This window comes from Dendropsophus ebraccatus, chromosome 4, assembly GCF_027789765.1.
Source record: "Dendropsophus ebraccatus isolate aDenEbr1 chromosome 4, aDenEbr1.pat, whole genome shotgun sequence".
Taxonomy (NCBI): Eukaryota; Metazoa; Chordata; class Amphibia; order Anura; family Hylidae; genus Dendropsophus; species Dendropsophus ebraccatus.
In genome coordinates, this window is record NC_091457.1 from 101,192,697 (window position 1) to 101,336,875 (window position 144,179).

The 144,179-nt window shown below is 44.7% G+C and overlaps 3 protein-coding genes across 14 annotated transcripts in view; all 3 read left to right on the forward strand.

Moving 5' to 3' along the window:
* Positions 1-475, forward strand: part of ATP2B2 (ATPase plasma membrane Ca2+ transporting 2) — a 192,472-nt gene extending 191,997 nt beyond the window's left edge. For all 12 annotated transcript variants that reach the window (XM_069966472.1, XM_069966479.1, XM_069966477.1 and 9 more), the window contains one exon: positions 1-475. This exon is cut by the window's left edge and continues 2,693 nt beyond it. The gene's annotated coding sequence lies outside the window, so the exon portion shown is untranslated.
* Positions 476-20,946: 20,471 nt separating this feature from the next.
* Positions 20,947-85,639, forward strand: FANCD2 (FA complementation group D2). The gene is made up of 44 exons (XM_069966487.1): positions 20,947-21,033; positions 27,440-27,513; positions 28,017-28,151; positions 34,054-34,121; positions 41,444-41,550; positions 41,657-41,723; positions 43,069-43,121; positions 43,411-43,489; positions 51,819-51,943; positions 53,621-53,708; positions 53,784-53,888; positions 54,204-54,286; positions 54,373-54,481; positions 55,027-55,062; positions 55,236-55,379; positions 55,931-56,065; positions 56,196-56,327; positions 57,016-57,117; positions 59,712-59,824; positions 59,969-60,029; positions 60,215-60,334; positions 62,855-62,928; positions 65,920-66,057; positions 66,813-66,913; positions 67,313-67,428; positions 67,504-67,612; positions 68,337-68,441; positions 68,754-68,863; positions 68,984-69,124; positions 69,356-69,466; positions 71,295-71,423; positions 71,518-71,636; positions 71,771-71,881; positions 71,981-72,108; positions 72,191-72,290; positions 73,497-73,616; positions 75,167-75,260; positions 82,495-82,566; positions 83,032-83,070; positions 83,298-83,372; positions 84,217-84,291; positions 84,363-84,509; positions 84,907-84,999; positions 85,340-85,639. Exons 2-44 carry the CDS (start codon positions 27,450-27,452, stop codon positions 85,397-85,399), a joined length of 4,293 nt encoding a protein of 1,430 aa, XP_069822588.1. The 5' UTR covers positions 20,947-21,033; positions 27,440-27,449; the 3' UTR covers positions 85,400-85,639.
* Positions 85,640-96,074: 10,435 nt separating this feature from the next.
* Positions 96,075-106,589, forward strand: EMC3 (ER membrane protein complex subunit 3). Its single transcript, XM_069966488.1, has 9 exons — positions 96,075-96,200; positions 98,232-98,421; positions 99,018-99,075; positions 100,206-100,299; positions 101,012-101,116; positions 102,101-102,182; positions 103,514-103,593; positions 105,621-105,703; positions 105,906-106,589. Exons 2-9 carry the CDS (start codon positions 98,267-98,269, stop codon positions 106,032-106,034), a joined length of 786 nt encoding a protein of 261 aa, XP_069822589.1. The 5' UTR covers positions 96,075-96,200; positions 98,232-98,266; the 3' UTR covers positions 106,035-106,589.
* The last annotated feature ends 37,590 nt before the right edge of the window (positions 106,590-144,179 follow it).

A 144,179-nucleotide genomic window follows, 5' to 3' on the forward strand; every position in this document is an offset into this window, starting at 1 on the left:
ACTGTGTAGTGAGTTACAGAGTATTTTTTTTAGAAGAATCAATTCCACATCTGTACATGTTGAGCATGGAATACAGGCCATGGCAAGAGTGGCTCCATTTTTGGATACAAAAGCAGACCTGGAACAACCCAATAGAACGGAGAGACCATTAAGGGCCAGATCCCAACAGCGATTCAAGCGCCACTTTTTGTTTCTTTTTATAAAAGAGATTAGCATTCCAACAGAGGGGACATTAATATAAAGTAAGAGGCCTGAGGTGTTCACTTAGCCAGGAAGTATATAGAAAGGTAAATGATCCTAAGTACATCATTTCTGTCCTACAAGGCTCACACCTCAGAATGCTAACATTTTGCTGGCTCGGGCATGTGCAAGCTGAGGTCACGAGGAAGCAGCAGAATCTCTGTTTATGAGTACCATGTACACGGTGACATCTTCATAGGTGTTGGTAAATAACATTGACGCATCTCAGTGTATCTTACATTTTGTAGCAGTTTCTTCCACTAACCTGTAGAAATGCATTGTATGCAAAGCCATCGGTAGTGCAGCAGCTTTGTAATCAACTAGAATGGGAAGTCATAAATCATACATTTTTCACCATAAATCATCATATACCATGTGCTGGACCCATATAAGAACTGCTTGTAATATTTATGGGTGCAGCATTCAGGGTCAGAACATTGGATCTCTTCTTTCCTGATTCTCAGGCCTGTATTTTAAGGTTCTTGTAGATCACTGCATTGTTTCCACGTTTATGTTAACACATTCTGGCCATGCCATCTTTGAATATTCTTCAGGCTCCTTTTTTATTTTTAATTATTTTTTTACAGTTTAAAAACTACTGAAACATCACAGTAGAATAAGAAAGATCCAGGCAAACATAACAACTCTTTTCTGTATATTAATGGTACATTGCACAGATTCAGCCCGCTGCTCATGGAAACATGAGACACAACTCTCCACATTGTGAAGTGTCTGATGAAAGCTGCCACTCAAAGCATGTATCAAAGCAATAAGTGTGTCTGGCTGGTCACCATTAGCGCCATACTCTACGGTCTCTACAAGCCATGGTCTCCTCTAGATTTGAAACTATGCTACATGTTGGGGAACTGTATAGCGACATTAAATGCTGAGGACTCCCTATCATCGGTCCAGTAAATTCCCTGGCAAGACTCAAGCTGTCTTACTGGTTCAAGACCAAACATCAAGGTGACAGAAATGAACCTTTGGTAAGGGACGACAATTGCGCAGGTTTCATGTTCCCTCAAGAAAGGCGCACTGAAGAAGGATTCACCTGCAGCTGCTTTCTGTGTCTGTCTCTATTTAAGAACTTGTTAAGAAATTTTTGCACGCATTATCACAGTGTAAAAATCCCGCTCCCTGACTGGAGTAGGATTCAGGAAATGGAACTGTGTGTATTTTTAAGAGCTCATGATTAACACAAATGTGCTTTCTACGTTCTGTCCTTAGCAGCATGGGAGATGTGAAAAAAAAAAGGCAAAAAATCTAAATCTATATAAAGATCTATACATATATAAATATATATACAGATATTTAATGGTACAATCCATTCTGTAAATGATTTCCTCTGTCCGTGCTGGAGACTCGACTCTGCTTAGCACTGAGGGAGGAAATGCTTGGTTCGCCCATTTTTACATACTTTTTTAATTCTAGATGATACTAATTGTAAATAAAAACATTATGTCTATGTTCATTTAATACTATGCAAAGGTTATGCTCTGTATTGCTCAACCTACTCCTGCAGTGTGATACTGGAATGTTTGTGGTTTTAAAAAGAACAAAAAACTCTAAAAAAGGAAAAAAAGTGACATAACTGCTGTAAATTATTTTATAATCTACAACCAGCAATGCTGAGGGTTTACTCTTGCTGCTGTGATTGTCTTTTTGGATGATTCCTGGCAGGAGCACAAGTGGAAACAAAGTAATAAAAAAAGAAAAAAAAAAGAAAAATAAATTCACAAAGCAGCATGAAACTGGAGTCACCATGATTATTTGTTGCGTGTGAGGTGAATACACATTTAATGGCTGCTGGGCTGGACACAAGAAATATTTTGTATGAAGAGTAAAGACTAGCCAGCAGACGCACCACCTCTAGGATCACCACTCACACCATTTGAGGCTCCTGCAGACAGCTGACCTGTATACAGGGAGAAGTCTGACTCTTCAAGCATAAGCACACTGTATGTCATGTACCTCTTCAACATAGGTAAAGCCTGCTTAGCTGCTTTAGCCAGTGACTGAAGGAGCTGCCATTTCCTGTGTACTGAGGTACCAGGAAGGGAAGATCAGTGGGAACCCAGGCAGCTGTGGAACTGCAGCAGGGAAAAGAGTTAACCAGTGAGGTAATGCTGTGGGATTTTTTTTTTTTTTCTTAAACATCATGATCCAAATATTTATCCTGCCACATAACCCCTTTAAAGGGGTTGTCCAGTCTAGAAATGCAATTAAGATGGAGTAAGGTTAATATAAAACTGCAATTGCTTTTTTGACAGCATCTTGTCCTCACTGCCAAGTGCTGTTTCCTGACTTCTTTAACTTGGCAACTGCCCATTCAGCCAATCACAGGATACAGTGCTTAGCAGCAGGGACTAAAAGCTGCCAGAACAGCAGCTGCAGGGGATCAGGGCAAGTGAGTATGACTATTTTATTTCTGGAGCTGTTATATAACTTTATTCTTTTGTTAATTTGGCCAGTGGATGAAAGATGGGGAAAATGCAGAGCAGAAGAATTATCTCTTGGGACACACAGAAAGAATTTTTTTATATAAAAAATATGCAAAAAGTAATTAATCGGCACAGTCCAACAATAAAGCGGTTTTGCTGGGGACAACTATACAGCATTCACTTGGACTCCTCATACAGTGCGCAAAAGTTTTATTCCACTCACATGCTTGTGGATACAAACAACACAGCGATCTTCCAAGAGGAAGCACACACCAGTGTGGAAGAATCATTGCCTATATTGTTTGTATCCACAACCATGTGTTTGGAATAAAACTTTTGGGTCTACTGGGAGGAATTTCACCATATATTTATCAGCTTTAATTGTAAAATGACTAAATAGGGTCAAGGAATTAAACTGTCACTGAATGACATCATTGAGTGATGACAGGTCCCGGCATCCAGCCAGGGACCTATCATCACTCATCTTAGCCAAGGATCGCTGCAATTGGTCCATCTTCATGGGCGGACCAAACGCAGTGAGAATGACAGGAGGGACCGGTATCTGACAGCACTCCCAGTCCTGATCTCCTCCTCTTTTTATGTGATTGTTGCTCCTGTTACTATATGCAGTTGTCGCCATTCATGAAATAAAAAAAATTGCTTGCTGTTAAACTTCTAAGTCCTATAACATCCTAAAAGAAAAAAAAAGTACCTTACCAAATAATGACAACAAAGAGAAGAGATATTGTAAATGTGAATTATTGTGTTGTGTGACTATCTTTGTTACACGCAGAGAATTTGGAATCTAGAGAATTGCAAATTTTGTATTTTTTATGACATTTTAGAGTTTTTCACAAAGGGTTAATGTAGCGACCAAAATTACTACTAACATGAAGAACGTTTTATCACGAGAAAAGAATCTCAGAATTACTTGGATCAATTTAAGAGTCACAAAGTTATTAGCTTATAAAACACAGATTTGAAAAATACTGCTTGGTCCATAACGGCAAATATGTGTGCGGAGTTAACAGGTTATGGGATGGATTCCCTGCTTAAAGCGACTCTGTACCCGCAGTCTGACCCCTCCCCAAACTGTCTGTACTGTCAGATTTCTGCTTTTAATCCAAGATGTGTCCTGGGGTCCGATCGGCAGGTGATACAGTTACCATATAGCTGTGTATTTATCGCTGCGAGTTTCTAGCACATAAATCCACAGTGATACTGATTGCTAACAAGCCAATGTATGTGTATTCTCACTGTGTGTTTGGTGCGTTTATTACATGCGAGTTTTTATTTTCATATGATTTTCAGAGGCGAGTTCAACACCACAAAAAACGCAGCTACTTTCATGCAAGTTTTGTGCGAGAAATAAGCATTCTTCACTTGTCTGAACACTGCAACGGTGCCTTAACGATCCAACCCATGTGCAATGTTCACACAGGTGATGATGAATAGCAGAAATTGTTCTAGGGGTATTGCTAATGATGAACAGGGCGGGGAGGAGGGACAGAGAGGGGGTGCAATTCTAGGGCATGAGTACTCTAGGCCACGCAAATTTGACACAGGGCTGCAAGTTTAAAAGTTGTTTTTTAGGACAATCATTGCATCACCAGCCAAACGGACCCCAGGACAGATCTTGGACTAAAAGCAGCTATCCAAAGGTACAAGCGGTTTGGGGGGTCAGATTGTGGATACAGAGTCACTTTAACCCATAGCTGCACCAGGACGTTACTGAACGTCCTCGTGCCGCTATGGGAGTTCAGAGGGGGGTCGCGCGGCGACCCCCCTCTGAACTGCCGCTATCCCGGGTGCCGCATGTAGCCCGGGATCGCGGCTATTAGCGGGCACGGTCCGATATACTTCCTGCAGATGTGGTAGGTAGATCTGCAATAACCGAAATAAAATACTAAACAATTGGTGAGTCTGTACAGTATACGCCAATATACAGCTTAGTTACCACAAAACAAATAAAAGCTTATTATCAATACCAAAACCAACATATATATATATGACAAATACCTCTCCGGATTTTATCAAAATAATGAAACCTTATTGTCTCATCACTCCTGTCCCTAAGATTTGTCCCTAATCTTGTCTACAGATGTAGCCCCCTTCTCTAGGTCCCTTTACCGTAGGACTGCCCAAAAAGGTAGTACAATCCCCCGTCTCGAACCTAACTAGTCTCCTGTCACTCCTACGTCTGCCTGTGACATTGAGTGATCAGACAATAAGCTATCCACTGCATATAACAGACTTGACTCTATCACAAGGATTCTACCACTTCGGCATCATGTGGGGATTGGAAAGTCACAACAACTATAAAAAGTTTCTGAAAAGGAAAAGTTTAGATGTGAGCAAATCTTATCTCATGGCAAAAGCAAAAATAAAAAACTGATTGCTACATAAACCAAAAACAGAATAACAGATAAATGCAATAAAATCTCCACAATGTGACCTACTATGTAACCACTAGATTCACTTATAATAACCAATTAATGAATTCACAATCTTCAGTACCGGATTCTCAGAATTTCTACTTCTTTTTAGTCTTTTTACTTCATTTTGTACCTAGAAAACGTCTTTATGATTAGATCACACAGGTCTAATGACTGGTCACATCTCTTCCTGTAAATAATCATATAGTATAATACATACACCAATAATATGAAGTAACTGGGCGCTTATTACTGATATAATATTTGGATTGTCTCTTGTTTCACTGAGATTATCACATATTACACATAAAATAACCACCATAGAAATAAAAGCAAAGTATATACTATACATCATCTAAGGTGTCAAACTCTTTTTTTTTTTTAATGAAAATAATATATCACATGATCCTTTTTGTAATGGTTAGTTACATTGGTATGGATCCTTAAACCTTAAAACCTATAGTTTGACTGACAGGCCTCTGTACAGACACTTGGACTCTTGTCCTCAGTTATATAGCTTCTTTCAAGGCCACTAGTATCACCTCAGACATTGGCTTTGTTCTCTCCCATAGCTTTGGCTGACCTGTAAAGAAGACACCAGTACAGACAAGGACATACCTATATAGGCCACCTGTGGCAGGTGGATGACGTCCACTTACATTCCCTGAAACAGGCAGGAAGATGACAGACTATGCAGACAGGCACTTTACGGTGAATTTGCCAATTAACCCATAATGGTGGGCTTCATATAGACCTCTGCACAGTTACCTTCAACCATCTTACATGTCTCAGTGATTGTCCTCACCTCCAGCTTATGGCAGGAGCGGTTACTGCAGTGGAACGTCACGCTGCATGGCGGTCACCATATATCCTTGCGTCTAGTGTCATCCATCTTTGAAAAGTCTGGGATAATCTACAATGAAAACTTTTAAATTTTCATTAATATTTGGGATTTCATTTACATTTTTATTCTTCACAATTTTAAATATCAAACACAATAAGTAACAAAAACTTCCTTATTCAAAAATAAAAAATTTGTACGTTTTTTTTAAAAACATCAAAATTGGCTACTCCATCAAAATGAGCTACTCCCATTTCTATTCACCTCTATCCCCTCCCCCATTTGAATCTACATCAAGAGGCAACAAAGATGCTGGATTCAATGCACTTAGCACAAAATATATATACATATTGGGGAGCATAAGGAGTGCACGCTGGAGCCATGGTTATGGGTTTGGCTTTACTAGGGATAAGACAATATATAAAGTTATGAGCTAGTTTGCTATAATCATCACAAAACTGTAAACCCTAAAAATAAAAAATAATTAAATAATAATAATACATATTACACTCGGCTAGTCCCATTTAACCTTTTGCTATAAATCAAATAAAACACACCTTCAAGATGAAATGTAAAACATACAGTATATAGAATAATTCTTTTTATCAGAATTCTTTTTGTCAGAACCTTCAGCTTAATTTGTACCATTAGCTGAAATGAATCCATTCCTTCACTACACTGCTCTTATCAGTAAGCAGAATACTCTATTCTCTATATACTCTCTCTCTCTCTCTCTCTCTCTCTCTCTCTCTCTATATATATATATATATATATATATAAAGACTTGTTAAATAAAGTTACATAGAAATATATACATATATATATATATATATATATATATATTACAGTAGTAAACTACTTCTTCTTAATAAGTGCACAAACTTCTGCGTTTGATCTTTACCAATTATCACTTTCTCTTGACATTCCTAATAAAACGTGCTTTTTCCCTCTGACTCCTCCTACTGACACTTACGTACAACAATCTTATACAATAATAGGTCTACTAGACCCGCCTCCTTCAAACAGTCTCATTGCTTTTTAACAAACCTTTGTCTAACTTTCCTAACCATCAGGTAATAATATTCATTGATAAATGTGCAAAACAGTTGTTAGACTCCATCAGAGAGTCCTGTGCCCGCCCCCTCAGTGACACTAAGCAGTATGGGCGGGGGACAAATGCCAGGAGTTAAAATAGCCACCGGACTAGATAACCGGATATAGGGGTGTTAGCTTAGAGCATGGTTTTGAGACGTCACAATTATAATACAGACGTGGATGATATGGGGGAGTGGTTGGCTCTCAGTGGCCATTTTTGGTTACAGAAAAGTGGCGTACATAAATAAATACATGTTTTATGATCGGGACAACAGAAAATGATCAACATTTTGTATCATGTAACATACTACTTCTAAAGGGGAACACCAGTGTTGTAAGACTGGCTGTAATAACAGTATATAGTATATAATGTAGAGGAGGACATTAACAGCTCAGATTTTTTTTTTTTTCCTAATGCTGCTTGCATGTGATCTATCACTCCCTTTGTATGCTGCTAAAACTATTCAGCTCTCTCAGTACTGTATCTAGCAAGGAGCTGGACTGTTCTCCTTGTCTGAGTACGTGGCATTGTACTTAGACACTTACATGGCACTGTACACTATTTGAGGTTAGGCTGCCCACCTCCAAAAAGGCATTGGTACCAAGGGCAAGATTCCTGCAGAACATAGGATCTATACGCCACCGTTGGAGGTAGGTTGGCTTTTTGCAGGATCTGTGGTTTGCATACAGATATAAACTGGGTACAATGGTGTAACATAATGATGTGGCTTGGGTCTGCCACACGCACTACAATATTCTACTCCATCTAGATTTTGTTGGTCACCGGCACATGTCCACCCAGCTGGACCTGTGCTTCCCACCCATTATCCTGAATGTTTTCCTTCTGTCTGACCCTCTGGCTCTCATCTCTCTATCTACTCCACACACCCCTCTCTTAGAACTCAAATCCTTGACTCCCCCTTAGGGATAGTACTTAGATTAACCCCTAAGGTTCCTGGAAATTCCAAGGACCCATGTGCCCTGCATGTTACATGTAGGTCTGGTTACCTACCCACAAGGCAAAAATAAGTGTGCACAGGAGTGTGAGGAGTTTCCAGGTATTGGTCAGAGAGCCAGAGGCTGGTGGGGCTAAGGCATGTATCTGCCTTTATATCAAACCTCCTCAAGATCTGTTCTAGATCTTGCACTGCATCTTCTCATGCCCATTGCTATCTTCCTTAGCTTCACATAAACTTCTTGTGGAGACTGGGGATCCCTTCTTTTAGTGAATAACTGTCTCATCCTTGCTCATCTAACCCCTAGGTAGCGCATTGGGGAACGAGACCTAAACCTTAGGTCTTAACAAGCACAGCCGCTATAGGCCCAGCCGTCATAGTGACACACTATGGCAACGCACTACAGCAACCTACTGTCCCTCGTTGCTAATTCCTCCTAGGGGGCAAGGGGGTATTTCACAGGTCTTTTGACCTGCTCTCTACTCCAGTAAACCTTATATCTGATCCAAAGGGCGAATATAAGTAATGGGATCAATACAAGTATTGTTCCCGCTACTTGAGACAGAGATCACTTATCAGGAACCCGTTTACTCCAAAAGTTATGTGCCTGCTGTCTGTGACCTTGCAGCTGTTTTCGATGTTATGCTGTATTACAAGGGTTAAGTAATAATCACAGCCTCCCCGTAAGGACGTAGAAGCGATCATGTTCGGCAATCCCTTTCCTTTAGTCAGCATAAATACAGCAACAGCTTATATCAATCACACCACAGTTTGCGACGGCAATGCAGCACTTTAACCTTGTCCTATCCTGGGTTACAGAGTTCTTTGTCTAATAATTAGACTCAGCATTACAGACATATAGAGAATGCAGGTGACGGGAATCTAATTCGATCCGCTACCCAGAGGCACAGAAAGTACGTAAGAAAGGAAGTCTTTCTTACCTGGCCAGTTATATCTGTGCGTCCGATGACGGATAAATCACCGTCTGTCTGCGTTCTGGTTTGCAAGAGGCTGGATCCCTGATCGAGCGCCAAATTGATAAGTCTAAATTTAGATGTTGACCTGACTCTATGGAGCCAGGACCTCCCAGGATGGATGTTTTTTATATATATCTAGAGCCGTAACCTGCAGTATTACCAACTCGTCACTTATAAATCACAGACACAGATAAGACATTGTATCATGATTATAAGCCTGGATAATGGCCCAAGTTTTATTATGGTAATCACATTTTATAGTCAGAATATGGGGAGATACTACACATGCGTAGTGTATTCATAAGAAATGTAAACATCAATACAGGCGGGGTTCCAAGTAACAAAACACATACATGTCACACTCTGATAGGCCAGTCCATATATGGTAGCAGTTTCCTGTACGGCGCAGTCAGGCTAGCACAATGTGTTATCTTCCATAAATTGTTTATAGATTACTGGCTTTCTGTTCCTTGGGTATTGTGACTACAAATGATAACTTTCCAGGAGCTGTTCTCATTGACGTGCTTCCAGCATTCCTCTTCTTCATCCAGAACATCTCTCTGTCACCCTCTGATCATCTCCAGTCTCTTCAGAGGGCAGTATATATAGGTGTAGTCATATAGGTACGGTGCAAGTAGGTAAAATCACATAACATGGTCTTATCATCATGACACGTCTTGTCTGGTTTGCAATCTTGATTCTTATTTTCCCTCTGAGATAGGTCTCCTAATACATCCTACATTTCCCATGATGTCTCTGGCTTTAAATAGGCAGAAGGGGCACAGTTTTATTGCTGCACTCACTCAGAGTCCGTTAAGTGCATCAAGTAATAGCTAAGTGACACAGAACATCAGCCCCCAACTCCAACTAAAGTCTCAGTATTCCTATGTGATGCAGCTTAAATGAGTTGGCCACTTTATAGTAAAATAGGTCAGTGTACAGTATTAGTAAGTGTACTCCCTGTATATACTGGCAGCAGCTCCCTGTGTACCTCATAGAGCTAATATCAGACTCCCCTCCTCCAGGCTGTGGTGCCCTGCTCTGTGGTGTTTTGGTCCATAAGATTACTGACATGGAGAAGCATGTGACCAGGCCCCGCCCCCCAGTGTCCACCACTGAGCCTTTATATGTCTATGGAGGACACAGGGGACAGGGCCTGGTCACATGCTCCTCCATGTCAGCCATTTTTTGGACAGAAACAAAACAGAGCAGGGCAGTACAGCCTGGAGAAGGAGAGTCTCATTTAAGTTCTATGAGGTACACAGGGAGCTGTTGTCAGTATATACAGTGAGTACACTTACTTATACTTTGTACTGACCTATTTTACTATAAAGTGGCCAACCCCTTTAAGTCTTTCCCCTTGTGATAGGTTTCCCTCTGTCAGCTCTTACAAGAAGAAGGCATGGGAGATTAGTTTTAAACTGTGTCAAAAAGGGCACACTACAGAAACTGCACATAGAATAGAAAGGCAGTGTTTGTTAGAGGAGCGGCTGGAAAAAAGGAATTATTCCTACTGTTAATTTGTTTTCCAGGAATCCTTCATGGTGGCATCATGAAAGGCGGATACTCTCACATAATAGTAGGGATAGCAGACACGTAAGAATAACACTCCTCCCCGTCATACCTCAGTGCTTACTGAATTACAGTAGGGAGATGAATATAAAGGGATGACTGTTTGTCGAGACCAAATTAATGTTAGGAATAACTCCTTTTCACAGCATTGCCCTTCATGACAACATTATAAAATGACTTATACCTGACGAGCATCTCAAGATGAGACAACTCCCAAAAGGACTTTACATTTTATCCAACAGGCTATTGTATCTCTTGAAGCTTTTTTAACTTTGTTCCCCTCCCCCCCCCCTGAACTGGAATGAAAGATTACACTGGACAGGTGGTCTATATCACATAGAAATTTTGAGTAGTGCGAGATTAAAGCGGCACTAACAGCTGGTTCGGGCCAATGAACCTGCTGATATCACTGAGCCGCTCTTTTCCTTAGGACTGCACTGCTGTTATTCATGTTTCTCTCGGTTACGATATTGTGCCAAAGTCAAAGCATTCTGCCTGGAGCACCCCCTCGGACCACCTAGCCCAACCCACCCACTATGCATATTCATATATGCATAGTTAGGCCGCTTATTACTGCGCATGTGCAGGAAGAAGCCCCTAACAAGTGGCCTAACTATGCATATATGAATATGCATAGTGGGATGGGTGGGCTAAGTGGGTGCTCCAGTCAGACGGGGAACGCCCAGATCACTCCGAACCCGAGGATTAGCATAACCGAAATTATCAAAATGCGGCACAATACCGAAACCGAGAGAAATATGAATAACAGCAGTGCAGTCCTAAGGTAAGGAGTGACTCAGAGATATCAGCAGGTTCATTGGTTCATTATCACCTATACGGCCTGCACAGAGGATAACCTGTTCATTATATTCTACTGCTGTTGCTTGACCGCACTATTGATTGGTATATGGTATCAACCATACAATTAAATTGGTTGTGACCAGGGGCGTAACTAGAAATGGCTGGGCCCCATAGCAAACTTTTGATTGGGGCCCCCCCGCCCCACCCCCTCTCGATCGACCACTATGCCATCAACACACTCAGCTCTACACAGGTTCTGTACACCATATAAATTACAGTACAGTTACATCAGGTGACTCACAGGTGACGTCTTCTCTGTTCGGAGTTCTTCCCTTTTCATTTTCTTTTCTATCTGCCCTGGGCCGTTATGAAAACTTCTCCGGGCCACGAATCCACAGAATCTGCCAGACAGACATATTAGGCTCCACACTCTGTCACCATCCTCATCTCTACCAACTGCACATCTGTATTGGCCCCTTTACACCCACATTTAGTGGGTAGGCTGACTCTATGTGATCCCATTTTAGTATATGACCCTCCTCTCTGTCGCCCCTCCTTATAGATAGCTTCCTTATGTTGCCCCCCCGGCTGTCCCCCTTATAGATGCCCCCCCATGTTGTCCCCTTATAGATGGTCCCCTATGTTGCCCCCCCCCATAGATGGCCCCCTCTTCCCCTATATTGTCCCCTTATAGATGGCCCCCTTTCCCCCTTATTGTCCCCTTATAGATGTTCCCCTCTCCCCCAATGTTGTACGTTTATATCCCCCTCTCCCCCTATGTTGTCCCCCTCTCCCCCTATGTTCTCCCCTTATAGATGGCCTGCTCTCCCCCTATGGTCCCCCCTTATAGATGCCCCCCCTTCCTTATAGATGTCCCCCTCCCCCCCTTCCTTATAGATGGTCCCTCTCTCCCCCCCTTCCTTATAGATGCCCCCCTCTCCCCCCTTCCTTATAGATGTCCCCTTCCCCCCTTCCTTATAGATGCCCCCTTCTCTTCTCCCCCCCTTCCTTATAGATGCCCCCTTCTCTTCCCCCCCTTCCTTATAGATGCCCCCCTCTCTCCCCCCCCTTCCTTATAGATGCCCCCTTCTCTTCCCCCCCCCCTTCCTTATAGATGCCCCCTTCTCTCCCCCCCTTCCTTATAGATGCCCCCTTCTCTCCCCCCCCCTTCTAGATGCCCCCTTCTCTTCCCCCCCTTCCTTATAGATGCCCCCCTCTCTTCCCCCCCCTTCCTTATAGATGCCCCCTTCTCTTCTCCCCCCCTTCCTTATAGATGCCCCCTTCTCTCCCCCCCTTCCTTATAGATGCCCCCTTCTCTCCCCCCCCTTCTAGATGCCCCCTTCTCTCCCCCCCTTCCTTATAGATGCCCCCTTCTCCCCCCCCCTTCCTTATAGATGCCCCCTTCTCTCCCCCCCCTTCCTTATAGATGCCCCCTTCTCTCCCCCCCTTCCTTATAGATGCCCCCTTCTCTCCCCCCCTTCCTTATAGATGCCCCCTTCTCTTCCCCCCCCTTCCTTATAGATGCCCCCTTCTCTCCCCCCTTCCTTATAGATGCCCCCTTCTCTCCCCCCCCCTTCCTTATAGATGCCCCCTTCTCTTCCCCCCCCCCTTCCTTATAGATGCCCCCTTCTCCCCCCCCTTCCTTATAGATGCCCCCTTCCTTATAGATGCCCCCTTCTCCCCCCCCCCTTCCTTATAGATGCCCCCTTCTTTATAGATGCCCCCTTCTCCCCCCCCCTTCCTTATAGATGCCCCCTCCCCCCCCCCGTCCGAGGAAAGCAAGTTTAAAAAAAAGAAAAAAACTCACCTAACAACACGCTCCCCCGTCGAGCCTTTTTCCTGTCACCCCCTGTCTGATGCGCGGCTGCCGTCTGATGCCGCGTCCTAGCCCCGGCAGCGCGCGTATCATAGAGTTCTGTGTGGGCCTGTGGCCGCGACTTCCGGCACACGTCTCTGTGCCGGAAGTCGCGGCCGCAGCACAAGCCCACACAGAACTCTATGATACGCGCGCTGCCGGGGCTAGGACGCGGCATCAGACGGCAGCCGCGCATCAGACAGGGGGTGACAGGAGCGCTGTGGACCGGTCCCATGCTCCTCCTGGCCCAGTGACTCCTTTTCCCTATGGTTGGGGAAAGGAGTCTACGGGTCGGGAGGAGCACGGGACCGGTCTGCGGCTACAGCACCCGGGAGGCATGCTCAGCCGCCGGGTGCTGCAGGATATGTAAGCTCCAGGGGCCCGCGTCACGGGCCCCCTGATGCGGCGGGGCCCCGTAGCAGCCGCTACGGTGGTAGTTCCGCCAGTGGTTGTGACTATACACAACCAGGCCAGGTGAGCCTTGATTCATTTAATGACTTAAAAAAATTTGAATATATACTTGTCATTTGATGGGCAGCTCTGCCTTCTTTTTGTTTTGTATCCTAGCAATAGTAAGATAGCATTGATAGATTCCAGGGAAGAATTCCAAATGTGAATGCAAAAAGTAAATTTTCAACAGACATGTTGCACTTTATCATTTTATAGGTTTCAACAAATTCAATATAGTTTGATGCTTAATAGTTGCCAAGGAAATTCTCACAAACATCCTGAAATGATTTCCATCAGTTGTCAACCTGTTCACCTGTCCCAGTTGTCAACCTGTTCAAAAACTGTGTTAAATCATCTTGGCGGCTTTGAAAGACAGAAACTTTTGTACTAGGTGACAGCAGATGCCATCCTTGCAGACAGTTACTCTGCATTTGCTTTTGACAAATTTAAGTCCTGGACTAAGTCATTCAGTTCTGTCTGAGTTATAAGATGAGGCTCACCAGAAATACATTGCTCAAGGTTTGAATCAGTGTCCTTCCCCCTCTCTGACCCATGGACTGCAATATCTTCATCGGTTGCTTCATCTAGGCTTAATGTCCCTGGTGTCATCATGTGGCACTGGTCTCATAGCTGAAGGAAGATTGGGATGATTTTCAATAATTTCTTACTCTTAAGAGAGAAACCAGAGACATTGGTTAGTAAGAAGTAACAGTCGGTCACATAATCCTACTGTCCCCACCATATCATTGGAACAGCAATTGGCATTGACTTGCAATAACCTCTCAGCCAACCTCTAAGATCAACAGCACATCTTGCACAGATGTGAGAAACCTAGAATTTGTGTTGATCACTAGTCTTGCATCCAAAGTACAGCTCATAGGCTTTCATCATGAGAGCTGTAATATTTGGCACGGCCAAGAATTCCTGTGTTCTCTATGTGGAGTGAAAGATTAAGCCAAAGCCACACTGCTCGGGTTGTGGCTTATCTGAGAACAAAGGGGGTCGGGCAGTGATTTTCCATCATACCCAACCCCTATCTCCACCGACGTCATATGGTTTAGCTGACAAAAGTGTATGGGGACATTACCCTCATGGTTTAGTTTCTTCTAGGTAGTGTTTGTTTGTTTGTATGGAACTTATTTTTTGTTCTTTGGATTTTGGAAAAAGGAGGGACTATCTCTTGGTTTCAGGTCCCAGGTAAACATTGGGTTAAAGACCTATGTTTAGGAGAAACTTTCTCATCAGACATTTTGAAGTTTGGAACTTTGATAGAAAGAGCTTGAATTTCATCCCTTCTATAGGAAGTAGTAATGGTCACTAGGAAAGCTACTTTCCATGATAATGTTTTATTTCCAGGGGTTCAAAGGGAATTTCTGTCAGATCAAGAAGAACTGTATTAAGATACCATTGGGAAATTGGCTCATTCTCGTCACTAGTTTACTCACCTGTCTTCAGCTAAAGAAAATGTGAGAAAACTTGACAGCATGGCTATATGAAATTGCACAGAGGAGGAGGTAACGGTCCTGCTGTTGGGTTGTTGCCCTCCTATGGCCTTCTACATGTCTCCTGGTGTACTGGCCTGTCTCCTGGTATCTGCTCCATGCTCTGCACACTGTGCTGATGGACACAGATAATCTTTTCGCATTGATGTGCCATTCTGGATGAGCTGCACTACCTGAGCCACTTGTGTGGGTTGTAGACACTGCCTCATGCTATCTCTATGGTTAGATCATTGACAAAATGCAAAGGGATGAGAACAGAGAAGTGGTCTGTCGTCACCACCTGCAGAATCTCTCCTTTATTGTTGCGATTTGCCTATCATTTCTACCTGTTGTCTGTTCCATTTCCACAACAGCAGGATAAATTGATTCATAATCACTTTTGCTTCATAACTGGACAGGTTGATTTCATAAAAGTACAATTGACTTAGAGTTATATTGTGTTGTTTAAGTGTTCCCTTTATTTTTTTGAGCAGTGTACTTAAGACGTTACACAGATGTGTAAAAAAGTTTAGATCGGTTAGAATCTCAGTACTGAGACCCCCTATGATACTCAGACATAGTGATAACAAACACGCTTTATCCACTGGCTTTGCGCTCAATCCGACTGATTGCAGGAGGCAGGCTCCATTATCAGTCTTTATAGGTCCATCTCCTACAATCAGTCAGACTGAGCAGCAAGCCGGGGAATGAAGCGTGGTGCATAATAACAGGTCTGGAGGTGATGGTTTTTCTGTAAAAGCATGGGACACAGAAGTCAATTATCTTCTTTGGATGGAGGAACATATTGCAGATGACCAACACACCCCAGAGAGGTCCATAAAACCTGTGATCCCTGGTTGGAGTTTACAGATGGCTACTTGGTTAGCATACGTCTAAATTACTTACAAGCAGGGTATGTTTCTGAATTGTAACTGTGAGTTTTCAGCAAGCTAGTGTGCAGCTGCCAAATGTATAGTTATCAGTGCACATCTCCCTGTGTAAACAGGAGATGTGCAGCAAACGGGAAACTGGCTGTTTCTTGATGCCTAGCACATAAGTGGTAAATACATACAATCAGCACTGCTGTGTGATACGGCATCTTCCCTTTCTTTATCCCCTGAAAGGGTATGCAGTTCTGTGACACTGTGGGCTCCTGTCCTGCTCTTGAGCCACCATATCTTAAAGGGGTTGTCCGGCGATAAAAAATTATTCACAGAATAACACACATTACAAAGTTATACAACTTTGTAATGTATGTTACCCGTGTCCCACCACCCACGCTAGACCCGGAAGTGTGGTGCATTATACTCACCGCATCTCGTGTCGTCCACGGTCTCCGATCCTCAGCAGTGACGTCTTCTTCGGGAGGCCGGCGGATCTTCCCGAGTGCCGGCCGCCCTCTGCAGCGTCATCCGAAGCTCAGCCGCGATTGGCTGAGCATAACTGCGCTCAGCCAATCGCGGCTGAGCAGCTGATGACGTGGCCGCGTCATCAGCCGCTGAGCCGCGATTGGCTGAGCACAGTTATGCTCAGCCAATCGCGGCTGAGCTTCGGATGACGCTGCAGAGGGCGGCCGGCACTCGGGAAGATCCGCCGGCCTCCCGAAGAAGACGTCACTGCTGAGGATCGGAGACCGTGGTCGGCACGTGACAGGTAATGTATAGCGCACCACACTTCCGGGTACACGGGTGGGGGTGGTGGGACACGGGGAAGGGGGCCATTCACAGACATAACATACATTACAAAGTTGTATAACTTTGTAATGTGTGTTATTCTGTGAATAATTTTTTATCGCCGGACAACCCCTTTAAGTTCTCCTCCCATTCTCCTCCCATCAGAGTGATTGACAGCTGGAGGAGCAGGGTCGGCCTAAAGATACAGCGGTGGCCAGAGAGGACAGGAGCTCACAGTGTCACAGACCTGCATCTGTGACATTGTCGGCTTGGGGTAAAGAAGGTGAAGGTGCCAGATCACACAACACAGACCTGTGGATATTCAGATTTGACCAGTTGCTTCAAACACACTTACAAAAAAAGTTTGACGACCTGGACTTTAACAAGGTAATTTCCCTGGCAATAATAGAGTAGGGAGAGTATTTAAAATAGGATCCAGCAGGGTGGCCACCAAGTAGTGAGCACTGGTGAGGATCCTGACAACTAAGCATATAATTGCTCATATGAGTGAGGCTGTCCACAGTCAAGGATAAGCTGTCCTCAATGAGAGGTGTCCCTGCATCCTCCCAGCCGTGCTCCGCTGCTGCCCAAGAGCTGCTCTAGGTGTCACCCTGCTGGAAGAACAGTTCCTCATCCTTCAGAACTGTCCCCTCGCTGGACTGAGGTGTGGGCGGGTGGACCAACAACAGGGAGAATGGATTTTCTTACATAGTAACATAGTTAATAAGGTTGCAAAAAAATAAGAGTCCATCGAGTTCAAACTAGAGAAACCCTACTGTGTTGCAAGAGGAAGGCAAAAACGCCTATGAGGCAAATGACAATTGCCTCATCACAGGGAGAAAATTCCTTCCCAACTCTAAAGGCAATCAGAATGATCCCTGGATCAACATATCACCAGAGATCTAATGCCCATAACGTGTAATATATTTTTCAAGAAAAGCATCAATGCCTTCCTGGAACTTATTTAATGAATTAGCCATGACATCATCACGTGACAGAGAGTTCCACAGTCTCACTGCTCTTACATGAAAGAATCCGCGTCTGTGCCGATGGTGAAACCTTCTTTCCTCCAGACGTAGAGGATGCCCCCTTGTCATGGTTACAGACCTAGGAGTAAAAAGATCACTACAAAGATCTCTGCATTGTCCATTCATATATTTGTACATCGTTATCAGACTGTCCCTAAGACGTCTTTTTTTCTAAATTAAATCACCCCAAGCTTGATAACCTCTCTTGGTACTGTAAAGCCCACACTACACAGGGTTACTGTGAGGAGCAAACAAGCGCTGTCAGCATTTGTTTGTTCCATGTTCCCCGCTCGCCGATTATCCAGGCAGCCCATAAGCATATAGCAGCAGTCTGCTGTCGCCGCTCCTATTTCACAGAGCGATGGCAGCAGATCGCTGCTATATTAGTCATTTGTCTTTCAACATGTTGAAAGACAAACGACTACAACGATCAGCCGACATTGTTCACATCGGCTGATAGTTGTGTCCTATTACACAGGACGATTATCGGCCGTAACGGCCAATAATTGTTCCGTGCAATAGGGCCTTAACCCACCCATTCCCTTAATGACCTTGGTCGCCCTCCTCGGCACCCGCTCCACTTCAACTGTGTCTTTCTTATACCGGTGCCCAAAACTGTACACAGTATTCCATGTTCTATAAAGAGGCAAAACTATGTTCTCATCTTTAGCATCTATGCCTCTTTTGATGCTTTCCATTATTTTATTAGCTTTGGCAGCTGCTGCCTGGCACTGATCACTAAAGTTGAGTTTACTGTCCACCAATACCCCCAGGTCCTTTTCGGAAACAGTTTTACCCAGTGTTTTATTATTTAGCACATAACTGTACTTATTATTCCTACAGCCCAAATGCATAACCTTACATTTATCCACATTAAACTTCACAAATTAAGCCTCCTCTGTGGGTATTACTTTACCCAGTTTAGTATCATCAGCAAAAATAGATATTCTTTTCTGTAGCCCCTCTACAAGGCCATTAATAACATGACATCTTCCATCATAGCCTGAAGTGTTTTTTTCCAGCAGGCATAGGGAAGGGATGGTAGTTCTAGTGTCATGGTATCTTTAGCGCTGACCATATTTGGGAAGTTTCAAGCATTTAAAGACATTACAAATGTCCCGAGTGGTGTGCCACTCCTCTGGCTGCAACACACCTTGTGTTCTGCAGCTGAAACTTGACTATGTATGGCCTGCTGCTGCATATGCAAGGTGGAGTTCCAGCGTGTGGGCATGTCCCATATGAGGCGGTGGGGAGCCCAAAGTTTTGCTGCAGCAGAGTGGGAACACCTAAAGTGCGTACTATACACGGAATACACTTTGAGAATATCTGGTATATCAGGGTAATGTGCCCAGAAGCTCTGCACCTTCAGTTCAGCACTTGTGACATATAAGGCATGTCGGCCAAACTAGCAATGCCCAGAGCCGCTACCAGATTTAGCCCATGGTCACACACCACATTGACGGGCTTCAGGTTGAGCGACAGCGACCACTGGACTGTCTGCTGCTCTGTTCCTGCCCACAGCTCCTGTGTAGGGTGGGGTTTTCCCCCAGACCAATTTCAGCATAGCCTGCTGTCGCTTCTCCCTAGCTGTGGTGGTTGTGCATAAGCTATGATGGCCAAAATAGGTGGCAGAGGAGGAGAAGCAGGCACTCGGACAATGATTACTGTCTAGAAATCCTGGGTGGTGGCAAGACGTGGAAGGCCCGTTCCCTTGTCAGGCCGAACTGCCACTAGAATCACCCAGTGGGCAGTTAGGGAGATGTAACGTCGCTGACCATGCTTACTGGTCCATGTATGGTAATGTGGACCTTGGCACTGATTTTGTATAGCACACACCGTATCTTCTCTCTAACTTGTTGGTGCAGGTGAGGGATAGCCCGCCTAGTAGTGGCAGCTGAAAATAATATACTGGGGGACAGCCACCTCCATCAGGTTCTTGAAACTCTCTGTCTCCACCAGCCTAAATGGAGGAAAGGAAATGAGTTTTGCAATGCTCCTGGTGTCCCATCCCCTGCAGCTCATGCTTGGCATTTAGGTGCCTTAGCATGCTTGTGGTGCTGAAGCATTAACATCAATGGCTCGGCTGAGGGCCTGGCGGCACAGCATGCCAACCACCCATGTCTTGCCCTTTTCACAGAAAAACTGCCAAGATCACACTGATCAGCACTTGTTTGCAGCAATGGGCATCCGAGAATCTTTAGGTGCAAAAGGAACCTAACTTCTATAAATTGATGCCTTAGCTGGCCGAAGCCGCTCTGCAATCAGACGCTTTTTCTTGGCGTCTGTACATAACCTTGGCCGGCACACTTCTTTACATGGTGGGCTGCGTTCCACACCCTTTATGTTTCCTGTCACTATGACTCCATGCCCAGAATGGCGGGCGGCTGCAGAGGAGACTGAAATCTACGTCCGGCTACCTCCCCGCCAGCCAAGTTGTGTGCACAAGTTGCCGCTGATCTGGGGATAGGATCTTTGTAAAATAACTAATATAGAGATTTATCAATCTATGTGAAGCAAAAACTAGTGGAATCTCTCCTCTCCTAACAGGCACTGGTGAAATGAAAGCTGAGCTCTGATTGGCTGCTATGGACAGTGGTTTCACATAGACTGATAGATCTCTGTAGGCAGCCTTTCTGGGTCTCTAGAAAGTAGGAGCCTGCACTGTCTGTAGGAATTCCCTATGGTTTTGAAGTCAGTCAGGAGGGACCTTCACCATTTACTTCCTATAAGCTCATGTCTTGCAGCACCCGGACATCCCGCAGCTAAGGGACCCTGATCCGTGAAGGATGTGTATGGCTCCCAGAACCCTGACAGGACAGTGACACCCGGCTGATGAGTGACCCTCATCTTGTGACTAGCATGAACCCCGACAAGTGACTCCCGCTCTCTGACAGACCCGGGAGTGACAGATGTAACAAAACAAGGACTACCGGCGTGGACCCCTCCGTGCCCCCTCCCGTGAGACAATTACATAGAATTGGCGTGAGGGCTCACGGGAAATGTAGTTCTGCCGCTGCAGTCTAATCAGCGCTCGCTTTGTGGGGTTGGGGGCGGCGCTAGACTGAATCCCGGCTAACGATTGGCTCTGCGCAAACAGCATGAACGAGCGCGGGAAAGGATCGTGGGATCATCCAGCTGGAGGCGCTTGAGGCGGCCATATTAGTTGTCACCTTCCCAGTCACATATAGGTAAGAGATGAGTGGAATACAGACAAGGCGGGCTGTGTCTCCAGGCTACGTGCAGTGATATGTGGCCCTGGTTACATGTGTATTGGGGCAGGATTAGTGCTGACCGGCTCCCATGATGTGACAGCTGTCAGAGGGATCAGCAGGCCAGGGCTTGTTGCTGTAATATAGATGCAGAAATGGCAACATATACCATGGCGGGCTCATTCACTTCTCCTGGTTTATTTCCCAATCATATACCTTTAGTGAGATTGTATGCAGCCATCAGTCCTCCTGCTTATAGTCCCACAGTGTGAGAGGACATGATCAGGAGAGAAGGAACACAGCCACAAGCAATTCTATCAGGGACCGAGGACATGATCAGGAGAGAAGGAATACAGCCACAAGCAATTCTATCAGGGACCGACCATCATAAATGGCCGATCAGACACTGGGGAGTTATATATGACACTGGTGTACACCTGGCTCAGCAGCTTCAGTGTAATGTCCTACATGATCCTGGGGCAACTTCTGAGTGAGGGTGCCTGCACACTGCGGAATCCTGACGGAACACCCTAGGCAGATTCCGCAGCTCGCACCCAGGGACTCTGGCGGGCCACGCGCATCTCCGCTGATCCCATAGGCTTCATTCTATGGTTTGCAAGATTCCACCGTCCGCCCTAAGAGTGAACCTGCTCATTCTTTGGATGGATGGCGGAATCTGCTTACGGGTGTTGTGTTGGGATTCCGCAGTGTGCACATACCCTCAATAAGGAAAGATATAAAGCAGATTCTCCTGTGTGTGCAGTGGATGCAGCCAGTCTCCAGCCTCCATGTCCTGAACAACTAAGAACTAGACTAGATGGAGCAGGTAGTCTTTTCCTGCTGACAATCTTTTATGTTTCTAAGTAAATATTCACCATACACACAAAAACACTGCTAACAATGCCAGATCCCTGTGATCTAGAGGGTTCAGCCATAGGCCCAGATTTATCAGCTCTCTGTCAGCGTCCACATTCCCAACAGGAACTACCTGCTCAGCCAGTCAGTGACTGCAGCTGTGTCCAGCATCTCTCACTGATTGGCTGAGCGGGCTGAGTAAAGCGGTGACATCACAGTATCCAGAGCCCTGTAGAGGACCATGAGCTGTCACAATGCACTGCGGAAGCACAGTAACAGGTTAATAGGACTGGATTTTTCACTGTTTACCAGAGTACCCCTTTGATTTCTGCCCCTCTCTCTCTCTTATCAAACACATGCAGCTTGCTGCAGCTATAGCACACTGAACAAAAGTAAAATCTTCTCCCAGACCACCACATTGAGGACGGAGTTTCCTGCTACCCTACTTATAGCTTCTCCTATATTACACAGGATAACTTCATATTACACTGCTGCTCATATATAAGCATTGAGGAAGAGAACAGCACAGTCTCCCCCTCCCTACACACACACACAAACACACACACCTCTTCCAGTTAATAAACAAACTGCCAAAAAGTGATCGCCAACTTTCCCCTGACCACCCTTATCTAATAGAGATATATGGAGAAAATGCTTCCCCCTTTGTTACTAAATGTAAGTAAGAAAGTGTTTTTCTGGTTTTAGGGTACAAACCCACTTGCCGGATCCGCAGCGAGTGCCCTTGCTGCGTTTTTCGCTGCGGATCCGGCCCCTATTCTTTCAATGGAAGACAAAATCGCAGCAGGGATGTACATCCCTGCTGCGATTTTGTCTGCAGCCTGCCCTATTAACCCCCCGGCCGCCAGACATTATACATTACTGGGTCCCCGTTTCTGCTTGCTTCGGGGCTCCCGGTGTCTTCACGGCCCGCCTGGCCAATCAGTGCGCTGCGGCGGGGCAGCGCACTGATTGGCCGGGCGGGACGTGCCAGGAGCTTCCGAAGCAAGCAGGAGCCAGCATCAGGCAATGTGTACTGTATCCTGCCCGTCCCCCTGCAGCCCCGCTCGCCCCAGCCCCCAGCCGCACCATTGCCCCCGGCCGCATCATTGCCCCCGGCCACACGATCGCCCTCTGCCGCACGATCGCCCCCAGCCCCGCAGCCACTGGTCGCACGATTGCCCCCAGCCCTGCAGCCCCCGGCGGGGGCTGCGGGCGATCGTGCGGCCGGGGGCTGGGGGAAATGGTGCGATCGGGGCTGCAGGGGGGCTGGCAGGATACAGTATACATTACCTGATCCGGGCTCCTGCTTGCTTCGGCGGCTCCCGGCACGTTCCACCCGGCCAATCAGTGCGCTGCCCTGGCCGCAGTGCATTGATTGGCCGGGCGGGCCGTGAAGACACCGGGAGCCCCGAAGCAAGCAGGAACGGGGAACCGGTAATGTATAATGTCTGGCGGCCGGGGGGGGGTTAATGGGGCGAGCTGCAGACAAAATCGCAGCAGGGATATACATCCCTGCTGCGATTTTGTCTTCCATTGAAAGAATAGGGGCCGGATCCGCAGCGAGTCTCGCTGCAAATACGCAGCAAGGGGACTCGCTGCAGATCCGGCAAGTGGGTTTGTACCCTTAATAAATAAGGTCCTTAGATTGATAGAACATAAAATATATTAACCCCTTCATGAACGAGGCTGAAGTTGGTTTCTTATTCGGCCAGTTTCTTATTCTGGGCTGAAGTTGGTTTCTTATTCAGCAGTTTCTTATTCAGAGGATTTTTCTTTTTCCTTTTTTAGCCATTATTCTTACAGAAATACATATTCATAACCTGCCCATAACTGAGGTGCCCTGAGGAGATTGGTGATAAAAATGGCCAAAAGGACCCCAAGGTTGGCGTAAAAATGGGCATCAAAGTGAAAACACAAAATTATGATTTAAAAATAAAATTGACTTCGGGCCACTGATCTCACAGCCAGCACACAGAGAGGGATGCCCCGCATCACATCCAAGAGAGTCCAGCCTGGCCCAAAGTGGTTCTGGGTATAAAAACTGGCATCAAAGTAGGCACATAGGCATTTTTTCCTATTTTGAATAAGTAACAGGTGTTTTCAAAGGGTTAAATGAGTTCGGGCCACTGATCTGACACTGATACTACACAGAGAGGGACCCCGCATCACAGTGATACTACACAGAGAGTAGCTCCAGTGCTCCTAAGGGTACAGTGGAGCAAATGCCAAACTGCACCACAACGGCATCGAGGATGAAGATAAGAAACATCACTTCATCCATGTGGTCTCCGCTGCAATAGGGACATATCAGCAGGTTACATTACTCTCGCCTCCAGAGAGTTCCCCTTTAAGGCCAGTTCACACAGAGTAAAATCGGCGCAATTTGGAGTCGGAACTCACCGCTGCTGAATCCCGCCTGCCTCAGTGATATGCAGTCTGTCTATGGGAGGGATCGCGCACCTCTGCTCTCCGTGTCTCTCCACTCAAAGATTGTTTGAGCGGAGAGCGGAGGTGCGCGATCCCTCCCATAGACAGACTGTATATCACTGAAGCAGGCGGGATTCAGCAGCGGTGAGTTCCGACTCCGAATTGCACCGATTTTTCTCTGTGTGAACTGGCTTTAAAGGGGAACTCTCTGGAGGCGAGAGTAATGTAACCTGCTGATATGTCCCTATTGCAGCGGAGACGCCATGGATGAAGTGATGTTTCTTATCTTCATCCTCAATGCTGTTGTGGTGCAGTTTGGCATTTGCTCCACTGTACAGTTAGACCCTTAGGAGCACTGGAGCTACTCTCTGTGTAGTATCACTGTGATGCGGGGTCCCTTTCTGTGTGTTATCAGTGTGATCTGGGGCATCTCTCTCTGTGTATTACCAGTGTGAGATCAGTGGCCCGAACTCATTTAACCCTTTGAAAACAGCTGTTACTTATTCAAAATAGGAAAAAATGCCAATCTTCCCACTTTGATGCCAGTTTTTATACCCAGAACCACTTTGGGCCAGGCTGGACTCTCTTGGGTATGATGCGGAGCATACCTCTCTGTGTATTACCAGTGTGAGATCAGTGGCCCAAACTCATTTAACCCTTTGAAAACACCTGTTACTTATTCAAATCATGAAAAATGCCTATGTGCCCACTTTGATGCCAGTTTTTATACCCAGAACCACTTTAGGCCAGGCTGGACTCTGTTGGAGGTGATGCGAGGCATCCCTCTCTGTGTATTATCAGTGTAAGATCAGTGGCCGGAACTCATTTAACCCTTTGAAAACACCTGTTACTTATACAAAATAGGAAAAAAATGCCTATGTGCCCACTTTGATGCCAGTTTTTATACCCAGAACCACTTTGGGCCAGGCTGGACTCTCTTGGATGTGATGCGGGGCAGCCCTCTCTGTGTATTATCAGTGTAAGATCAGTGGCCGGAACTCATTTAACCCTTTGAAAACACCTGTTACTTATACAAAATAGGAAAAAAATGGCTATGTGCCCACTTTGATGCCAGTTTTTATACCCAGAACCACTTTGGGCCAGGCTGGTCTCTCTTGGATGTGATGCGGGGCATCCCTCTCTGTGTATTATCAGTGTGAGATCAGTGGCCCTAAGTCAATTTTATTTTTAAATCATAGTTTTGTGTTTTCACTTTGATGCCCATTTTTATGCCAACCTTGGGGTCCTTTGGGCCATTTTTATCACCAATCTCCTCAGGGCCCCTCAGTTACAGCAGGTTATGAATATTATCAATTTTCTGTAAGAATAATGGCTAAAACAGGAAAAAGAAAAATCCTCTGAATAAGAAACTGCTGAATAAGAAACCAACTTCAGCCTCGTCCCGCATGATCAAGGTCATTGATGGACCCATGTCCAGGTCAAATTAATGCAATGTTGCTCCCCGCCTTCTAAGAGCCAAAAAGCTTTTATTTTTCTACCTACAGGGCTGGTTGGGGTGTAATTTCTTGCGCCATGATCTCTAGTTTTTATTAGTATCATTTTGTTGTAAAATAATTTTTCTTTGCTTTTTATTAATTTTTTCTAATACAGTAGTGCCTTGGATTACGAGCATAATTCGTTCCGGACCGTGCTTGTAATCCAAATCCACTCTTAAACCAAAGCAAATTTTCCCATAAGAAATCATAGAAATGCAGACAATTGGTTCCACAGCCCAAAAATAATGATTTATTGTTCTGAATAACATGTAAAACAGATGAAACAAACATTCAGAAACAGCAGAATATGTGATATTATAAATTACGGTACAATGCTCTTAAACCAAGTCACCACAATTTTGAAAAACTGGGAGCTCTTACATTTATATAATGGGCAAGGGGGTATTTTAAACTTTTATTGGGGTGGGTTGATAAGCTTTTCTTTTAATAGTTTTAAAAACTTTTTTTAAACTTTTATTTTTACTGTTAAACATGCAACCATTAGACTGCATATACTGATCAATGCTATGCCATAGCTTAGCACTGATCTTTACATAGAGTCTTCCCTACCTGAGAGCAGACTCTATCTACAGATCGCCGATCTGACCCGCTGGAGGTAAGTGTTTTACCACCACCTGTCAGTACAAGTAAACGGGTCCCGATTAGTCAGTGTCTTCCATAAACGCCACATTGGGTAGTGGTCGCTATGAGGTTAATGACTGGATCGCAGCTGCCTGTTATTATGCTCGGCTTCGGGTGCACTGATGTGTGCTGGGCCGCTCACACTGCAGCAGTTCTGCACACATCAAAACACTTTCACAGTCAGGAATGTGTATGGGTACAAACACACACACCGTATACGCAGTGTATCTACTGCTGCGATACGCAGCAAATACGCAGTAGATTAGATCTAAATAACTGAACATAGCATCAAATCTGCACCATCAAATCTGCTGCGTATTTGCTGCGTATCTGCTGCATATACGGTGTGTGTGTTTGCACCCTATATATACGTATTACTGATGTGAAGGGGTTAACAAGGAACATTTTTTTCCCAACTCAACAACTCTGACTCCACAGCTCTGGTCACCAGTGCACTAATGCGTTTACACAAAGCAATAATTCGCCCAATCGATCATTTAACGATTTTGAAGCAACAATTTGTTTTTTATAACGATCAGCGATTAGACGAATAAATCATTTTAAAAAACCGTTAGAAAATTTGTAAGGAAAATCGTTTTTAAGATCGCTTAAGCCCATCTTTCACATAGGGTGAATCTTTGAAAGACTGTTTACACAAAGCGATCTGGGAATTTAAAGCAAACGATGAACGACGATTTGAGAACATGTTGAAAGATCAAAATGAACAATTTCTCGCTCGTGCTTGATCGTTTGCTGTGTTTACACAGAACGATTATCACTCAAATGCGATCGTTATTGTGAAAATTCAAACGATAATCGTTCCGTGTAAACAAAGCATTAGTCTGGTCCATTACAGTGAAAGGGTGCACTGTGGTATATACTAGAAATTTGAAGCCTAAGCGTGGTAAACAGCCCTATGTGGGAGATCAGGACTCACCATCTTGCCTCTCACCTTTCTCTACCAGAGAGAAGACAATGATGATCGGTAAACGGCGGCAATCGAAGCCAGACAAGCAAGAGGAGCATGGCGGAGCCTCAAGTGCGTACAGGTCACTTGTATCACCCCTCACCTCCCATGTGCACCTCAGATTCCCCCTCCCTGCAGGAGAATTTATGGTGGAGGTGTGCATGGTGGAGCCGCTAAAGAGTAGACGTCTTTACACCACCTCCCCCTGTGCACACCTCATTTCCCAACACTGGGCCAAAAAAAAAAAGATGTGAAGAAGCATGGTATTTGCACCTTCCTCCTATGTGTGCCCTTGCACATTGATGGAGGGATTTATCATGGGTGTGTGCAGAGGTGTTAAATCTGCAGCCCTCCAGCTGTTGCAAAATTACAATTACCATCATGCCTGGACAGCCAAAGCTTTGGTGGTTTAGGCATGATGGGGATTGTAGTTTTGCATTAGCTGGAGGGCACCACTGGTGTGGAGGCAATATATATCATTTGCCTCTTGTCTGCCTCTTAACCACTGTCACCAGGCTGGTGACTGCCCTGGCCGCTGGCATTCTATCTATTTAATCTGAGCTCTTCTTTTGTAGAGATTAAGAAGCGACGTGTGAGTAGTAAGAAGGGTAAACCTCAGGATTCGGTAAAGGACTCTGACAACCTATTCACACAGCTGCTGAAGTCGTCTGGACTCACCCTGAAGTCTGGGGAGCAGCAAAATGAACTCGGTAAGGGAGGAAAGCTTTATTTTATTCTTTTTTTCTCTGGACTAATTTCTAAGCAATGGCAGGCTGAAGGAATGAGGGTGTCTGCTAGTGCAGAAAGGTGGTGATCCTAGCACGTCATGTTTCACCTTTCAGATGTCCTGGTGGTCACTTTTTGTCCTATTCAAAAATGTAATATTCGTTTTATGATATTTTCTTGGGCAAATGTTTTTTTTTGGCCAGATGTTAGCTGGGAGTCACTTAGGATGTTTGTTCTGATTTTTTTTTTGGCCCAGTAGCTATTTTTTCTAAATCTTAGCAGCAAGCTTTTTTTTTTTGTTTTTGTTTTTAACTTTACTTTACATTGTATGTGTAATTAAAGGCATACTCCAGGCTGGGGAGGAGGTGGATGAAGGCAAAGATGTGCCCTTCCTCCCTGGTTCCAGCGGCGAGTCCCGGATCGCACTGCTCAGGTCCGTGCTGACCGTCCGCTTCCTGGTCTCTGACGCGGCGTGACGTTTAAAGTCCACTCAGCCAGTCAGTGGGCGAAAAAGCCCCCCCAGCCCAGAGTACCCCTTTAAGAACATATATGATAGCAAACAATAGATGTATTGAATACAGTGGTGGTGACAATGAAGAAGCAAACTAGAAAATTAGATCCCACAACACTTTGTACAGTGGGGAAAATAAGTATTTGATACACTGACAGTTTTGCAAGTTTTTCACCCTGCAAAGAATGGAGGGTCTGTAAGTGTTATTGTAGGTACATTTACACTGTGAGAGAAAAAATCTTTAAAAAAAATAAAAATCCAGAAAATCTTATTGTATGATTCTTAAATAATTTAGCATTTTATTACATGAAATCAGTCTTTGAATCAATAGAATTTAAAGGGGAACTATCAGCAGGTTAGACAAATCTAACCTGCTGATAAGTTCCTTTTGTGCAGGATATGCCCAGGATAAAGGTATGTCTCTTACCTTTATCCTCAGCGCTGTTCCAATGCACTTAGTCGTTTAAGCCTTGATCTGGTAAGATTGTTAGGAGCTTTGCCCCTCCCCCCCTAGCGATGATCCGGCCAGCCCCCTGCCCCATTGATAATCATTAGAAAGGGTGGGCCTACTCCGATACTCATTATTCACACCCTCCTCCTGGTGGTAAAAATTAGGCATTGGTTGCTACTTAGGCATTGGTTGCAAGCCACAGTTCCCACATTGTCACAAATCACTGTTACATGTTATGAGCCATATGCTTTATTTAGACCGTATTGAAACAGAAAGATACAAAGAAAAAGAGGCAAAGGGTTTCTTTTGCTTCCAAATAAGAGGATCACATAGTGTGTGATCACTGTGGATGAGAGGGGAAGGTGGGGAGGTAGGGGGGGTTACTGGTTAGTTAGTTTCGGGGATAAATTGCAGACTATATTTTCTTGCTCATGATGCTGGGTCCTGTTACTGAACTAGACTCTGGGCGCACAATCACCATGGTATTCATGATGGGAAAAGGGAGATTTATTTTCTGGTATGGTAAAGGGGGTTATTGATCCTTTTCCTGTGTCAGTTGTAAACACCTGATTGTCTTTTGGACTTGTGGTGGATGGTATATTGTAACCCATATAGTCCTGCTAGTGCGGTTTGTTGTACCTATGCATTTGGTGTGATAATTTTCAATAAACAGATGATTGAAAGAAATAAAGGGTGGGCCGGCCCAAGGCAGATCTGCACTATAGGGACGGGGCAGTGCTTCTGATGGTCCTACCAGACCTTGGAGTGAACGACTAAGTGCACAGGAATGGCGCCAAGGTTGAAGGTAAAAGACATACCTTTTATCCTTAGTGCCTCCTGTGCAATAGGGAGATATCAGCAGGTTAGATTCGTCTAAACCTTTGTTTGCAATTACAGAGGTCAGACGTTTCCTGTAGTTCTGGACCAAGTTTGCACATACTGCAGCAGGGATTTTGTCCCACTCCCCCATACAGATCTTCCCAGATCTTTCAGGTTTTGGGGCTGTCGCTGGGCAACATTGAGTTTCAGCTCCCTCCAAAGATTTTCTATTAGGTTCAGGTCTGGAGACTGGTGAGGCCACTCCAAGACCTTGAAATGCTTCTTTGGAGCCACGTCTTAGTTACCCTGGCTGTGTGTTTCTTTTTTTTTTTTTTAACAATATTTTATTAAGTAGGCAAAAGCAAGAAAACATTTCAAAAGGAGCATGTGATATAATAATTAGGATTACAGACATTGCTCACAATAGTAGAACCTTAGTGATATTGTCTAAATACAATAAAATAATATGCTTACAGTATATCAGCAACAATGAAAATTGCAGAAAAGATGTAAAATATCTCCAGATAGTAGATGATGTTTTAGGTTTATAGTAAATATGGGAGTGAACCGTAATAGTAAATCATTGTTGCCATAAATTTAGTAGGAAAACAGTATATCATTCTGAAGTAAAACAGAATAAGAACAACAAACATAAACTATTAACTGCAGCCAGAAACAAGATTATTGCAAGAGTAAATGGGCCCAACGGCCTATAGGTACCAGCCAATCCCCCCCACTAATGTATTCTAAGGATGCCCAGTGTGCCTTGAATATCTTCTTTATTATACCACTCAGAACTGCATCATAACATTTGTTGGAGATAATTCACGTTCAATGAATCTGCGCCAAGTGGAGAAAAAAACTAAATGTGGAGCATTTACCAGGTGTGTGTTGGGTATCCAACCTCTCTACAAAAAGAAAATCCTTGAGCTGGTTGGATAATTCCGATACAGAGGGGATAGAGTCTTCAAGCCAATGTCGTAGGAGGCATTTCTTGAATGCTAATATAGATAGATGCATACCACGGCGTGAAGTATTTCCTGAGGAGACACTGGGTAGTGAAGTTGGTAAATAATGAAAAAGGCAGCACATCAAATCAGGAGTGAGATGGAAATCCGAAATCTGATTTATGAATTTTACACATTCTAACCAACCTCTCTGGACTTTCGGGCAGGACCACATACAATGAAGCAGATCAGCACGAGCTAGATCACATTTAGGGCAGTTTCTCAAATAATGTACAGGCGCTCCAGGAAAAGCAAAATTAAAGGACAACTCCGGCGAAAAATTTTTTTGGCTTATTTAACACACATTACAAAGTTATATAACTTTGTAATGTGGTTAAATACCCGGTCTGGCCCCCTTCCCCCACTTTCCGACCCCCGACCCCCCACCCCGGAAGTTAAAGAATATATACATTACCTATTACGGTCGTCACGGTCCTCTTCTCTGGTGTCGGGTGATGTCAGAGCTGGGGGCGGTCCGGGTCTTCTTCCTTCTCGGCGTCTTCATTGAGAGTGAATGGGAGAGAAAAGGCTGCTGGTGCACATGCGCACCAGCAGCCTTTTCATTGGCTGGAGCGCATCACATGGCTTCCAGCTTGCTCAGCCCTGATTGGCTGAGCTTGCTGGAAGCCATGTGATGCGCTCCAGCCAATGAAAAGGCTGCCGGTGCGCAAGCGCGCTGGCAGCCTTTTCTCTCTCATGGACCCGGAAGAAGGAGACATCGCTGGACGGCGGACGCAGGTGACGGTGAGGCGGACGGCGGGCGAATGGAGTGGCGATCGTCACCGGAGGGATGGTGAGTATGGTGTCTGTGTGTGTCTGTGTTTTTTTTTTTTTTTTGGGGGTCCCGCCGGAGTTGTCCTTTAAAGGCATAAATTGCCCTATGGATGAATTTAAAATGCAGTTCCCTCCACTGTTCTGAAATGATGTAATTGCGTAAACATTTTAAGCCTGTGTGTTTGTGTGTGGCTGTGTGTTTCATTTGATTGTCATGCTGGAAGACCCAGCTACAACCCGTCTTCATTGCTTTTGCTGATACATGACCCCAGCCATCCTCTCTTCAATAAGGTGCATTAGTCCTGTCCACTTAGCACCCCCAAAGTATGATTTTTCCACCCCATGCCTCACAGTTTGCACTGTGTTCTTAGGATTGTAGTCATCCTTCTTCTTCCTCCAAACAGAGTGGATACCCAAAAGCATCTTCTGGATGATCCAGGTGGTCATTGGCGAACGTCAAACAAGCCAGGACATGTGTTGGCATAAGGCAATAAACACCTGTCCACACACTTAATCAAACAAACAGGTTCAATTAATCCATTGAGTGCAGAGTAGGAGGACCTTCTTACAAAAAACTAATAGGTCTGTGAGAGCCAGAATTCTTGATGGTTGGTAGGTCATCAAATACTTTTTTCATGCAGTAAAATGCTAATTAATTATTTAACCCCTTAAGGTCAAAGCCTATTTTCGTTTTTGCACTTTTGCTTATTCCATTTTAAGTTTAAAAGTCCATAGCGCTTGCATTTTTTCACCTAGAGACGTATATGAACGCTTATTTTTTGCGAAACCAATTGTACTTTGCAATGACAGGCATTATTTTTCCATAACATATGCTGCGAAACCGGAAAAAAATCATTTGCGCTGTCAAATTGAAAAAAAAAACGAATTTGTTTTGATTTCGGGGAGTTTTGCATTTACGCCGTCCGTCCTATGGTAAAACTGACTTGTTATGCATGTTCCTCAAGTCGTTACGATTACTATGATATATAACATGTATAAATTATATTGTATCGGATGGCCTGTAAAAAATTCAAACCATTGTTAACAAATATACGTTCCTTAAAATCGCTCCATTCCCAGGCTTATAGAGCTTTTATCCTTTGGTCTATGGGGCTGTGTCAGGTGTCAGTTTTTGCGCCATGATGTGTTCTTTCTATCGGTACCTTGATTGCGCATATACGACTTTTTGATCGTTTTTTATTACATTTTTTCTGGATTTGATGCGACCAAAAATGCGCAATTTTGCACTTTGGAATTTTTTTGCGCTGACTCCGTTTACCGTGCGAGATCAGGAATGTGATTAATTAATAGTTCGGGCGATTACGCGCGCGGCGATACTAAATATGTTTATTTATTTATTAATTTATATTTATAAAATGGGAAAAGGGTGGTGATTTGGACTTTTATTAGGGGAGGGGATTTTTTATTAATAAAAACACTTTTTTACTTTTTTTTTTTACTGTAACTAGAAGCCCCCCTGGGGGACTTGTATATAGACAGCACTGATCTCTCATAGAGATCAATGCTGTGTATATACACAGCAAAGATCGATTACATCGGTGATAGATTGCTATGGCCTGCTGCAGGCCATAGCAATCTATTGCCGAGGCGGGATCAGCGTCATTCCGACGCTAAGGCCCGGCACGGGCAGAAGAACGGATCTCCGTCCCACTAGACACCAGGGACGTGAGATCTGAAGCCTCTAAGTGCAGCTGTCAGGTTTGACAGCTGCACTTAGAGGCTTAATTAGCCGGCGCGGCAACGGGACCCGCGCCGGCTAATAGAGGCACTGCCTGGCTGCACGTGTCAGCCGGGATCAGCGCCGTTCAGAGCGGGGTCCCGGCGGGACCCCGCTCTGAACACCCCGAGCGGCACCATGACGTATCAGATACGTCATGGGTCGCTAAGGGGTTAAACATTACAATAGATTTTCTGTAATTTTTTTTTTCTTTTCTTTTTTTTTTTTTTTTTTTTTTTTTAGAAATTCTGTCTCAGGTATAGTGTACCTACAATAAAAATTACAGACATCCTCATTCTTTGCAGGTGTGAAAACTTTCAAAATCGTCAGTTTATCAAATACTTATTTTCCTCACTATATAAGTGAGATCTGTGCAGCTGTGTGTGAGACACTACTTTCTATACTGGTCAGTTTTGAGAAACAGTAGAACAGCACTGTGGTAGCTAGGCAGGTTCTAAGGGCCAGACTGCAATGCACTCAGGGGGAGTAACATAGTAAGAATTGTGCCACATGGAGATAGTGTCAGAATACTAATGTGTATTACTTTATGGCTTTAGTTTTTATTTTTTTTTTATGTACGTTTAAGCTGTGGATCAAAGAGTTTTCCAGAAAACGCTGCGGCAGGCATTGAGGAAGCACAAACAATACCCTGATGTGAGTACAAAGGGGAGACCCAGGCTGTCTCATTAAATTCTATGTTTTTTTATATATGTAAATTTAATCATATGTGTAAGTATTTACAATATTAGGCCAGGTTCACACAGTGTATGACACTGGCCGTTCTGTGACCCGGCCATGTCACAGAACGGCCGGTGTCAGTGAAGATCATCCCTGGTGGTACAGTACCGGTCGGTTAAACTTCAATTCCTTTGAATTGGAATGTGGGTGCATCGGTGTGAGCCTGCATCCCAATTCACCATTAAACACAATAGAGAGTGCGGCCGGAGCCGCACTCTCCATTGTGTGACCTGTCGGCCTTGTGCGGCCGCTATTCAATGAATAGGGGCTGCACAAAACTGACATGTCAGTTTCTTGTGCCTGTCATTGGGGGACACAGCACGAGTGGGTATAGGCTACTGCCACTAGGAGGCGACACTAGACAGAAGAAGAAGTGACTCCTCCTGGCAGGCTATACCCCTCCTACAGGCACCAGGCTAACTCAGTTTCAGCACCTCTTTATTATTTTAGTTTTATTTCTTTTTCTTCTTTCCTAGGTTATCAGGGGGACCGTCGGCGTGGGCTGCCACACCAGACGTAGCCTCCCCCTGAGGGTGCACTGGAAGTTTTCACTCCCCATGCGCCGGTCACCCGTCCCCCATTGCCAGCTCCCTGCGGCAGGATGCCGGTAACCCACCCAGGTGCGAGGTTACCGAGGGGGTGACCCTGCGAGCACCCGAAGACGCCGGACAGGTGAGTAGTCCTGTCCTTGGGGGGGGTCATCCTGGCTAGGGCAACCAGTAGCCTCTTCCCTGCTCTCCCTGGTCCCCATTGCCACAGGGCACACTTCCCTGCAGCACAGCCCTCCCTCCCCTATCCCTCCCTGTCCTAGCTGGACAGCTTGCCTCCTGCTCCCCCTTCCTATCACCCTCCTAGCTGGGCTGATTGCCCACCTCTTTTCATTACAGGGGGGCTGAGCGCATCTCAGGGAGCTCCTGCACCACGCAGCGGCTTCATAGGGGACAGCTGGGGGGTTGCTGGGCTCCTCTCGCCTCCTTTTGCCTCCGGCGCTCATGTTTTTTGGCGCTCCGCGCCGCCATCTCCCTGCCGCCGGCCTGCCCCACAAATTTAGGCCCCGAATTCTGCCGGAGCTAGGCCGCGTCGGCGCACGCTAATGACGTCACTGGGGGCGGGGCACCTGCCCGTTTTTCGGCTTTTCCCGCCTCGGCCTTTTCTCCTATTGGCTCTGTAGCCCCCCACCTTTTCTTCCTGTGCCCCCTCCTTTCCTCCTCCTCTTGTCGGCAGCAGCTTCAGCTCATGGCCACCTGCTGTTATCACTGTCTGCCAGTACAGCAGCCTCAGCTCCCTGTGCACAGCAGCAGTCCAGCATCCAGTGCAGCTGTTCCAGCGTGCACCAGCTACAGCTTTCAGTGCAGCAGTTCCAGCGTGCTCCAGCTCCAACTTCCAGTGCAGCTCCAGCATGCCCCAGCTCCAGCATCCAGTGCAGCTCCAGCATCCAGTGCGGCAGCAGCTCCAGGGTCTGGTAGGCTCACCCAGTGGGTGATATTCCCCTCCTCCACTCCCCAGGCTAACAGCCCTAGCTACCATGTCTGGTCCCCGGGACGACCCCCCTAGGCAGCTCGCTCCCGCGGCTGTGGCAACACACTTTGCGTGTGCTCGTTGCAATAAGAAATTCCTCTGTGGTCAGCCTGGTTCCCTCTGCCTGCTATGCCTTAATCCCCCCTCCAGGTTCAGATGTAGCCTCTCCTGAGTGGGCTAGATCCCTGTCCCAGGCGATCGGTGACCTCTCTAAGCTGTCGCAGGTCATGATCCATGCCATTGAGCGGTTGCCCTCCCAGGCGCCTCCAGCAGCAGGACCCTCCAGGGTATCTCTTGACTTCCCTTCCAGAGGACGGTCTCATAAGAGACCTAGACTCTCTGTCTCACGGTCACCCTTTAGGTGTTCCTCAGACCTTTCTCCTCCCAGATCCACTGCAGGCGGTTCCGCTTCCCAGCGATCCCTTTCCGCCACCTCGGGGGACCCCTCTGACTCTGCTTCAGAGTCTGACAGGGAGGATCAGCTGGCCTCTGCAGTGCAAGCCTTGATCCGTGCAGTGCGAGACACCTTACATATTGAGGAAGAGTCCCCTTCTACCTCCAAGAGTGAGGTTTCCTTCAGTCGCCATAAGCGACAGCCATTGGTTTTTCCCAGCCATAAGGATTTTAAGTATTTCCTAGCCAAGGAGTGGAATCACCCTGACCGGCGGATTCCATCCTCTAAGCGTGCCGAGGCTTTGTGTCCCTTCTCCCCTGACTTGGTCACTACATGGACAGTGCCCCCATCTGTAGATCCTCCGGTTTCTCGACTTTTCAAGTTAACTTCTCTGCCTCTGGCAGATGGTGCTTCACTCACTGACCCAGTGGACAAAAAAATCGACGCTTTTTCGAAGTCTGTCTTTGTTGCAGCTGGTTCGGCCCTACGTCCTACCTTTGCTGCATCCTGGGTCAGCAAGGCTTGTTCCTCTTGGGCCAGGCAGTTAGTCCATGACCTCTCCCTGGACACCCCGCGTGAGGATCTCCTGTCTCTGGCCCCACAGATTCTACATGCATCCAAATACTTGTGCAACGCTTCTCAGGAAGCTGCTCGTTTGTCTGTGCGGGCCCTGGCAAACTCTATAGCCATCCGACGCTCTGTCTGGTTAAAATGCTGGTCAGCTGACGCCGCCTCCAAGAAGGCTCTGACTTCTCTTCCCTTTGCAGGAAACAGACTTTTTGCGGAGCGGCTGGATAAAATAATCTCGGACGCTACAGGGGGGGGGGGGGGAAGAGCTCCTTGCTTCCTCAAAACCGGTCCCGGCGCCCTCAGCCTCCCAGGCATTCCAGCTGTTTCCGCTCCTTTGAGCCTCCGGCACGTCGTCGCCCGGCTAAGGATACGCCTCCAGCTCCTAGGAAGCCCTCCTTCAAACCCCGCCCCTCCTGGCAGCCCCGTTCTCGCCCTTCTAAAGGCCCTATTACACCAACAGATCTGACGACAGATTATCTGCCAAAGATTTGAAGCCAAACCCAGGAGTGGATTTGAAAAGAGGAGAAATCCAGTCTTTACTTTATCACCTGATCTCTGATTATAGTCTGTTCCTGGGTTTGGCTTCAAATCTTTGGCAGATAATCTGTTGTCAGATCTGTTGGTGTAATAGGGCCTTAAGGGTCCTGCCCCCAAGTCTTCTTCCTGAGGGTCCTTCCCCACTCGCGTCTCTCCCTCAAGTAGGGGGTCGTCTGCTCTCCTTCAAGGAGATTTGGCTCGCCCATGTGTCCGATGTGTGGGCTCGGGAGGTCGTGTCCTCAGGATACAAAATCGAGTTCTTGTGCATTCCACCTCCTCGCTTTTTTCCATCAAATCTCCCACGCTCTTCGGCACGGCTTTCCGAGTTTTCGGGCAGTTCAGAATTTCCTAGCTCAAGGAGTTGTGGTCCCAGTTCCTCCCTCCTAGCGCTTCCAGGGATTCTATTCCAATCTGTTCACAGTCCCCAAAAAGGACGGCTCGGTCCGTCCTATCCTGGATTTGAAACGGCTGAACAGGTTTGTTCGCCTTCGGTGGTTCCGCCTGGAATCCTTGCGGTCGGTGGTCGTGTCTCTAGAGCAGGACGAATTTCTTGCATCTATAGACATCCGCGACGCCTATCTGCATGTTCCCATCGCAGCCAGTCATCAACGTTTCCTACGTTTCGCCGTCGGTTCTGGACATTTCCAGTTCGTTGCCCTGCCCTTCGGGCTCGCCACGGCGCCTTGGGTCTTTACCAAGATCCTTGCACCTTTGATGGCTCTGCTTCGGTCAAAAGGGGTGGCTGTCCTGCCATACCTGGACGACTTCTTGGTAAAGGGTCGCTACAAACAGGACACTTTGTCCAGCCTCCAGATCACACTCGATCTCCTGACCAATTTCGGTTGGGTGATCAATTACCAAAAATCTTTCCTACTTCCCTCCCGCTCTATGGAGTTTCTCGGGATGCTATTCAACACCGAGACGGCCCGCGTCCTCCTTCCTTCCAACAAAGTTGCCTCCCTGCGCTCGGCAGTCACTCTGTTCCCCTCGGGCGCCTCCTGTTCAATTCGCCTTCGCATGCGAGTCCTGAGCAAGATGGTCTCCTCTTTCGAGGCGATCCCCTTCGCTCCGTTTCATTCGCGCCCTCTGCAGCGGGCGATTCTGTCTCAGTAGGACAGGTCCCCTCTGTCTCTCCACAAGAAGATCCTCCTGTCCCCTGCTGTTCGCAGGGAGCTTCTTTGGTGGTTGACGTCTCCGGTGGTCCTCCTCGGCCGCTCGTTCCTCCCCCTCAATTGGCTGGTCGTCTCTACGGATGCCAGCCTGTCCGGGTGGGGGGCAGTCTTCGGGAGCCACACAGCTCAGGGCTCTTGGTCGCCGATCGAGGCTCGGCTTCACATCAATATCCTGGAGCTCCGGGCCATCTTTCTCGCCATGTCTCAGTGGACCGTTCTCCTGAGGGGTTACCCGGTCCGTGTTCAGACCGACAACGTCACCGCCGTTGCTTATCTGAACCGTCAGGGCGGCACCAGGAGCCGCTCTGTCATGACCGAGGCCGGTTGCATTCTCCATTAGGCGGAGCGGTTTGTTCCAGCTCTCTCGGCAGTCCACATTCCCGAGGTGGACAATTGGGCGGCGGACTACCTCAGCCGCGAGAGACTGGATCAAGGCGAATGGGCTCTACATCCCGAGGTGCTTCTTCAAATCTGCGGCGGTGGGGATTCCCAGACGTGGATCTCTTCGCCTCCAGGCTGAACCACAAACTCCCCATCTATGTGACTCGAGCCCGGGATCCTTGCGCGTTCGCGGTGGACGCCTTGGTGACCCCATGGGAGAAGTTCTCCCTGGTTTACGCTTTTCCTCCTTTGCCCATTCTCCCACGAGTCCTGAAGCGCATCAAGGCACTCGGCGTTCCCGCCATTCTTGTCGCTCCAGACTGGCCGCGCCGGTCCTGGTACGCCGCCGTAGTGCACCGCCTGGCCGACGCCCCCTGGGCCAATATTCCACCCCAATTTACCTCAGCTGAGTTTAATGGCATGGCTGTTGAAGCCGCGGTATTGAGGTTTCGTGGGTTCTCTGAACCAGTCATCCAAACCATGCTTAAGGCCCGTAAGCCTCAGTCAGCTCGGATCTACCATCACGTGTGGAAGGCCTTCTTTTCTTGGTGCGAACAGAATAATTTTCACCCCTTGGTGTGTTCCACGCCCAAGATTCTTTCCTTTTTGCAATCCGGGCTGGATAAGGGCCTCAGTCATTCCACCTTGCGTTCGCAGGTTTCCGCCCTGTCTGTTCTTTTTCAGCGGGCTTTTGCTTTTCGCCCTCAGGTGAAGACCTTTCTTCAGGGGGTGGTCCATTTGGCCCCTCCTTTTCGACAGCCTGTGGAGCCCTGGGACCTTAATTTAGTCCTCGAGGTTCTGCAAGGTCCTCCCTTTGAGCCTCTTCGGGAGGTGTCTCTTTGTTTCCTTTCCTGGAAAGTCGCCTTCCTGGTGGCGATTACCTCCATCCGTAGGGTGTCTGAACTGGCAGCGCTCTCTTGTCGCTCCCCTTATCTGGTCTTTCACAAGGACAAGGTGGTGCTTCATCCTCTTCCTTCCTTCCTGCCGAAGGTCGTGTCTGCATTCCACCTTAATGAGGACATCATTCTCCCCTCTTTTTGCCCTGCGCCCTCCCATCCTAGGGAACGGTCCCTTCATTGTTTGGACCTTGTCCGGGCCATACGGATCTACTTGTTCCTCACTTCTTCCTTCCGCCGCTCGGATTCCCTGTTCGTGGTCCCGTCGGGTCCACACAAGGGGCTGGCGGCTTCCAGAACCACCATTGGGCGTTGGATCAGGGCAGCCATCGCAGAGGCCTACCTCGTTCGTGGCAGGGCTCCTCCTTTTCGGGTCACCGCTCATTCTGCTCGTGCTGTGGGGGCCTCTTGGGCGGTTCGCCATCAGGCCTCAGTGTCCCAGGTCTGCAAGGCCGCCACCTGGTCTTCAGTTCACACTTTTTCAAAGTTTTATCAGGTCCATATCCTGGCTTCCTCGGACGCCAGTCTGGGCCGCAAGGTTCTGCAGGCCGCCGTGCGTTAGGCAGGCCGCATGGGGAATGTAATCTTCTTTCCCCACCCTCAGGGACTGCTTTTGTATGTCCCACTGGTGCTGTGTCCCCCAATGACAGGCACAAGAAAAGAGGATTTTTGTACTCACCGTAAAATCCCTTTCTTGTGGCTTCATTGGGGGACACAGCTCCCACCCTGTTTGAGGTTGTGCTCCCGGGGCTTGTTCTGCTCTTGCGTTTTTCGTTCCTGGTACCAGCCTGGTTTTTTGCCTGTTTTTTTTACTACTTTCTACTGCTTGTGACTAAACTGAGTTAGCCTGGTGCCTGTAGGAGGGGTATAGCCTACCAGGCGGAGTCACTTCTTCTGTCTAGTGTCGCCTCCTAGTGGCAGTAGCCTATACCCACATGTGCTGTGTCCCCCAATGAAGCCACAAGAAAGGGATTTTACGGTGAGTACAAAAATCCTCTTTTTCTGTGCAGCCACTAGGGATCCCGGCCAGTGCGTATACAATGTGTATACACTCCGGCTGGGATTCTTCTGACTGCAGTACAATGAAAGTTTTGTATTATCTATGGCCGTTGTTGCAAATTAGCAACAACGGCCGTGATTAATACAAAACTTACGTTGTGTGAACATGGCCTTACATTGCAAGGATTAGTTGTATGGGGTTAAACTACAGAGGCTCTGCTGTTGCACCACTTCTGCATGGCATTAGAATTAGTAGTTTGCTCCTATGGATGCTGCACACTCAATATTATGGACTCAAAGTGAACTGCAAGGGACTTCTTTTTTTTTTTTTAAGTCTTTTTGGTGGGGGGGGGGGGGGTTGTATACTGGTTTGCAGTCTGCATATTGGCATTTGCTGTAGCCCAAAAAAAGGAAAAACTGATGGAAAATGTCTGAAGAAAACAGCTCAAAACACTCTGGATGTCATTGAAATTTTTATTTTTATTTTTTTAGGCTCAAAATGAGTTCTAAAATATTGTAGCCTTCTGCTTGAAGCTGCTTACCTGAACAAGAACTGACTTTTTGCTTCTTAATATATCCCATGCCTTGACACGTTATTGTCTCAATCACCAAATTATTCACTTTACTTTGTTATATGGTAATGGGTGTATGTTTGTTATGTGATGTGTTTCATATAATATTTTCCATGTGATCAGTATGTATTTTCCATGTGATGTATAAAGTATGTATTCCGGTGATGTATGACTGTTTATGCTTGCATTATGTTGTCAGGTTCTACAGGAATTCATTGCTGGGCTGGAATCACACATTGAAGATCGTGAGCGCTTCAGGAATTGTCTTCTGCCTTGTGGCCGCTATAATGATGTTGAGGAGGGAAGGTGATGGCTTTTTACACACTCAGTTTTATTGGCACTATGCTGACGTGCCTGACCATTGACTCCAAACTGAGCAGGTGTCTAATAATGACATCTCTCTTCCTTCCAGCAATCTATTGATGAGCTCTTTTCATGACAGTCTGATAAAGATCCTGCTCAGCATTGATATTTTACAGGTATAAACCCTCAATACATTTCCAGCCTTACCAGCATCATTGTATGGAGTGTTTAACAAAGTATACAGACCCTGAAGTAGCAAACACACAACTCCTTTCAAGAGAGTGCATTACCTGATACCTTTCCATAGCTGCTGACTGGTTAAAAATGATTCTTTGAATAACTCAATCTAAGAGGGTGCTTTTTATTTTTATGTCTTTTAAAATGCCTTTCCCCTTTCACAGTTTTCAAAATTCCCTTACACATGGTCCAATATGCAGCTACAAACTGTGGCCGTCAGCACGGTTGGTGCTCCCTTGCAGTGCCTTTACATGCCATGATTAACCAAGGGATCACTGTATTGTTCATGGGGCCAGTTAAATACACTATTCGGCCGATAACAGAGAGATATGCATAAGATAACAATGATTTTTCATGCCAATTGCTGGATGAATGCACGTTCCTAGGAATGTTCATTAACAATAAGCAGGTCGTGTAAAAAGGCCTTAAATTGACCCTGTCGTTATAACTTTCAAAATCTAAATCAACAGATGTGATATAAATCAAGTTTGCAATATACATTCATTATTATAATTTTTTTTTAGTTCTCATTGAAAACACGGCACTTCCTGTGTTTTGACTTTTTTTTTCCTTGTCAGAAGACAGGAAGTCCTGTGTGTCTCAGGCCATCTGAGCACTCTTAGAGAAGGCAGCCATGTGACTGATGGACACATTGAGCTGTGACACTCTGTACTGGCCAGAATTCTTTTAAATCTGTTTTACAACCAGCACAAGACTAAAAACCAGCCTTCAGGAGACTGGACCTGGATTTCTGGTAAGTTCAGCTTTGTTTTACAGCATGATAACAAAAATAATTAATGTATATTGCAAACTTGCTTTATATCACATCTACTATTGAATTAGATTTTGAAAGTTATACGACAGAGACACTTTAAAGCAAGTGACAGTGAACTCCTTGCAGAGGACTTGCCAAGTAAAGTCTTTGTGCAGTTGGATAAGTAACACTATGGGAAGTGCAAAATAACAGATCCAGAGATGTCTTCTCTATTTCTCTTGCTGCTAATGCTATGGTCCTGGAGGCTTGAGCTGTCTTGTAAAGGGAGGGTTGCTTTGGTGGTCCATGTGATGGATGCAGGACAGCTCCATGGCAGCACTACAATGCAGTGCAAACCAAGAAGTGTAGAAGTTAATGTTAGTGACATATTATACATTTTAGCATGCAGCGGCCCTTGCTTCTCTCTGCCACCTTTTTGACTTCATGTTCTTCCTATAGTACATTTGCACATAACATTGTAACATAAAATCTTGGTCTCATCCTTTACTCCTCATACTTTGTCTTTCCAGGAGATGCTTATAAATCTGCTTTTTGAGAAGATGCCTGAGTTTCTGTATGACAGGTAAAGTTTGTATTCAATGTGGCTTATATACAGAGCCTATTACATGGCTCGATGATCACGTAGGCAGGACTTCACACACATAAGCCATTGGCTGCACATCTCCTATTACACTGGCAGGGGTGTGGCCAATGATTTTTAAACATATCAGAATCAAGTGATCAGCTGATTTCTCAGCTGATCGCTGCCCCAATTACACATATAATGGGCCTGTGTAATAGGGCCTTAACATGTTAAACGCCTTCATCTGGTTTCATGGCTTCTGTAATTTTTTTTTCTCTCCTAAATATAGTTTTGGCAGTGATGGCATCAGTATTCCCCGACTAATCATCAACCAACTGAAGTGGCTTGATCTTGTAGTCTGTGGCAAGGTAAGCCTATACAGATGATGGACAGTAAGCATATAATCTAAATCTAGAGTAGGGAGTGCATTCATATTCCTTACTGGTTCAAGTCATATAAGAATGACTTGAATCTTTGGAGTGTGATTGTTAGAGGGTTAGACTGGGGAATTTATCAAGTCCTTGCACACACTGGCCTCAGTGGTGACCACCTCATCCACTGATTGGCTGAGCGGGCACTTCCTTGTACTGAGATGGAGATCAGGATGTGGTAGATAACAGTGACTGGGCAAAATGCAGACAGCAGTGATGGGGTGAGTACAGACTTTATTTATTAAACAGGCCCCCCCAACCATACCCAGGCACAGGGATGACCTCCTTCTAGCACATACTTTACCACAAAAATGTAGGAGCTGTACTGGCATCTGTGAGACAGACACAGGTGCAAAAACTGACAACCATTAGACCACAGAGTAATTGTTTATATTGGATAGCATAGGGGGCGTGGCCTGGCTATGGAGGGGTGAAGACACGTTCTCTGTAGGCTCCGCTGACAGGGCGCCAAACAGCCTCCATATACACCCCTAATCGGCACCGAGACACCCTCAAATGGTGGGTGGCCGGCGAAAGTCAAGAGCCAGCACCAGTTCTGCCCGTTCCCGGCCCGCCCGCGGCAGTTTAGAGCAGTATTTCCCCGCCGCGAACCGCGGCCTAGCAGACCGGCCTGCAGCCTCCATACTCCCCGGCTCTCGCGTGACTAGGGCGTCCGCTGCCGCCGCTCGTACCTGTCCGGAACGAAGCTCCTGCAGCCCGTAAGACGTTCCGTTACCGGCAGCGGAGGAGGTACGTGCTCCAGTCCCGGAGCCCCCCGCACTCGTGACACCGGGCCCCCGCTGCTCCATCCGTGCGGGACTTACAGCGGCTCCCTGCCAGCTTCCTGACGCTGCTCCCGCTGACTCCCTCTCTGCACGGCCTCCGCTGACTCCCCGGCCGTCTGTTACCTTTGGGGCTGAGTCTCAGGAGCAGGAGATCACAGGTACCTGGACTGTGGGGGCTGAGGAGAACTGCCTGCCGCAGACACAGCACCATCTGGGCTGCAATATGTCCTCACTCTCTCCTGCTGCACTACCATTCTCCACTAGGGGCAGTATGACGAGCAGTGCTGGCTCTGCTACATCTATTAACCCCGGGAGCACTGCTTTCTCCAATAATCCCCTGTGTGTTGCCTCATCCAGCAACTCTATGAACACTGCTGCCTCCATTAACCCTGTGTGTGCTACCTCACCCAGCACTAATGTGAACACTGTGCCTTCCATTAACCCTGTGACCTCCACTGCACCGTTTAACCCCGTGCATGCCAATATGGAGTGGGACTGGAAAGAATACATGAAACTACTCCCTACGCGCTCGGACATGGAAAAGTTTGTGGAGCGCTTGGAAACTTCCTACAAGCAGGAATTGAATTCTCTTAAGTCTGAGGTCCATACGTTGGAGGCGAAAATCTCTGATGTCGCAGCTGAACACAATTCCTTAGTCTCCACTGTGGATAATGTCCAGGCTACGCTTGCTACTCAGGAGAGTCAGATCCGGCACCTTTACAGACTCCATGATGATGCTGAAAATCGGAGTCGCCGGAATAACATCCGTATCTGAGGGTTGCCGGAAGCGACTAGAGCAAACGATCTCATCCCATCTCTCCAAGATTTATTCGCTTCCATCCTCAAACGTCCACCAGGCGCAGAGTTTGAAATTGACAGAGCTCATCGTACATTGGGCCCGGTCTCTCATGATGTGAATAGGCCTCGTGATGTCATCTGTAGGCTCCATCATTACAGAATAAAAGATGAGATCATGAAGGCGGTGCGCAACATGGACTTTGTTGACTTCGACGGAGCTCAATTGATCTTTCTCCAGGATCTGTCCAGAGCTACGCTGTCCCAACGACGTTCCCTCAAGCCTCTACTGGAGCTGCTCCGTGAACGTGATATACCATACTCTTGGGGCTTTCCATTCCAGCTGGTGGTTCGCAGACATGGCAAGCGGGTTGAGCTCCATACTCCAGAAGATTTACCGGCCTTTCTGATGGCATTGGATCTTACTCATATAACTTTGCCGGACTGGGATCCGCTACTGCCACTTCCTACTGATAGGCCTGTTCGCCCATCTGGAACTGCTGCCCCGGATGATTGAGGACGCTATGCGGACCCGGCATCTTCATACCTCACATAGCCTTCCATGCCGTGGATGTATCTTTTTCTTTCCTTTTTGGTGTTGGCTACCATATGTTGCTATTTTTCTCTTGCTAACTTGATTGTGTTCAGTGTAGTTAATATGTACTTATTCTAGATAATATGTTTACAACATCGAGTGCTCTCTATGCGGGGAGGGGATTCGTGGCCTGGCCTGGCCGCCCACCAAGAGTTGTTCTGTTATGCTTACATTTTTTGCCTGCATTTCTGAAAGGTGTATTGTTTCTTAGAATTTTCCATTTTTGGTGCCCTGTCGCGGACTTGCAGACCTTCCTCTGTTAGTCCGTCTCTCATTAGTTTAAGACGCTTTAGGCGTTCTTGTACCCATTTGGGTTTTTTCCCGGTAGTGTAGCTACTACCTGGATACGGAGGTTTTCCTCTTCGGGGAACCTTCTATTTCCGACTGCAGGTTCAGTCTTCTGCTCTGTGTTTTCGATTTTCTTCTTATCTCTCTCTCTCTCTCTTTCTTCTTCTTATTCTACTTTCTTTTCTTCTCCCCTCTTGGGGTCTCTTCCTGAGGTGGGGGGATGGCTGGGATGGACATTAAGCTGGCGTCTCTCAATGTCAGAGGACTGAATGTCCCGCAGAAGCGGGCTCAAATTATCTACTCCATGCATAGACAAAAAGTACATATCTTACTATTGCAGGAAACGCATTTTAAGACCTCACAGACTCCGCGCATGCGACTCAATTACTATAATGTCTGGTCCCACAGCACTAATCCTACTGCCAAATCCAAAGGTGTCTCTATTGCTTTGCACAAGACCCTGCCACATAAATTGCTAGATACTCTGGTTTGCCCTCAGGGACGATATGTTTTCCTCAAAGTTGAAATACAAAATCGGGTGTACACTATTGGAAATATATACCTTCCCAACTCCAACCAAGGTGGCACGTTGCGTCCTATACTTAGGACTGCCTCCACCTTTATTGACGGTTTGTTGATTCTAGGTGGAGACTTTAACTTGGTCATGGATCCTTCCCTGGATACCTCCTCCGGCAAGACCGCCGTGCCGCGCTCTGAATACGCGTTGGCGAGGTCGATCCTTAGTCTACATAACCTAGTTGATGTTTGGAGAATCCTTCATCCTAAGGATAAGGATTTTACCCATTATTCTGATGCACATCGCACATATGGTAGACTGGACATGTTTTTTGTGGCGCAGTTTGCGCTGACCCTTAGCCCTGCGGCCAGCATAGGCACTGCCTTGTGGTCGGATCATTCTCCTATCTTTTTGTCCTTGCAATTGCCGGGGTTGGTGCCCAGGGAATGGTCGTGGAGACTGAATGAGTCACTTCTTTGGAATGTGGCATGCAAAGCAGCTGTGTCACAGACAATACAGGACTTCTTGCGAGATCATGCTTCTGATGACACCCCCTTACCTCTACAATGGGAGGCTCTTAGTGTGTTGTTAGGGGGACCCTGATCCAGCATGGGGCTCGGCTTAAGAGAGAGAGGAGCGCAAAAATTGTAGCGTTGCTAGGTCGGGTTGAGGCACTTTCCACAGCCCATAAACGAAATGCCACTGATGAGAACTGGACTGCACTGACCCTGGCTAGGGAACAACTAAAAGATACTCTTGCTCAGTCTTCCTCCTCTCAGCAGGAACGGTATCGTAGCTTTCTCTATGAACATGCCAATAAGAGCGGCAGAGCTTTGGCCCGCTTGATTCATCCGAGAACGCAGGTTACGCACATCCCTAGTCTCCTTGATCACCAAGGCAAGGAGGTACATAATCCCAAAGAGATCACAGCTCTTTTTCGCTCCTATTTCTCCTCTCTCTATAATACTAAGGGCCGTTTCTCGGAGCTGCCAATAGAGGAAATGGAGACTAGGGTGTCCGCTTATCTGCTAGACACGGCATTACCTACCATTCCTGCGGAGTCGGCTGAAGAATTGGAAGCTCCCCTCACGGAGGATGAGTTTCGGGCAGCCATCACTAATACTAAAGGGGGTAAGAGCCCTGGGCCTGATGGCTTTACTGCCGGATTTTTCAAAATATTTAAGGAATTGTTAGTTCCGTTTATGACTGAGTGCTTTAATGACGTTTCTGTTTCATGTCCCTTCCCTCGCCAATCCTTGGAGGCACATGTGGTGGTCCTGCCCAAACCTGGTAAGGATCCCAAATACTGCAAAAATTACCGCCCTATTTCCCTTATCAATTGTGATTTTAAACTTTACGCCAAGGTACTGGCAACTCGTTTGGGTCTCCTTATCCCCCAAATCATCCATGTCGACCAGGTTGGTTTCGTCCCGGGCAGGGAGGCAAGGGACAATACCCTTCGGACGCTTTCACTGCTGTTGTGGGCTGGCCGTATGGGATCCCCTCTGTGCTTACTCTCTGTTGACGCTGAAAAGGCTTTCGATAGAGTGCATTGGGGGTTCCTGCGGTCGGTCCTGGCGGGGGTGGGACTTGGTCCGCATTTTGTAGATAAGATCATGGCGTTGTATTCCTGCCCGTCAGCTCGTGTCCGGGCCAATGGCATACTCTCTAGCTCATTTCCGATCCACAATGGTACACGCCAGGGTTGTCCCTTGTCTCCCACGCTTTATATTCTCACAATGGAACACCTGGCTGTGGCCCTACGGCAAAATCCCACAATCAAGGGGGCAGTGTTTGGGCAGGACCACCACAAATTGGCACTCTATGCGGACGACCTGCTTCTATATATATCCTCTCCTATCACTTCCCTTCCCTCCATTCTCCAAGAATTTCAGCGGTTTGGTGACCTTAGTAATTTTAAGGTCAACCTGTCCAAAACTGAGGGTCTCAACATTTCAATCCCACAGGAGACATTTGGTGTGGTCAGAGCCTCCTTTCCTTTTCAGTGGCATGCAGACTCTATTGTGTATCTAGGTGTTAGAGTCCCCTCCGCTCTTAGCTCTCTCTTTGCCTTGAATTACACTCCCCTGCTGAATAAGGTCTTATCAGAAATGACCTCTTACTTCTTGAAACCAGCTTCCTGGTTTGGGCGGATGGCTATTGTAAAAATGGATGTCCTTCCAAAACTGCTGTACATCTTCCAGACTGTACCTATTGTCGTGCCTGTGGCCTTTTTCAGGACCCTACGCCGTGCTATCTCAAAATTTATCTGGGGCAAGAGCAGACCACGGATCAAATACTCGACTCTCACACAGTCCAGATCCCTGGGTGGCATGGGTCTCCCTGATTTGCGTTCTTATCATGAGGCGGCGGTTCTGCGTGGGGTCCTGGACTGGGTACACAGCAGAGGCCTGAAGAGATGGGTGGACCTGATGTTTTCCCTGTGCCCGGTTAGCCCCTCTGTCCTCCCCTGGATACTTCCTGAGGACCGTCAGGTTTTCTCAAGTCTCCCTTTTCTGATGTCTCATACGCTCTGTGTCTGGGATAGATGGGTCGCTAAACGGAGGTTGTCCGTTACCCCTGGGCCGCTCTCCCCTATTCTCCAGAATCCGAAATTCCAGCCCGGATGGCAGACACACACGTTCCTGCTATGGGACCGATCTGCCTGTCCAAGAATACGTGACTGCATGACGGGCAGGACAGTTTCTTCCTTGGCTTCTCTTCAAGCCCAGTCTACAAAAGGTCGGCTGTCCTGGCTGGAACATAATCAGTTGGTCTCTTTCATTAGGGCCCTCTTCCCATGGGACACTTACACCCCGGCACTCACTGACTTCGACAACCTAGTTGTCTCCACATCTGCCATTCCGCATTGTATCTCGGTTATCTATCAGATCTTGGTCAGTACCGCTAACCCTGACAGAGCTTCCTTCTTTGATAAATGGGAAGCAGACCTCAACACCTCTTTTGACTCACAATCTGTCCAGAAGATATGCGAACTAACCCACGGCATTTCCATGGCTGCTAAAGCTAAGGAAAAGAACTACAAAATTATCTCGAGGTGGTATTACTGCCCGGTCACCTTGCATAAAATGTTCCCTGAGGCCTCTGACCACTGCTGGCGGTGCCTGACGGAGGCTGGTGATATGTTACACATCTGGTGGACTTGCCCGGGGATCCGTGACTTCTGGGACAAAGTCTTGGGAATCTACAATGCGTATTCTGGACAGACCGTCGTCAATTCTCCCCAACTGACTTTGTTGTCTAAACTACCGGGTTCCCTTTCTAAGTCCAAAAAGGGACTCTTGCGACACTTCATGACTGCTGCCCGCATGGTCATCCCCCGGCACTGGAAAACTCCCCTTGTACCTACCCTGGCAGAATGGATGAGTGAGCTTAGGGACCTTGGCAGAATGGAAGAGTTAGTGGCTGAGGCCCATGATCTATCTGACAAATTTGAGAAAATATGGTTTCCTTGGCGCTTGTTCATGGATTCAGAGGAGTTCCTTGCTCTTATCCGCTAACTTATGACATCCGGAGATTCTCGGTTTCTGGGGTTGGCGAACCTATCTGACTGTGGTAGCCATTTTTCTCCCCCTGCCATCCCCCTCTCTCCCTCTGATCTTCTCTTCATCTTTGTTCCCTTTTTTCCTCTCTCTTTTCTTTTGTCTTTCTTTTCCCTTTTTCTTCCAGCCTGCATATCCATCAATGTTATTTTTGCTGGTGGTCCTGCTTGGTGCCTTGGGCACCTCTAGCAGCATTATGCTATAACTGATAGCTGCTTCTATTTGTATTCTTTTATTATAATAGAAAACCTGACACCATGCGACTTGCAGGTCGCAGTTTATTGCATGTGATTTGATGTGTATCTGTTATTTTGCATGGTTGCCAATAAAATCAGATTATACATATATTGGATAGCATAGAATTTATTAAACAGCTTCAGCCAGAAGTCCTACACACCTCCTGGAGCATCCTACCTGTCCTCTTTTTAGACACTTTGCCAGTGATGGAAGAAATTGGAGGGGGGATAGTAAATTTTACCTGAGTGCCGTTCATTGTGATTACACCATAAGATAGACATTTGTACGTACATTTGCATATGGCCTTTGTTATAATATACCTTACACTTTCTGCTCATGCCTGGTATTGGTACACTCCCTGTGAAACATCTGGAAAGAGACAAATGCTTTTTCACCTCATGAGAAGTTAATATTAGGTCTAGTGTAAGAATAGTCAGCGATTCTCCAGGGAGGTGGGTTCTATTTAAATCAGCCCAAGTCTTCAATGCTTGGCTTTTCAGTAGGTGTTCTTCACTGTCGGTGGTGGTTCAGACGCTGGTACTACTGTGTGCATCTAACTTCCAGTGCTTTTCTTCCCCCTCTTTTTCTTCTCTGAGTTTTCTCTTCTTGTGTTCTTTCTTCTTAAATTGACTTCTTCCCCTCTTTGACCATTTTTGTTATGGTTTGCCAGTTGTATTTTCACCACATTGCTTAGAACTTTGTACCTTAGCCATGACGATATCCATTAATTGCTATCTGTATGCACCATCGAAGAATGTCGGCAGAAAAAGACCACTGGGTCCCTCTAGTCTGCCCTTTTTAGTATTTCCTTTTTTATTATCTGAGGATAGATACATGTTTATCCCAGGTAGGTTCACATTCAGTTATTTTAGATTTACCAACCACATTAACTGGGGTTGTTCCAAGTCTGTTCCAAACATCTACTACTCTTGCAGTAAAGTAATATTTTCTTGTGTTCTCAAAACTGCAATTATCGAAGCTGCAGAGACCCAAGGACATGGCGGGCATTTCACTGCCGGATATGTTCCTATACTGTTTATCTGGCCAAATTAAGTATATGTCCTCTTGGATGTCGGCGGATACACCCTGCACATCGGAGAGACATATTCTAGATCACTCTGGTCTCCCCTCTCTATGGTCTGTGTTACACGCACCTGCCATTCCTGGTCGTCAATTTCTCCCTGTTATGATAGTAGGTAGACAGGTATGAACCTCTGCTAGGAATCTCTCATCATTTACAGATTCTCCAGAGGAGGCCCCACTCTGGAATAATTGTGAGTTTCAGTCTTTCCTTACATTCCCAGATGCGCATTATTGGAAGGAGAAAGGGGCTTGTAATTTGGTGGATGTTTTTAAGAATGGGCATGTGTGCACCTTTGAAAAGCTGAAAGAGACACGTGATATCCCTAACTCACATTAGGCACTTGCTACAGACACGTTTTGGTAGTGGTTTTGAAGTGGATTCTGCTTGTTGCGTCCCCTATAGGAGCTGACCGGCAAGATAATGCAGCTGGTGACAGTTGCTCCAGCAGACATTCAGCACCATGTTATCAGCAGCCTTCCTGAGATCCTGGAGGATGCTGAGCACAATGATGTGGCCAAGGAGCTCAGGTAATAAACCACTGGTAACTAACCAGTCTGTTGTATGAGAGCAAAGAAGTCAGTTTGTAATATAAAATTTCTTTTTGTTTGCCTAATTTTTCTATTCTGAGGATGCAGTTGGTCTTTTTTTGGATTATTCATTGGTTAAGGCAGTGAACATAAATGAGCGCAGATGGGATTATCCTTGGCATAGCTCAGTATAAGGCTAAAACTACATGGCAAATTTGGCCTTAACACTTGGCAAAATCAATGATCACTGTCATGCTGCTACATTGCAGCTACTGAGAGAGTTTGCGTATGATGGGACCCGTACATTGCAATGGTCAGAAATTAATCTTATATTTCTGTTGACTGACCGGTAACCTAGCGCAATGTGACCACTTTCAGCATGGCAATAATCCAACAATTACCACTGTACCACGGAGTATTAAAATATAAATTTTAATTATAAGTGTTAAAGTGTGACAATATAGAACAAAAACCCATATCAAAAAAGCATCAGAAACTAGGATTCAAAAAGACATTCTTACCCCTCACTGGTTTATGTAGAGGACACGTCTTTCTTAATGTAAGTGGTGTCCAGTATCTTAAAAGGCGTATTCCACTCAAACACAACTTTTGATACGTTGCTGATTATGGTGAGACTAACAATTCCCTCCATACTTGTTATTATCTATTCAGTCTCTTCCCCCCAGGTTCTGAGCTGCTGCATTCTGCTGAAAATACAAAATTCTGTGTGTGTCTTTCTATGGAAGGAATTGCTAGGGTCCTATTGCACGGATCGATTCTTAACGATAAACTATCGCAAACGAGATTGTTTATCATTAACCTGAAATCGTTCACCATATTACACAGAATGATAGTCATTAGTTACGATCGTTACTACAATCGTTATTGCGATCGTTACTATGATTGTTCAGATCTAGATCAACGACACACAAACGATTTTTTAATTGTTGCCTGCAATTACACAGAACGATTATCGTTTAAATTGGAACAACATAACGATTTTTCGCACGATAATCGTCCCGTGTAGTAGGGCCCTTAGTGTCAGCATGGGCAGCAACATATCAAAAGTTATGTTTCAATGGAATACCTTTTTAAATCCAGGTAGGCCCCCAAAGATAAGATTTAGCTCTTGGTAGCGAAGTCCTCCAGGAGGTCACTAAAAGAGTCGCAGGTGGTAATCATATCATTTGAGCAGCTGGTCCCTACTGCTACCCTGATACACCCTCATTACCTCTGTCCCTCCAGACAGAGCTCCTGTCCTTAGAAGGGCAACTCTGCCACTCTCACCCTGGGGTCCCTAGTTACCCCTATATCACTGTGGCTGCATCCCACCCATCACTGGGGAGGGGTAAGAATGTCTTTTTGAATTCCAGTTTCTAAAGCTTATTTCATGTGGGCTTTTTTTCTATATTGTCACACTTTTTTAACATTTATAATTAAAAGTTTTGTTTAAATACTCTGTCAATATATATTTAGCATGGCAACATGGTAATGCACAACCTGTGTCATGGCCAAAGTCGCAATGGAGCCCTAACCTAAAGCCACTGATTTCAGCCCTAATATACTCCGCTGATCTGTCCCTCTATGAGTCAAAGGAACTGTTTTATCTCTACTTCTGTACATCCCTCATACCATTGTCAACTTGTCTCTTAATGTTTATACTTCCCTCCTTGTCAGCTCACTGTTGAAGCAGAATACGCAACTTACAGTGCCCATTCTGGATTCCTTTTCCAGCCTAAATCTGAACACAGAACTGCTGACAGAGGTAAGGCCAGGGCTACTTCTGTTATCTGTGCTGTGTAGATGGGAACAGTACTTGATGGCTTTATTCATATTGCAGGTGCGCCAGTGGGTCATGTCAACTCTCTGTGCTGTTGATCTAGAAGTAGTTCCTGTTATTGTCAAGTTTATTCTTCACACAGTGACCCCCTCAGATGCTCAGGAGGTGAGAAAATCTTAAAGAAATCCAATTACTTGGCTTGGGTAGTGGATGATTGTGTGTCTGACCACCACTTACTGTATAGCGCAGATTCATTTGAGTGGAGAAGTTGTTTAGCTTTACTTTGCACTGACCTAACAGAGCTACTTGGGCTTTCCCATTGGTGGCTTTATATTAGGGTTCACATGGAAGCCCCTTTTCCCAGCTGTAGTGATTCAGTGCAACTGCTAAAATTTAGAACCAATGGGTATTCTACAAAGTCATTTATATTGGAAGCCGTCTGGTGCACACCTAAAGATCGCCCCCTTTCTCTCTTTACAGGTGATTAACGAACTTCGCAAAAATCTTGATATGGACTCATGTGTCTCGCTGTCACAGGTTCAGGCTGGCAAATCCAAGGCTGGGTAAATGTCACATAATACATCTTCCCTCCCCCCAAACAGTTAATGGATAAACTTATTGTAGATTACGAAATTCACTTATTCTCCAGTATTACAGGGACCCTAGAGAAGAGCAACCAGGACCATATGACAGTCCTAATGGAGGTTATTAAATCAGCTGTCTGGTTTCAGAAGCACACATGTGATGCCTGGATTAAAGTGAGTGCCCTGTATTATTTTAGCATGCATACACTTAAAGCGACTCTGTACCCACAATCTTTCCCCCCCCAAACCACTTGTACCTTCGGAAAGCTGCTTTTAATCCAAGATCTGTCCTGCGGTCCGTTCGGCAGGTGATGCAGTTATTGTCTTATTGTTATTGTCTAACGGACGGGGCTTACATTTGTATATGCATTAGGCTGGCACCACCTTTCCGTCCTTCCTCCCCACCCTCCTCATCTTCAGGAATGATCCAGGAACATTTACTGCTGTTTGAGCTTTACACAGGTGTATTAACTATCCAGCCCATGTGCCAGGCTCACACAGCTGACGAATGGGAAGCAATCTGCCTGGAGCTTTCCTAATGATGAGGAGGGTGGGGAGGAGGGACAGAGAGGGTGTGCCAGCCTAATGCATATACAAATGTAAGCCACGGCCGTTAGACAAGCGGTTTGGGGGGGACAGATTGTGGGTACAGAGTCACTTTAATGGTTTATAATGGCAAATATCACAAAGATAATAATTTCTGCATATTTGTTTTCTAGGCCATAGAAAATGTTGAAACTGTTGAAGAGCTCAAGGTAAATCTTGGTGGTATTCAGTAACATGTATGAAGGTTGGGACGGTCCTAATTACACAGCTTCCCCAGCACAATAATCTAGATGCCTATAGCATGCATAGGGGACACACGGTATGATGGTTTTGTGTATTGGTGAGGGTTCTCATCCTCTTATTACTATTGTTCTCTGACCAGGTTACTGATTTCTTAGTTCTTTTGATCCTTTACACAACAAATTCTAACTGCAAGCAACAAGTGGAGCGTGTGCTGAAGAACAAGGTGCGCTCGGGCTGTATTACAAATCAGCTGCTACAGAACATGTTCAAGAGTCACACACAGGTAAGGGCATTGCCACTAAGAACTGTGCAGTTTGTGTTACACACTTATGTCTCTTATTCACCTTTCTATATTATGATGAGTTGAATTTTTCTTATTTATGACAGGCTATTGCCATCTGAACAGTGTGGGTTATCAGGACTAAAGTCAGTCATATACATTGTCTGTCAAATTCACTGATCTAATGTGCTTGGTGAGGGGGAGAAGTATTGGTTAGTAATTTCAGCATGCCTGATTCCTTTTGTATTCAGGGGCAAAAGAAAGGGGATAACCTACTGCTGGAGGTGTTTGGCAGCATCCTATCCCCTCTGGTCCTTTCCCCAGGATAGACCAGCAGTATATAATGGGTGGGTTGCCGACACCTGGCAACCTCACGGATCAGTTGTTAACTAAAGTTGCAGTATCTGAAATACACTGTGAATGAAGCCAGAAGCATAAAAGGCTTTTTCGTGTAATAACCTGGCAAGGTTACTGCAGCCCAGGTCCCTCAGCCATAGTGCTAGAAAGGTACAAGGAGGAGCTTTTCAATGGTCTTTTAATTGTTTTCTTTGCAGGTTCTTATGTTTTACTTTCCATCAATTCTGTCCTTGGCCCAGACCCTACTGAGATCCCTGGAGCCTGTTGTGTCTTTGTTCGGGAGCCACCTCTTTAAGCATGCCTTTATGGTGTTTGATCGTTACTGTCAGCAGGTAAGTGTGATACATTCACCTATTAATTCCGGTATGTCGTCTGGTATGTCTTGGCGATCATGTTGTAGCAGATGCATGATTAGTGGAAACTGTCTTTTATTACAGTGGAGATCTTGTTAATGTTTTGCAGGAGTTGATTGTAGCTCTGGTGACTCACGTATGCAGCGGGTGTGCTGGCGAAGTGGACACAGCACTGGATGCCATAAGTGATCTGGTCCTCAGTCACACTGCCGCTGTGGCCCTTTACTCAGTTTTCATAAAGGTGGGTCCGTCACCATTGGAATTACTGTCATCTTGCCTTGTTGCATCTGCAGTTCAGGTGATCTGCAAATATTTAGGAACCAGACAAGAAAGGAAAGGGGAAAGGAGCAGGAGATGATGTTCTAGCCTGAAGAGTCAAAATCAAAGAGCAAGTATATGTTATAGGACTGCTACTAAAATGCTTAGATATAAATAAGAATAAGAGCAGGGGACACTGAGGAAGAAGGTAATTTTCTTACCTTCATGCTCAGCTCTGTTTTCCTTAAATCCTGCATTTTATTGATATGTGAGTTAAGCAGTTTGGAGCATTGGCCCTTGATACTGTTCTGCTCATGGGTATTGAAGCAGTGCTCTGCAGTGTCGTCACTCCGGCCGCTCATCACTGCAGAGTGCCAGAGGAATATTAATAAAGAGGGGTGGGTGGACTGGTTCACTGAGGTCTGTATCTCTGCCTCCAGTGCACCAAACCTCTTAATTAACATTTATTAAAAGCAGAATTGCAGGAAAAAGGCACATATTGATAAAAGTAAAAAATTACCTCCTTCCTCAGTATTCTTTCCACTATGGGATGGGAACAGAACAGCAGGTTAGATTCTTCTAACATGCTGTTAGTTTTCCTTTAAGACCACTGTATACATCACATAATGGTAGCAAGGTTTAAGCTCAGTTGTTGGAGTTTTGTCTTACAGGGTATATTAGATCACCTGGATAATCTGAGCTCTCTACAAATCCGCAAACTCTTCCAGATCCTTTGTACTCTTGGTTTCTGCCCAGAAGGTGCCCACATCCAGGTATCAGCATACATTTTCAGCTACAACCAGGCTTATCATTGTAGAATAATAGAACTTGATGTATTTGCTTAGTGCAGTGCTTCCCAACCTTTTCCACCTCGGGGCACACCTTGGAAAAACAAATTTCCTCGGGGCACCCCTACTAAATAATGTTCTACAAAATAAGAAAACCGTCATACAGTGACTCACAGGTGACGTCTTCTTTGATCTGAGGAGTCACTTTCACTTTTCCTCTCCATCCGCCATGATGATTTCTTCCAGCTACTTTTCATCTCTTTAGAACCTGCAAGACAAACAATTCAGGCTCCGCACATTTCTAGCAACTTCCTTTCCCCCTCCTGTCGGCTCCCAAAGTAACTGCGCTGTTTGGTGTTATGTGCAGTAAAGCGAGTAGGAATGTGGGATGCCCCCTGTATGTAGGATCCCCCGCTGTGCCCCCATGAACTAATAATGCCCCATGAACTAATAATGCCCCCAGAGGTGCCCCCATGAACTAATAATGCCCCCAGAGGTGCCCCCATATACTAATAATGCCCCCAGAGGTGCCCCCATATACTAATAATGCCCCCAGAGGTGCTTCCATATACTAATAATGCCCCCAGAGGTGGCCCCCATGAGCTAATAATGCCCCCAGAGGTGCCCCCATGAACTAATAATGTCCCCAGAGGTGCCCCCATGAACTAATAATGCCCCCAGAGGTTCCCCCATGAACTAATAATGCCCCCAGAGGTGCCCCATGAACTAATAATGCCCCAGGGGTGGCCTCCATATACTAATAATGCCCCCAGAGGTGCCCCCATGAGCTAATAATGCCCCCAGAGGTGCCCCCATGAGCTAATAATGCCCCCAGAGGTGCCCCCATGAACTAATAATGCCCCCAGAGGTGCCCCCTTATACTAATAATGCCCCCATAGGTGCCCCCATATACTAATAATGCCCCCATAGGTGCCCCCATATACTAATAATGCCCCCAGAGGTGCCCCCATATACTAATAATGCCCCCAGAGGTGCCCCATATACTAATAATGCCCCCAGAGGTGCCCCCATATACTAATAATGCCCCCAGAGGTGCCCCCATATAGTAATAATGCCCCCAGAGGTGTCCCCATGAACTAATAATGCCCCCAGAGGTGCCCCCATATACTAATAATGCCCCCCCATGAACTAATGATGCCCCCTGCTCTGCCCCTTAAAAAAAAAAAACATCCTACTCACCTAATCCGCGCTGTGCAGGCAGCAGCTCTCCTCCTCCTCTTCTGGCTCCATCTTGCGAGCCGCAGGGACGGGACTTCCGGCAGGCGTGATGACGTCACATGATCACGCCTGCCAGAGAGGTCACGTCCCGGCCTCCCATAGGCTGCTGGTATGAAGTGCCGGCGGCCTATGGGAGTGAATATAGGAGCAGGATGCTGACACTTCCTGCTCCTATATTCTGCTTACTTTAATGTTCCGCCCGCTCATAGTGCGAGGCGGAACATGAAAGTGATCTGTGCATCCCGAGAAGCTGCGCGGCCGCAGCTTCTCGGGATGCTTAAAGTGACAGCGCACATTTCCCACTGGGATCCCGCGGCACCCCTGGCGGGTTCTTCCGGCACACCAGTGTGCCGCGGCACCCCGGTTGGGAAACGCTGGCTTAGTGTCTTCACTATGTTAGGATAGGTCTGTGTGCCAGTATTAATATAGCCTTCTTATGCAGCCAATACAATCAGCAGTTTTAAGGCCTTTTACACCAGCCAGTTATCAGGAATGAGCGTTCCTAAAGGTCCCCATACACCTTCGATAATTGATGGCCATCAGTTATCTCTAGCAGCTGCCATCCGTCCTCTCCATACGCAGCAACATTTAGCATGGCTGAGAGTTCCTGTATTCTTTATTGGGAGGGGTAAGCGGCAGTGAGAGAGCTTTCGCTGTGGCATATTGCTCCTGAAAAAGCAGGGCTTGGGTGGTGGTTCGTCAGGCACGACCCGTCCAAGACAAGTGCATAAACAATTATCTATTCCCATAACAATATATAATGCATGCACACATGTCACAAAACTTGTACAATGGTGCAATCCCACTCTGGAGCACATTGGTGCCCAAGGAGTACACCTCTGTGCAGTCTTTGGATGACTGAATACAGTGTTTGTAATGCGGAGTCTAAATAAAGCTTGTGCTCTTCACTATAATTATTGCTGTGGGGAAAACCATGATAAGTAGCCATGGGGGTCTAGCCACAGTGGCATGTAGTCATACTCCCTTTCAGCCACTCACACATGATTGCCCAGCAATAAGTTCTCAGCAGTCAGGGTGCCAACCAAGTGGCTGGGATGAAGGTGGGGGCAGCATGACTTCATGCCAATTCCATATAAACATGCCTGGGATAAGCGTTTAGCTTTTAGAAAATAAAAATGCAGACAAGATGTACAGTACCAGGTAGTCCTCTACTGCTGACAGTCTTCCATGTTTCTAGAATTAACGCATTCATAGTAATAGAGTTGAATGCATTCTTACTGTACTCTGCTGAATATGTTCACTGATTTTGTATGTAGCCGTAGACTCCTTGACAAATATGCAATGTTTTTGAGACCGTTCCTGTCTGGTTTCTTCTTAAGGATGAGCTGCATATTGTTATAAGAAAGCAACTGTCCAGCACTGCCCTTAAGTACAAGCGCATTGGGGTGATCGGGGCAGTAAGAATGGTGGCAAGCATGGTTGCGCACAACAGGTCAGGAGCACTACATGGCACAGTACCCCCCAATAATGAAATGCCTCATGCTGCATGCATACATATGTCTATCTATAATACAGCATCAGTTCTCTTGTACTACACCCATCGGCTTTTGTGTATCCATTTTATCCATATCTTTAGGCAGAAGTCAGCCGCCAGCAATTCAGAAGCTCCAGCTCTGAGTCCAAATGTCTTCCGGCAGGTGAGTCCTTCTCTGAGGTTCTTATCGACACAGTTAAATGGTCATATTTTTGGTAGAAGTAGAGACTTGCTTATGACTTGCTTTACCATTAAGGAGAATCTGTCAGCAACTCTTTTCAGAAAACGAATTGTTTTTGTAGTCTTCTCGGCAGCTCAGCATGTCTTTGTGTGTTTGTATGTATACAGGTGACATCTCTTTTGGAACTAGCTCGTACATGTTGTGAGCAATCACCACTCTCTGCTGCTTTCTACTATGATGAGCTGGCTGATCTAGTGCAGACAAAAAGTTTGGAGACACAGGTCATGGTAAGATTTATCCTCACTATTTAGAGACCATACAGCTTCCTTTCAGCTGTATACTGCTTAAAGTGTACAGTATCTTGTCATTTACATGTCACTTTTCAGAAATCAAAAGGTATCAAAAGTACAAGTGGTTTTAAGAAACTCTGTAATAGGTTTTATTAAAGGGAATGTGTCACCTAAATTTTCTTTAACTGATTAGACTCAAAAAAAAATGTTCTTTTGTCTGAGCTGTTTTTAACAGCATTTAGTAACCTGCTTTACAGCAAGACTCATGGACATAGACAACAAATGACAGGCTCTGTCTCCTTGAAATAAATGTAAAACATTACTGAGCGTGTTTTTTGACCTGTGCAAAGGTTATTCCACAGGGAGCTGCTATTGTCTCCACTATCTACTGGTGTCACATGTCACTGCAATGCTGCACAAATCACTTTACAGCAGCTTCCTCTATCATCACAGATAGAACAGGAAGCTTAATTATGGCCCCAGTGTTGAGAATGAAAACGTCAGGATATCAGGAGGTAAAGTGCTCAATACAGTGAAATCCTTGGTGCATTGCTCCCTGGGATATATAAATATGCAAGGAAAAAAAAGTCTTTGGTGCCTCATTTAAGAGTCTCAAGATACAGAACTAGTCAGAGCGCTTTAGCGGACAGTGTTATCTTAGGGTCCTATTACACTGAGTGATTTTTAACGATTAACGACTAACGATAAACAATCACAAATGAGATTGTTTATCGTTAACCTGAAATCGTTCACCATATTACACAGAATGATAATCGTTAGTTACGATCGTTACTATGATCGTTATTGCGATCGTTACTATGATCGCTTATTCCTTCTGATCCCAGAAAAACAATGAACAATGTGCTATTACACTGAACGATTAGTGAAAAAACGCGGAACTTGAACGAACGTGGAATTACAGCGAACGATTAACAATAATTTTAGGTTCAGATCTAAATAAACGATCAACGACATACGAACGATTTTTCGATCGTTGCCTGCAATTACACAGAACGATTATCATTTAAATTTGAACGATTTAACAATTTTTCGCACGATAATCGTCTTGTGTAATAGGGCCCTATTCCACCGGACGATTATCGTTCACATAATCGTTAACGATAAACGATCTCAAACGACCGCTATTGCGAAAGACCTGAAAACATTCACTCATTTCCATGGAACGATAATCGTTACTTATGATCGTATTTGCGATTGTTTTTTCTTCGCTATTTCTTTGCTATTGCGGTCGTATCTACTGCGAACGACGTCTTATTCAATGCGAACGATTTGCGAACGTTTTGTGAACGAGCAATGATAAAAATAGGTCCAGGTCTTATAAAGCGATCAACGATTTCTCGTTCGGTCTTTGTGCGTTAACTGCATTTTAACCAAACGATTATCGTTTAGATTCGAAAGATTTAACGATAATCTGAACGATAATTGTCCGGTGGAATAGGGCCCTTAGGCTGGTCTTCTGAGATCAGTGGTCTGTTTCCCAGTGTATTTTAGGCCTGTAAGGGTTTTGGTAGCATAGGGTTTGGCCTACTGTGGCCACAGGATCACCTTCAGCCAATCTTCTTGCCTGTTGGACAGAAACTGCTCCACCTCACCTGTATGTCTGAATCTGTGGAAGATGGTGCAGGAGGCTCTTACAAAGCCAGCTCCAAAGGCTCCAGCCCAGACCTATTAACCCTTGGAGAGATATAACAGACTTCATTCAAACCTAGTCTTAGACCTAGAATTTGGTTAGAAATTAATTTTAGGGAGGGAGAAGAGAGGAGACATTTCAGCTTTCAGCAGATCAGGAGCTTGGAAAAGCCTCTGTGACTGTTTGTATATAAGAAAGGTACCATGTGTCTCCCTGACTTTACTAATATCTTACAGAGTCAGCAGTGTGGAACGGGAATTATAGCTGACAGATTCCCTTTAAATAATCCCACAATGCATGTTTATATGCATCCTGTATAGTGCAGAGCAGCCAGGTAACCTGACTCTGCTAAAGAAGCAAGGAATAGGTCCAAAACACAGAAAAAGATGCAAATCTTTGCCTTGTCATTTTTCTATGTCGGTTGCTCTCCTGGTTTTGGCTATAAAATAATGAACAATATAAGGGCCAGATACTGACAAAACTACTTTTTTTATTGCTATTACTATTTTTCTGCAGATATAAGTTTTATTAGATTTTTCTTTTTCCCTCTTGTTTGGCCAACAGAAGTGACTGTCTAATGTACTATTGTATATTATGTCACAGGCATTATTTCACACATATTGTGATTTTATTTTTGGTTTTATGTGGACTTTTTGCCTCTGAAATGAAGTGAAGCAATACACATCCGTTATACTTGTACAGCCTTTCACCTGTGACATCTTTTCACTTGTGACATCTTTTATTTATTGTTTAAGCTGTATTTTTTTAAACTATTCTGTCAATCAAAGCTCCATGTTTTGTCATATTTACAGGCATCTGATGCTTGAAGTCAGTGAATTTTCTTAATTTCTTCTTGTCTGGTACAGGAACATTTGAGGAAGACTGTGGTGGAAGATTTTCAGGATGATTATGTTGTGGATCTGGACCAGGCAGTAGATGGGTGTGTATATACATTTATGTTCTTTTCTAGATTCTTTTCTCCTGATGTGGCTCTTAATTCTTCACACACACAAATAACATACTGATGATTTCTGTCCGGTTACCCCCCAACATCCCAAAACCAGAAGCACTGTGATCAGTCTCTGACTGACCCCAAGTAGGTTATGCTGCTATATGTACTTAGTGTCTTTTTGATAAAATCTGCAATTCCTGCCTACACCTCAAAGCAAATGAACCAAACAGTGTCCAAATTCTTGTGTTCTTCAATTAACAACTGTGGTGTCCAGGGCTGTTTTAATCCTAAATCAGCAACTTATCGTATATGGTTCTACTCCTGGTACCCAGTTTCCGTAAAACAGCAACAACACTGGTTGTTTTTACGCTCCAGAAGTGCAGGTGAAGTCTAGACCTCCAGACTTTTTTTTTCCCTGTGAGTTAAATTCGAATTTTACCAAAATTGCATGCATTTTTATTGCTTCAGACATTTAAAAGCAAACATTTCTGTGAGTATATAAACTTGCATAAAAGATAAAGTGGTTTGAATAAATTAGAATATCAACAGTAATTTATTTTTTTCAGTAATTCAATTCAAAAAGTGACCTTATATATTCTATAATCATTACATACAGAGTGAACTTTTCCAAACGTTTATTTCTGTTAAAGTTGATATGGATTACAGCCAAGAAAAACCCAAAAGTCAGTATTCCAGAAAATTTGAATAATTAACCCAAAACAACTGCAGTGGCTTCCTAAGTGTTATAAAAGGTCCCTTAGTCTGGTTCAGTATGCAACACAATCATGGGGAAGACTGATGACTTGACAGATGTCCAGAAGGAAGTCATTCACACACTTCATAAGGAGGGTAAGCCACAAAAGTTCATTGCTAAAGAAGCTGGCTGTTCTTAGAGTGCTGTATCAAAGCATATTAATGGAAAATTGAGTGGAAGGAAAAAGTGTGGTAGAAAAAAGGTGCACAAGCAACCGGGAGAACCGCAGTCTTAACAGGATTGTAACAAAAATGCCATTCAAAAATTTGGGAGAGATTCACAAAGAGTGGACTGCTGCTGGAGTCAGTGCTTCAAAAGCCACCACATACAGACGCCTGCAGGACATGGGCTACAAGTGTTGCATTCCATGTGTCAAGCCACTCCTGACCAAGAAACAACGCCAGAAGCGTCTTATCTGGGCCAAGGAGAAGAACTGGACTGTTGATCAGTGGCCCAAGGTGCTGATTTCAGATTAAAGTAAATTTTGCATTTCATTTGGAAATCAAGGTCCCAGAGTCTGGAGGAAGAGTGGAGAGGCTGTACACACAATCCAAGCTGCTTGAGGTCTAGTGTGAAGTTTCCACAATCAATGATGGTTTGGGGAGCCATGTCATCTGCTGGTGTAGGTTCACTGTGTTTCATCAACGCCAAAGTCAACGCTGCCGTCTACCAGGAAATTTTAGAGCACTTCATGCTTCCCTGTGCTGAAAAGATTTTTGGAGATATAATTTTCATCTTTCAGCAGGGTTTGGCACCTGTCCACACTGCCAAAAGTACCAATACCTGGTTTACTAACAACAGCATCACTGTGCTTGATTGGCTAGCAAACTCGCCAGACCTTGTCAGATATTGTCAAGAAGAAGATGAAAGACACCAGACCCAACAATGCAGACGAGCTGAAGGCCGCTATCAAAGCAACCCGGGCTTCAATAACACCTCTGCAGTGCCATCAGCTGATCGCCTCCATGCCACGCCGCATTGATGCCGTCATTCATGCAAAAGGTTCCCCCGACCAAGTATTGAGGGCATTTACTGTACAGACTTTTCATTTGGTCGACATTTCTGTGTTAAAAACATTTTTTTTTTCAGTTGTTTTTATATAATATTCTAATTTTCTGAAATACTGACGGGTTTTTCTTGGCTGTAATCCATAATCATTAACTTTAACAGAAATAAACACTATTCTAATTTATTGTTAACCACTGTATGTTGGTTTGTGGCACTGTATTTGTCATGCCTGATACGTATTGGAACAGAATATCAAAGTTAAAATATTGCTGAGTTAGTGCATAAATAAATACAGATAACCCACCGCCGGCCGGAGCATACTATACCTGGTCCACACTCCGGCTTGCTTCGTAGGCTCCCAGCATCTGGACAGCCTAGAACCCCTGAAGCAAGTTGGAGTGGGTAATGGATGTCAATCCCGCTACAAGTATGTATTCTCATTCAAAATGACTGACAAGGAATCCACAGCGGATTTTGCTGTAAATTCAAATTTGCAGCGTAAAATCCGCTGCGGATCCGTTACATGCGAATCTGGCCATAAGCAAGAAAAACACAAGCTCTAATCCCAGTTAAAAACACTTAAAAAATTCTAACATCACAAGAGGGGTCAGTACAATACAAATGATCCGTATAGCCAACACTAAGCACATGCATGTATGGCTCCACACCCCACAAATAGAGTAAATATGTAAAAACACCAGACCTCACTTACTGTATTTGTAAACATACTCCAGCAATATAAAGTGCAATTGTACTCACAAATCCAAATATAAAATATATCTCTAATCTACAGATGCATGTAAATGGTGCAAAAAAAATCACTAGTGAAAATATAGTGACCAGTGCTGGGGGGAGGCGATAGTAGGATATTACCATGTGGAGTGTGGCCGGCAGAGTGTTGCATGGAGAACCCTACGCGTTACATCCCGATCCCAGAACTTCGTCTATAAGTTGTTGCCATTTTGTTATGTTATACTATGTGCACCTGTTACTTGGTTGTGCAAAAACCCTAGTATAGGATAACAAAGTATGGAAGAAGTAGCTATAGGCATAAGCACTTCAAAAAGCCACACACCAAGGACCAAGTGCAAAAGTAACCTAGAGTAACCAAGTAACCAGGAGCACCATTGTCATAGGATAAAGCTGTGAGACAGCCAAATGTGTATCTGGTAGGTTGGTACAATTTGCTTCAGCTTCATGGGTCTTTTTTTCTGCAGGACCCATCTGTTTCCAGTAAAAGCCATGTATAACCTGGAGGATGATGAGAGTCAGAATGTTGTTGTTATCAATCTCCTTCCACTCCTGTCACAAGAGATGGCTAATAAGGGTTCTGGCCCACCAGTCACAGAAGGACAGTAAGTTATTATGGGTGCTTGGTATCTATGCCTTTTAAAGTATGATGCTGAATTTGTAATCTCATGCTTCTTGCCCCTCATATGTGTAATAGACTATACTTGCGATGGAATCATTCATCTGAGGTGTTTCCACTGTTCAGTTAGGAGAGAAGGAAAGTTTTCCAGCAATATTCTGTTCTTGCAAAGCATTTCCTATCTATGCCTTTATGACAGGCAGATGTAAGCAATAAACACAGATTCCAGGAATTGCTCAAGCCCCTATAACTTGGGGCGACTGGAGGAGCAAACGAGCGCTGCCACTGCTATTGCACGCGGCAGCAGCGAATGGGTGAGTGGGGGGGTTGATTGTTAGATCGTCCTGGCAGCCCATAGCAGATAGCAGCGGTGTGCTGCCGCTGCTCCTCTTCTATGGAGCGACAGCAGCAGATCGTTGCTATATTAGTTGTTTGTCTTTCAACATGATGAAAGACAAACAACTGCAACGATCAGCCAACATCGTTCATGTTGACTGATCATTGCCTATCGTCCGATAATCGTTTTGCATAATAGGGTCTTCAGTTATAGAGTAACCAAATGTGATCTGCAGACCCTTGTAACTGAGCTGTTGCTGTATACAGGGTGGTCTTGGAGATTCTGTGACTTTTTATTACAGTGTAATATACCACACCATGTTATAAATATCTTTTGTCATTCATTATTCTGTATGTGTGCTTGTGACTGTCTATATTTAACATGGGACACCTTTCCCCCTACAGCCTTGTCTCTCCTCTTTGCTTGTCCCCATTTTTCCGATTGCTGCGTCTCTGCATAGAGGACGAGTTTGATGGTAACTTGGATGAAATTGATGCATTGTTAGGTAAATTCTTTTATTTCTGTTAAATCCACATGATGTTATAGACTGATGCTGCACTGTCTGTGTACTTTATAAATCCTCTCTTCACCTCAGTGTGAAATAAATAAAAAAAAAAACATTCTGTCACAAACTGCATTAATTGTCAGCTCTATGAGTATTCAGCAGGAATTCTGGGAAGGTTGGATGAGGGAACTACTTTACATATCCTTTTTTCCAAAATTCCTAGTGGAGCGTGAATGGCCTGTAAGTGTCCACACATTTTTATGACATATCTCCCTAGGTCCCACTATGAAATACTTTAAAAAGTGGTGTGAGAGCTTTCTTCTTGCTGCATGATATGTGATATATGGCCAACGAGAGGATTGTATCCCGTAATCTATTCTACATTGTGTCCCTGTATAGGCTGCCCACTCCACCTCACAGACCTGGAAGTTACTGACAAACTGGAGTCTCTGTCCAAGCAAGAACGGGAATTCCTGTGCTCTCTTCTCTTCTTGGCTATTAACTGGTTCATAGAGGTAAACATGAGAAAGTCTCAATATCCTGCACTTATAGCTGGAACCTTCTAAGTGACAATGAGTTGTTCCCTGCAGGTGGTCAATGCATTCTGTAAGCAGTCAAACGCTGACATGAAGGGGAAAGTGCTCAGTCGTCTACAGAATATCACATGGCTGCGGTCCGTCTTGGAAAAGTGTTTGCCTGGTATCTCCTGTCTGTCCTCCCACAGTTTTTAGCCATAGACATGATAAGTGTTGCAACTAAATTCTGCTTAAAAAATCTAACCCGGCAGTTATTTTTTTCAACACACTGAAAATCAGTGTGATGAACGCCATCTTTAGGGTACATCCACATGAGATTACAAAAAGGCAGTGAACCCAGCCTTAAACTGTGCAGGCTGCTGCTGTTTTTTTGCAGAATATAAAGGTTTTAAATAATAGTTAAAAAAAAAGTTTTTATTGGTTGTGTTCTGGGTGTTCAGATCCCTACAGATCGCTGGAATGAGCTGGGAGAAGCATGTGGCTGAGCACTTCTTTCCCCATCTTTGTTCACTGCAGAACACTGACCCACAGACTTTTGGGTAGGAAACGGGTAAGGGCACTATTACACGGAGTGATAATCTGCAGAATCAGGATGAATTCTGCAGATATCCCTCCTTGTAATAAAGACAACAATCAGCTGAAGAAATAATCATTGGCTGATCGTTGTCCTTTGACATGTTTTTTAAAGATCATTGGCTCCCAGTTGCGCATTGCTACATGTAATAGGGATGCACGGCTGATGGCTGAGAAATGTGTTTTCATATTTTAGTGTACATTCGTATAGGTTTTTATCTCTACCATTTTGGATACAGCTCAAATAATACTGCCCTAAATGTTACTACCTACGGGATGTATACTCATTTTCAGCCTTTTTATTTTTCCTTCAGCTTGTCCTGGTTATATTCCTCCATGTGCACATTTTGACTGTGAGCAGACTGAGGTGTCACCTCCTGTGTTACCTGCAGTCATCGTAGCAAAGAAGACAAGGAAAGGTATTATTGTCTTGAAAAGTTGCCTATAATCCTAGAAATGTTAATTAGCTTTTGATAAAGAAATGAGGGCACGGTTTTGGACAAGTTTGTGATCACAAATGTGGGAGACGTGGCCTTACTTGACAGCTGATGGGGTGGCCAGTTGCATCAGATAAGTAAGAAGAGTTCAGGAGCCGATATCATCTTCACGTGCTAATGTAGCCTTGGGCCTTGGCCCTGAACTCCTGACCAGCATTGCCCTGAGGGTAAAGTGCAGGAGAGGGTATGTTTGTGTCTGAGTTTACGCTCATGGCAGCATTTGTTATATTTAAGGAAAGAAGCGGCCACTGGAAGATGGGAAGAACTCCTCCACAGAAGCCTCACAGATTGAAGAACAGCTGGACTCTGTGCCACTCGAAACCCAGAAAAGCCAGGCTGAGAAGGTAGTCCAGTTCCATAGACTGTTTTGAGGTTTCCGGTCCCTGTCTTCATTCTTTTCTTTACTATCAGTATTTCTTTTCTTCATTACTGTATTATGTCTTACCATGCTATTGATGACCCAGGAGAAAGAGGAAAACGGCAGACCTTCCATCAGCTTGAGCAGCTTCCGGGCATACTTCAGGGAGTTGGATATTGATGTGTTTACAGTTCTCCAAAGTGGTCTCCTCACACGTTCGCTACTGGATTCTAATATGTGTACAAAGGTAATCTTGATGTGTGCTGCAGAGCCGCTTTAGTTCTAGCACATTTTTAGTTGCTGTTAGGAAAATAAAAATAACCATCTGAATTTTTGTATGTTGTAAAGGGCAGTGTCAGTCTGGTCCATACACGTCACATGATATAACCCTAGTAAGAGATCAGGGCTGTACTGTGAGAGACTCCAGCAGGCTTTCATTCTCTGTGCAGGTGTACTGATACTGTCATGTGTCCTGCAGGCTACAGAAGTGGTGCAGCTGGGACCGGCCGAGCTTGTCTTTCTCCTGGAGGATCTGTCCTGCAAAACTGAATACATTCTAAAGGCCTCAAAGAGAGCTCCCTTACTGAAGGTAACACTGATCTGTGAGCTGGTGTCATTGTGTCTTAATATCCTGGCCATACCACTACAGAAGGTGACAAATCAATATAGATATGTAAGTAAGGGGTCACATCTGGTAATCTTTCCTGATACTGATTTGGTTGGCATTTATTTAACCAACATGACAGCTCTACTTTCAGATGGATCCCATTGACTTATAGTAGGGTTCATCAGGTTTCTATCAGGGTTCCAGTTTTTTTAATGGCAAGAAGAGCACGGCAGGTGAAGCTATCCCTGACTGCAAACTCCCAAACCATGACAAAGTATACACTGTTTGGTAGTAGGCTGTAAATTCTGTATACAGACTACTGCTACATCATGATTTGCTACGTAGCCACTGCTGCACCAGTTCTCTATTGTAACATGTCTGGCAGCAGTCTGTATATATGATATGATATGTAGGCTGTTGCTGTGTTATTGCAAGAATAGTATGAAAAACGGTGCTAATAGGCATTGCTGTATCAATCCAATATTCTAATTGGTCTATGGTGGCAGTGCCTTGCAAAAGTATTAAAATGGATATTTGGGGGCTTTATACTATTTGGTATACACAACATGTATGTCACGTGAAGGGTACACAATTCTTCTTACTATCACAGAAACAAGGAACCACCTAAAGAGTTGAAGAAGCCTCTAAACCCTGTTGTGAATTCTTCGATGGGTGCAGTTTTCTTTTAATGGGGTGACTTAGGGAATTTTTTAGCATACAGGCCTCTCAAATGCCCTTCAGAAATTAATTGGTCTCTTTTACAAAAATCAATGGAAATGTTCATGAGAAAAAAATGAAAATTTGAAAAAAAAATTTTTGCTATTGAAAATGGGGCTGATTAGAATTTTCTATTTTTTTTTACATATATATTTTCAAAATAATTTTTATTTACGATATTTATTTGCTTCTCTCTTTAAAATTCCTGTGTGTTGACTTTTATAAACAGTCAGGTTGCTTAGGCTGGGTTCACACTGCATTTTTGCAATCTATTTTGTTCATCCCATTTATGCAAAAAAACATTCAAAAGCTTCTGTTTTGATCCATTTTTCCATTGGCTTCCATTAAAAAAAAAAAACAGATCAAAACAAATCTTTCTTTCTTTTAGTGTACAGAAAAATGTGGTCAGCCACATTTTTGTGTAGGCTAAGAAAACTGATGTGTTTTTTATCTGTTTTTATTAGAATTGAACTCAATTGCACACAAATACATTCATTTTTTCAGCGGTTTTTCATCCTTTTATTTATTTATTTGTTTTTTACATAAAACGTAGGGAAAAAAAAACTGTTTGCAAAAACGCAGTGTGAACCCAGCCTTATACTAGTCCATGCATAGGAATTCTAATTGCCCCTTTTCCCCCATAAATCCTATGAAAAGACAAAATAAAATATATAAAGTCAGTTATATGTTTTATGAGTTTGTTTTTTGGGGAAAATTGCCACTGCAGTACCAGAACCAGAAGTGGATTCAAATGGGAAGGAAAATTATAAAGGGAGGACTTGTTCTTTTCTGGATCATCTTCTGGTTTTGGCACAAAGACTGCAGTGGCAGTTTTGAAAAAGACTGTGTGTGATTCCAGCCTCATACACTAATGTCTTTCAGGCTGCACAAAGCTCTAGTTCACAGCATTTTAGACACTGAAGGACATTTATCAAGACTGGTGTGCTGCCAGTGGGCTTAAACCATGATAAATCCAGCTTGGGAAGAGGCCTCATACAGGCAAAAGAATCCAAACTCCAGCAGGTTTTCTTTAAAATGTTGGCTTGATATCATCATTCTGTATAGTGGTAATCACTGATGTCCTTTTTTGTAGGTGAAGGACACGAAGAGCATAGAGTTCTCACATCTGTGTCACCGAACCCCACAAGAAGTGGTACAAGTGGTTGTTGGACTTCTGAACTCACTGTGCAACCATGTGGAAAACATGCACAACTATTTCCAGGTCTGAAGTCATAAAACAGAGGGATCACTGAAGGGTCCTGTTTTGTTTGTTGGGTTTTTTTTTTTTTTTGGCTAATGGTCCTTTTCTTTGGCAGACACTGCTGACTGAGAATAATGGTGTGGTTGATGCTCCAGGGGTTGACGGGAGGGAACACCAGTACATGGCCTCCTGCTACCACTTGCTCCTGCAGGTTTTCCATACTCTCTTTGCCTGGTTTGTGCCATTACTTTTTTAAATGTTAATAGTAATCCGAATATTGGTCACACGCCCAAATTATGGACTTGTGATGAGGTGTGGAGGGTTTCATATTTGTTTAGAAGGTAATGTTAGGACTTTTATTTGTTCAGGAATGGATTTTTACTGCATGAGAACAGGGATTTGTTGAAGTCTGCGCTTACAGTGTTTGCAGACAGAATAAAGGAATCTGAGTCGTCACTGGATATAACAGAGCAGATCAGGTAGATTACCATTGTATATGCTTTCTCTCCAGAGCCGCTACACTTTCACTGTTTCTTGTTTGTGTTTCATGTTTGTGTTCATGGCTTTTTTTTTCTCAGCCACAGTTTCAGCTACTTTCAGAACTTGTGTAGTAGTGTCCCCACATTCTCCGCCGCACTATGCGTCGCACAGCTGCTGATCACACTGGCAGAGAAGACAGACACCTCACAGTATCGCAGCAAGATTGGTATGCTTGCCTCGCTTATTTATTCATTTTAATCGTTTATATGTTATGTAGATAGAATTGAATATTGTTCTTTTGGAAACAGCTTCCATTGTAAAAGGTTTTCTGTGTCAGTCCTGGATCCAACCCAGCGGTGAGCGCGAGAGGGGTACTCGATTTAATGAAACACTGCAGGGCATGTTGGGGTGAGTATTACAATGCATGTTCTGATGCAGCAGGTTTCCTGTTCACAGTATTCTGTATCTGTAGGGGGGAGGATGAAAAATGCTAGACCAGTGTTTTTCTTTATAGACCCATTACAGCCCTCTTGGTTAAAGGGGTTATCCAGCGCTACAAAAATATGGCCACTTTCTTCCAGAGACAGCACCACTCTTTTCTCCAGTTCAGGTGTGGTTTGCAATTAAAGTGAATGCACCATCAGGCTCGGGCTGAAGCACTGTGGGTGGAAACCCCTGCCACTCTATGATATGGCTCCATTGACTGTAACAGAGTCGCGTCATAGAGGGGCGGTGGTTTCCTCCCACTTGAGGTGGGTCGGAACTGAATTACAAAACTTCCACCCAAACTGGAGACAAAAGTGGTGCTGTCTCTGGAAGAAAGTGGCCATGTTTTTTTTTAGCACTGGATAACCTCTTTAAAGGACAAGTGCCATAAAAAACTTTTTCCCAGTAATTGAAGCACATTACAAAGTTATATAACTCTGTAATATGCTTCATTCACCTATCTGCCTCCCTTTCCTGTCTTTTCCCCCCTCCACCCCCCCACCAGGAAGTGTCCTGACTCACACAGACCTGATTACTGTAGTCACCAGGCAGCTCCTTCTTGTGAGCATGAGTCATCAGCAGGAGGGCTGCTCTAGGTCCTGTTACACCATCCTCCCCCTCCCCTCCTTGTCAGGTGACTCTGCTTGCTCAGCTTATCTTCTCTAGTGACATGACTCCTTCACTGAGTCCACAGCAGCAGGAGAGAGGGTATGAGGGGAGGGGGGAGCTGATAAGCAAGTGAGATGTGACAAGTGATGGCTTGCAGTTGTTCAGCCAATGGGAGCTGAGCAAGCCTGTCACCTGACAACGCAGGGGAGGGGAGAGGCTAGTGTAACAGGAGAAGGAGCTGAGAGAAGAGCTTGGTGACGGTGACGACAGTAATGAGGTCTGTGTGAGTCAGGACACTTCCTGGTGGGGGGTGGAGGGGGGAAAAGACAGGGAAGGGAGGCAGATAGGTGATTGAAGCATATTACAGAGTTATATAACTTTGTAATGTGCTTCAATTACTGGGAAAAAGTTTTTAATGGCACTTGTCCTTTAAGCTGCTAGTATTCACAAGAAATAGTAAGCATTTTTTATTTCATTTCTAGTAATATTAATAGTGTTTTTTATGTCAATATATTGCAGTATTTATCTTGATTATGCTGATGTTCTTGAAGCCATTGAAGAAATCTGTGGAACAGGTGTGTCTGAGCTGATGAATGCACCCAAGGATGGAAACTCATCCACCTACCCCACCTTAACAAGGTAAGAACAAGCCAGGCCAAGCAGGTCTATGTATTTGCCTAGGCTGACTGCCTTCACTGTTGTGTTTGGTATTATGTAAAAACTGTTTCCAGACTTTTACTTTGAGTCACTCCTTAAAGAAGTCCGGCAATTTTTTTTTCATTAATGTATTCTATTGCCCCCAAAAGCTATACAAACGTTTACAAAGTGCTTTTTTCCCCTGCACTTAAAACTGCATCAAGGCTTAACTTCCTGGATAACATGGTGATGTCACGACCCGACTTGCAGAGCTGTGCGGGCTGTGGCTGCTGGAGAGGATGATGGCAGGGGGACACTGAGGGACACAGGGCACTGGAGGGACACTGAACATCCCTCTGCCATCATCCTCTCCAGCAGCCACAGCCCGCACAGCTCTGGGAGTCGGGTCGTGACGTCACCATTTTATCCAGGAAGTGTAGCCTTGATGCAGTAGTAAGTGCAGGGAAAAAAGCACTTTATAAGCATTTCCCGTAATAAGTGTATATTGGTGATTTATATAACTTTTGAGGGGGGTCATACAATACTTTAGTAAAATTTTTTAACTTTAATAAAAATTTTGCCAGACTTCTACTTTGATTCGGCAGATCATTGCTCTGTGTAATAAAGACGAGCAGCCGATGACAATGATCATCAGCTGATCCTTTCTTTAGGTCCTGACTAGAGATGAGTGAACCTCGAGCATGCTCAAGTCCATCCGAACCTAAACTTTCGGCATTTGATTAGCGGTGGCTGCTGAAGTTGAATAAAGCTGTAAGGCTATGTGGAAAATATGGGTATAGTCATTGGCTGTACCTATGTTTTCCAGACAACCTTAGAGCTTTGTCCAACTTTAGCAGCCACCGCTAATCAAATGCCAAATGTTCGGGTTCGGATTGACTAAAGTATGCTCGAGGTTCGCTCATCTCTAGTCCTGACCTAAAATCATTGGCTGCTTGTCACCATCTTGTCCATAGGATTGCAGCAGCACACCTGGTGGATTTTCTTGGTGCCCCAATGTGCCACCACACCCTGGTTGGGAATCACTGATGTAGAATATAGTGTTCAGTATAGCGACTGTTCTGACTCCTCTCCTTAGTGTTTAGTATAAGACCCGACTAACGGTTTCTCTAGTGTTCAGTATATGATCCAGTTTGACTGCCTTTGTCCTGTGTAGTGTTCAGTACAAGGCCTGGACTGACTGCTTTCCTATTTAAGTGTTGAGTATAGGGCCTGTACTGACTGCTCCCACTCTCTTTTGTTCAATATAGAGTCCAGACTGACCACTGCCACACAGTAATATTTAGTATAGAGCCCAATTGCTCTTGCACTGTACTGTTCAGTATAAGGCTAGGACTGACTACTGTCATTCTGTAGGTTTTAGAATATGACAAAGATTGACTGCTGTCCCTCTGTAGTATTGAATTTAGGCCTGTCCTTCTGGCCAGGCCTATGTGTATGTCCCTATGTGTAGTGTACAGCATGTGGCAAAGACCGGCTGTTGTGAACCTTTAGTGATCAGGATCACGTCTTTATTTTAGTTTTCTTTGTTACAGACAAACATTTGTGGTTTTCTTCCGTGTTCTAATGGACAAGTTGGAGAAGCATGTAAAAAGCATTCCAGTTCGAACTAAAAATGACAGTCACCAGGTACCAAGCTCTTTAATAACTGTTCTTTGCTTCTTTCACTCACTCAATAATTAAAGTGTACCTGTTGTTATAACTTTCAAAATCTAAATCAACAGTAGATGTGATATAAAGCAAGTTTGCAATATACATTCATTATTTTTGTTGTTGTTTTCATGCTGTAAAACAAAGCTGACCTTCCCAGAAATCCAGGTCCACGGCTCAATGTGTCCATCAGTCACGTGACTGCCTTCTCTCTGTGGGCATTGAGATGGCCTGGAATACACAGGAAAACAGGAAGTGCCGGGTTTTCCATGATAACTTAAAAATAAATAATAAATGTAAATTGCAAACCTGCTTTATATATATTTATATCACATCTACAGTTGATTTAGACTTTGAAAGTTATAACAACAGGTACACTTTAAAAGTTATGTTAGCAAACAGTATTTCCTCAGTACTTTCCCTTTTACTGGCTCTCTGCACATGCAGGCTTTTTAGTCAGACAATTAGGAGGGTTAAAGTGACACTGTCACCCCCTTTGTTCATTTTGACATCTCTACACAGGTGTAAAGGGTAAATTTAGTGTTTTTCATACCTTATTTCATATCATATGTCATGGTGCTTGTTCAAGTAAAAAGTGTCCTTTTATCATCTGCAGATTGTATTAAGTGGGCGTGGCCTCGCGGCACTAGCGCCACATAACCCCGCCCACAACGGCACAATTGGCCCCGCCCCCTCGCCGGCCATTGGAACAGGCTGGCCGAAAGGTCTAGACTCCACCCCCTTTACGTTGGACAACCAATATGCGTCAAGGGGGCGGGGCCAACCGTGCCGTTGTGGGCGGGGTTATGTGGCGCTAGTACCGCGAGGCCACGCCCACTTAATACAATCTGCAGTTGATAAAAGGACACTTTTTACTTGAACAAGCACCATGACGTATGATATGAAATAAGATATGAAAAACACTAAATTTACCCTTTACACCTGTGTAGAGATGTCAGAATGCACTAAGGGGGTGACAGTGTCACTTTAAGTCCGCTCTCCTGAGTCCTCTCAGATGGTGCTCTGCTGGGTGTCTGCTGGCAAATATTCAAATGTGATGCAAGAAAATGCAGCGACACCCATCCATATTCCGTTATTCCTGCTTACATGCTTGTGAGTACATGTCTTTGTTTGCCCTCAAGAGAATAAAGGAATATTTGTGCAATAATGGATGGGTGCCGCGGCATTTTCTTGCATCTCATTTGAATACTTTAAAAGTTATGTTTATAAGAAAACTAGGTCTAAATTGATGGTCTATGTGAAATCTAACATACTTCAAATGTAGAAACATTTCTTAAAATTTACTATTTGTACGATATAACCATAACCATACTACTCCCGCCCGCCCCCCCCAATGTGCTTGCATTGTTTTGAAAACCTGTTGGTTACGACCCACTGAGGTGGGTCAGACATACTCAGTTCAACTGTATTCTCCAGGAAGTACCGGCAGTTGATTTCTACTGGCAATTGGATTGAAAGTGTGTGCTGCATTCAGGTCCGTTCCTGCCATGGGGCCAAATTAGTTTATTGCTTTGGTGGCAGATTTATAGTGTCTCTGAAGGGAGGCATGCTCCATGGAGTGGCCGTAAATTTTATATTGTCTGCTACGCACCACTGACTTCATTGACCCCATGACCTGCAAATGATAGTTGGACACAGAAGTAGAATGAAAGGAAGTCAGGACTGCAAAGACTTTGCAGGTATTGTTCAAACGAAAATTCCAGCACCTGGTCCGCAGTTTAAAAGGTTAAAATCATCTTTACTAGAAAATCTTCACATAACAGGAAAAACACATACAGTTGCACGTTTCGGCGTATCACACGCCTTGTTTTACCTTTTAAACTTCGGACCAGGTGCTGGATTTGTGCTTGAACTATTCATGTGACCCTCACTCCGGGTTTTGTCTGTGCATCGGTTGAAGTTGCACAGCGGGTGAGCTGATTACATAGACTGTGTACTTTGCAGGTATTGTTATATGCTTTAGACATCACTACACTACAAGTGCTCACTACTAGAGATGAGCGAACCGAATCCATCCGAACCCGATCGTTCGGCATTTGATTAGCTGGGGCTGCTGAACTTGGATAAAGCTCTAAGGTTGTCTGGAAAACATGGATACAGCCAATTACTATATCCATGATTTCCTCATAGCCTTAGGGCTTTATCCAACTTCAGCAGCCACCGCTAATCAAATGCCGAAAGTTTAGGTTCGGATGGACTCGAGCATGCTCGAGGTTCGCTCATCTCTACTCACTACCCCTTTAAATGGAGCACATGGTGTAATGGTAGTATAAGCTTGAATAAGATCACCATGAGTAGTCACAATAAATTAACTCTTCTATATGTCAGGTGCTTTTATTTTGGGGGAAGCAATACAGATTAGAATTGTTTACATACTCTTGGAATTAGAGCTGGGCGATATGGCCAAAAAATAAAATCTCGATTTTTTTAAAAATTTTGGACGATTCTCGATTTAAATCTCGATTTTTTTTTTTTCCTTTTTGCTAAATAAACAGAATAGTTTTGTCCTTGCAGCATCAGATACTATTTTAATGACATTTGAGACAACTGTATTGCTTCTCACTAACAGTGCTCCCCTGTAGTAGACAAGCCCCCTGTGTGCCATTCTGGGCCCCCATATAGTATAGGAGATCTTCTTTGTGTGTTTAGTTGTGGAGGTATAGTGGATAAGGGGTGTAGTAGTAGTACAGGTAAAGATGAGGGGTGTAGTAGTACAGGTACAGATGAGGGCTGTAGTAGTAGTAGTACAGGTACAGATGAGGGGTGTAGTAGTAGTACAGGTACAGATGAGGGGTGTAGTAGAGGTACAGGTACAGATGAGGGGTGTAGTAGTACAGGTACAGATGAGGGGTGTAGTAGTAGTACAGGTACAGATGAGGGGTGTAGTAGTACAGGTACAGATGAGGGGTGTAGTAGTACAGGTACAGATGAGGGGTGTAGTAGTAGTACAGGTAAAGATGAGGGGTGCAGTAGTAGTACACGTATAGATGAGGGGTGCAGTAGTAGTACACGTATAGATGAGGGGTGTAGTAGTAGTACAGGTATAGATGAGGAGTGTAGTAGTAGTAGTACAGGTACAGATGAGGGGTGTAGTAGTACAGGTACAGATGAGGGGTGTAGTAGTAGTACAGGTAAAGATGAGGGGTGTAGTACTAGTACACGTATAGATGAGGGGTGTAGTAGTAGTAGTACAGGTATAGATGAGGGGTGTAGTAGTAGTAGTACAGGTACAGATGAGGGGTGTAGTAGTACAGGTACAGATGAGGGGTGTAGTAGTAGTAGTACAGGTAAAGATGAGGGGTGCAGTAGTACACGTATAGATGAGGGGTGCAGTAGTAGTACACGTATAGATGAGGGGTGTAGTAGTAGTACAGGTATAGATGAGGAGTGTAGTAGTAGTAGTACAGGTACAGATGAGGGGTGTAGTAGTACAGGTACAGATGAGGGGTGTAGTAGTAGTACAGGTAAAGATGAGGGGTGTAGTACTAGTACACGTATAGATGAGGGGTGTAGTAGTAGTACAGGTATAGATGAGGAGTGTAGTAGTAGTAGTACAGGTACAGATGAGGGGTGTAGTAGTAGTACAGGTACAGATGAGGGATGTAGTAGTAGTAGTAGTACAGGTATAGATGAGTAGTGTAGTAGTAGTAGTACAGGTACAGATGAGGGGTGTAGTAGTAGTACAGGTATAGATGAGGGGTGTAGTAGTAGTACAGGTAAAGATGAGGGGTGTAGTAGTAGTACAGGTATAGATGAGGGGTGTAGTAGTAGTACAGGTATAGATGAGGGGTGTAGTAGTAGTACAGGTAAAGATGAGGGGTGTAGTAGTAGTACAGGTAAAGATGAGGGGTGTAGTAGTAGTACAGGTAAAGATGAGGGGTGTAGTAGTAGTACAGGTATAGATGAGGGGTGTAGTAGTAGTACAGGTAAAGATGAGGGGTGTAGTAGTAGTACAGGTAAAGATGAGGGCTGTAGTAGTACAGGTACAGATGAGGGCTGTAGTAGTACAGGTATAGATGAGGGGTGTGGTAGTACAGGTATAGATGAGGGGTGTAGTAGTAGTACAGGTAAAGATGATGGGTGTAGTAGTAGTAGTACAGGTATAGATGAGGGGTGTGGTAGTACAGGTATAGATGAGGGGTGTGGTAGTAGTACAGGTATAGATGAGGGGTGTAGTAGTAGTACAGGTATAGATGAGGGGTGTAGTAGTAGTACAGGTATAGATGAGGGGTGTAGTAGTAGTACAGGTATAGATGAGGGGTGTAGTAGTAGTACAGGTATAGATGAGGGGTGTAGTAGTAGTACAGGTATAGATGAGGGGTGTAGTAGTAGTACAGGTATAGATGAGGGGTGTAGTAGTAGTACAGGTACAGATGAGGGGTGTAGTAGTAGTACAGGTATAGATGAGGGGTGTAGTAGTAGTACAGGTATAGATGAGGGGTGTGGTAGTAGTACAGGTATAGATGAGGGGTGTGGTAGTACAGGTATAGATGAGGGGTGTAGTAGTAGTACAGGTACAGATGAGGGGTGTAGTAGTAGTACAAGTATAGATGGGGTGTAGTAGTAGTAGTACAGGTATAGATGAGGGGTGTAGTAGTACAGGTACAGATGAGGGGTGTAGTAGTAGTACAGGTATACATGAGGGGTGTAGTAGTAGTACAGGTATAGATGAGGGGTGTAGTAGTAGTACAGGTATAGATGAGGGGTGTAGTAGTAGTAGTACAGGTATACATGAGGGGTGTAGTAGTAGTACAGGTATAGATGAGGGGTGTAGTAGTAGTAGTACAGGTATAGATGAGGGGTGTAGTAGTAGTAGTACAGGTATACATGAGGGGTGTAGTAGTAGTACAGGTATACATGAGGCGTGTAGTAGTAGTACAGGTATAGATGAGGGGTGTAGTAGTAGTAGTACAGGTATACATGAGGGGTGTAGTAGTAGTACAGGTATAGATGAGGGGTGTAGTAGTAGTACAGGTATAGATGAGGGGTGTAGTAGTAGTAGTACAGGTATACATGAGGGGTGTAGTAGTAGTACAGGTATACATGAGGCGTGTAGTAGTAGTACAGGTATAGATGAGGGGTGTAGTAGTAGTACAGGTATACATGAGGGGTGTAGTAGTAGTACAGGTATAGATGAGGGGTGTAGTAGTAGTACAGGTACAGATGAGGGGTGTAGTAGTAGTACAGGTATAGATGAGGGGTGTAGTAGTAGTACAGGTATAGATGAGGGGTGTAGTAGTAGTAGTAGTACAGGTATAGATGAGGGGTGTAGTAGTACAGGTACAGATGAGGGCTGTAGTAGTACAGGTATAGATGGGCAGCTAGGGGGGGATGGAGGGGGACTGGGGGTGACGGAGGGCGACTGGGGGTGACGGAGGGCGACTGGGGGTTACTGAAGGAGGAGTGGGGGTGATGGAGGGCGACTGGGGGTGATGGAGGGCGACTGGGGGTGATGGAGGGCGACTGGGAGTGATGGAGGGCGACTGGGGGAGATGGAGGGCGACTGGGGGAGATGGAGGGCGACTGGGGGAGATGGAGGGCGACTGGGGGAAATGGAGGGCGACTGGGGGAGATGGAGGGGGACTGGGGGAGATGGAGGGGGGCTGGGGCAGCTGGGAATGATTGGGAAAGGAGTACACATAGCCCTCCTCCCCTCACCCCGGCCACACATGCAGGTCCCGGTCTCTGCAGGAGGCTGCAGGGACTGTAGTGGTGATAGCGTCGCTGCCATTACTGGAGCTGTACAGCGGGATCAGGGGTGAAGATCCTGCTGTACAGCTCCAGTAATGGCAGCGACGCGATCACCACTACAGTCCCTGCAGAGACCGGGACCTGCATGTGTGGCCGGGGTGAGGGGAGGAGGGCTATGTGTACAGCTGGGGAAGGTCAGTCGCGGCTCTGGGGGACTGCCGACCGACCTGCACCTCGCCGCACTTCCCGCCCGCCCGGCACCTCCACGCAGCGCCGCCCCCTCACTTCCCGCCGGCCGTAACTTGCACCTCATGCCCGGCCGGCACCTCCACGCAGTGCTGCCCGCCCTCCATCTCCCGCCCGGCACCTGCACCTCCCGTCCGCCCGCCCGACTGACTCTCCGCGCTTCTCTGCCCTTCGCTGCCCGCAATGATTTTTTGTGAAAATCGAATTTACGATTTTCACAAAAAATCAAATCGATTCTAACCTTCTGGGCGAATTAATCGAATTAATTCGATTAATCGCCCAGCCCTACTTGGAATTAAAAACTTTGAAACGTTTCCTGTCTTGGCCTCACCAAGGATGGAAGGTAGTGCTGGAACAGGACAATTTATAGTGGAGCTGGATTGTGTTTGCACTTACTATAAGCTGCATGTTCTGCACACACGACTTGCTTATGATTTTCAATATGCTTTGGGGGGAAGGGGGTTTGGCATTTCAGGTTTCACCTCAGGCAGCAGAAAACCTAGAATCGGCCCTGGCACTGTTCACACAGGGTCACAGTTTACAGAAGAAATCGGGAAATGGTTAAATCCATGGGGGAGAGAAATAGTACAGGGATGTAGGTTCCGTTACTAAAAAAATCACATTTTCACTCCTTTACATTTGTACATCACATATCCCTAACACTAACTTTGCTTTATGGCACCCTTTAGTATGGAGCGTTATCTTGATGCATGGATTGAGCTGTGGATTAATACCTGGATTTTTCACTAAGACTATATTCAATGTATTTTGTCCCCTTGTATCATTAAACTTTCATTTATGAGGGTATGGAAAAATTACAATTTAATATAGACTGCAGATAAAAATGAAATATGGGGAAATTGTGAAGCAGAAAAGGAATCTGTAATAGAATGGTTATGTAAAAGCTGATAGTTATAGATCTCCTTACTTAAGGCCTCCAAACACTTGGGGTGACCATACACCTTCGATATGGATTGCTCAGCCGCTAGTGGAGGGGAGACAGCTCTGACAGCGGCTTATCTCTCTGAGAACACTGTTTGGGGCAGTGATTTTTCCATCACACCCAACCTCTATCTCCACAGACATCATGTATTGGTGGTCCGTAGAGCCCCATACACCTCATAATGACAGCCAAAAACGTTGTAGTGGATATGACAGACAAAAGTATAAGGTGTACGGGGACACAAGAATGGAGCGCTCACATATCTTTGTTTCTAGTGAGAGTTGTGGCTGTAAAGGTTTTTTTGTCTTTCAGGAACAGACAAAGCAGCTTCTCAGCTGGAGTTTGGCGGTCAGGAATTTCCACGTTCTAGTGAACCTTATCAAGGTGAGAGCTGGTGTGTAGATTTGGTTGTCATCATGAATGGTGGGTGGGTCATGCATGCTCCTTGTTCCTATTAGTGGTGAATAGAGCTCTGTTCTCGGGTACTTGATACAACTATTCAGGTCCTCATCTGTAACTGTTACTGGAAATAATGACACAGCATTAGCAAAACACTTCAAGTAGACTGGGATCCCACCTCCTTCACTGAGTGGCTGAGCGGACCTGAGACATCACGTCTCGGGCCAGCGCCAGACACCCGGAAGCGGCCGGGAAACGGGCACCGGAGCGCCGTAATGCGGGAGCCGCCGCTGGAACCGGGGAGGTGAGTGGACGTCTTTTCTTTCAGCCACCTCCTCCCTGGCCAGATCTAAAAATAGCCCCCACGTTGGATAACCCCTTTAAGATGTTTGGTTTGTGTGTCTGTGTGTGTTGTTTTTTTGTTTATATTAGTTGTGTTATTTTCTGCAGGTGTTTGACAGTCGGCCTATGCTGATTACTTGCCTGAAGGTATGGATGATCTCATCTTTGCTCCTTACTCCATATCGTCCTATTTAATACTATACTACATGGCTTATTTTGTGTTTTCAGTTGTTCAGTTTTGTCCTTCAATTCTAGTGTTTCCATCTTGCTGTCCATCTTGTTTTTCTACACATCCCTCAGTGTGTGTCACACAGCATTTACCACATGGTCTTCTTAACTTACATATTTTTTTTCTTTTTTCTTTTTACTGGCAGTATGGACGCCAGTTTGTGGAGACGTTCCTTAAAGTCGGGATGCCTCTTCTGGACTGCTGCTTTAAAAAGTGTTGGGTGAGTTTATATAGTGTTTTGGCTTTAGGGTATGTTAATACGGACAAAACCAGCTCTGAAATCCACACTGAAAGTGAAAATGTAATGATTTTATTGAATTTTGTTACTTTTCTTTAGTATTTTGGTGTGCACATGATCATTATACATGCCTCTTTCTCCCCTTTTTTTTTGTTAATTTGAGCTTATGGCATGTTTGTAGCACCCGGTATTTTATATATTCATATTTAGTAGTGTCCTCCTCTTCAGTATTTGTGTCTAATTTCTGTTCTGTCTTGGTCTCTGCTGCTAGGGATAGAATTAACAATATTGAGGCAGTGGACACAAGTTGGCAGGGATGTAAGACACCTAGTGGCCAATACTTTGGAGCTTTTTTTTTTTTTTTTTTTTTTGGGGGGGGGGGGGGGGGGTACAAAGAGGTACTTTTGCTAATTAATATAATTTTTGACCATGGTGTGTAACTTCCATGCATTCTTATTTGGGGCCGATTTGAGCACTGACACGCTATGTACAGTGCTGCAGAATGCGGTGGGTGCTATATAGATTGAGGAATTGTTATTATTTGGTATTGTTGCATGTATGAACCATAGTTGCCCAACAACTTTGATCCAAGTCCCTAGGAGATTGGCCCTGACGGCTGAGTGCTTTCAGTATGGTTCTTTATGGTTCTTTACTAAGTAAATAGTCCTGTTCAGTACAGTGCGGAAAAGGATCACTGTAGATGCTTATGTATATGTATACTGCTTACCAACAAGGCAGAACGTATTATATTGTGAGATGATTCAGATTGGGAATCCATTGTGACACAGCAGCTCATGTGTATAAATCATGCTGTAATATTTTACAGGAAGATGTGCAGAGTTTACTGAAGATTCTTCAGCTATGTACCAGACAACTCCACCACTTGTGCGGTCACTCCAAGGTAAGTGTCAGCCTGGCTGCAGTCCTGCTTTGGGTCAGGACCTATATCATAAGAGGTTTTCTTGTGTTCAGATCCATCAAGATACAGTCCTGACAACACACGTGCCACCGCTAAAGAAGATGCTGGAGATGTTTGTGTACCGAGTGAAAGCCATGCTGGTTCTTAACAATTGCCAGAATGCATTCTGGCTCGGCAATCTGAAAAACAGAGACCTGCAGGTAAGAATTAGTCAGCCTGAGGTTTTACAGTGTACACAGCACTATACACTATATTTTACCAGTATATTATTGATATAATTGTATACACAGCACTGTACAGGAATTATAAAAATCCAGCTAATTTGCCACTGCTAACAGTGTATACACAGCACAGGGGGTTAAACATAACTCATTGTCGCTGTCTACATAGCACTGTACAGAGGTTATATAGAACCAGATCATATTTTGCTGTATACCTTGAACTGCGCAGGACTTAAACTGATCCAGTTCATCTCTCCCTGTTACCTCTCTGTATATGTAGCATTTCTTCTGTTGGATTCATCCTATAAGGATAGGACCACCCATGTTGTTGCAGACTATAAATATTCATGTAATCTTAATATATTTGCTTTTTCAGGGGGAGGAGATATTATCACAGAAGTCACAGGACAGTGACACAGAAGAGGATCAAGGGTCACAACTTCCTGCAGAAGAACCAGCCGAAGAAGAGGTGCAGTATGGGTTACTGTTATGCACAGTACCTGTGAGGGAGAAGTAGCAGTACAGAAGATAAAGTGGGGGGATAATTCAAAGGTCAGGGTAGGGTAGAAAACGTGATACCTACAATGCTGAAGCCACTCATAGTGGGATATACCTGTTACATGGTGTAGTGGTCGCTTATGGGTCAGTATACATGTTTCATATGGTACCAGAGTTACTTGTGAAATGGTATAGATGCTTCATATGGAGTGTGAGTTGCTTATGGGGCAATAAACATGTTGCATGTGGTGATGGAGTTGCTTATGAAGACATCATGGGCATGATGTAAATGCATATATGTGTGTTTGTAGGAAGAGGAGAGTGAAGGAAGTGATCAGGAGCATGGCGATGAAGATGAAGAGTCCGACTGAGCTTTCTAGTTTGTAAGCTGCCCCTTCCTGCAGAACAAGCAACCAGTAGAACAAGTTCTCCAATGGCAGAACATATGTTTTGTATGTCAATTATACAGGTCAAGAGACTGAATCAAGTTTTGTTCATTGTTCAGTGGGATTATGGGTCATCTACATGTATAAGAACTGTATATACTGTACTGAGTACTTATTGTTTGTTGCCAACCTCCTGGCATCACAATAAAGAGTTAATGTGCAAAATGGGTAAAGAAATTATAACTGGGAATAGAGGTTCCTGGATTGCAGTAGTAAGCTGTGTGATATACATGGCATAAAAGAAAAATAAATATATATATATATATATATATATATATATATATATATATATATATATTAAAGAATTAACAGGCTGTAAGGTTATCTTTGGTGCACATAGCAAACAAAACTTCACTTTCATTTTGCCAAAGCAATATGAGAAATGAAAGGTGAGCTGTAGTTGATGGTTTTAGGCAACAAAGAGAATATTACCACAAGACCATTTTGATAACTCTCCCCTATAGTGTGTGCATGTGTTACCCGTGGTTATAGTAGGTCTGTATGGGTGTCATACATATGGGTATACATCATTGCCTAATATTGTGTAGGTCCCGGTTGTGCAATCAGAAGCAAAGTTTTGACCTGTCATGTCAAAAGTTGGTCGGCGTTGTTGAGCTTAAACCATGACAGGTATGTTTAAAGTGAAACTATCAGCGATTAGAAGAATCTATTCTCCTGATACATCCTTATTGTGCACGGGGCGCTGAGGATGAAGTTAAGTGTCCCGGCCTGCCGCTCTGCTGAAATTCATAAGAGGGGGCAGATCGGTGCGCTGGGCGCAGTAGTCCCACCACAGTGCACCAAAACACCTAATTAGCATAGGGATTAAACTCCTGATAGCAATGCGCCCCATGCATTATAGGGAGATATCAGTAGGTTCTTCTAACCCGCTGATAGTCAACCTTTAAGGACCTGGCCGAATTTACCAGGGGTCAAAGTGTGATCATTTGCAAAGGACATATCCAAAACAGCAGGTCTTGGGGTTAGTCCCTAGCAAATGTGGTCCATGGGGAGCTCGAAACGTTGCACATCGATGGGTGAATAAATCATCTTTTTTTCACTGAATACTGGAGTGCTGCCTCTTCTCGATTTTATTGTACTACTAAGGTGGTCGTGGAGTCCGTCCACTGAGGTTGAAGCACCCACTTGAGCCACAGAGCCACAGAGTGCCGTCCAGCCCTATATTTCAACTTGGTGTTAATACTGGATATGTTAAAACATGTCACACAGAACGTTTCAGCATGCTTCATACGAGGATATGTAGCCATAAATGGTCAGCGTTTCTATGCGTCTATGCTGACCCCCACTCACTTGACTGATCAGTGTATATACTATATTTACATATATAAACTGTGCTGTGGATCTTGAAGATGAGGTCCATGTGAGGAGACATCAGGCGGATGTTAGGGTCTTCACATTTGATATTTTAATTAGAGTTATGCCTTAAGAGTGATGAGTTGTAAAGATGCATCTCTTGTAGATTGTATACAGTAGGAGGATGGCACGCAACAGCAGTTTACATATATTGATGGCCCTTGTTATGTCTTTCCCCTTGAATTCTGGAGGCGCTTGTTCCTGCTCCCTGCTGATGACTCTTGAAAAGGCTGAGTTGTCAGATATGCAGAGAGATCTGCACCGCATGGGAGGCTGAACAGTGATGAAGCTGCCAAAGACCACATCAAGGCCTTGTAACAGCAGTGGCTGAGGTGCTATGATTCCCTTGTACCCATCTCTGTAGGCCCCTGCACGTCTTCTCCCTGGCTTTACCATGATCTCATAGCAGTTCACATGTAGTGCATGTGCTGGGAGGGGATGTCTGTAGCTGGGCCTAGGGGCAGCATGTCGTATCCACTGTAAGCTGTCATCTAATGATGTCCATGGAGACCAAAGCTGATACGAGGCCATCAATCCTACAGAAAAAAAATATCATCCAGGTAAGAAGCGGTTTACAGGTTCCTGATAATTTCTTTCAAAAACTTTAACATTTTCAAATAAATCAGATGAGAGACAATACATAACAAAGCCTCCTTACTTACAATAATGTGTACTGCACAGTAAGTAACAGGAACATCATAACGTAAAGTCCATGAATAGGCAAACAGGAGCTAACATCTAGAGGTGCAGTCATGTGAAGGTTCAAATAATCCCAACACAGAATATGGGCATGACCAAGAAGACTCGGAGATACACAAGACAAAATCAGACACTCACACAGCCATGCCACTGTCTGCCCTCTCCCAGCCCACTTGTGAATACAAAGGAAGGAGTACTAATCCGTGGTGACATCTAACATTAGTGGATCCATATTTTTTTTTATCCGCCAAAAACTGGAAAACCAACCGCAATGGCAATGCCACACTGCATGTAAGAAGCTCCCAACGGCTGCCTGACAGCGAAAGCATGAATCAGAAGTAGAAACCCCAATTCTCCGAAATCACTCAGGAATATAATAAGTTCTCTGCAGGGACCTAAATTGGATCAGGCGGTCGCTGGCGCTCACAACAGTAGAATAATATGAACACGCAATTACTTTCCATTGCTCCTCAGAGAGTGAGGCAGTGTCTATTACCTATTTACCATAAGCTCTCTGAAACAGGGAGCCCTCCTTTGAATGCAACAGTAAGTAACTCTTTATGTTAACGGTTTGGAAAGATCTGTGGTGCCCAAGAGGTTTTCAGAGAAAGAAAAGTCCTGTGGGACATTAAGACTACCGAATTGGGTCTTAACCGCATGCCTTAGTTGTAAATAGTGAAGGCTGTACATGGGACATTATATAATTCACAATTGGTTTCAAAGGAGAAAAATTGGGGCTCAAGTAAAAACATGGGAGAGATATCTAACGCCATGGTTACCCCATAGGACCGCTCCTGGAAGATCCAAAAGGTTCGGTAGATGAGGGTTAAGCCTAAGAGGAGTTCTAGGAGAGAGAAGGAAGGAGGACACATTCTTGTGGACCACAGACCAAACCTTAAGAATAGTCCATAATGGTGTTGATAGAGTTGAAGGATCACTATATATAGTGTACTCAGCAAAACTTCGTAGGACTCCACCACAGTCCTGCAAGGGCTACCGCAGCATTGTGAAGATCTAGGTGAAGCCACCGAATAAACACCAAAAAATAGTGGTACATATATGGCGCGGCAAACCCCCACAATGCTTAGGCACTTGCAGTGAAACAAGACCAATCCTAAGAGACCCAGTGCTACCACACACAACCTGAAGCCAGCTGTGGTGCTGTTTTTGCAAGAAAGCAAAAAAAAAAGAAAAAAACAGCAGCTTAATATATGCAGCAGATGTGTGAACCTACCCTTAAAGGGAGTCTGTTACTAGATTTATGCTGCCTTAAATGAGGGCAGCTTGAACTAGTGACAAATGCTGAATAGAACCTTGTATAACTTATATCACTTCCTTCACCCTCCAGCTGCTGGGCTTATACACAGTATACATAAACAGTATAGATAAAAAACTGCCAGTTCCTGGGTGATGGGCAAAGTGTGCTGTTTCTCATGAATATCTAGGACTATTGAACATATGCACATAATGGAGAGGACTTGTGTGCAGTTCTCGGAATCTTTGCTATTTAGGAGGATATCTCTGGATCAGCTGCACATACCAATGTAAGTGATACATCATTCTGTTCAACTTCTCTGTCACTAGTTTATGCTACCCTTATGGTCCTATTACACCAACAGATTATCTGCCAAAGGTTTGGAGCCAAAGCCAGAAACAGACTATAAACAGAGATCAGGTCATAAAGGAAAGCCTGAGATTTTTCTTCAAATCCATTCCTGGCTTTGGCTTCAAATCTTTGGAAGATAATCTGTCAGATAATCTTTCTGTGTAAATAAACCTTAAACCTGCTGACAGACTCTTTAAGCTCTGCCTTCAGGGGCTCTATCTCCTAAGGGTACAAACACACACACCGTATATGCAGCAGATACGCAGCAGATTTGATGGTGAAGACTTGATGCTGTGTGCAGTTATTTAGATCTAATCTGCTGCGTATCTGCTGCGTATCAGTAAATACGCTGCGTATACGGTGTGTGTGTTTATACCCTGAAGGTGTAATGTAAGTGTGTGGTGTGATTGAGTTTTTTTCTAAATTAATTACAGTTTATAATATATACAATACTGTGCAAAAATCTTAGGCAGGTGGGGAAAAAATGGCAGGGAGGTTCTTCCAGGCATCTTAAAGAACTAAGCACATATCTTCTATGGTTGGAAGCTACCCAAATCCTTCTGTCTCTAAATCCCAGATAGATATGATGATGATTATAAGATTAGGGCTCTGCGGAGTAACTATTTCATTAATTCCCAACCAGTTCCACAAACCATGACTGTATATGCTGGTCTATGTTCAGGCAGCTACAGTGCTTATCAGTGAATAATCTTTCTGTGTAAATGGACCCTTAAACGCATAGAATGGCGCAACCCTTTTTAATCTACCTGGTTTAACAAACAACCAGGTTTTTGCATTATGATAGGGTTGGACGACTCCTCCTGTCTATGTTGTCAGGCAGAGAATGCTCATATCCTACACTTGATGTGGGGTTGTGCTGTCCTGGAATGATATTGGAGGAAGGTGTTAAAGGGGTTATCCAGCACTACAAAAACATGGCTACTTTCTTCCAGAGACAACCCCACTCTTGTCTTCAGCTTGGGCAGGGTTTTTCTGCTTAGTTCCATTGAAGAAATTGGAGCTTTTAGGGGTTATCCAGCGCTACAAAAACATGGCCACTTTCCCCCTACTGTTATCTCCAGTTTGGATGGGGTTGTGAAACTCAGTTCCATTGAAGTAAATGGAGCTTAATTGCAAACCACACCTGAACTGGAGAAAACAGTAGGGGAAAAGTGGCCATGTTTTTGTAGCGCTGGATTACCCCTTTAATTGCAAACTGCACCTAAACTGGAGACAAGAGTCGTGTTGTCTCTGAAAGAAAGTGGCCATGTTTTTGTAGCACTGGATAACCCCTTTAACTGATCAAGGTGCTAACTGATCAAGCATGTTCATGGAATCGCATTACCTAATGAGCCATTGAAGTGTCTTCTGGGTCTGGTTACTACTAATACAGAGCCATCTGGATTTGAAATAGCCATATATAGAGTCTGTAAGCTCTTGCGAGCAGGGCCCTCAGTCCTCATGTATGGCTTGATAATTACATGTGTACCTCTGTTATGTGTGATTTATGTCTATGTATGTAACACCAGACTACTAGTATTACTATTAATTCTTTACCAGGCACGGAAAATGATTGTGAGATACTGGATACAATCTGCAGCGCCCACTGTAACTGAGCTGATCACCAGAATAAACATGATTATCAGGCTGACTGATAAAATATCAGGACTGAATAAAATATATATATATCTATGTTAAACTTTGAAACCATATGGGCCCCTAGACTGCCATCTTTTTATTTATCCAGTGTACACCAATGGAGGCTTTCCTTCTATAGGCTCATCAGAATAGGGCGATCACACAATATCAGACAATGGCCATACACAATAGTAGCTACTACACTGTACAGTAGACCTCCTAAAATGTGAGATTCTGGTAATTATATGCTCAATGCAGTATGTAGATCTCTGATCTTGGTCTCTATTACATGTAGAGGTTTAATGAGTGTAATGTATGTAATCCTCCCCCTGCTCTGTATATGTTGGGTGTATGCACATTTAACCTCTAACCTGTGTAATGCTCCTACACTGCTGTATGACATGTGCATGTTGTAATGGAGTGTTTAGAGAGATTTATCTGACAGATTTTTGAAGCCAAAGCCAGGGATGGATTTGAGAAGAGGAGAAATCTGTCCTTCCTTTATGAACCTGTTCTCTGTTTTTATTCTGTTCCTGGCTTTGGCTTCAAAAAGCTGTCAGATACATCTGTCTAAATACACCATAAATTACAATTTTGTGTAGTAGAGACATCATACTTGGTTCTCATATGACTCTTTATTCCCCCAGTAACCTCTATGTAGTATTTTTGTTCAATGTGCGTTTTTACATTATTGGAGCCCCTGCTGTGCCACATTGTGTACAAGTCACCCCCCCCCCCCCCCATTGCTGTGCCGTACCTTCTGACACTGTGAACAGCAATCTAGTCCATAATATGGAGGAGCATGTGACCATGCTTCTTTCTCTGTGTCGTAAAGGCGTGGTAGATGCTGAGTGAGGTGCCTGTCACATGCTCAGCCATATTATGAACGAGAGAGTCCCGTACTGTATGAATTAGGCTGTGGTCCAGTGGTGATACAGTTGTTCCATTTACAAAGGAGCATTCAGGACCCCTATTTTTATGATCAGTCAGGGTCACAGTTGTTGCACCACCCACCAATCGCTTTATATCCTCTGGATATTCCATAAATTGTTTTCCTGGAAAAACACTGTAAAAATCCTTTTTGCGGCACATTTTGACAGCCATAATCTTTTTATTTTTGGGTTGCGTGAGGGCCTGCTTTTTTATGGGAAGAGCTGTAGTTTTTATTGGTACCATTACATTTTTGAGGAGGTGAGATGAAAAGAAAAATTGTAATTCAATAACAGTGTTTTGCTGGCATATACCATGTGGTACAAATTAGGGGTGCCCATCCACTGATCTGCAGGCCATGGAGTGTTCAGTGCTGGTCCGTTGCACTAGGAGAAGGGGGAGGAGTACAGTGCACTCTGCTATCGGGCACTCAACCAGACAGGTATCCATCAACCGTAGCCACAGTGGCCATCCTTAGTAGCAGTAGTGCCTATCATTAGTAGCAGCAATGGCCGTCATCAGCTCCCACTGATTCTGATTTTATGGTGAGTTGAGTGATATTATAAATGTCATACTAAAATGATACAGTATACACTAAACTTCAGCCCCTTTTATACAACCAAAGCTTTGCCCCCACCCCTCAGTCAGTCAATTCTGCCTGTGGCAGGGCCCCACAGGCTTTTGTATATGGCAGGCTCAGGGGCCATAATTTGGCCTCTAACTGCCATGGTAACCATCAGAACCCTGTGCAGGGTTGTTGATGGGAGATAGAAAGCCCCCTCCCTGTCAACCTCATAGATGAAGCAATGCTATTGACCACTGCGTCTATGAAGTTAGACTGGCAAAACACTGGTTTCAACATCTGCATTGGGAGTGCAGCTGTGATTGACAGCCAGTTGCATTCATCACGGGATGGGCTCTCTTCTGAGCTGCAGAACAGCACAAAGTTAGCTACCTTCCTGCTGCTGTGTACAGTCATGGCCAAAAGTTTTGAGAATGACACAAATATATTTTCACATGATCTGCTGCCCTCTGGTTTTTATATGTGTTTGTCAGATGTTTTTATCACATACAGAAATATAATTGCATTCATATTATGAATAACAAAAGTTTATATTGACAGAATGAGGTAATGCAGCAAGTCAATATTTGCAGTGTTGACCCTTCTTCTTCAGGACCTCTGCAATTCTCTCTGGCATGCTTTCAATCAACTTCTGGACCAAATCTTGACTGACAGCAGTCCATTCTTGCACAATCAATGCTTGCATTTTGTAAGAATTTGTTGGTTTTTGTTTGTCCACCTGTCTCTTGATGATTGACCACAAGTTCTTAATGGGATTAAGATCTGGGGAGTTTCCAGGCCATGGACCCAAAATCTCTATTTTGTTCCCTGAGCCATTATCACCTTTACTTTATGGAAAGGTGCTCTATCATGCTGGAAAAGGCATTGTTGATCGCCAAACTGGTCTTGGACGGTTGGGAGAAGTTGCTCTTGGAGGACATTCTGGTACCATTCTTTATTCATGGCTGTGTTTTTAGGCAAGACTGTGAGAGAGCCGATTCCCTTGGCTGAGAAGCAACCCCACACATGAATGGTTTAAGGATGCTTTACAGTTGGCAGGAGACAAGACTGGTGGTAGCGCTCACCTCGTCTTCTCTGAATAAGCCGTTTTCCAGATGTCACAAACAATCGGAAAGGGGATTCATCAGAGAAAATGACTTTACCCCAGTCCTCAGCAGTCCACTCCCTGTACCTTTTGCAGAATATCAGTCTGTCCCTGATGTTTTTTCTGGAGAGAAGTGGCTTCTTTGCTGCCCTCCTAGAGACCAGGCCTTGCCTCACAGTGCGTGTAGATGCACTCACACCTGCCTGCTGCCATTCCTGAGCAAGCTCTGCACTGCTGGTAGCCCGATCCCGCAGCTGAAACACTTTTAAGAGACGGTCCTGGCGCTTGCTGGTCTTTCTTGGGCGCCCTGGAGCCTTTTTGGCAATAATGGAACCTCTCTCCTTGAAGTTCTTGATGATGCGATAGATTGTTGACTGAGGTGCAATCTTTCTAGCTGCGATACTCTTCCCTGTCAGGCCATTTTTGTGCAGTGCAATGATGACTGCACGTGTTTCTTTAGAGATAACCATGGTTAACAGAAGAGAAACAATGATGCCAAGCACCAGCCTCCTTTTAAAGTGTCCATTGGTGTCATTCTTACTTAATCATGACAGATTGATCTCCAGCCCTGTCCTCATCAACACCCACACCTGTGTTAATGGAGCAATCACTGAAACAATGTTAGCTGGTCCTTTTAAGGCAGGGCTGCAATGATGTTGAAATGTGTTTTGGGGGATAAAGTTAATTTTCTAGGCAAATATTGACTTTGCAAGTAATTGCTGTTAAGCTGATCACTCTTTATAACATTCTGGAGTATATGCAAATTGCCATTTTTAAAACTGAAGCAGTAGACTTTGTAAAAATTAATATTTATATCATTCTCAAAACTTTTGGCCATGACTGTACATGTATGGAGCTGGAGAGGTGCGATGCAAGTGGCATTTGGTATACAGCTTCTGGGCAAGCCAACCTTGTATTTTATTAAAGATATAATTTTGCCTAAAGAAACACAGGACCATTTCCTATATGAGAATGCTGTATTTTTTTAAAGTGGAAGAAGAGAGACCTCCATAATACAGAAAGACATCCAATCCATAGTTTTTAACATCCTATTGAACTGTGGAGTAAACACCCCTGGGTTAAGAAGAGAGGCAAGAATGTAACATCCACTGAACCCATATGTGTATAAGCTAAAGTAATGAAACAGGTGTATTGTAGAAGCACCCCAAAAAGGGATGAGGCGTACTGTCCTGTCACCTTTCTGCATGCGATTAGGGGTGTAACCTGAAGCCAATGGGTTCTCAACTACAATGCTTCGTTTAAGGCTGTGTTCACACAACGTATCTTTTTCGTAAAAGTACGCTGCTTTGTCTTCTATGGAATCCCGGACGGAGAGTATACACATGGTATACGCTCCGGCCGGAATCTCTTGTGACGGCGTAGAAAACTGACATGTCAGCGCACACTATGGAGCGAGCGGCTCCGGACGCACGCTCCATAGTGTGCAGTGGGGAGTTCTGATAAGGACACACACAAATGCCCCCGCATCAGAACTCTGCGGCTGCAAAGATTATTCGGCCGGTACTGCAGTACCGGCCGGGATGATCTTTTCAGAGACTGGCCGTTCCGTGACCTGGCCGGGTCACGGAATGGACGGTCTCTAACGGAGTCTGAACATAGCCTAATACTGTAGTACTGACCTCATACGGGGAAGAAACTATGGGCTCCAGTATAGCTACACCCCTGCATGCCCTCTATCCTGCTCCCCCACCCCATTGTCATCTGCCCCCTTATTACCCAGCACCCCTCCTCTGCCCCCTAATAACCCAGCACCCCTCATCTGCCCCCTAATAACCCAGCACCCCTCCTCTGCCCATACAGCACTATCTAGACTCCTCTGCCCCCTAATAACCCATCACCCCTCCTCTGCCCCCTAATTACCCAGCACCCCTCCTCTGTCCATATAGCACTATCTAGACTCCTCTGCCCCCTAATTACCCAGCACCCCTCCTCTGTCCATATAGCACTATCTAGACTCCTCTGCCCCCTAATTACCCAGCACCCCTCCTCTGTCCATATAGCACTATCTAGACTCCTCTGCCCCCTAATTACCCAGCACCCCTCCTCTGTCCATATAGCACTATCTAGACTCCTCTGCCCCCTAATTACCCAGCACCCCTCCCTCCTCTGTCCATATAGCACTATCTAGACTCCTCTGCCCCCTAATTACCCAGCACCCCTCCTCTGTCCATATAGCACTATCTAGACTCCTCTGCCCCCTAATTACCCAGCACCCCTCCTCTGTCCATCTAGCACTATCTAGACTCCTCAATCCAAACTTCTCTAGCCTGCCCCGCCATCTATTCACCACTCTAGGATCCTCCTACCCTCCATTCTGCTCCGTTAAAAAAGAGAGACAACTTTGCAGCTATTTAGATTCCTGCAGACTCTTGTCAGATTAGGAACAGTCATGTAACAAGACTGCATCTTACGACCAGACCCTGCACTGCTCATAGATAGCGTTTCAAAGGGAAAGATGGCGGCTACAAGGCGGATCTGTTTCCCTATCGCCATGACTACGGACGGAAGCCGGCAGGGTTCTCCACGTTGGTATCCGCCCTCTTCCGCCTTTCTCGCAACCCGATTAGTCAGACATCACGGTCATAATAAGAAACATTCTAAGCTAATGAATGATAGACAAGTGGACAAACCAATCAGCGTCCTGGGAGTTGTGCTGCGCAGCCAATCAGGTGAGTGGTTTGTGATCCGGAGTGCGCTGGATGACGGCGAGGTTCCTCTCAGGGCGGCCGGTTAGCGGTAGAAGAGTGAACAGAGCAGAGTCGTCCCCGGGCTGTATATTACTGACTGTGAGGTAATAGAATATCCATCATGCACAATATTACGTCATAAGGGAATATACACCAGTGGTCAGTGTATATACAGAGGTGGGAGCAGCGAGGTAACAGAATACAGTATCGATTATTATTACATCACAAAGGGATAACCAAAGTGTTCACTCCTGGGCTCTGTGTAATATGAAGGGACAGGACTGTGAGGTAACAGAATATCCATCATCAGTGTTATTACATCACACCCAGATCCAGTATATAATAAGATGGGACAGGACTGTGAGGTAACAGAATATCCATCATCAGTATTATCACACCCTGAGTCTGTATATAATAAAAGGGGACAGGGTTGTGAGGTAACATGATATCTATCATCAGTATTATTACATCACACACTGAGTCTGTATATAATAAGAGGGGACAGGGACTGTGAGGTAACAGAAGATCCATCATCATGATTATCACACCCTGAGGCTGCGTTCACACTACGTATATTTCAGTCAGTATATGTATATTTCAGTCAGTATATTTCAGTCAGTATTGCAACCAAAACCAGGAGTGGATTAAAAACACAGAAAGGATCTGTTCACACAATGGTGAAATTAAGTGGATGGCCGCCATTTAATGGCAAATATTTGCTGTTATTTTAAAACAACAGCTGTTGTATTGAAATAATGGCAGTTATCTACTGTTATATGGCGGCCATCCACTCAATTTCAACATTGTGTGAACAGATCCTTTCTGTGTTTTTAATCCACTCCTGGTTTTGGTTGCAATACTGACTGAAATATACTGACTGAAATATACATATACTGACTGAAATATACGTAGTGTGAACGCAGCCTTAGTCTGTATATAATAAGAGGGGACAGGACTGTGAGGTAACAGAATATTCATCATCAGTACTATCACACTCAGAGTTTGTATATAATAGGAGGGCACAGGCCTGTGAGGTAACATAATATCCATCATTAGTGCTATCACATCATACCATGACCCTGTATATAATAAGGGGGGGGGGGGGGGGGGGGGGGGGGGGGGCAAGGCTGTAAGGTAACATAATATCCATTATCAGAATTATCCCACCCTGAGTCTGTATATAATAAAAGGGGACAGGGGCTGTGAGGTAACATGATACCTAGCGTCTGTATATTATAAGAGGGAATGGGGCTGGGAGGTAGGATAATATCAATCATCAGTATTATTACATTACACCCCGATCCAGTATATATAAGAGGGGACAGGGGCTGTGAGGTAACATATCTATCATTAGTGTTATCACATATCATCCTAGTCTGTATATAATAAGAGGTGACAGAGATGTAAGATTATATCCATGATCAGTATTATCTCATACCTGGGCCTCTGTATGGTGGAAGAGATGAAAACTGTGAGGTAAAATAATGTAGATTATCAGTATTCCTACCTCACACCTGGGTCTGCATATAATAAGAAAGGGCAGGGCTGTGAGGTCAGATTATATAGTTTATCAGTAAGGATGAGCGAAGTTATAGTGCTCTGCTTGGCCAATGGCTTGTCAGCTGGCTGCCAACTGTGTTCCGCTTAACTCCTGGTTCCTGGAACAGCCCCAGCATAAGTTCTAGCACTGTAAATTTGCTCATCCCTATTTATCAGTATTATTACATTATATACATTACACCCCTGCTCTGAATATAAGAGGGGCAGCACTGTCAGGTAACATAATATCTATCATCATTACATCACCCCCTAATCTGTATATAATAGGAGGGATCAGAGCTCTGAGGTAGGAAAGGGGGGTGGGGGGGTCATGAACACATAAGTATAATCTTTATTATTTCCTTACATGTTGCGATGCACAGTCAGTGTGTTTTTTAACATGTTAAAAGTCAATGATCAGCCAGCTGTTGGCTGTATGACTAATTGTTGTCTTTATTACACAGAGCGATATTCTGCAGAATCGGCCTTATGGGCTGAGATAAAAATCCACCATCATTATTACATTGGGGGTGCAGGACTGTCAGGTAATATCCATCAGCAGCTTCTGTTTTCTAATGAATTTGCTTTAATTACAGAGACTTATCTAACATCCACACCAGTGTGTGTAACCATGACGGAGCCGGAGCTGTTACTGGACTCTAACATTCGGTTATGGGTCGTCCTGCCCATCGTCTTTATCACTTTCTTTGTCGGTATGATCCGTCATTATGTCTCCATCCTGCTGCAGAGTGACAAGAAGCTGACACAGGAGCAGGTGTCTGACAGGTAAGGTCGTCTGCTGCTGCTTTGTTTATTGCGCCATTCAACTTTTATGTACACAAAGGAGTTGTCACAGCCCCGCCCCCTTGTACTGACATCACTGACTATAACGGTAATATAATTGCATTGTGACAAGGGATCCACACACCTTATACTACAGCTATTCCATCTATTACTGCTGACAACCAGTCACGTCTGAGAAGTTACACACTATACTGTGGTATGTGGTTACATAGTGTGGGATTTTAATGTTTTAGCATGCTGTATCTTCTATCATAAGGTGTTATCTTTTTATAGAATGTATACCTACTATTGTAGGATGGGATCTATTTATTATATTATACTATACCCACTGTCCTAGGATGAGATGTCATTTTTATAGCGTACACTTTTTTTTTGTCATCATCATATTTTTTTTATTATTATAGCATGCCCTTCCTTTATAGCATTATGAATTGTTACCCCATGCTCTTTCTAATCACAGGGTATTTCTGTTGTGAGACAATCCCTTTAAGAAATCAATAACTTTTTGACATGGGTTATATTGAGAGTAGATATAATATTTGTCGCCCTTACTATGTGTATTGTGTTTTCTCTCACAGCCAGGTGCTGATTCGGAGCAGAATTCTCAGAGAAAATGGCAAATACATTTCTAAGCAGGTATGTGACTGCCATGTGTACCCCTCCCATATTGTTTTAACACTCCTTTCAGCACCATAACAGAGGTAACACATTCTACATTTCACATACTTTTTCAGTGTTATATAAATTTCTTTCTTGTCCTGACAGTGCCCATAACACTATAGGGAGGGATTTCTATGTGGCATGTACAGAAGTTGTAGATTTCTGAGTAAGCCCCATTTGCACACGGATTAGTTCTTTTTAGGTGTTTTTATGTGGCTTTCACCATGTGGGAGGGAGGAGCATGGATCCAGCAGAAGAAATGTATGCCAGCTTGTAGGTGACGTAGATTGTTGAGTGTGGTGCGCAGTCACAGATACACCAGAATTATTAGGAGGCCTGTGACTGTTAGAAGTGTTAAAAGTTAAATGTCAAAACGTATTGATTACAGCAGGTCTCAATCCTGACACCTGCTGTCATCCTGAAATACAGCCAGTGGGGAAATAGCGGCAATATGCTCCACTTCCCAGGTTGCTGAAGATCCAGCTCTTCCACTCCATGGACTATAAAGGGAATTTGTCAGCACCTGGAGCCTCCCGGAGACACTGACAGTGTGCATTAAGTAACAGTTTAGTAGATAGAAGGGTTCCTTTACCTCTCAAGGGAGGGGATGCTGCACAATTTTATATCTTGTACTTGCCGTGCACTCTTGCATGCCTCACCACTCCCTCCTACCCTTTCTCCATGAATATTCTGCACCAGACTTCCTTCTGCACGCTCGTGCCAGCCTCCATGTTTGTGCATGCACTGATTCTGTCAAGGGCCATGTGCAGCATCCAGACAGTTTGCCAATGATATCACAGGCCGCGTGCCTCTTCTCTTCATTGTTCGCACAGGTGCCGTAGACCAGGGCAGCGGCATACGCGCACTAAGTGTCCCGACTGTGGGCATTGGCTTCAGCCCCTCAACGCACGTGTGCCGCTCTACTGTCTACAGCTCCTCTTTGACACTTGATTACAGTGGAACATATGGTATTGTGCATCATCCCTTCCCCCAAGAGCTAAGGCAAAGGTACCCTGCTAACTAGTAAATTGTCACTTAATGATTCCCTTTGATAACTTTTGACATAATGTCTGATGCCCTTTTTTCTGATTGTTTTCACTCTCCAGTCTTTTCTGATGAGAAAGTTCTTCTTTAACAATGCAGAAGATGGATTTTTTAAAAAGACAAAGAGGAAAGTTGTCCCCCCATCCCCAATGACAGGTGAGCATGTCTCTGTGTGATGTGTGGGTGATTGAGGGCCCTACATGATGACATTTAACTGTATGCCATGACATTTATTCCCAATCTCTAATTTTTTGTAGTGTATGAGGTAACACTCTGCGTATAAGGCATTGTTTATGCTTCTCAATAAAAATACAGATCAATATGTAATACTGAACTTGTTTTTTTTTACAATTTCTTATGTTCTTGGTTCTGTATTGGATCAGTATCTGTTCCCTGTTTTGTCCACTCTTCACCTGTATTTGTTCTGCTTCTTGTTTAGATTTAACTATTATTTTGCTGCTTTGCTAATTTTGCAGAAATATGGATGTAAAAAAGGAACAGATGCAAACATGCAAACTATAAAAATGACACATGCCTTTATTTTAACCCAATGACGTCTGTGTGACTCAAATGGGATAAATGCAGATCTGTGGGAACACACAGAGTATGGGAAAATACATATACAAAAAAACTGAAATGAAAATAAAATATTTTATTGTATTCTTCCTGCGTGGGTTTTAAATAAAAAAAAAAAATACACAAGCAATTTGGATATAAAAGTGTGAATAAGGCCTAATACATATGGCAGGGCCTCCTTTTTAGCAGCATGTGTTGTAACAGTCTGTATAGAAAACATGTTGGCTGTCATAGTTTGCTGATGCTTTGTTCTTCCAGTGTACGGATATTAATTTTGTCTTGTTTTATTCAGATCCCACAATGCTGACAGATATGATGAAGGGCAATGTGACCAATGTCTTGCCCATGATCCTCATCGGAGGTTGGATCAATATGACCTTCTCTGGATTTGTGACAAGTGAGTGGTGGTGGTAATGATGGTCTGAGCCCTTGTGCTGGTGATGATGTGAGAGCTCTAGAGCTGATGGTGGTGATTATGAGAACTAGGAGTTTAGAGCTGATAATGACAGAAGCTACAGGGCTGGGGATGAGAACTCCAGGCCTGATAATGGTGAAGGCTTCCTGGCTTTTGATAGCGAGGGGTCCAGGGCTAGTGAATGCTCTCTGGGGTAGTTGTTGGTGGTGGTGATGAGGATGATGGCAATTCCAAGGCTAATGTTGATGATGAAGACCTAAGGGCCGGTGAATTTGGTCATGAGCACTCCAGGGCTAGTGGTAATGCAGGGCTGACACTATGGAGGAGATCAGAGATGGAAGGGCTGTCAAAAGCCAATCCCTTCTGCCACTTCACACTGTCTGTAATGAGCGATCCCTGGCTGAGGCTAGCGGTGATACATTCCTGGCTGGTTGCCGGGACCTGTCACCAGTTCCTGGCTGCAGTTTAAGTCAATCTATCACTGCGCCAATCTGTCACTGCTTTCAAGTGCAGCAACCCCTGACGTGTATATATATATATATATATATATATATATATATATATATATATGTGAAATTAGATGAAAGGAGAAGTCCATCGATTTGAAAAAATTTGCCGGACTTACCACTACTTACCTCTCCCCGTGCATTTGAAGCACAAGGTCACAGGCTCCAGGACCCCAGATGGAAGGTATTTTCCCCGAGTTGCGTTGACAAGGGGAAGATGCCCAAACCGGTTGATGGATTGCATGCTCATCCAATCAGTGACTGCAGCAGTGTCCTACCCCAGTCACTGACTGGCTAAGTTGGCAGTCCATCAACCTGGACATGATGTCAGCTGTGAAGGAGATTCAGGAGCCCAACGGGGGTCCCAGAGCGGCAGTCCAGCACGGCAGCGGCACTTCTCCTTTAAGGGGTTACTATAGTATGATCTTCTTTCGAATGGTGTAATCTCTTTGTTTTCCAGCTAAAGTTCCATTCCCACTAACCTTGCGCTTCAAGCCTATGTTACAACAGGGGATTGAGCTACTCTCACTAGATGCCTCCTGGTAAGAGAACCATAAATGTATGGAGAGATACAATAGAGGGAAACTTAAAGGGAATCTGTCAGCACCTATTTTGGTTCTGAGGTGCTGACAGTGTGATGAAGGTCTGTGTCTCCTAGTGCGGTGTCATACCTTTCTTTTTCAGATTGGTGCTGTAGTTTGTCTTCACAACTGTCAAAGAAGGGGAGTGGTGATGTCTTCATGCCGCACTTTGGCCCGCCTCACCATTACCTCCTCCCAGCTTGTCTTGAATATTTATGGCGCCCGTCCCCCGGCCTCCTGGCGACGTTATCTGTAGCTTCCTGATTCTGTGTACTGCGCGCGTGCGCTCCCGCGGTGTGATTCTTACATGCCCGGAAGTGCGTCGGCGCTGCACTGAGCGAAGCCATTGAGGGCATAGGCTTTGGCCCTCAGACACACTATAGCACATGCGCAAATCAGGCCGCGGGAGCGCGCGCAGTACACAGAACCAGGAAGCTACAGATGAAGTCTCCAGGAGGCCGGGGGACGGGCACCATGAATACTCAAGACAAGATGGGAGGAGGTAATGGTGAGGCGGGCCAAAGTGCGGCACAAAGACATTACCACTCCCCCTCTTTGACAGTTAAGAAGACAAACTACAGCACTGATCTGAAAAAGAAAGGTATGACACCGCTCTAGGAGACACAGACCTTCATCACACTGTCAGCACCTCAGAACCAAAATAGGTGCTGACAGATTCCCTTTGAGCGCTGCGGAATCTGTTGGTGCTATACAATACAATACAATACAATATCATTATTATTATTATTAACAGTAGGTTCATTCTTGTAGTCTGTTACCTGCTGACTCAAACCTTTTGGTGCCCAATCCATTTAGCTGTTTTTCTTTTATTTAGCAAAAGTTTAATTCATTTGTTAAATTGTTGCACTGGTGGGTGTTCCCCAACCCCTCATCTAAGCTCTCCGCCTTCCCACCGGATTTTTCTGCACTGCCTGCACTATTCATATTTATGTATGCAAAATGAAGTAAGGTTTTCCTTGGCCCAAGAGTACTAGATATACCTACCACCCATACTAGACATACTACCCTACGCATAATACAGATATTCTGTAACATCAATGTTTTATGTATCACAACCACCTGATCACAGTTGGAGGTACTGAGTCCCCAAGTTTGAGTACAGTGCTTGGCTATCTCTTCTAGTTCTGTAGCCAGTTAATGGAGTGGCAGTGCATACGCATGACTGCCGCTTTACTCACATGAGTTATGAGTGTTTGAAATGGTTAAATAATAAAATTTGTCGTCTCTATGTGAACCTCTGATGTCTCTGCTTATACATTATTTCTTTGTAGGGTTAGCTCTGCTTCCTGGTACTTTCTCAATGTATTTGGCTTGAGAAGCATCTACTCTTTGATACTGGGACAGGACAATGGTAAGAAGCACTCATCAGTTTCTTTGCAGCCCTGGCTACTCGCTGCTGTTTATTTGTTAAATGCATTTAATACACTATATATCGCAAGTCATACTAAAAATGGCTTGTACATCAAATCATTAAATAAGAGTGTATAAATAATAATTTTATTTATATGGCTCCAGCATGGTACAGTTTTGGAGGCATATGTATAGAGAGAGAGAGAAATCTGACATTAGAGATACACATTTAACCAACAAGTGAAACATGAAGGAGTGGGGGCTCTGCTTGCAAGAGGTTACAAGCTGCATGGAAAGTGTTGAAGACAAAAGGCAGGGGGGCTAACGTGCTTAATTTCTACAGTGGTTCAACCATGTTTTATAACTAGAATAGTACATGTGAAGGTGGGTGAACCATTCACAGATCGATCTCTGTATGTACAGGTTAAAGCGAATGTACCTGAAGACCTACTAAATAAAGATGTTCATACCATTGGATCAGAGTAAGCACTTAGATTATGTCTTTGCCGTCCATTCCTCATAGCGCTACCCCGGTTCCCAAAATCTCCTTCGGGCCGGGGACTGACTTAATTCTGAAGGGGACAGGGAGGAAATATTGTTGCACCAGGGGACGCTGGGTCCACCTTCAGTGCAACAGACTAGACATTTGCATTTATACAAACTGAAGGAGATCTTGGGAATCGGACAGCGATGCAAGGAAGGATTGCTGCCAATCCAATGCTGTGGAAATCTTCATTTAGTTACTCTTCTGGTGCATTAGCTTTAATTGCTAGGAGTGTAGGGGAATAGTAATAGTAGAGGTAAATAAATTGAGGAATCTGATCAGAAGTGTTTTCAGGGCATGTTTACAGGAAACTGGAGTGAGAGGTGCGGAATATGGAAGATGTTAGCCTTAAGTCATTGGCAGAGCCTAGAGCAGGGGTACGGTGGTACACAGAGGTGAGGGAGGAGATGTAGGGAGGTGCAGCACTGTGGAGAGCAAGAGGAGTTTATATTGTATTCTGTGCTGAATGGGCAACCAGCAACGATAAAAATAGGTCCAGGTCTTATAAAGCGATCAAAGATTTCTTGTTCGGTCGTTAATCATTAACTGCATTTCAACCGAACGTTTATCATTTAGATTCGAACGATTTAACGATAATCTGAACGATAATCGTCCGGTGGAATAGGGCCCTTAGAAAAGAGAAGGCTGATTGGTAACAGAATTACAATAGTCAATATAGTACTAAATCAAATGAACAACAAGTGCTTCAGCTGATTCAAGAGTGAGAAAGGGATGGATTCTAGAGATGTTTTTAGATGCAGGTAACGAGTGTGAAAGACAAAAACAGACATAATGCCAAGATAGTGGGCTTGGTATCTATGGGTTATGGTAGTAGTACAGATAGAAATGTCAGGTGTAGGTTCGTAAGTAGATGGAGGGAATACAAGAAATTTAGTTTTAGTAAGATTTAGTCTTAGATACAGGGAGAACATCAGCATAGAGATGGTATTGACAGACAAATTGTAGATTGAAAAAAGGAGAGGGCCGAGGACTGATTCCTAAGGAACCCCGACAGTAAAGAGAGTGGTCAGAAGTACGAAGAGATTTTAAATCTTCAGTGTATTATTGTAATCGGTAGCAGGGAATTTCATAGCTGCAATGCATTCTCAGCTGTACCTTGTTCTCGCTTTGTCTAAACAGGTACCTGATGCTGGACACAGAGCATCATATATAGTAGTGGGCAAACACTCGCTTATATTTTGAAAAATAGATTTAAATGATAGCTACACTTTAAACGGTTTCAGGCCCATAGACCCCAGTGTTTTAAACCAAAGCTGCACCTTTTATGCGTACGGACATTCTCCTTCCTGGCAGAGATTTTCTCTAGTGGACACGGGTGGAAGGAAATACACTTGGTCTGCCAGTATCAGTAATGTGGGATATTAGGAGGGGGCACCAGAGGTGTGAACCTCAGCATAAGTATCTCTCCACTTCTTCAGTATATACCTGAGCTCAGGAGAAGTAATGTGTGTTTCATATTCCAGCCGCAGACCAGTCACGTGTCATGCAGGAGCAAATGACTGGAGCTGCAATGGCTATGCCGGCCGACACCAACAAGGCTTTTAAGGTGAGTGAGCAAATGATTGCTGTCATATACAAATTTGTATGTCCATTGCCCTGAGAATGGAAAGCTGAAGATAAGCCACAGTTATGAACAAGCATAGCATAACAACACTATGCCCGATTCCTTCCCCCTTGTGTAACGTGCTTTTACTTATTATCTGAATTGTACTTTGTATACATGCTTCTCTCTGTCTCTCTGTTATCAGACAGAGTGGGAAGCCCTGGAGCTCACTGACCACCAGTGGGCACTAGATGACCTGGAGGAAGAATTGATGGGGACAGACCTGAACTTTGAGGGGATGTTCAAGAGAGAGCTGCAGACTGCCATGTTCTGAGCAAGCTGATGTTGATTGGTTTACCTCTGAGCATTGACTCCAGGATTCCCAGCAGGAGAGAATGGTGGTTGTAGGCTCTGTGTCTTCATTTTATCCTCAGTGCGCTGCCTAACAGGTTACACACAGACCTCTGCCTGACGTTGCCCTTAGACTCAGACACCTTTGTTCATTGTCCTCCTAGCTGCTGGCCTGGTTAGCCCCCCTGCTCTGTCCTGTATGTCGGCTATTCCTAATGTCATTACTGTTCACATACTACAGTGGGAGGCCACAGGCCCCAGAGCATGTTAATCGTTTATCCAATGTGTAGCCCTGCTCCTCAGTGTAGTGTCACCCATTAGGATAAATAACTTGGAGAAGAAATCTGCTAATACTCCCATCACTGCTGGTTAGTTATTAGGTCATGGTTTCTCATGGATTAGGTGACATCACTATGGTGGCAGCAAAGGGGGACTTCCTCCCTCTGAAGTCTTGGGGACTATTCCTGGTGGTTGCCACCCTATGTTTTTTTTTTGTTACATTATTTATCTTTAACCTTATTAAATGGTTTATAGCTATCTTTTGTCTGCATTGGGTTTGGCTGTATCATGTGATATAACGTTTTAGCTTGACCAAGAATGGAACCTCTGCATGAGGTTCCGTTGTATGTATGTTTACCTGTACCTTTTACTTTTGATAAAAGCCAGGAAAAGAGCACAATTGAGCCTGGAATCTGGAGGCATGTCCTACATGGTTACAACAGGTTGAACTGCCATTCCAGCTGTCAGATAGGAGCTTGAGTGGATTTCATCTACAATGCACAATTTGCAAAAAGAAAAAGATGTTGCATGTGCTGGTCAGTCAAACTGCTGAGGCAACAGTATGATGCCTAGAGAGTTCTGTGCTTGAGTCCTATTATCTATAAAGGGCTTATGTATGACCTGTATTGCCCAGTGCGTGCAGCGTCTGTCCACACCAAACTTTGCACATTTCTGGATTTGTGCTTTAAAAATATGATTTAAAACTATATATTTTTTAAATACATATAATAGTCACACATTGCTTATTAATATAAGATAATATAATCCTTTAACCCCCTTCAGGACCGAGCTAATTTTCGCTTTAGTTGTTTTACTTCCTCGTTTTTAAAAGGCCATAGCATTTGCATTTTTTTTCACCTACAGAACCACATGAGCCCTTATTTTTTGCACCACTAATTGTACTTTGCAATGACAGACTTACTTTTTCCATAAAATATGCTGTGAAAAAATTATGGAAAAAATTAGTGAAAAAATTATTAATGGAAAGTTAGACAATTTTCTAATGTACATTAATTACGGGAAATGCTCATATACTGCTATTTTTCTTAATTTAGTGGATCATGGAGTGTTAGAATTCTCTCAGAAACAGTGACGTCACAACGAATGGTGTAATTCCTATGGAATGCCCAGCAGGGGCGCACAATATATATAGAAGTCAATGAGTACCATTGACTTCTATATATAGTTCGCCCCTGCTGGACACTCTATTGAATCATTTGATGTGTGTATGAAAATGTAATGTTCAGTACGTTTTGATTGAATACATTTGTGGAATACTTTGGGGAGCAAGTGTCCTTGCTCCCCAAAGTATCCCATAAATGTATTCAATGAATACATTTGCAGGGCACCGAGCAGGGAGGGAGAGAAGTGCCATCTACCTCCCCCGTCCCTCCCTGCTCGGTGCTGGGCACATATACACAGTACTACTCCCCCATTATCTGCAGATAATGGGGAAGTAGTACCTGTGCTATCCCCATCACATCGCCACCGCTCACACAAGAGCTTCTCTTCATGCCCCCTCCGCCGCTCACCCTCCTCCCCCCGGATTCAAACGAACTATCCCGCCGCTGACTCCCCGCCGCTCCTCACACTATCACGCCCGCCGCTCTCTGCTCCTACATTCCGGATCCCGGTCCGCCCTGTATGCCGGCCGCGTCAGCCCTCCCCCACCCCGCAGGGAGCATGGCGCTCCTGGTGTCCCTGTGCTCCCTGCGGGGTGGGGGAGGGCTGACGCGGCCGGCATGCAGGGTGGACTGGGAGCCGGAATGTAGGAGCAGAGAGCGGCGGCAAGATAGTGTGAGGAGCGGCGGGATAGTGTGAGGTGCGGCAGGGAGTCAGCGGCGCGATAATTCGTTTGAAGCCGGGAGGAGGGGGGGAGCGGCGGAGGGAGCATGAAGAGCAGCCCTTATGTGAGCGGTGGCGGCGATGTGATGGGGATAGCACAGGTACTACTCCCCCATTATCTGCAGATAATGGGGGAGTAGTACTGTGTATATGTGCCCAGCACCGAGCAGGGAGGGAGGGGGAAGGTAGATGGCACTTCTCTCCCTCCCTGCTCGGTGCCCTGCAAATGTATTCATTGAATACATTTATGGGATACTTTGGGGAGCAAGGACACTTGCTCCCCAAAGTATTCCATAAATGTATTCTGTCAAAACGTACAGTACATAACATTTTCACACACATATCAAATGATTTAATGGAGTGTCCAGCAGGGGCGCACTATATATAGAAGTCAATGGTACTCATTGACTTCTATATATAGTGCGCCCCCTCCTGGACACTCCATAGGAATTACACCATTCGTCGTGACGTCACTGTTTCTGAGAGAATTCTAACACTCCATGATCCACTAAATTAAGGGAAATAGCAGTATATGAGCATTTCCCATAATTAATGTACATTAGAAAATTGTCTAACTTTCCATTAGTAATAACATAACAAAAATTTTGGCCGGACTTCTCCTCTCCTTTTTTTTTATTTGGAGTGAAGGGAGATGCTTTATGGTAAAACTGACATTATCTGTGTTCCTCAAGTCGGTACAACTTGTATAACTTTTATTTTATTTGATGGCTTTTAAAAAACTAAAAACTAAATGTTCCTTAAAATTGCTCTATTACCATTCTTATAATTTAAATTTTTGGTAATTTTTCGGGCTGTGTGAGGTGTCATTTTTGGACCATGATCTGTACTTTCTATCGGTTGCTTGTTTGTAATAAAAAGGGATCAAAAAGTCACATATACGCAATTTTTCTGGATTTGATGTGACTAAAAATGTGCAATTTTACACTTTTGAATTTTTTTGCACTTATACCATATACTGTACAAGATCAGGAATGCCATATTCTAATTGTTCAGGTGCGCACGCACGCAGCGATGCCAAATATATTTGCTGATTTATTTTTATTTATAAAATGGGAAAAGGGGGGGTGGTGTTAAATTTTGCTCTGGGCTGCTGGAGCCCAGATCTATAGATTACAGAGTCTGGATCAGCATCATTTCAACGCTGAGGCCCAGCCTGGCTTGAACGGATTGCACCTGCGTGATGGAATCGCAGGGGGGCAATTCGTCTACGAGACCACCAATGATGGTGGGAAATAGCGATTTAAAGGCAGCTGTCTTCTTTGACAGCTGTGTCTAAATGGCTAATTGGCTGGCAACGTGATCAGCCCATGCCCGCTAACCGCCGCGGTCCCCAGCTTCTGGTAGCAGCCGGGGGCGCAGCAGACCCTGACCCCTCTCTGACCCCCCCCCCCTTCACCTGACCCAGGATGTACAGTTACGTCCTGGGTCGTGAAGAGGTTAATGGTCACACCGTAGAGAAAATTCAGTGTGCTACAGCAGCATAGATAATTCAAAAACAACATCTCCAAGGTAAAGGCATTATAGTGACAGTAGGTACAGAGAAATAAAGGTAAAAAGATACCTGATACAGGTAGAAAGGATATCACAAGCTTAAAGAAAAAATGTTAGTTTTCTGTATGGAATGATCTCTGCTTAAGTCAGTGTACATTGTGCAGCGTTCCTTCTCGCACTTTGGGTGAAGCAGTCAGCCACTGACAGTACTACCCAGTGCTATAACAGTCTCGTGCATAGGATGGGAGTTATTCTCCACCATGGCGCTCACCATGCACAATATCCTTCTGTCACCCACCATCTGCATTCGGGGGTTCCCCAGGAAAGAGCTGGCCCTTCTAATCAGCTTGTCGAGTCTGTTCCTATTCCTGGTTGAATTGCTACTCCCCCAGCAGGCGACTCTGAAGAAGATGGCTGATGCCACTACTGAGTTGAAAAGGCCCTAAGACATGCCTCCTGGACTCCAAAGGCTCTCAGCCTCCTGAGCAGGTAAAGCCTGCTGTGGTCCTTTCTGTACAGCGCATCCATGTGATCAGCCCAGTCCAGCTTATTATTGAGGAGCACACCCAGATACTTGTTAAGTGTTGACTGTCTCAGTGTCCGTCCCTGGGATGTCCACTGGTTTTGAAGGAAATCTGTACTTGCGGAAGTCCACCACTGTCTCCTTGGTCTTCCAAGCAGTGATCCTAAGGTGGTTCCGCTGGAACCAAACCACAAAGTCCCTGTTCACTTTTCTCTACTCCCTGTTGTCTTCATCTGTGATGATTCCTACTATCACAGAGTCATCAGAATACTTCTGTGGGAATCAGCTAGATGAGCTGCTTCTAAAGTCTGCAGTGTACAGTATGAAGAGGAAAGGAGAAAGAACTGTACCCAAAGATGTCCCGGTATTGCAGATCAGTGTCTGACACTCAGTCCCAGGCTCTCGCATACTGAGGTTGATTGGTGAGGTAGTTCAGGATCCAGTTGGAGAAATGGAGCTCCACTCCAACAAGGGCCAGCTTGTCTCTCAATAGCCCCGGCTGTATGGTGTTAAAAGCACTGGAGAAATTGAAAAACATTATTCTCACGGGGAGATTTATCAAACTGGTGTAAAGTAGAATAGTCTTAGTTGCCCCTAGCAACCAATCAGATTCCACCTTTTGTTTTTCAAAGAATCTGTGAGGAATGAAAGGTGGAATCTGATTCGTTGCTAGGAGCAACTAAGACAATTTTGCTTTACACCAGTTTTATGAATCTCCCCCACAGTGTTCCCTGGTTTTCTCCAGATGAGAAAGCGCTCTGTGTAGAAGGTGGATGGCATCATCCACCTCAATGCCTGTCCGATAAGCAAACTGAAGATGGTCCATAGCCAAGCTCACTAGAGGGTTGAGATATGTGAGAACCAATCTCTCCAAGAGCTTTGTCATATGGGAGGTCAATGCAACAGGTGCACCAGGTCCATTGGATGAGGGGTCTTTGGAATTGGTACCACACAAGATGATTTCCAACTCTATGTATACCGCCTATGTAAACAAAAAAAATGTCCTAGGGCCACATCAAAAATTTAGAACTTTGGCAGTCTGGGTTCAAAACTTCACCAATCATTGGAAAAGTTCTTCTTGCCCTTTCTGAGGGTACAAGAGATGGGCCCCTTTTTGTCTATTGAAGTCTGTCTCCTATCGCGCTAAAAGCAAGAACTAGCACCTAGCCTAGTGCAAACTTCTTCCTGCTTACTCTTAGGCTACGTTCACACAGAGCAAAAGGGGCGGATTACGCAAGGAAATATTTCCGCCTGAAATCAACTGACGCTGAATTCCGAGCAGAATGTAAGCAGAATCCCTGCGTATTCCGCTAAGAAAGTGTTCAGCTCGTAATCAGCTCCTGACAAATTCAGCGCGGAATACTCGAGGAATCCGTGCTGAATCCGCATGCATTCAGCGCTGAAATTCAGCGAGTATTTGGCGAGTAAACTAGACTATACCAGAATATATACTAGAATCCTCCCCCCCCTTTTTTCCCCATTTCCGCGCTGATTCAGCGCGTAATTTCCGCTTGTATTCCGCGCTGAAACTGAAAATCAGAGCCCCATTGGTTTGTATAGGCTTCCGCTAGCGAAAGAATGAACATGTTCATTCTTCTGGCGGAAAGCGGATTAGTTCAGTGCGGAAATTCCACTGTGTGAACTGCAGAGCAGAATTTCCATTCAACACAATGAAAATTAGCTCTGCACCTATTTTAACGGCTGAAATTTCAGCGCTGATTCAGCGCAGAAATTCAGCTGCTTTTGCTCTGTGTGAACGAGCCCTTACATGTTTTTTGGTGGATATATGCACCTATATATGACCCAACATATAGAGGTCCCACTGCAAACTGTATACACCAAACCAAAAAACGGGGGGAACACCCACCAAAAAATTGCAGGACCAAATATTAAGAATGATATATTATTGTTCTTTTATTAGGATATATATAGAAAAACTTGTTTACAGAAACACTTTAAAAATACACAGTGTAGGAGCTGACACGTAATCCAGATCCCCAGAAGATTGGTGGTAATGAATCAGGGTACAAAATATCCGACAATACAAAATGGAAATAAAATGTGTATTGATACTGATTCACAGACGCAGTACTGGGCATTGGGCATATACTATACTATTATTATGCACAATAGTGTATACAGCATATACAGATCAAATACCATAGATATACATAGCCCATAAATCTTGCCCTTAGTGCAGAGACCACCATACAAGTCACCCGACGCTGTGTATTTTTAAAGTGTTTCAGTTTTTCTATATATATCCTAATAAAAGAACAATAATATATATTTCTTAATATTTGGTCCTGCAATTTTTGGAGGGTGTTTCCCCCCCCCCCCCCCCCCCCGTTTTTTGTTTGATGTTTTTTGGTGGGCTAAAGATTCAGACGCCAGCCAATTAAAACTTTTTACATGCTTCTAGGATGTGTCAAAAGTGTTTTTTATTTTAATGACAGCACCCATTGAATATATGATAATATATCTGCATATTTAGAGACTGCTGAACTAATAACCCAAATCTGATTGACAGTGGAGTTCAGTATAGCTACTGTAGTTCGCAGCAGCTTTGTTTTTATTACAGCAAAATAAGGGGTGCAGGGTGATTAACTCACACTAAAATCTAATCATCTTATCTATGAAGTGAAAAGGTGATACCTGTTTTGGGTGCAAGGAAGTGGCCTCTTGAAGGAGATCACTGTTATTCCTGGCATCCTCTGTGGTTACTTTCACTTTTACTAATACTTTCTTGCTTCCTCCATATGCAAAAATTAAACAAAGTCCTGAATGCAGTCAGCTTGTGCATGTATATATGTATATGGAAAGAAAAAAACAAAGAATTTTGTAATGATGCTCAACTTAAAGTGTCACTGTCGTGAAATTTTTTTTTGCAGAAATCAATAGTCCAGGCGATTTTAAGAAACTTTGTAATTGGGTTTATTATCCGAAAAATGCATTTTTATCATGAAAAAGCAGTTTGAAGCTCTCCCCCCTGTCTTCATTGTTCTCCTATGGAGAGAGCTAAAGAAAAGACCAAAACAGGACAACAAAGAGTTAATCTACAAATCCCTCACCCGTTATCTGTTCTGACCATCACCAGTGACCTGTCTGAGCTGGGATTACAGCTGTCACCCAGCTCCGTGCCTGTAATCCTCTGTTATCTGCTTTCTGCTGCCGGCTAACTCCCTCCTTCCTCCTCCCCCCTCCCCTCTCCCTAGAACAGACAGGGGACGTCTCCTGCAACAAGTCACAATTTTCAGATTTTTCAGAGTGGATGAAAAAGAGGAAGGAGGGGGGGATCTGGGAAAAGGCTTTTTACATGCAGATAATGGCAGATTTGGCTAATAAACCCAATTACAAAGTTTCTTAAAATCGCCTGGACTATTGATTTCTGCAAAAAAAAAAAAAAATACGACAGTGACTCTTTAACCTCTTAAGGACATAGGACGTACCGGTACGTCCTATGTCCTCATTAGCACTTCAAAGCGGGGCCGCGCGGCGGCCCCGCTTTGAAGTGCCGCGATCCCGGGTGCCGCGTGTAGCCCGGGACCGCCGCTATTAGCGGGCACGGTCCGATCGCCGTGCCCGCTAATTAGCTAATCGGAGGCAGCTGTCAAAGTTGACAGCTGCCTCCGATTACCGGAGGCAACGTTTCCCTGGTGTCTAGTGGGGGAGATCGCTCCTCCGGGACCTTGTCCCGGAGGAGCGATCTCCGTTACTGATGCCGGCCGGGGACGCGTCCAAGATGGCGCCGTCCTCGGCTCGGCACTCGTTTGTTTCCGGCTGCAGCAGCCGAAAGCAAACGAGTGCCGATCTCATGGATCTCTGCAGCATATCTATGCTGCAGAGATCTCTATGAGAGATCACAGTGTATATACTAGAAGTCCCCTAGGGGGGCTTCTAGTATATGTGTAAAAAAAAAAAAAAAACGTGTTGTTAATAGTAAAAATCCCCCTCCCCTAATAAAAGTCTGAATCACCCCCCTTTTCCCAGGTTTTAAATAAAAGTAAACAAATAAATAAATAAACATGTTTGGTATCGCCGCGTGCGTAATCGCCCGAACTATTAATTAATCACATTCCTGATCTCGTACGGTAAACGGCGTCAGCGCAAAAAAAATCCCAAAGTGCAAAATTGCGCATTTTTGGTCGCATCAAATCCAGAAAAAATGTAATAAAAAGCGATCAAAAAGTCGTATATGCGCAATCAAGGTACCGATAGAAAGATCACATCATGGCGCAAAAAATGACACCTCGCACAGCCCCATAGACCAAAGGATAAAAGCGCTATAAGCCTGGGAATGGAGCGATTTTAAGGAATGTATATTGGTTAACAACGGTTTGAATTTTTTACAGGCCATCAGATACAATATAAGTTATACATGTTATATATCGTTTTAAATCGTAACGACTTGAGGAACATGCATAACAAGTCAGTTTTACCCCAGGGCGAATGGCGTAAAAACACATTTCCCCCAAATAAAAGAAATGCGTTTTTTTTTTCAATTTCACCACACTTTGAATTTTTTTCTGGTTTCGCAGTGTACTTTATGCAAAAATTCAGCCTGTAATTGCAAAGTACAATTAGTGACGCAAGAAATAAGGGGTCATGTGGGTTTCTAGGTGGAAAAATGCAAGTGCTATGACCTTTTAAACACAAGGAGGAAAAAACCGAAAACGTAAAAACGAAAATGGGCCATGTCCTTAAAGGGTTAAAGGGGTTGTCCAGCGCTACAAAAACATGGCCACTTTTACCCCTACTGTTGTCTCCAGTTCAGGTGCGGTTTGCAATTAAGCTCCATTTAATTCAATGGAACTGAGTTTACAAAACTCCACCCAAACTGGAGACAACAGTAGGGGGAAAGTGGCCATGTTTTTGTAGTGTTGGATAACCCCTTTAAGTCCAAATTCCTTTAGGATTCAATGACGTGTGAAAATGGGGGGGGGGGGGGGGGGGGGGGGGGGGGAGTAAAGTGGTGCCTGTCTGAAACTAAACATTTTTTTCTTAGCCCATTAGAAGTGACCTTAGCTCTGCTGATCCTTTTTGTCTCTACCTAAGGGCATTTTCATGGATTAATAAAACATTGGAGTTTAATTCTGAGTGAGTGCCGCTTTGATTACTTCTATTTTTACATAATACAACATATAACTCCCGATCATAACAGAAGAAGTAATATATGTACACAGTGACTCCAGCAGCATAATAGTGAGCACAGCTCTGAACTTTAATACAGGATATAAATCAGGATCAGAACAGGATAAGTAATATATGTACACAATGAGTCCTCCAGCAGAATGATGAGTTCAGCAATGAACTATAATACAAGATATAACTCAGAATCAGTACTGGATAAGTAATGTACACAATAAATCCACCAAAAGAATCTTGAGAGCAGCTGTGGAAGTATTACAGAATGTAACTCAGGTTCAGAACAGGAAAAGTAATGTACACAGTAAAGGCCCTATTACACACACAGATTTATCTGACATCATTAGATTTATCTGACATCATTAAAGCCAAAGCCAGGTGATTGGGATCTCTCCTCTTTTCACATTCTTTTCTGGCTTTGGCTTCAAATAAACCTGTATGTGTCATAGGGCCTTAAAGGGGAACTTCACATAATAAAAATTTGGTTTAAGTACATTAAAAGTTATATAGATGTGTCTATACAATGTATTACCATATTCGTACCGTTCTGCCACACTGGTAGCTAAAAGAAATCCAGGAAGTGAAGAAAACTGGCCTCTGTGCCAATCTACATTGTCTCCTGCTCCTTCTGCTCTCCCATTTTAGGAGACAAATATTCCATGCCTCTTGTCTCACATTGTGTGTGTTTGCTGAGCACAGGCTGATGATGCAGACAGGGGGCAGGGCGTGATGTCACAGGGGGCTTGGCTGGATCCCCCAATCCCCTGAGTGATTCACCATCTCTGACCAGCCAGAAGCAGCTGCTGCAACTTAACTGATTGTGCAAAACTCTGCACTGAAATTATTGTTGTTGGAGTGTCATTGCAGTACTGCAGCGTATTCGCAAAAATGATTCAGTAACCCAATTAAGTGATGCTAAATGGCACCGAGGATCAGAGCCGGCACTGCCAATCCCATAAAAAACAAGGCATAAACAGTACATCCCATGTAAGGTAATATCGGATAAAGTCCTTATTGTGGGGCTCAACTTCAAAGATAAAAGATGCTTGATCATAATATGTGCGTGGAGATGAAAAGAATTTTTTTTTTTAAAGTTATTTACTTTATTCCAGTATCAGCATTACAGGTAGAGAATACAGCGTGCTGTGTGGCATTACAGGTAGAGAATACAGTGTGCTGTGTGGTGTTACAGGTAGAGAATACAGTGTGCTGTGTGGTGTTACAGGTAGTAACTGTGTGCTGTGTGGTGTTACAGGTAGAGAATACAGCGTGCTGTGTGGTGTTACAGGTAGAGAATACAGTGTGCTGTGTGGTGTTACAGGTAGAGAATACAGTGTGCTGTGTGGTGTTACAGGTAGAGAAAACAGTGTGCTGTGTGGTGTTACAGGTAGAGAATACAGCGTGCTGTGTGGTGTTACAGGTAGAGAAAACAGTGTGCTGTGTGGTGTTACAGGTAGAGAATACAGCGTGCTGTGTGGTGTTACAGGTAGAGAATACAGCGTGCTGTGTGGTGTTACAGGTAGAGAATACAGCACTGTGTAGTGTTACAGGTAGAGAATACAGCGTGCTGTGTGGTGTTACAGGTAGAGAATACAGTGTGCTGTGTGGTGTTACAGGTAGAGAATACAGTGTGCTGTGTGGTGTTACAGGTAGAGAATACAGCGTGCTGTGTGGCGTTACAGGCAGAGAATACAGCGTGCTGTGTGGTGTTACAGGTAGAGAATACAGCGTGCTGTGTGGCATTACAGGTAGAGAATACAGTGTGCTGTGTGGTGTTACAGGTAGAGAATACAGCGTGCTGTGTGGTGTTACAGGTAGAGAATACAGCGTGCTGTGTGGTGTTACAGGTAGAGAATACAGCTCTGTGTGGTGTTACAGGTAGAGAATACAGTGTGCTGTGTGGTGTTACAGGTAGAGAATACAGTGTGCTGTGTGGTGTTACAGGTAGAGAAAACAGTGTGCTGTGTGGTGTTACAGGTAGAGAATACAGCGTGCTGTGTGGTGTTACAGGTAGAGAAAACAGTGTGCTGTGTGGTGTTACAGGTAGAGAATACAGCGTGCTGTGTGGTGTTACAGGTAGAGAATACAGCGTGCTGTGTGGTGTTACAGGTAGAGAATACAGCACTGTGTAGTGTTACAGGTAGAGAATACAGCGTGCTGTGTGGTGTTACAGGTAGAGAATACAGTGTGCTGTGTGGTGTTACAGGTAGAGAATACAGTGTGCTGTGTGGTGTTACAGGTAGAGAATACAGCGTGCTGTGTGGCGTTACAGGCAGAGAATACAGCGTGCTGTGTGGTGTTAACAGGTAGAGAATACAGCGTGCTGTGTGGTGTTACAGGTAGGGAATACAGCGTGCTGTGTGGTGTTACAGGTAGAGAATACAGCGTGCTGTGTGGTGTTACAGGTAGAGGATACAGCGTGCTGTGTGGTGTTACAGGTAGAGAATACAGTGTGCTGTGCGGGTGGGACCACAATGAAATGATAAAGTACTGCAAATAATTTAGTAACACAATGAAACTGCAATGTGTGAACACACCCTAGAAGTTCTGCAACAGCTTTGGGCGGGGAATGTGTAAGGTGGGGGACTGTGATGGAACAGCTGAGGGAAAGCATTGCATTCTGGAACCTGTAGTACTGTGTACAATTGCTCAACCAGGAAATACAGAAACACAATACAGAACAAACCCCCCCAAAACAAATGGATTTTTAGTCATTTCAAAACTGGGATAGACAGGTAAGTAATGCTTTATGCTTCTGCAAAAGTGTAATTTTTTTTTTTACCTCTACCTGGAGTTCCCCTTTAAATCTTCCCTGACTGCAAGGAGCATAGAGTGACCAAGCACAATACATGTTCACAGCAGGTGTTCTGAACATGTGGTTTATATAAGGGAAATTCAGAGATAATTCCGAAAGCTTGTTGTCTCTGGTGTCCGTAATATTACATGTTCATTGTACACAGTCGCTATATCAATATATTACAGTGAATTTGTTCTATAGATATGTTATGTCACTGTGCTTAAAGTGTACCTGTTGTTATAACTCTCAAAATCTAAATCAACAGTAGATGTGATATAACGCAAGTTTGCAATATACATTCATTATTTTTGTTGTTGTCATGCTGTAAGACAAAGCTGAATTTATGAGAAATCCAGGTCCAGTTTCCTGAAGGCAGATTTTCTGACTTCTGCTGGTTGTAAAAAACAGACTAAACACAGGAGTTCCAGCCAGTACAGAGAGTCACGGCTCAATGTGTCCGTCAATCACATGACTGCCTTCTCTGGGAGCGCTCAGATGGCCTGGGATACACAGGACTTCCTGTTTTCTGATTCTTTCAGAACCCCCCCGGCCAGAAAACAGGAAGTGTCGTGTTTGTAATGTAATGTACGACCTTGCTTTATATTTCTTCTACTGTTGATTTAGATTTTAAAAGTTGTAGCGACAGTGACACTTTAAGCTATGTAGTATATATGGCACAACAACATGGTATGTGCTATAGTATTTTTACAGTTTTGTGCCAGTGAGTTTTCATAAATCTGGGCCTCTGGTATGATATATAGTGTATACACGCTGCAGGTGATATATCATGACCTCATAGTGTATCTGTTCCTTAGATGAGATACTGTGATGTATTTCTTTAGTGGGATTACCACTGATACTACCGAGCTTCTGCTGTCAGCATCATGGCCCTTAGTCACTCTGCCACTATTTAAGTTCACATCACATCATTTCTCAGGGCCAATTGGGACGATTATGCAGCAATACATCTAAGGAAGAAAAATACTTTTTTATGGCACTATAATAAAATGCATGATGTGGTTCATGGGATGTCAGACACTGGAGACAAATGAACCACAATCCTGACACTTTTTTTTAATACAGTGAAAAGGTCCAATTTTTATGGTTTATAGCTGATGTAGACCACGTTGGTACACACTGCTGACTCAAAGTAGAACATTGACTGGGACACCAGGACTTAATGCAAATCTGCATATGGAAGTGATGAGTCCTATCAGGACAATCAGGAGTAATCCAGCCACCTTCACCAGGACACAGACAGAAATATTCTGAGGGATACCTGAGAAAGGAAGGTGAAGAGAAGGAATAAGTGCAGGGATCCAAGTGGACTGAGGATGCACTGTTAATAGTGGACGTGTTGTACTGGTCATAGTCTTTTTTATGTAAATCAATAGGAAACGGATTCTGCAGTATAGCATATGTTATTATTTCATTGTTGCACTTTAATTTTTTCCTCCCTTTGTTTTTTTTTTTTACCTTCACACTCATATGAGCTCTTATTTTTTGCGACACTAATTATACTTTGTAATGACACACTTCATTTTTCTATAAAATATGCTGCAAAACTGGGGAAAAAATAGGCAAAATTGAAGTTAAATTGAAGGAAAAAATTATTTTTCCTCAGATTATTTACGCTATTTGCCGTGTGGTAAAACTATTCATATTCACGTTATTCATATTCCTCAAGTCTTTTATTTTTATTTTAACACTTTAAAAAAAATGTAAAACTTTAAATTTAAAAAAATTAAATGGGCTTAAAGAGGATGCACCATAGGGTACATCCTCTTTAATCTAACGCAGGGATAGAACAGCGCCATCACGGGAAAGCCGGTGCCGCGGTCCGTTTTTTGAACCGCGGCCCGGTTCCCGTGTACGGCACTGTTCTATCCACGGGTACCAGGCCGCGGTTCAAAAAACGGACAGCGGCAGCGGCTTCCCTGTGACAGCGCCGTTCTATCCCTGGGTCAGATTATAGAGGACTTACCTTTTGGTACATCCTCTTTAATATTGCTTTATTCTAACCCTTATGACAGTTTTATTACTTGGTCTAGGGAGCTGTGTGAGGGCTCATTCTTTGCACCATAATCTGTCCATTAATTGGTACCATGCTTACATATATATGATTTTTTGATCACTGTTTATTCAGTTTTCTTCCAGATGTAATGTGACCAAAAACGAAAGAATTTTTGGTCTTTTGCAGACTTTTGTGCTTATGCCATTTACCGTATGAGATCAGGAATGTGATAATTTAATAACTTGGGTGATTCTGCATGCGTAGATATAAAATATGTTTGTGTTTTTTTGCCTGTAGCATTCGCTTAGCCACAGGCAGCAGAGGCCTAGAGTTGTCTGTGTAACCAATTGGCTTCCCACGATCAGGCCACTGGACCCTCAATGTTTAAATTCTGCTGGCAAAATTGATAGTTAAAATAGCTGGCAACAGAGATCACTGTATGCCAGCATATTAGTTGCTGTCCCCGATAGCAATATTATCAGGTACTCAGAACAACCTACCCCACAACTGTCTATTGGAGACCGTTTTTTATTTTTTATTTTAGGCTTTTTTTTATTTTATTTTTTTGGAACATTTTCTGGGATTTAAATTTTTTGGGAACATATTCAGTGTCTGATCAAGTGAATAAATCCTTTAACCCCATCTAAGAATGATTCACCTGAAGCCATAATATCCAGTGACCAGTCACTGATCACACATCATGTGAGTAAAGGCTGTAATCCCAACTAAGAATGATGCATCTGAGGCCATATAATGAGTGCAACTTGAGCATGCTCAGGTCCGTCCGAGCATTCAGCATTTGATGACCAGTGGCTCAAGAAGTAGGATGGAGCTCTAGGGAGTCAAACGCTCAGGCAGATCCGGGCATGCTTGAGTTGTGCTAATCTGTACATATAATGCAGTATCCAGTCACTGATCACACAGCATGTGATTAAAGCTTATGACCCCACGTAAGAATGCATCTAAGGCCATAATATCCAGTGCTCAATCATTGATCACACATCATGTCAATAAAGCCTGTGGACCCTACTAAGATTGATGCATCTGAGGATACAATATCCAGCGTCCGGTCACAGATCACAAGTGAATGAAGCCTTTGGCTCTGACTAATGTGTTTACACAGTAAGAGTTATCTGACAGGTTTTTGAAGCCAAAGCCAGGAATGGATTTGAAAAGAGAAGACATCTCAGTGTTTCCTTTATGACATGTTCTCTGTTTATATTCTGTTCCTGGCTTGTCAGATAAATCTTTCTGTGTAAAGGCACCCTAAGGGTCCTAAAGGAATAAATAAAGGAAAGCCTAAAATTTCTCCTCTCTTCAAATCCATTCCTGGCTTTGGCTTTAAATATTTGGCAGATAATCTATCAGATAATCTTTCTGTGTAAATGGACCCTAAGAACGATGCATCAGAATGATTAAGTGTAGCATTTTCAGGTTTCTAATTTGCTTAAATTAATAGAAGGATTTGAGAAACATGACTGTTATGCACAGTGCTGCATGATAGTCATTGTTCATAAACCTACAGATACACATTAAATATTTTTTTTGCAGGGAAGGATTTTTCTTTAAAAAGAAAAAAGTTTTTTTTTTTTTTTAAATTGCTAAAAACTTCTGGTTGTAGACTGGTCCCCCCCCCCCTCCTACCCTCAACACCCCCTCACTCCTGATTGGCCTACCTGCCCCCTTCCCATTCCCCAACATGCAACACCTACAGATTTTCTCCTCAAGACATTACTGTATGGTCTCCCTGCTGCAGGTTTGCCCTGATTTGTGCAAAATCCCAATGTACGTTATACAAACATATCATTGAGTCCAAATCTTAAGGGGTTGACTTTGCAGGGGACTTTTTTACCTTCTGCCCGGGGAGAAATAATAAAATACACCTACCAATGGCCGATTTCAGCTTTTGGGTCTGTGATGATTCAGGTCTCCCTTACCCAATCCGTGACTGAGATGGTACACTACTGCTTGAAGCCAGGGAGGTAGGGGTAGTTTAATATTTTCAATCACCCCTTCCCCGAGCATATAGCAAAAAATTCCTGTGCCCAGACAACCCCTTTAATTTTACAGTTAATATTTTCTTTGTTTAAAGGGGATATCCAGCTTTAGAAAAACTTTGCGACTGCACGACCCTTTCTCTTTAGTTTAGATGTTGTTTGCAATTAAGCTCCGTTCACTTCAATGGGACTTAGGGTGCGTTTACACAGAGAGATTTATCTGACAGATCATTGAAGCCAAAGCCAGAAACATACTATAAACAGAGAACACGTCATAAAGGAAAGACAGACTTCTCCTTTCAAATCTACTCCTGGCATTGCCTTCAAAAATCTGTCAGATAAATTTACCTCTGTAAACGCACTGTGAATTGCAAAACCGCATCCAAACTGGAGACAAGGGTGGCTCTGTCTCTGGAAGAAAGTGGCCATGTTTTTCTAACACTGAATAACCCCTTCAACTATGTGAAATAAATGTCTCCTGGTGACTGTAGCATATTCTGGCAAGACGTCTGTAGTCTCTCACTTCTGCAGCCATTTTCCTCTCTATAGCAACATAACTCCCATCCTTTAAAGGGGTTATCCAGCGCTACAAAAACATGGCCACTTTCCCCCTACTGTTGTCTCCAGTTTGGGCAGGGTTTTGAAACTCAGTTCCATTAAAGTAAATGGAGCTTAATTGCAGACTCCACATGAACTGGAGACAACAGTAGGGGGAAAAGCAGCCATGTTTTTGTAGCACTGGATAACCCCTTTAAAGTGACTGTACCACCAGGCCCAGGGTGAAGCATTGGAGGCGGGCCGACCTACCCTTAGTGGGAAGAAACTCCAGCCCCTCCATGCCGTGACTCCATTAGAATCAATGGAACCCTATCATAGAGGGGCTAGGGTTTCCTCCCACTAAGGGTGGGTTGGCCCGCCTCCAGTGCTTCAGCCTGGGCCTGGTGGTACAGTCACTTTAAGGTAGGATCACACTACAGAATTAAGTACAGAATTTCAAGCAGAGTTCGGGCTGCGTATTCCACTTGATGTTTTGCCTGTCCCATTGACAGAATGTTATTTCTCAAGTGTGATCCGCCTAAGGAATTGACATGTGAATTCTTTGGGCAGATTGCGGATTGCCCTGAAATAAACACCAAAAGCATGATGTTAACTTAGCAGGAAGAGGTGTACTAGTTATATGGAGTAGTACTGGTCATCTGGCTTATAAGGGTATGTGCACACTGAGGAAAAGGTGAGGAATTGAAGAGGAATCCTATAGAATTCAATGGGGGCTTAAATTCCGCTTGAATTCTGCTTCAATTCCTCGAGAATTGCTCAGTGTGCACATACCCTAAGGGTATGTGCACACTGAGGAAAGGGCGAGGAATTAGGTGAGGAATTGAAGAGGAATTTCAGCAATTCCTCCTGTAAAATATGTACAGAGCAAAGTCCCATTTTGTTCTGTTCACAGTGCAGTTCCGAGCAGAATTTTCTGCTGTAGGGTATGTGCACACTGAGCAATTCTCGAGGAATTGAAGCAGAAAGTTTTCAGGCAGAATTCAAGCAGAATTTAAGCCCCCCTAAAGAGATTCTATGAGAAGATGACTGCTGCCTTTGCTCACCTGTCACATTCAGCACAGTGCCGTTTCCAAGTGCAGATATTTCTTTTCCATGTTGAAAAGTAACTTGACAGATATATATCCCGGCATGTGAGGGATTTATGTTGCGTATAGTCATATGGGTGACTCTGTTACTGATGAATTCAGCTGCGTCCGTTTTGGAGATCTGGCCAGTTACATCCTTATAACTATCAGACCCCTCCAGGCTGGTCTTCGCTAGATGTTTGTACCACTTGTAGGACCCGATAGTGGCCTCCTCTACTCCAGAGACATTGTAGGTGCATGGTAAGGAGACATCACTTCCTAGGTCAGCATATACTTCAGGGATTTGAAACACGTGGATCTCCTGGGAGATTAATCCTATGTATAGATCATATAACATACCATTTAAGACTAATATTCAGGTATTACCCTTTAGCCTCACAAGCATCACCTCATCACTCTAATCTAATTGTATCCATTGTATGTTAAGTCTATAACTCTATGGAAAACTGGTAATTGGTTCCAAAGCACCAAAATGTCATCCCAAAACATCAACAAAAAAACATGAATCTAAATAAGCACTGAAATGTGGTTTGCCTAACAGACCACCAGGACCCTTATTTATGAAGAGAACAGTGGTCTGTGAATGAAGTGGTAGTATGCCTGCATGACCACCTCTCCATTCACAGCCAGTCGCTCTAAGGCCTCATGCACACTGAGCAAAAGACGAGGAATTGAGGAATCTGCTCCTAAATTCTGCTTGAAATTCCTCCCGTAAATGAATGAACAGGGCAATGTCCCATTGTGTTCCATGGGTTTTCTGCTCTGTTGTTCATTCACACTGCAGAATTTCCGAGCAGAATTTTCTGCTGTAGATCTGCTAGAGGAATCCTATAGAAGTCAATGGGGGGCTTAAATTCTGCTTGAATTCTGCCTGAAAACTTTCTGCTTCAATTCCTCGAGAATTGCTCAGTGTGCATATACCCTATATGCTCAGCCAATCGCGGCTGAGCATCTGAGGCCATGTGGTTTGTAGCTTTAGAAACGTCAAGTAAGTAAAAGTGAACAATAGGAAATACAATCACAATGCCCAAAACATTTAGGACAAGTAACATCCAATATGGGTCCAGACACAGTCGTTGTGAGTAACACATAACTGGTGATGCTCTAACTTTGTGATCTGAGGTAGCTGTAAGCTGAGAACTACACCATAGCCCCCACTCTTTGGAAAGCCAAGGGTGCCTTTACACCCCTTATCTGACAGATTTTTGAAGCAAAAGCCAGGAACAGACTATAAATAGAGAACAGGTCATAAAGGAAAGAGTGAGATTTCTCTTCTTTTCAAATCCATTCCTGTCTTTGGCTTCCAAAATCTGTCAGAGAATTCTCTTTGTGTAAAGGCACCCTTAGGGTACAAACACACTAGGCGTATCCGAAGCGGATCTTCTCGCTGCGGATCCCTGCCCTGTACACTCGTCACGTCCCTCTCAGCCAATCAGTGCGCTGCAGCAGGGCAGCACACTGATTGGCCGAGTGGGATGTGCCGGTAACCCCCGAAGCAAGTTGGAGCGTGGAGAAGGTTATGTATACGCTCCGGCCGTGGGGGGGTTAACGGTGCGGGCTGCTGACATACTCGCAGCGGGATGTCCATTGTCCAGTGTACAGGGCACAGATCTGCAGCAAACAGCTGCGGATATTCCCAGTGTGTTTGTACCCTTAGAAGGACACTTCCTATGAACCAAGACAATTCTCTCATATTCCACAGCTTTATTAACTATCCAGGTGGTCAATCTAGGGGGATGTTTGTCTATCCACTGCAAAGCAATTGCCTGCGGGCCATAAAAAGAGATTCCCTCACGCAGATACGTGTGTGATGCAGCCGAATCTCTTTATCCATAATACTTGAGACACATAGCTGGATTTTGTTTGACAGAATTCTGGAATACCTCTGTTAAAGGGGTTATCCAGCGCTATAAAAACATGGCCACTTTCTTCCAGAGACAGCACCACTCTTGTTTGGGTTGTGTTTTGTAACTCAGAGACGAGCCAGTCGCAGATTTATGCGAATTGCTTTATTTGATCCCTGCTCATCAAGCCACAGGGCTGTCAGCGCTGCTCCGCTCCCTGACGCTCCACCCTGGGTGACGGGGAAAAGCGGGATCCAATCCTGTGAAACTGGGAGAAGTTTCCCAGGATTGGATCCAGCTTTTTCTGGCATCCTGGGAGGAGTGGCAGGGAGCAGAGCAGCGCTGACAGCCCGATGGCTTGATGAGCGGAGCACGGATCAAATGAAGCGCTTTGCTTCGTTTCAATCTGAAATTTGCTCATCTCTACTTGCAAACCATACCTGAACAGGAGACAAGAGTGGCGCTGTCTCTGGAAGAAAGTAACCATGTTTTTGTAGCGCTAGATAACCCCCTTTAACAACCCCACCACCTCCTCCCAAAATGCAGGAGGTTATAACAGCCGTTATTTGGTACGCAAAACAATGGCCATTTTTTTGGAGTATCAAACAATGGCCTTTGTTTTAAATGAAAAATTGCATTGAAGACTATGGACAATGGCTGAAAATAAATGACATCAACATTATTTTGACGGTCGTAGCCAAACAACGGCTACGGCAACGGTTATTCTAGGCATTATTTTTTTAAACAAAAAATTACGCTTGGGCTGCGCTAAATTATGCTCTAAATCTGGATACACAGGCAGGTCCTTGTGTCAGCACTAACAAAAGGACCTACTATGCAATGGGAAAGGCACATGGTGTATATTATTTTAAATTTTACAGCAGCCTAAGAATAACTATATATTTTTTTAAAAAGTAACATAAACCTAAACATAAACCATAAGTTTCTCTAGGTCAGGGGTCTCAAACTCGCGGCCCTCGGGACACTAGTTTGCGGCCCCCACCGCAATGTTAATTATTAATGTAAGTGCGGCCCCTCCCCCCGCACACTGACTGTCTGGTGGATGGGCCCCAGACAGTGATACAGTGCTGCTGTCACCACCTGACAAGACCCAAGCGTCAGATGAAGCAGCACTATATTAATGTTTGGGGGCCCTGCCCGACAGTCTGTGTGCGGGACGGACCGCGGCCGCCGGATCAATTTGCGGCCGCCCTGCCTCTTTAAATTGTCCACCAATGGCAGCAGACGTACCACGCACAGGCACATCTGTTAGAGCGTCCTCCTCTCGGTGTTGTCACTTCCTGGACGCACGTCGGCGCAGAGGAGCAAGGATTGGAGGCCAGGAGGCCAGAAGAGGAAAGAAGTCCAGGAAGCTGCATGGGACCGGAGCTCCAGGATGGAGAGGGACACTGCTGGGGATCGCTGTGAGAGGTGAGTAGGCTTTTATTATTTTGTTTGCTGCACAAAGGGGCTTATATACAGGGGGGGATGCTGCACAGAGGGGCTTATATACATGGGGGGATGCTGCACAGAGGGACTTATATACATGGGGGGGGGGGTGCTGCACAGGGGGGCTTATATACATGGGGGGATGCTGCACAGAGGGGCTTATATACATGGGGGGATGCTGCACAGAGGGGCTTATATACATGGGGGGATGCTGCACAGATGGCCTTATATACATGGGGGGGGGATGCTGCACAGAGGGGCTTATATACATGGGGGGATGCTGCACAGAGGGGCTTATATACATGGGGGGATGCTGCACAGATGGCCTTATATACATGGGGGGGGATGCTGCACAGAGGGGCTTATATACATGGGGGGATGCTGCACAGAGGGCCTTATATACATGGGGGGATGCTGCACAGATGGCCTTATATACATGGGGGGATGCTGCACAGATGGCCTTATATACATGGGGGGGGGATGCTGCACAGAGGGGCTTATATACATGGGGGGGATGCTGCACAGGGGGGCTTATATACATGGGGGGATGCTGCACAGAGGGGCTTATATACATGGGGGGGTGCTGCACAGAGGGGCTTATATACATGGGGGGGTGCTGCACAGGGGGCTTATATACATGGGGGGATGCTGCACAGAGGGGCTTATATACATGGGGGGGTGCTGCACAGAGGGGCTTATATACATGGGGGGGTGCTGCACAGGGGGCTTATATACATGGGGGGGGGGTTCTGCACAAAGGGGCTTATATACAGGGGGGGATGCTGCACAGAGGGGCTTATATACATGGGGGGATGCTGCACAGAGGGGCTTATATACATGGGGGGATGCTGCACAGAGGGCCTTATATACATGGGGGGATGCTGCACAGATGGCCTTATATACATGGGGGGGGGGATGCTGCACAGAGGGGCTTATATACATGGGGGGGATGCTGCACAGGGGGGCTTATATACATGGGGGGATGCTGCACAGAGGGGCTTATATACATGGGGGGTGCTGCACAGGGGGGCTTATATACATGGGGGGATGCTGCACAGAGGGGCTTATATACATGGGGATGCTGCACAGAGGGGCTTATATACATGGGGGATGCTGCACAGGGGGGCTTATATACATGGGGGGATGCTGCACAGGGGGGCTTATATACATAGGGGGGGATGCTCCACAGAGGGGCTTATATACATGGGGTGATGCTGCACAGGGGGGCTTATATACATGGGGGGGTGCTGCACAGGGGGGCTTATATACATGGGGGGGTGCTGCACAGGGGGGCTTATATACATGGGGGGATGCTGCACAGGGGGGCTTATATACATGGGGGGGAGCTGCACAGGGGGGCTTATATACATGGGGGGGATGCTGCACAGGGGGGCTTATATACATGGGGGGATGCTGCACAGGGGGGCTTATATACATGGGGGGGTGCTGCACAGGGGGGCTTATATACATGGGGGGATGCTGCACAGGGGGGCTTATATACATGGGGGGGAGCTGCACAGGGGGGCTTATATACATGGGGGGATGCTGCACAGGGGGGCTTATATACATGGGGGGGATGCTGCACAGGGGGGCTAATATACATGGGGGGATGCTGCACAGGGGGGCTTATATATATGGGGGATGCTGCACAGGGGGGCTTATATACATGGGGGGATGCTGCACAGGGGGGCTTATACACATGGGGGGATGCTGCACAGGGGGGCTAATATACATGAGGGGATGCTGCACAGGGGGGCTTATATACATGGGGGGGATGCTGCACAGGGAGGCTTATATACATTGGGGGGATGCTGCACAGGGGGGCTTATATACATGGGGGGGGTGCTGCACAGGGGGGCTAATATACATGGGGGGATGCTGCACAGAGGGGGCTTATAAACATTAAATGTTAAGGAACTGTCAATACAGACATTTGAATCTGAATAATAATAATTACATTTCTATAGTCAGCTACTATATCTGGTTTTAACAGATGAAAAAATAAAAACATTTGATGACATTGGAATGTTTTTGTAAGAGCTTTTTTTGTGGAAAACCTGATGCGGCCCAGCCTCACCCACCCGGGTAAATTGAGTTTGAGACCCCTGCTCTAGGTTGAACCTGCTGGGCTCTTGTCTTCTTTCAACCTTATGTCTTCTTATGTTACTATGTCACTATGAAATAATGGTTGGAATACCATTTTATGTACAGTATGCTGCCTTATTTTTTTGATCAGATAGCACATCACATAGATACTGTAGGCCATTATATCATAGCAGCTAGCCTTCAATCTCTATGTAAATCAATAAGCCTTAGACACCCATGAACTTGGTGCTGGTTTGCCACTGTAGGTTGGTAGTAACCACACCATAAAAGAAACACTGCACAAAGCCTACAAAACAGCTCTGACCCAGTGGTCTAGCACACATAATTTGACCATTGTTAAGGTTATTTATGCTTGCAGTTTTGTCCTGCTTCCACCTAAGCTTCAAAAACCTACTGTTCACCTGCAGAGTGTCCTGCACCCATATAAGATTGCAATAGCTTAAAGGGGTTATCCAGTGCTACAAAAACATGGCCACTTTCCCCCTACTGTTGTCTCCAGTTTGGGTGTGGTTTTGAAACTCAGTTCCATTGAAGTAAATGCAGCTTAATTGCAAACCGCACCTGAACTGGATACAACATTAGGGGAAAAAGTGGCCATGTTTTTGGAGCGCTGGATAACCCCTTTAGGCTACAAACACACTTGCCGGATCCCAGCCCTATTCTTTCAATGGCAGACAAAATCGCAGCAGAGATGTACATCCTTGCTGCGATTTTGTCTGCAGCCTGCCCCATTAACCCCCCGGCCGCCGGAGATAGTACATTACCGGGTCCCCGCTTCTGCTTGCTTCGGGGCCCGGCCGCACGATCGAACCCCCCCCCCCCCCACTAGCACTGATTGCTCCCCTACAGCTCCGATCGAACCGGCGATCGTGCGGCCAGGGCTGCGGGGGGGGGGGGGGCGATCGTGCAGCGGGGGCGATCGTGCGGCCGGGGGCTGCGGGGGGGCGATCGTGCGGCCGGGGTTGGGGGATATTGTGCGGCCGGGGGCTGTGGGGGGCGATCAGTGCTGCTGAGGGGGCGATCGGGGCAGCAGGGGGCGGTCAGGCTATATATTACTGGGTCCCCGCCCGCTCCTGCCCCGAAGCAAGCAGGAGTGGGGCCCCGGTAATGTATAATCTCCGGCGGCCGGGGGGTAATGGGGCGGGCTGCAGACAAAATCGCAGCAGGGATGTACATCTCTGCTGCGATTTTGTCTGCCATTGAAAGAATAGGGCCGGGATCCGCAGCGAGTCTCGCTGCAAATACGCAGCTAGATAACTCGCTGCGGATCCGGCAAGTGTGTTTGTAGCCTTAACCTCGAAATCAGTTCCCTAGAGAAATATATACAAGGGTTAATACTCTAATGTGAATGAAAAACATAGGTGCATCAAACAAGGGGAACTATAAGTACCTAACAGGCGAATTGTGGGGTGGAGGACTTTTCCTTTTCTACTGGTCTGTATATGAAAAAATTATGCATAACAAAATAAAATATACAATTTTAATGTATAATTTAATTTATTACGGAGTAATAAAAGTAGTAGGTTCTCTAGCGTAACTCCCCTTAAATTATCCAAGTTAAAGGGGTGCTCCAGCGTGGCTGAGCGGACCTGAGACGTCACATCTCGGGCGGCGTCAGACACCAGGAAGCGTCCGGGAATCGGGGACCGGAGCGCCGTGATGTGGGACCCGCCGCTGGAACCGGGGAGGTGAGTGGACGTTTTTTTATTTCAGCCACCTCCTCCCCGGTCCCCAAAAAAAAAGTGCCCCCACGCTGGAGCACCCCTTTAATATGTATAGTCTTAGATATATTGTTTCTGGTTATATCATAAATGATTGATTATAATAAGTCAGAATTGTGTATAGAGATAAATAATTTTTATATTCATAAGATGAAACAAATAAAAAATAAAATTAACCAGTGAAGAATACAAGCAAAATTAAAAAACACACCTGTATCAAAATTCATAAGGCTCTATAGGCATATATATCAGTATATATTCATAGTATGATAATCATAGGAGTATATATATTAAAATTCTTAGTGTAAAACACATAAAAAAACATAGCATAGCTTGAAGGATGTTTCATAAAAAAGGGTATCTTTGTGTAGTATATTTCATAAATGACTATTTTTCATAAATGATTATAGCAGTACGATCTTGTCCATATGCGACTCTGCAGGGCCCTTGCAGGTCGCAGTAGTTTGTAGTCACTGTGCTTATGGTAAATATAGAACTGTTCCTCTGTTAGTTGATTCAAGATATATTATATCACTTATTAGTAGTTATGCTCGTATATGCAGCATATATGAGGAAATATGCAAACATATTACTGAGGAAAGAACGGAGCATCGTTCTGAAACGCGTCTAATAAGAGTTGCAGCGTCATATATAGCAGAAAGACGCATTGTGCACAATATATCACCAGTCCGCACTTCAGATCTGAGCACCCAGCCAGGGGTGAACACCCAGCCACATTGGGAGAGGCAATCAGACATGAAACATACCTCCTGAAGCTCCACAAATGTCAGAGACAAGATCTTTGCGGAATACTCTGTGGAGAACCTCCCGGATGAAGGATCTCTGAGCAGGAGAAGTTCCATATCCATCCACATGCTCCTCACTAACTGCGGCCGCAGATACTGCAAACACAGAGACTTCGGACTGGTGAGAGGTGTACTTTCACCGCTTTTATTCTATTTTAACTGTATTACCTCTGCATATACGAGAATAAGTGATATAATATATCTCAAATCAACTAACAGAGGAACAGTCCTATATTTACCATAAGCACAGTGACTACAAACCACTGCGACCTGCAAGGGCCCTGCAGAGTCGCATATGGACAAGATTGTACCGCTATAATCGTTTATGAAAAATAGTCATTTATGAAATATACTACACAAAGATACCTTTTTTTATGAAACATCCTTCAAGCTATGCTGTTTTTTTATATGTGTTTTACACTAAGAATTTTAATATATATACTCCTGTGATTATCATACTATGAATATATACTGATATATATGCCTATAGAGCCTTATGAATCTTGATACAGGTGTGTTTTTTAATTTTACTTGTATTCTTCACTGGTTAATTTCAATCAATCATTTATGATATAACCAGAAACGATATATATCTAAGACTATACATATTAACTTGGATAATTTAAGGGGAGTTACGCTAGAGAGCCTACTACTTTTATTACTCATATTTGCTGGTTCTTGGTGCCAACCAAGTAGTGCACTCGCTGTACACCCCTCTTCCTAACAGTACTGTTAGGTTGAGTTCTTACACTAGAATATTTCATAATTTATTACTGATTTTAATATTATGGCGGATTGGTGTGTGTATATATACAGTATTTTGAAAATATGCATTCATAGGCTGGGTTCACACTACGTATATTTCAGTCAGTATTGTGATCCTCATATTGCAACCAAAACCAGGAGTGGATTAAAAACACATAAAGGATCTGTTCACACAATGTTGAAATTGAGTGGATGGCCGCCATTTAATGGCAAATATTTGCTGTTATTTTAAACCAATGGCTTTGTATTGAAATAATGGCCGTTATTTACTGTTATATGCGGCCATCCACTCAATTACAACATTATGTGAACAGATCCGTTCTGTGTTTTTAATCCACTCCTGGTTTTGGTTGCAATATGAGGACCACAATACTGACTGAAATATTCCTAGTGTGAACCCAGCCTCATACTGTATAAACTGTTTAAAATGTAACATATACCATACATCCATATATAACATATAACAATAGCATTTTTATCTATCTATCTATCTATCTATCTATCTATCTATCTCTACATATATAACTAAACATCCTCCACATATCATTCCACTTATCACTGACCCTTGGTGCCATGCATATCCAAAGCCTAGACCTTACCTTGTAGAGGTCCCAGGATAAGGAAAAAAGCTCCCAGTCTCCTCATCATCCTCTGTAGCAGCCGAAGATGGAGATAAAGTAGATGAGTGAATGGTGGAGTCGAAGGTGTTGAGTGGGTGGTGGATTAGATGGTGAAGATGGATGATGGAATTAAAGAAGATCAGTGGAAGGTGTATATGAAGGAAATAAATGGATGGTGAAGATAAAGGAAATTAGCAGACATAGAGATGACTCTTCTTAGCTGCCCTAGATTCTGTAACTAGAGAATAAGGAAACAAAACAGAAAACCCTCAAAGATTCGGAGCACGAAACAGAAGATGACCTCAGAGAAAGATCTTAGCACCAATGACACAGATCTTTCCCATCCCACTGTATGAACATCTTGGACTTTGCGCTTCATCGCTCTTTACCAGATCAGATCTAGGAGTTTCTTGGCGGGCGTCACACAGTTGTACTGCATGATTATAATTATACCCATTGTGGCCTCTGCTGCTTCCTGTAACATGCAGGCAAGTGACCCAGTACCAGGTGGACAGACAGTGTTATCACAGGCTCCACATGTCCACCATGATACCTAACAGGATCCCAGGATTCCTTTAAAATTCTAAATTTCACTTGTGTCAAAAGTAACAGAGATATATAATGTACAGTAAAGTTGAGCATTCACCTGGTACTAGTAGGAAATGGTGAAAGGCTGTTGTAAGGTAAAGTTTTATTATCCTGCAGAAAAATGCCAGACGGAGCTGTTAGTGTCCCTAGTATCACTGCAAGGGGTGACGGGCTGTCTTATGCTATGGCTCCACAGATCGTCATGTTTATTAATAAAAAAAAATTATTAATAAAAAAAATATACACACCGTCCCATTGGGGGACTTTTAATATCACTGCTCTAATCTAATGTATACTGCATAGATCCATGAGATCAGTGTTCTATTGCTCTCGGCTGCTGCAGGCCCCGTCCCGGGTTCAGATGCTGGGATCGCTCCTCCGCGCGCCGGGGGGGGGGGATACCCCCACTAGACCGCCAATGATGGGGGACAGCAAGCATTTAGATGCAGCTGTCAACTTTGATAGTCGATAGTCTCTGGAGGGAGAGCAGATGCAGATGGAATGTACTTAGAAAGAAGTGAGGATGAGGGTAGAGAGAGATGAAGTTAGAGAGAAGTTATATTATAGCAGCAGGCCAATGTCACCACGTTTGTTGTTAGCCCACAGCAAAGGCAGGATTTAAGCTTTCACCATGAGGCCTTCATACTCCAACACCACTGTCATCTGATCCCAAACAGAGCCTGTTAAAGATTATACAGTTCCAGTTTGTAGCAGTCCAGGTTTCTTGTTCATGACACCAGTGCAAATGAAGATAACAGTGGCTGACTGTCAATGGTAGGAAAGGCAATGGGCTATGGCACGCCATTTCTGAATTAACTGAGTTTGACAGTGTTGCTGGTACAATAATTTAGCATTTGGGGATCCACTTTTCATTTTGTCTAGGGCCACAATTTGCCTAAAACCGGCCCTGTCCTTATTATAATGAATTATTTTGCATTGAGCTCTTAAAACAGTCAGAGCAGTACCCTACTGAAGTGACACAGCTTTGTCAGGTCACTTAATTATTACTGTATCCTTCAGAAGCCTACTGTATTATCTTCTATTATGATGTATCGAGTCCCACTTATAGGAATGTGTTCAGTCTGTGAAATACAGTCAGCAAAGGGGACTAAACATGGCAGTGTGCAAGGGGCCTAAACAACAAGGATCCTGGAAGTTATGATTGACTGATCTTAGCCCCTTTAGGACTAAGGACGTAACTTATGTCCTTTTTTGCTGTTACCACTCAAGGACGTACAGTTACGTCCTGGGTTGAAACGGGCGCAGGAGCAGCGTCCATGCAATCCCACAGCGGGTCCCAGCTGTCAGTGATATCCGGGCACCCGCCGCACCTATAGGTGCTGTGATCAGGACGAACTCAACACCTATGGTGTAGAATAGAGGAAGAATCTTCCCTCTATTCTCATCGGGGCTGTGCAGAAGCAATCACACAGCCCTGATGGTTGCTATGACACCAGGAGGCTTCCTGAAGCCTCTTGTGTCTTAACTACGGTGGCTGACTCAGCCTAAAGGCCCTATTCCACAGGCCGACTGTAAGGAGCAAACAAGCTCTGACAGAGCTAATTTGTTCCTCGCTTCCCGCTTGCTGCCACCGCACTTAGACGCGGCGGCAGCGAGCGGGTGAGCGCGGGGGGGCTGCCCGGGTGATCACTAGATCGTCCGGGTAGCCCATAGAGGATAGTGGCGGTCTGGAATTGGGCCTTAAGGCTGAGCCTGGTCAACTTTGCCTATTACAGGCACATTACAATGCAATTCAGATCTGCATTGCAATGTAATGTGTCTGTAACCAGGCAATCAAATAGTGATGTCCCCATGGTTTGACAGTAAAATAAAGTATAGCAGTAGATATAAAACATACACACAAATGAAAAAAAATTGAGTACACAATACATCCCTATAACCCCAATGCAATAATAAATGTAAAATAAATAAATAAAAAAGTACACATATTCAGTATTGCCGTGTGCGTAATGACACTGGCAATAAAATTATCACATAACTAAACCTGCACGGTGACTGCAGAAAAAAAAATCTGAAAATCACAAATTGTCTTTTTTTCATGAAATGTGGGCATTTTTCTAATGAAAATTGTATGGATATTGGCCAGATTTTACCACTAACCTAAAGTACAATATGTCACAAGAAAACATTCTCAGAATTGCTAGGATAAGTTATAATATCATGGAGGTATAACCACATAAAGTGAGACTGGTCAGATTTTTAAAAAATGGGCTCTGGTCCTCAAGGCACAATCTGGACCGCTCCTAAAGGAGTTAATGTCATTGAGTCTTTCTGGGATTACATGAAGAGACAGAAGGGGCCTTTGTCTTTCTGTAAACGACTATGTCGACAACCTATGTTAACATTTTGCAAACATGTCCATGCCACTTAGGGCACAATCATGATGGTACCCTGGTCATACGTATTTGTAAAATGGTGCTATAAGTAAATACCAAGTCCCTATCAACATTTTTTGGGCTACAAATGAAATTTTTTTTATTTGCTTTGAAAAAAGGGACAAAACTACTCACTTTCCACATGGTATTGGTCAATGTAAGAGCTATATACTTTATCCAAAAAAAAACAGACAAAATGTCCCTTAAATCATAAGATGTGCAGATGTGCACAGCCAGTGTTTTATTCATTTTTTTTGGTCCCCGTACAAGTTGGGTCCCGTTGAGGTGTACATCATTCTTTCCAAAGATAATTTTGATCAGTTTAATATCTTGTCAATGTGAGCTGAGTGCAGTTACACATTGCCACCACAACACAACTTACAAAGACAAACTTCAAACTTCGTTCACTGTGTATTGCAGCACCAAACAGCTGATCGATGTGGGGGCCTGGTGTTGGCACCCTGCTTATCAGTTATTGATCAGCTATCCTAGAAAACTCCTTTGATATTTTTGCTGTGTCTTTACCACAACCAGTATCACATGTATGGAAGTAAGATGCTTTGGTCACACAATGTCTCTCAACCTATAAGAGCAGTCGCTAGTCCAGCTTCTTGCTAACCTAAAAATAGGTAGACCTAATTTAGTTTACATGAATCTGAGCCTTACCTGTGGTCAGTGCACATGTCTGCTCATGACGCATACATAGTAGACACATGGACAATACACACACACACACACACACATATGCATACAGTACATAGTACACACACAGACAATACACACAGAGCACATGCACACATATAAGCATACAGTACACACATATGGACAATACACATGGAGCACATACATACATATATACATACAGTACATAGTACACACACATGAACAGTACACACAGAGCTCATATATATTCATACAGTACATTGTACACAAAGAGCACATCCATATAAGCATACAGTACACACATTTGGACAATACACATGGAGGACATACATTTATACATACATTACATAGTACACACATGGACAGTACACAGAGAACACACACATATATATATATATATATATATATATATATATATATATATATATACACAGTACATAGTACACATGAGCACATCCATAAAAGCATACAGTACATAGTACACACAGAGCACATCTATATATACATACAGTACATAGTATACACACGGGCAATACACACGGAGCACATACATACATACATACATACATACATACATTACATAGTACACACAGAGCACATCCATATATACATACAGTACATAGTACACACACTGACAATACACACAGAGTCTGGCCACTACTCCCCTCCGAACAGTGAGTAAACTCATATATCTGAGAAGCTAAGGACGTTTATTGTTATTTATGAAACTAGTATCCGCTCTCCATTTTTCTTCTGTTTTGTGCAAATACACACAGAGCACATCCATATATGTATACAGTACATTATAAAGAGCACATCCATATATGCATACAGTACACACAGAGCACATCCATATATGCATACAGTACACAGTACACACAGAGCACATCCATATATGCATACAGTATAAACATACAATACATAGTACATACACGGACAGTACACATAGAGCACATATATATGCAGGGCCGGATTAAAGTTGGTGGAGGCCCCGGGCGACAATTTTGTTGGTGGGCCCCAAGTCCCCCCCCCCCCCCCCCCCCAAAAAAAAAAAAAATTAACTATACCGTGATCTATACAGATGGCAGCTTACTGTAGACGACTAAGCACAGACCCCTCCTCGCTCCTGGCTGTATGGCTCAGCATCCTCCTCTCTTATGTATGTGATGGTCACTAGAGGCTGCAGTGCAGAGGAAGATGCCAGGCCTAGAGACAGGAGAAGGAAGGGCTGACTATCAGGGTGTGTTCTCACATTGTGTTAATAACGCAATGTGAGAACCCAGCACTTGACAAAATACCGGAAATATCCTCTCCATCTGGCCCAGACCTCCATGATGATTTCTTCAAGCTACAATTCATATCTTCAGAACCTGTCAGACAAACATGTTAGGCTCCGCACATTTCCAGCAACTTCCTTCCCTTTTTCCCACCCATAGGCTTTCATACAGTAGTAACTCCGCTATTTGGTGTGATGTGCAGTAAAGTAAGGAGGTTTGTGGGTCACGTGCTGTTACCACCATATAGTAATAATGTCCCCATGCTGTGCCTTCCATATAGTAAAAATGCCCTCTGTCCCCATAGTAATGCCCCCTGCCATGTCCCCATAGTAATGTTCCCTGCTCTGCCCCATAGTAATGTCTCCTGCTCTGCTTCCATTGTAATGTCCCCTGCTCTGTTCCATAGTAATGTTCCCTGCTCTGTCCCCATAGTAATGTCTCCTGCTCTGCTTCCATTGTAATGCCCCCTGCTCTGTTCCATAGTAATGTTCCCTGCTCTGTCCCCATAGTAATGTCTCCTGCTCTGCTTCCATTGTAATGCCCCCTGCTCTGTTCCATAGTAATGTCCCCTGCTCTGTTCCATAGCAATGTCCCCTGCTCTGTCCCATAGTAATGTCCCCTGCTCTGCCCCCATAGAAATGCCCACTGTTCTGCCCCCATAGAAATGCCCCCTGCTCTGCCCCATACTCACCTAATCCGGGGGAGGACGGGTCCTCTTCTCCCTCCTGTCTTCTCCCTTGTGTGCGCCTTGTGGATCCACCAGCAGGCATGATGACGTCATCGCTCTGCGTCTGCTGGTGAGATCGCATCCACGCAGGGATGAGACTAGAATGAAGTTGCTAGAAGGAGGTCCTCCCCCTGGAGACTGTATTCTAGCTTCTTCACCTTAGAGCAATATAGTTGCTAGAAGGAGTTACCAGACATTATTACAATCAGGAGGCATTACATGAGTTATACCGGGGGGAACTACAACACCCAGCATGTCCAGCCTGTTATTATGGGAGATCAGAGGACATTACAGGAGGAGGTATGAGGACTACAACTCCCAGCATGTCCAGCCTGTTATTATGGGTGATCAGAGGACATTACAGGAGGCGGTATGAGGACTACAACTCCCAGCATGTCCAGCCTGTTATTATGGGAGATCAGAGGACATTACAGGAGGAGATATAATAGGACAACAACTCCCAGCATGTCCAGACTGTTATTATGGGAGATCAGAGGACATTACAGGAGGAGATATAATAGGACTACAACTCCCAGCATGTCCAGCCTGTTATTATGGGAGATCAGAGGACATTACAAGAGGAGGTATAAGAGCACTACAACTCCCACCATGGCCAGCCTATTATTATGGGAGATCAGAGGACATTACAGGAGGAGGTATAAGAGGACTACAACTCCCAGCATGACCAGCCTGTTATTATGGGAGATCAGAGGACATTACAGGAGGAGGTATAAGAGGACTACAACTCCCAGCATGACCAGTCGGTTATTATGGGTGATCAGAGGACATTACAGGAGGAGGTATAAGAGGACTACAACTCCCAGCATGTCCAGCCTGTTGTTATGGGTGATCAGAGGACATTACAGGAGGAGGAGGTATGAGGACTACAACTCCCAGCATGTCCAGCCTGTTATTATGGGTGATCAGAGGACATTACAGGAGGAGGTATGAGGACTACAACTCCCAGCGTGTCCAGCCTGTTATTATGGGTGATCAGAGGACATTACAGGAGGAGGTATGAGGACTACAACTCCCAGCATGTCCAGCCTGTTATTATGGGTGATCAGAGGACATTACAGGAGGAGGTATGAGGACTACAACTCCCAGCAAGGCCAGCCTATTATTATGGGTGATCGAAGGACATTACAGGAGGAGGTATAAGAGGAGGACTAGAACTCCCAGCATACAGAGGGGAGGTATAAGTGAGCTCCGCCCCCTCAAGTTACATGACAATGATCACAGGTCCTTCATCCACCAGTATCCTCCTGTTATCAGCCCGCCCCTTATGACGTCACCACAGGTCCTTCCCCATCGCTCTGCTGCAGACACAGCAGGTTCTTTACAGCTCCTTCTAACAACTCCATTCTAGGGAGGGAGGGAGGGCCCCCCCGGACTCAGGGTCAGCAGCACCCGCCCCTGGGGGCCCGAGTAAGCCAGGTGCTGACGCCGGCCCTGATATACACCAGCCTGAACCTGGAACTCTGCTTCCGGGTTCGGGCTGGTGGGGGTCCCTATGTGGTGGGGGGCCCGGGGCACGTGCCTCTTGTGCCCTCCCTTTAAAGGACAAGTGCCATAAAAACTTTTTCCCAGTAATTGAAGCACATTACAAAGTTATATAACTCTGTAATATGCTTCAATCACCTATCTGCCTCCCTTCCCTGTCTTTTCCCCCCTCCACCCCCCACCAGGAAGTGTCCTCACTCACACAGACCTGATTACTGTCGTCACCGTCACCAAGCTCTTCTCTCAGCTCCTTCTCCTGTTACACTAGCCTCCCCCCTCCCCTGCCTTGTCAGGTGACAGGCTTGCTCAGCTCCCATTGGCTGAACAACTGCAAACCATCACTTGTCACATGTCATGCTTATCTTCACTCAGACTGACTCCGGCAAATAGGCAGCTCCCCCCTCCCCTCATACACTCAGGTCTGTGTGAGTCAGGACACTGCCTGGTGGGGGGTGGAGGGGGGAAAAGACTGGGAGGGGAGGCAGATAGGTGATTGAAGCATATTACACAGTTATATAACTTTGTAATGTGCTTCAATTACTGGGAAAAACTTTTTCATGGCACTTGTCCTTTAATCCGGCCCTGTATATATGCATACAGTACATAGTAAACACAGCACATCCATATATAGATACAGTACACAGACATGGACAATGCATCCATACATACTTTTTGTACACACATATAGACTTACCTTTTGTAATGGGAGGGTCCACATAATGAAATCTTTAGCTCCAGGACCTGCCCAGAGCTTTAAGCTCTAGACATTCTTCCCTCCTCCTGTGTCCCGACACAGAGCTGGGATATAGTGCAGGAGGCTGTGTGTGAGGACCTTCAGGAGGTGGGGGAGGGGCGCTTCTGGTCTGCATAGTACAGTCTGTCTGTCATGTGTGACAGGGACTGCTATCTGGAGCAATGACTCCACATCAACCTCCACTTCCCCAAGTTCCTGGGCCCTGCTCCTGCCTTGCCTGTAACAACAGCACTAGCTGATGAAGAACAGGCAGAGCAGAGGGGTCGGGTGTGTGCAGGGAGGTTGGCACCCCCCTGGCCTTGTGCCCAGGGCAGCTGCCCCCCATGCCACCCCCTTGCTACACCCTAAGGCGATGTTCACACTACGTAAAATAACAGACGTTGTTTTCAACGGCAGTTATTTTGAGACCAAAATAATTTTGATTCCTAGCATGATTATAAACGGGATGAAACAGGTCATTTACTTTAAATACTGCGCCCAGCCCGAGAAACCACTCAGAATTTTTTTTACATCAAAATCAAGTTTCATGACTTCCGGTTCCGGCGCGGGGATGTGAGCAGCGCCAAGCAGAAGCTCCCGCACACGCCGGCCCGACCAGCACTAATTGTCCCTCCAGGACGACTGACCGGCAGCCGCCACTACAGTACCGGGTCCCGGCGACCCCGGACGATGGACAAATACCTCCAGAAAGGTACTCCCCGGCAGCCGCCAGCGGCGGGAGGGCAGGCAGATATGCGGCACACTGCCACCAACATGGCGCCCGCTGAAACAGCCATGGAAGCACAGGCCCCGCTCACACAGGACACGGCACCTGACACCCAGCCGCAGTACAACGGGACCGCTGCAGACATGTCCCCCTCTCCCAGTACGCAGCCACTAGCCGCAGACCGACCCCTTCCACCCCCAGGGGGACTATTTGACCACAAGCAACTAGCTATGGAGGTGGCCAGGCTTATGGCGCCGGAGATCCAGAAATCTGTGGAAACTGCTATAGCAGCCACATTACACAACATGCAGCTGGAACTCTCTGATCACACCACACGCATTAATGAGCTAGAAACAAGAGTTCTCTCTCTGGAAACTGACAAAAAAGAGATGGAGGACAGACTTCTTGCCTTAGAATCAGATATGGGCAGAGCAGGAGATAAGCTTGAGGACTTAGAAAATCGCTCCCGCCGCAACAATCTAAGGCTGGTGGGAGTCAGTGAAAAAATACTCCCAGCTGAGTTACAACGCTTCTGTGAGCGTGACCTCCCCAAAGCGCTGGGTCTCCAACACCCGTGCAGGGTTGAACGGGCGCATAGGATGGGGCCCCCACAAGACCCAAAGCAGCAAGAGGGCGCATCTCTCAGACCGAGACAAGTGATCTTTAAACTGCTGGACTTTAATGACAAAACGGAGCTCTTACGCGCTTTTCGCAAAAGGCGCGAGCCTCTCACCTTGCACCGGAAACGCCTCCTCCTTTTTGAAGACTTTTCAGTGGACGTCACCAAACGGAGGAGGGCTTTTAGCAATATTTGCTCTGCGCTGTATAAGGCCAACAGACGTTTCCAACTCCAGTACCCTGCCACCTTGCGTGTTTTCCATAATGATGGCTCCTCCTCGACCTACGCAACCCCGGAAGAAGCGGCTTCAGCCCTGCACCTGGACCCGGATGCACCTCGATCTCCGCAGCGGTCACACCGAAGCCGTTCGTGCTCACCGATGGAGGCCCGCTCGTCCGCATCTCACAGTGGACGGTCTGGTGGTCGTTCTGGCAGCTCTAAGACACATCTGGACCGGAAGAAACGTAGACGCTCTCCTGCTCGGCGTACGGACAGCGAGAGGTCACCATCTCCTGACTAGGAGCTGGACATCTGTCTGACTGAGTAATGTATATTATCCGCTCAGGAATTGCGCCTCCTTTCTCCTCTCCTCCTGGAGACGAGCTGCTTTGGCAAGATTTAGTGGGAGGGGGGTGGGGGTTTACGGGTATCTCCTGCATCATTGGAAAGTGTTAGCTGTTATACGGGGACATTTTCCTTTTATCATTATTGTATATCTCTCTCTCGCTTGTTTCTCCGTAGAGGCTTATTTAGCTTCCCAATATTTACATATAGATGGTGGTGTGCTCAAAGATGACCTCCTCCTGATTAATGCTGATTCATGCCCCTTCAAAACTGGTGGAGAACACCTGCCGTAGTTTTGTGCGCCCTATGGCTGCCACATTAGTTCATAAAATGGGCTGGGCGGTGGGGTCTCTTCTGCGCCACATGCCCGAAAAAAGGAAGTTTCCTACCCTGGTGCTGAGTGTACATTAAGGGTCATCTTTGACACTCCGAGGGGATGTTGATGTTTTCAGTTCTCCTAATTTTTGTCATACCAAGTTTGTTTATGTTATGTTTTGAGGTCACACGCATCAGAGATTATTCTGCCTATCCAAATGAATGCAAAAGTTCTTCTGCTTTCTGTCTTTATCTAGTGATTGTGCCTTTCTACGCACCGACGTGCCCACCCCACAACTGCCTAACCCAAGGTTCCGATCCTATGTGGCCCATAGGCAGTTTTCTAGAACTGCTCATATATTTTAGATGACAGCTGAATCCATAAAGATCCTTACCTGGAATGTTAAAGGTCTTAGGTCACCACAAAAAAGGGTCAAGGTGCTACGTGTCACGGCCGCGGCGGCGTCCCGCGTTCCGGGCCGCCGCCGCGACCGCTTCCTGCCCCATGCAGCAGCCGGTGTCCATAGTCGGGGACCCGGCGCTGCTATCACCTCGGCCCCGGGGGGCGCCTCACCTCTCCACGCTCCTGTCTCTCGCTGTGCCGGCCGGCGCGCGCGTCCCCGCCTCCTAGGGCGCGCGCGCGCCGGCTGTCTCAGATTTAAAGGGGCAGTGCGCTCCTAATTGGTAGTTGCACCCAATCACTCCCCTATAAATCCCAGCATGCCCTATCCCCTGTGTTGGAGCCTCTACATGCTTCCCATAGCGTTTGGCCCAGCTCCCTGTTGTTCCTGTGTCCTGTCCGTTACCTGGTCCCTAGTCCCTGTTCCTGAGTCCTGTCCGTTACCTGGTCCCTAGTCCCTGTTCCTGGTTCCTGTTCCCCTGTCACTCCACCTGTTCCTGTGTCCAGCTTGTCACGTGCTCTCTCATCTGCAGACTATTGCCTGTGCCAT

What these genes read in the sequence shown, in the direction of transcription:
- EMC3 (XM_069966488.1), top strand. Translation starts at nt 98,267, where the DNA reads ATGACGGAGCCGGAGCTGTTACTGGACTCTAACATTCGGTTATGGGTC. An exon ending in CTTCTCTGGATTTGTGACAA is followed by an intron (nt 101,117 to 102,100) that starts GTGAGTGGTGGT and finishes TTTGTTTTCCAG; the next exon opens with CTAAAGTTCCATTCCCACTA. An exon ending in GATACTGGGACAGGACAATG is followed by an intron (nt 103,594 to 105,620) that starts GTAAGAAGCACT and finishes TTCATATTCCAG; the next exon opens with CCGCAGACCAGTCACGTGTC.
- FANCD2 (XM_069966487.1), top strand. Translation starts at nt 27,450, where the DNA reads ATGATGATCGGTAAACGGCGGCAATCGAAGCCAGACAAGCAAGAGGAG. An exon ending in ACACAGAACTGCTGACAGAG is followed by an intron (nt 53,709 to 53,783) that starts GTAAGGCCAGGG and finishes TTCATATTGCAG; the next exon opens with GTGCGCCAGTGGGTCATGTC. An exon ending in CTGGACCAGGCAGTAGATGG is followed by an intron (nt 62,929 to 65,919) that starts GTGTGTATATAC and finishes TTTTTTCTGCAG; the next exon opens with GACCCATCTGTTTCCAGTAA.